Source organism: Eleutherodactylus coqui, chromosome 1 (genome assembly GCF_035609145.1).
Source record: "Eleutherodactylus coqui strain aEleCoq1 chromosome 1, aEleCoq1.hap1, whole genome shotgun sequence".
Lineage (NCBI taxonomy): Eukaryota > Metazoa > Chordata > Amphibia > Anura > Eleutherodactylidae > Eleutherodactylus > Eleutherodactylus coqui.
This window is the reverse complement of record NC_089837.1, coordinates 509,913,992-510,058,170: the sequence shown is the minus strand read 5'-3', so window position 1 is coordinate 510,058,170 and position 144,179 is coordinate 509,913,992. Positions and strand designations below refer to the sequence as shown.

The following is a 144,179-nucleotide window of genomic DNA, read 5'->3' as shown; positions in this document are numbered from 1 at the left end:
GGTGCTTGAATGATACAGAGAACGCGTTTCGGTTATGAAACCTTGTTCACCTCTGACTAACAAAGCCATTATGCAAACCTTATAAAGGTTTAGTGAAAATAAGTGAATTAAAAACATATGTGCAATTAACCCATGGCAATCTATTCTTTCAATTACCAAAACCTGTCCCTCCTGCAGGAACTTGTCTTGGTTGTTATATATATGCATGATATATTAAATGATATATAGAAACGAACATTCATGTATTATATGCTCCACTTAATAACAAAAATGTGAAATCCATACATCATCATTGCAGAAGCAAAAATAAAAATAAAAATGAATAAAAATAAAAATAATCTTTCTGACAGCAACATAGAAATACAACACAAATTATTGGTATGTAGTAATGCAAGCAGCAACACATTGTAACAGTACATCATATATTACTAGTAAAGTGGAATTATATTGGAATTAATATCCATTTTTTGATGAACAATATTTACTGCAACTAATAAATGTATAAAAGGTCTGTTTTATAATTCATTCCTTTCGGGAATCTTGTGTTTAAGTTTAATATCCAAAACGCTTCCCTTTTAAACACTTTATCCGGGTTAATTGTTCCTTTCTTTTTGTTTATGACTTTTTCAATACCACAGAATGAGAAACTATTTAAATTTCCTTTGTGTTTCTCACAAAAGTGTTTTACCGCACCTGAACTATTCACATTATCCTTTTTAATATCACGGACATGTTCGTTGATTCGCGTCTTCAACTTCCGTGTAGTGCAACCTATGTAGTTCAGATTACACTCTCTGCAATGAATCATATAAACTACATTAATAGTGTTGCAGTTAATAAAATTGTAAATTTTATACTCTCTATTGCCATCGCTATCAGAAAAGGTTTTTCTCTTATCCACTAAGTGACAGACAGTACATCTAGGATTACCGCAGCGGAAAAAACCCTGAAATTTCATCCATTGCGGTTTTTCCTTTTTGGAGGAAAAGGTACTAGGTGCTATTAGATCTCCCAGGTTTTTACTTCTTTTTGCAACACATTTAATTCCTTCCTTTAATATCTTATCAACAGTGTCATCCTGTCTTAAAACAGGCAAAAATTTGAAAAATATTTTTTTAATTTCATAAAAATTCCTGCTATATGCCGTAGAGAAAACCATTCCCTTGTTATTATTCCCTTTTTTCTTTGTACATTTATCCTTAAGTAATTCTTCCCTATTGATTGTTTCTATTTTGGTGCATGCCTCATCTAATGATGACTGTTTGTAACCTCTCTAATGCAGCCTATTTGTGATATCCATTTTAGCTGCATCAAAAAAAGCATTATCTGAACAGGATCTTTTTGCCCGTATTAGTTCCCCTACGGGGATAGCTTTAATAGTGTGTCTGGGATGTCCACTGTTAGCATGTAATATGGTGTTGTTTTTCTGTATAATTTGGTCTCTATTCCTTTGATACAATTACCTCTCAGGGTTAAATCCAGTTCACTGTAACACATAACAATGTTGAAGTACCATTTCTAGATTTAACCCTGAGAGGTAATTGTATCAAAGGAATAGAGACCAAATTATACAGAAAAACGACAGCAGGTAACACCATACTACATGCTAATAGTGGGCATCCCAAACACACTATTAAAGCTATCCCCGTAGGGGAACTAATACGGGCAAAAAGATCCTGTTCAGATAATGCTTTTTTTGATGCAGCTAAAATGGATATCAAAAATAGGCTGCATCAGAGAGGTTACAAACAGTCATCATTAGATGAGGCATGCACCAAAATAGAAACAATCAATAGGGAAGAATTACTTAAGGATAAATGTACAAAGAAAAAAGGGAATAATAACAAGGGAATGGTTTTCTCTACGGCATATAGCAGAAATTTTTATGAAATTAAAAAAATATTTTTCAAATTTTTGCCTGTTTTAAGACAGGATGACACTGTTGATAAGATATTAAAGGAAGGAATTAAATGTGTTGCAAAAAGAAGTAAAAACTTGGGAGATCTAATAGCACCTAGTACCTTTTCTTCCAAAAAGGAAAAACCGCAATGGATGAAATTTCAGGGTTTTTTCCGCTGCGGTAATCCTAGATGTACTGTCTGTCACTTAGTGGATAAGAGAAAAAACCTTTTCTGATAGCGATGGCAATAGAGAGTATAAAATTTGCAATTTTATTAACTGCAACACTATTAATGTAGTTTATATGATTCATTGCAGAGAGTGTAATCTGAACTACATAGGTTGCACTACACGGAAGTTGAAGACGCGAATCAACGAACATGTCCGTGATATTAAAAAGGATAATGTGAATAGTTCAGGTGCGGTAAAACACTTCTGTGAGAGACACAAAGGAAATTTAAATACTTTCTCATTCTTTGGTATTGAAAAAGTCATAAACAAAAAGAGAGGAACAATTAACCCGGATAAAGTGTTTAAAAGGGAAGCGTTTTGGATATTAAACTTAAACACAAGATTCCCGAAAGGAATGAATTATAAAACAGACCTTTTATACATTTATTAGTTGCAGTAAATATTCTTTCATCAAAAAATGGATATTAATTCCAACATAATTCCACTTTACCAGTAATATATGATGTACTGTTATAATGTGTTGCTGCTTGCATTACTACATACCAATAATTTGTGTTGTATTTCTATGTTGCTGTTAGAAAGATTATTTTTATTTTTATTTTTATTCATTTTTATTTTTATTTTTGCTTCTGCAATGATGATGTATGGATTTCACATTTTTGTTATTAAGTGGAGCATATAATACATGAATGTTCGTTTCTATATATCATTTAATATATCATGCATATATATAACAACCAAGACAAGTTCCTGCAGGAGGGACAGGTTTTGGTAATTGAAAGAATAGATTGCCATGGGTTAATTGCACATATGTTTTTAATTCACTTATTTTCACTAAACCTTTATAAGGTTTGCATAATGGCTTTGTTAGTCAGAGGTGAACAAGGTTTCATAACCGAAACGCGTTCTCTGTATTATTCAAGCACCAAAAAGAAAATAAAAAGCAAGTTTTTCCACAATAAGCTGTATTCCTGCAATTGGATTGTTTTGCGTTTATTCAGAGCCAGAAGTAGCCGGATGGCAACAGCTTGTGAGTATACTTGCTTGCGGAACTGAGGCTTGCAGCACATGAAGATAAGGTGGGACATTTGTTTTTTGTTTCCTATGGTCAGAAAGTTAGGTAGGTCTCCCAAGCCTCTAAATGTGGCCGATTTGCCCTCTTTGTTGGCGTGAAGCTGAAACGGTAATCCCCAGCGGTAATTAATTCACCTCTCCCAAGGAAGTGCCAGCAACGGTTTCAGGGCCTTGCATAGCTGAAGAGCGCATATAGTTCCTCTGGATATTTCCTCCACCTATGCTTGATACTCTGTTGATCATGCTGTTCCTTCCCATGTTTGCCTTTGATTGTGTTGTTGCGTGCCATGAAAGGTTTTTGGGCCAGCGTGACCTGTGAGAAAAGGCCTTGCATATGGCCTTTCATGGCTTTTGCTTCAAGTTGTTTGCAATGCTCATTCGAGCCCATTTTCTTGTTTTTCCTTTCTGCTTGCTGAAAATCATCATTTAGTTGCTGAACTTTGTCTTTGCTGCTGGCTGCCTTTGCTGCTCTTCTTTTATCAGCTATTCTGAGGATTTGCTCAGAATCCAGCCATATATCCTATATACGCCGCTCCCTAGTCCAGATAAATGGGGAGGATTAGAGAAAGACCTGGCGACCTACCCTGTAAAAACTTTGCCTTGGAAACCCTATATAAGAGCTCTCCAATGATTCAGATATGGTATTCGATGGCAGGCCCTCAGGCCAAAGGATTCTCTAAATGCTACTGGGGAAGAGCAAAAGCTAGGTCTGAGTATAAGTAGTCGAGGTTCCCTCAGTAGCCTTTATTACAAACAAGCAGACCTCAAAAGCTGTTAGAAAGTTTTAGAACAATTAGCAACCGTATCACTGCAAATCCAGATACGTGGTAAGTCAGTGAACATCTCAGTCTTACAGGTCTATGCCCCAACGACAGATGCTTATGGGGAAACCACTGAAGATTTTCATGCCGACATCCAGAAAACGCTAAACGAAGTGCCAAAGAAGGACATCATTTACATTATGGGTGACTTCAATTACAAAGTCTGCAGCCAGCCAGAAGCAACCGACACAAAGATTTGGGCTTGGAGAAAAAAATGAAGACGGGGATCGCTTGGTACAGTTCTGCCAAGAAAACCAGCTCAGGATAGCAAGCACATGGTTTATGCAACCCAAACGCAGAATGTACACGTGGACATCTCCCAACGGCCTCCACTGAAATCAGATTGATACATCCTAGGTAATCATCATTAGCAAATTTCAATTGTTGCAAAAAAAACCTGGTGCCGACAGCAGTTCTGATCATGAACCCACAATCCAGATAATGGGAACTTGACAAGCAGTAAGAATGCTTCTATCTATATTAGAGAGAATGAGCCATAAAAACAAACAGGTTTACAAAGAATGCGTTTCGGGTTTACAAGCGAACCCTTCTTCACCTCAGTGTTAAAATCACGTGCAACCTGTTTAAATAGATATCTACCATCACCAAGTAAAAAACAACCTGTGTGTTAACCCTTGGAACGCTGAATAGAACATTGAAATGGAATGTGCTCTGCTATTAGCACCAACCAGTGTATATGTATAGCTGTATGTATCAGGTAATTAATTATTGTTAGTTGATGCACATAATAAACTTATGATGTGATAAACAAAATGTGTCGTGTTAAATTACATTAATGGTGAAATAAATACACAATGTGCATAACTGTATTAATACCAATAAAATCTATCAAAAAACACACTTATGCAAAATTAATATCTAATGGGGCAAAATGGATAATAATTAATATTAATAATGAAATAAAAACCTATACATACATTAAATCCGTTCTGGTATTCCTACCCATAGGTATTCTGGGGTTTAGTTCCATAGTCCAATAAGCTTCCTGATTATAAAGCTTTTTTTTTTTGTCTTCTATTATCGGTCACAACTAGAGATGAGCGAGCATACTCGTCCGAGCTTGATACTCGTTCGAGTATTAGGGTGTTCGAGATGCTTGTTACTCGAGACGAGCACCACGCGATGTTCGGGTTACTTTCACTTTCTTCCCTGAGAAATTTGCACGCTTTTCTGGCCAATAGAAAAACAGGGAAGGCATTACAACTTCCTCCTGTGACGTTCCAGCCCTATACCACCCCCCTGCAGTGAGTGGCTGGGGAGATCAGGTGACACCCGAGTATTAAAATCTGTCCCTCCCGCGGCTCGCCACAGATGCATCCTGACCGAGATCAGGGAAAGTGCTGTCTTGCTGTAGCTGCTATAGGGAGAGTGTTAGGTGTTATATTCATCTTCAAGAACCCCAATGGTCCTTCTTAGGGCCACATCTGACCGTGTGCAGTACTGTTGAGGCTGCTTTTAGCAGTGTTGCACAATTTTTTTTTTTCCTCTATCGGGCGTGCAGACCATTGCGTCCTCAGTCTGCAGTCATTTTACAGAGTATAGGGGCAGTACTGGTGAGGCAGGGACAGTGGGAAAGGTGAAAGAGATATACTGTCTATATAGGCAGTGGGCTTTTTCAAAAAAATTGGGGAAAAAAACTATATTTGGGCTGCCTGTGACCGTCTTCAGTGTACTGCGTGTCTGCTGGGGGTAGTAGTTGCTAATTAATACCCAGCTAAGCGTTACAGCAGGCTTGCGCATAATTGTTTCCTGGCTCTGCTGTGCCCGTTACATCACCGCCGTGATAGCGCCAGAGGGAAACAGTATACATAATATACGCTGCATACAGGGTCTGTCTGGTGTTTCACCTCACCATTTAAAAAAAATAGAAGCAAAATACTTAAGGCCTACCACTGCCCTTTGGCCACTTGACTGCTTCTGCGCTGTGAATTCCAGTAGCTCAGTCATACGCACCTACGTCTCACTACAGGCTTGCGCATAATTGTTTCCTGGCTCTGCTGTGCGCTCCGTAAGCGAAGTCAGCCTCCAACCACAGGCCAATAAGCGTCACATTTAATTACAGCGTTCTGTTTCTGCTCTACTCGTAATACACCATGCTGAGGGGTAGGGGTAGGCCTAGAGGACGTGGACGCGAGCGAGGACGCGGAGGCCCAAGTCAGGGTGTGGGCACAGGCCAAGCTCCTGGTCCCAGTGTATCGCAGCCGACTGCTGTGGGATTAGGAAAGAGGCAAGTTTCTGGAGTCTCCAGATTCATCTCACAATTAATGGGTCCACGCGGTAGACCTTTATTAGAAAATGAGCAGTGTGAGCAGGTCCTGTCGTGGATGGCAGAAAGTGCATCCAGCAATCTATCGACCACACAGTCTTCTACGCCGTCCACTGCTGCAACTCTGAATCCTCCGGCTGCTGCTCCTCCTTCCTCCCAGCCTCCTCACTCCATGAAAATGACACATTCTGAGGAGCAGGCAGACTCCCAGGAACTGTTCCCGGGCCCCTGCCGAGATTGGGCAGCAATGGTTCCTCTCCCACCAGAGGAGTTTATCGTGACTGATGCCCAACCTTTGGAAAGTTCCCGGGGTCCGGGGTATGAGGCTGGGGACTTCCGGCAACTGTCTCAAGAGCTTTCAGTGGGTGAGGAGGACGATGACGATGAGACACAGTTGTCTATCTGTGCGGTAGTAGTAAGGGCAGTAAGTCCGAGGGAGGAGCGCACAGAGGATTCGGAGGAAGAGCAGCTGGACGATGAGGTGACTGATCCCACCTGGTTTGCTAAGCCTACTGAGGACAGGTCTTCAGAGGGGGGGGGGGGGCAAGTGCAGCAGCAGGGCAGGTTGCAAGAGGCAGTGCGGTGGCCAGGGGTAGAGGCAGGGCCAGAGCGAATAATCCACCAACTGTTTCCCAAAGCGCCCTCTCGCGCCATGCCACCCTGCAGAGGCCGAGGTGCTAAAAGGTGTGGCAGTTTTTCACTGAGAGTGCAGACGACCGACGAACTGTGGTGTGCAAGGTTTGTCGCGCCAAGATAAGCCGGGGAGCCACCACCACCAGCCTCACCACCACCAGCATGCGCAGACATATGATGGCCAAGCACCCCACAAGGTGGGACGAAGGCCGTTCACCGCCTCCGGTTTGCACCACTGCCTCTCTACCTGTGCCCCAACCTGCCACCGAGTGCACAGGAGCCACAATGGCACAACGCAGAGCAATGGGGACAGTAACATCGCAGGAGCTACAACTGCACAAGGCAGAGCGGTGGAAAGATTTACAGGAGTCGGGAACAGAGATTATGCTAGACCTAGGCCCGGGGACAGTCACAGAAGCCGGAAAGGGCGATATTATGCTGTATCACCAGGCAAATTGCCAGTGGCCTCGCCACTGGAGATTGCAAAGCCAGCTGGGGAAACACAGAACATGGGCGGGGAGACTTGACAAGGGCGGGAAGCACATCTGCGTTACCTGCCCATTCCCTGTCACCCAACCCATATCTCTATCCGTATTTCAAGTGGAGACAAGATACAGCAGTACCTATTAGTTGTAGGTCAATATTGAAATTTAATACAAACACTACATGTTTTGTGACCATTCATTTTTAATTTAGGGGTCAGAAGCATTTTTTGGAATCATGGCAGGCTGCAGGTTTAACAATTTTTCTGGTCTTTTTTCATGTAGGCTTCTCTGTAGAAAAAAAAAAGCATGTAAAAATGTGACCTTAAAAAGACACCCAAAAAAGCCGTCTAAAAAACACAAGTGAGGAAATTTCAAGCTTTTTTAGTTGTGTTTTTAGGGTCAGAAATGCTTCCTAAAAGGGTGTGTGACGCTGCCTATTCGCTCTTGCAGGTTTTTCTTTTTAGCTTTTAACTCCTTCCTCTCGCAGCTTGCTTTGATCTTATTGACAGCACAGTTTTTTTTTAATCTGACATTTTTCATTAGGGTAAATGTCAGGAAAGGGTTAAACACTGTAAATGACTGCTATGAAACGTGTGCATTTCTCTAAAGTTTCATTTTCATACTATTTTAGTGCTGTTTAACAACATCTATTTGGTGTATGTGTTTAGATGGTATATACAGTGTGTGATATGTATACATGCGTGTGTGACATACACTGTATTTTCTGGACTAGAAGTGGTGGCGTCTTTTACTCTGAAGTGACCTCACCAAGCTCCTTTGCCTCTCTCTGCTGTGATCCCGCTCGGCTCTCTGACTGCTCCCCATCCTGGTCGGCTGATTCCCCAACACTAACAGGAGAGACAGAGCCCCCTCAGAGTCCTGACCATGGAGCTCGGCCTCCTATAGTGGAGGCGCCCTGTTTGTTTTCTCTCACACTCTGCAGCTGCTGGTGACATTAACGGCACAACCTCCATTCTCCATCTGGCGGCATTGAGCAGCCTGCGCCACTTCTGATTGACTGAGCTACGGCGGCTCAGAGTTAATGCAAGTAAGTTGGGTTGTTGTAAAAAGGAGGGCAGAAGTATGCCTATTTTAGAGTAGGGGATGACAGCAATTGTATAGTTAAAGAATTACTGCGCCTGTTTAACACTGTAGTGAAATGTAACCAATTAGTTTGCTTTTAGATGGAAGAATGTCTCTGCGTGGATTCCTTTTGTTGTTGGTTCAGTCTTTTGGAAACTATTCCAACTGGACACATATATATATATATATATGGATGCAATAAAGTGTCTATGCTTTCTGAAGAAACAGCCTGGTGTCATTGGACTCTACAACATTTCTGGGGGATCATCCGGAATTTGGAGGGTCAGAAGAGGGTGATTTCACCTCCTGCTAGCTCATAGGTTTTAAGACTGATTGACTGAGAGTGAAGATCCACTTGGGTGCCAAAGAGCTATTTGCTTCATAGCGGGAAAACACACTCCTAAAGATTCAGACTGTAACTGCGACGTATAGGAACCGTCAGAGGCACGGAAATCATAGACGAACAGGTGGGAATTCAAATTGTAAGGTAGGGGACCTACTGTTTGGTACGGCAGAAGTAAGAGACCGATCATCTTTTAAAAACTGACTTCTTTTAGTAACCTTCATTGGCGAAGCCTTGTTCTGTATGGGAACGTTGGTAGGGTTGGAATTAGTAACTTAGAATAACTGATAGAGCAGAGTCATATGTGTGTATGAGTACATACATATGTGTTTTAACTGGCATTGTCATTGCATTTGTTATATGGCATGTAATGTTTTTTGCTGTATCAGTTCTGTATCCTCTCTAATTGCTTGTGCAGATGTAGCAGTGCTGAAAAGGCTATTGTATGTAGATAGTTAAAAGTTCCTACAATGCATCTACATTTTACTACACTGCCACTGGTGAAACACTGGAGTCCACATTCTTAAGGGAGGGGAAAGAGTAATGTTGTGGTGGGAGGGTGATGTATGAGTCTCTCGTGGGAACTATACACTGCTTGCTTAAGTTGAATAGAGCTGTGCAGTGTATTGAGTTACTTGTGGTGGTTTAATGCTTAAACACTAATGTCATAATAAGACTGTTATTTCTATGTAGAAGAGATATGTTTGTCTTCCTATTTTTGTCTTGTGTTCTCATAGCAATAAGGAACATCTGTTGTTCTTGGGTTATCAACACAGACATTCTATGGTTACAATTGTGTCTGGTTGTTGTATGTCTATATTCACTCCGGACCCCCTGCGAACCCTCTTACATTATTTCCATAACCACACCCTACTCTGTCTATATCTTGCGGTTATAACTAAGCATGGGAGAATTCGTCTTAACCCGTCTAAATCTGCAATGAATTCATAAGAATTTCAAAAAAGCGGGAGCTTATGGTGTACAATGAATCAGGTGAAGAAAGAGGCATGTTTGAGAAAAGACAGTGAATTAAAGTGTCAGCATGTGTATGATGGAGGCTACAAGGAAATGGAATTGAAAGGATGTTTATGTACAGTAATTTAAAAGTTGTCCGTATATAAACAATGGGAATTGAAAATGTGTGCTTTTTGCTGCACAAGACGATTAGGATGTAATAGTTAGTTTCGTGACTTTGTGTGCGTTAGTGTGAAGGGACCCAAGTGTGTGTATATATATATATATGAGATGTGTACTGTGGGAGCTCTTGATCGGAAGTATGAACAATATGCTTAAACAATTAGCCAAACTCCAAGGGGTGGAGCTAGATAATGTAAGGAAAAGGAGGGAAGAGCAACAGATATGTATCCATTTTGTATCTATCCTCTATATTGTATACATCGGTCTGTCATATTTTTGACATTTTCCTTCGTGAGAACTTTGCAGATGACCACGGTTTTTTGTCTAAGAATGAATAACTGTATATTTGCAAAGATGGGTGGAAATACAGTCTTGTATAGAGCCCTGACTAGAGAGGGTTAATAGTTTCCTTGCTTCTCAGACACTCAGAGATGTGGACAAGAAAACACTAATTAATTTCAGGATTAGACTGTGGCTATTCTTCTTTATTACGATTTTTGGCTGCGTACGGCCAGCGTTAAATCACACACGCTCGTCTGAATGAGGCCTTAATGTCATGGAATGCATGGATACTCTGCACTGAGAACAAATTAAAAATCCCTCAGCTAGCAGATTCACTAATGTGAGACCGCCCCGCTATCACCCTCCCATCACAATCACAATAGTGCTAAATACAGCTTCATTCCTTCCGCTGAATTGGGAAAAGTGGGACGGAAGGTAAGGATGGTAAGTGCAGATATTAACCCCTTAATGCCACAGGGCATATGCTTACGTCCTGGCCGTGAGGCACTTAACACAACAGGATGTAAACTTACTCCCTGTAGATTGTGCTGGTTCAGGAGCTGAGCCTGTGCCATCCCGCCGCGGGAGCTGGCTGTTACCAATAGCCAACTTCCCACTGCACATGAAGACAGCGATGCCCGCTGTTAACCCCTCATATGCCGCATCAATGGACGCTAGTGGTATAATTGCAGAGGGCTGATGGGTTGCCATGGCAACAGCACACTAGATACTAGCATCCCTGCTTGCCATTGCCTATGATCGCTATTACAAGCAATAAGGCATTGCAGAACAGAAATCCTGCAATGCCTTATCATAGCGATCATAGCTGCTATGGTTCAGGTCCACTACAGGAACATAGAGTGTTAAAAAAAACATGTACAAGAAACAAAAAAACTAAACTTTTTTGCTCATTTTCCCTGGTTGTAAAAAAAATTAACATTGAAGAAAAAACCCACATATTTGGTATTATGATGTTCCAAATCACCTGTTCTATAAATTGAACACATTTTTTTATCATGGACATCAAAATGCTTATTTTGTTCGTTTTACCTCACAAAAAAACACAATAAATGTGATCAAAAAGCCGTATGTAACCTAAAATAGTACAATTAAAAACTTCAGCTGGTTATGCAAAAAACAAGCCTACAAGGTGCTCAGTTTGAAAAATAATATATATATATATATTTTTTTTTTTATAGTGCAAAAGTGGAAAAACTCACGGCGCCCCCCAGAGACCCCATACTTACCAGCAGAAGATAACGTGCAGACGCTTCCCCGCCCACCGCCGCCGCGTCATGTGACACGCCCACCGCGTCACATGACGCAGCCGGCCATGTCACGTGACACGCCGGACGTGGATATGACGCGGCGGCGGTAGGCGGTAAAGCGTTTTCACGCTATCTTCCTCTGTGTTACAGCGGGAGATAGCGTGAACGGACGGCTTCCATTGACTGCAATGGAAGCCATCAGCGCGTACACCTGCGGCAAATAGAGCATGCCGCGGGTGAGGACGGGAGATTTCACGGTGCGGAATTCCGCGGTGGCATTCCGCACCGTGAGCCCATAGCTATTAGGTTCAATAGAACCTAATAGCAGCGGGCAACGCAGCGGATTTTCGCCGCGAGTTACGCGGCGTAAATCCGTTCGTGGGAAGGAGGCCTCAGTGTTTCCTCTACACCTCCTGTTTAACAGGAAGCGGCTCAAGAGAAACCATAAGATTGAAAGAATTCCATAGGCCAGACATGAAGACGCCCAACTGTAAACCATCTCCCCCTCCCTACAACCCTTGTGTCTTGACCCGACAACCCCCTCCCCCCCCACTCCATCCCGTTTATGTTTCGGCAGTCATATCTCAATAACACTTTTGAATTGGTAAAAGGAAGTAGTTTGCTCTTACAGTTTTATCAGATGTGAATGACTTTCTATCAGGAGTCTAATTTTCCGTGAGGCATTCTATATCCGATGTTCATTGAATAATGACTGGATTGTTTATAGATGTTTCAATGTATATTTTTACTCTACCCAAAATCTAATAAAATTCATGAGAAACAAAAGTGGGAAAACCTAAAAAAATTATAATATTTTTGTATCATCATAATTGTACCAACCTGCAGAAAAAATGTATCGTGTCATTTATGTGCTTGATTAACGCACTAAAAAATGTTTTTGAAACAATGGCAGAAATGAAGTGTTTTCTCAAAATTGGTACTAATAAAAAAACTATAGCTGGCATCACAAAAAACAAGCCCTCATGGGGCCATATCGATGGGCAAATAAAGTTACGGCTTATGAAAAGTGGAGATAAAAATCCCCCAAACATCCTTGCGTCCTCATGGCCAAAATAGACCATATCCTTAAGCGGTTAAGCGTATGATTGTCTAGAATTAATTGAATTGAAACTAGGGGGCTTGAAAACGTGTTTAAACTCCCATTCCTAATGCAGAAATCGACCGTCTCCCTGCGCATAAGATTCTACCACAATTCCTGGTCAGCATCACTGCAGATGTGCTCCAGGCCTTACAAGCCGCTATCCACTTCTCCCCCGCCGGTGCCGTTACCTTGGGCTCTGAGGTGGATGAACAGCTGATTTTCTTGCTATAAGGGCGTATGGCCCATATAGGATCTTGCGGGCACACATGAGGATCTGTCAGGGGGACTGTACAATAATAGCGGAAATATCTACAATAGCATCTGCTGTTATTCTATTCTATTTCCAGGTTGCCTTAATCTCCTGGGTAATAGGAGTGACAAGCCTTAAAGGAAGCTATTGTAGCGCCTATGGAGGTTGTGCTCCACTTACAGACCTGTGAATGTGGCCTCTTAATGGATTATGGAACATTCTTGAAATAAGATAAAATTCATTTTACATGTTTTGCAAGAGTATAGATCCTTCCAGAAGAATAGGAGCCCAAATGAATTGGGTGATGCACATCTTGAGTAATACAATTGTAGCTCTGCCTCCAGGTATCTACATTGTGTGCGGAGATAAGGCTTACAAATGGCTTGCATTGCATAAAACAGGATTCTGTACTCTTGCCCGCTCACACATGCCACTTTTATGCTTCCACATGATGGTTTCTCATACATGAGCCGCCCTAAGCACACTCCCTTTAAGAGGGCAGCGGATAATAGACCAAGGCCAAATGGCAAACCCCATGTGATATCTATGGGTGCAGCAAATAAAGTGTTCAGTATATTTCTCAATTCTCTTATGCTAATGCGAATATATGATAAACTAGCGGAAGCTACAAACTAGCTTGATGACCAGATCTGGAACTAGTAAATCAGACTAATCAAACACAGGCCCAAATAATAACTGTCCTTAACCAGCACACAATTGTCTTAGACTACATCATGGGCGCTCCGGGTGGGATGTGTCAGATAATAGGACCAACCTGCTGCCATTATATAGATCCAGGGGGATATATGCAGGTAAGGGCGAGTGCTCAAGTGATCTCAGAAAGGAGAGACAAACTGTTGGAGGAACAAAGTGATAACCAGGATCAGGGGCGTAACTACAGAGGGTGTAGGTGATGCGGTTGCACCTGGGCCCAGGAGCCTTAGGGGGCCCATAAAGCCTCTCTTCTCCATATAAGGAGCCCAGTACTATGAATAAAGCATTATAGTTGGGGGCCCTGTTATAGGTTTTGCATTGGGGCCCGGATGCTTCAAGTTATGCCTCTGTGCAGCATGGTTTAGGTATGGGTACAGATACAGATGGGGGGGGGGCAGCTCACCTTTTGCATCAGGGCCCCTGAGCCTTTAGTTACGCTGCTGACCAGGATACATGGTGGACGGATACATTTTCTGTATTTAGTCCTGCACATTTGTTCACACGTGCTCCCATCACATTTATTTAGCAGAATTCCATCCTTACTTCTGTTCCCTCTTCTCTATGCCTTTGCATGTTTAAGTGTCAGTCTTCACTGAAGCTCAGGCATTCTATTCATGAACTCAAAGTTGAGGATAAGCAGTGTTATAGACTTGTCTAGAAAAGGGCGGGCTGCGATGCATTTATTTATAGCAAGAAGCATAAAACTGAGTGTTGGTGGTTCGATACAGATCTCTATAGATAAACCTTGCAGTTCACATTCAGACTTCACAACTAGCTATTCACCAGTTATATAATGTTACTCAATAGCAGGGACACAATTAGAAACTGATGAGCCATATGGCACTATTTTCATTTCTGTCCATAGGAACTTGGCCTGCAATCCCGAACTAGGCCATTGTAATCTGGCTGAACGCCGGAGTGTAGCGCCCAGCGAACAGCTACTAATGGCCTCTCCTGAGGGTGAGCCATCAGTGGCCCATAACTGGACAACCCTGTTGTATGAGCCGCAACACAGAAATTGGGAAACTTCTTGTCCCATCTGTCTTGGTCAATCACACGCCTCAGTACACCCCGAGCCCTGCACAAGAGGCAGCCATTGATGTAACAACTCACGTCTAACTACAGGCCGGGGGCCTAAAAGAAACTACATGGAATCCTGTTATATTACTATCGCTTGGATTCAAAGGAGGGGAAATGGCCACAGTAACTACTGAGGAGCCCAAAAATACTCTGTATTGTAAATCACTAGAGCCCACAGAACAACAAGATGTCTTATGGCAACATGATTGCATTTCAGTATGTTAAAGATGAGCCAATTGCTAATGCAGATTTTGAGTTTTCCTTAGATTGTTCCAGATATCATGAAGATGGACAAGTAGAACAGGTTATGCATTAATCGTATAAAAAAACCCTCTATTCCAGGGACTATATCCAAGGAGGCTGGAGTTGATGGCGCTCCCTACAATGTGTAGAAGGTAAGACAGTATTGGCACCGACTTGAAGTACGCTTTTGAAATTGCATTTGATTTTGCACCTCTGTGCCGAAGTGGAAATTTTGTAGGGTCATTGGGTAAACTAGTCTACAATTCAGAAGCCGTGTCTTTGTTGTATAAGGTTTTAGCTCTTCCTACACAGGTAGTTGTCATCAAGGTCTAGGCTCACACCAATATGTAACTCCTGAGGCACTAAAGAACCAAAGATTAGACACAGTAGCCTGACTCTACTTGACTGAGGTAATGGCTGTTAACCTGGCTGCGCCCGAAGCAGATGTGGATATCTCTCTGCTGTTTGCAATTGCAGAAATAGGCCTCAAAGAGAGACAAGGAAGACTGGCAAATGAAAGGAGAGAACAGAACCCTGATGGGGTCTGAAGGAAGGATCATCTCCTGTGCCTCCCCCACATGCTGTACTCCATGATGTCACACCTGAGCCATGAGCTAACACATTAATCCAAGGTGGTACTCTGTGGTATAGAGTCTTCTGCTTGGATTATCTCAGGGTTTAACACTGCTGCGACCCATGGTATGCGCCCATCACAATCCAGGCCAATTTGTCAAAGTACCTCCTTGCTGTTACTTCAGGGCCAGACTATCAGTTTCAGTGACTGCAGATTGACTGCATACAGCTACTAAAGGTAGGTGTTTTGGAGTTTGTGTTGGTTTGCATAGACCTCTTCTCATGTCAGCTAGAGGTGTGGATTGTAAAATTAAATTTAAAAAAATGGCAACACCCAAACCAGAAATTGTTAACTGAAGTTATTTGTAAATATGATGTACCAGAAGTCATAGAAAATAATAGTGGCACACATTTCATTAGCCCTTTAGTCTGTCAGAACAGTGCCTAATCAAAAGAGTAAAAGTCCTTTTACATCAAACGATTACCCCTCAAAATTCGTTCAAACGATAGCATATAAGTAATAATTGTTGCGTGTAAACACTTCCATCGTGCACTTTTCGACTGAATGATTATTCTAAGGTGAGCTGAAAATCCATCTTTCAGCTGTAGATAGATAACAGAGACCGCACACTATATTCTCAGTTGGTTGCTGGAGATTACATTGTATTCTGTCTGTGGCCCATGCCATGAAAATGTAGCTGTGTGCAAAGTGCAGCCCACATACTGGGCTTTGTAAACAGCCTTTGAATGCACTTTTTTCACTCAAATGAAGGTAATGAATTGCTAATGGACATTAGTGTCCATTACCACTTTATGCAAAACGATCACTAAAACTGTCAATCTTTCCATTGTTTGAAAGATTGTCTTTACGTGTAAAGAGGCCTTTAGTTGAGTCCCTATGGAGTTTTGTTTAGTAGGGTCTATACTTTCCCAGCATGAAAACCTCACTTTATATGTGAGTGCTTTATATCAGGAGTTAATTTACTGATGGCAGTGTGAATTATACCTTTATAACCCCTGCAAACTGACCATACATAACCCAAGAACCAAACAACAGACCTCGGACTTCCACCAGGCGATGGAAGGCTGCCACAGATGACACTTCCACCCTGCTGTGGCCATATTTCTGGAAGCTTGTCACTCTACACATGACTGAAGCTTGAGGATCTGCACTGGTGGAAGAGGTAGATCTTCAGCCGTACTCTAATCACTTCAGAGGTTGACTAGCCTACATACGGCACAAGAACGAGGATTACCTTTATGCTATTATTATGTCTAGTACAATGTGAAAAAGAATGGATAAAAGAGATTGGATGTGTCATATGTATCATGAATGGTCACTCAGTGCCAGTGAACCCTAGGACCTTAGCGTATCATACATGTTATCAATGTGTGGGACAACATAACATGGTAGAAAATTGGGCCACAAAATAGATTCTCCTGAGTTTTAGATGACACATGTCTGGTATCCTAGATATTTGGCCATGGCCAATTAGTAAGCTTTATGTAAAGTAAGGGCCATAACTAAGCCTGCATGGCTGTAAGTGGGGGCCAGACACGACAGGGTTAACAGGGAGGGGATGTAAGGGGGTTAATAAGGAAAATAAGGAGGGGTTAAAAGCAGAAGAGGGGGAACAGGGAAGAGCAGTTAAGTGACATCACAGACAGCAGACAAGAAGAACAAGAGAAGACAGAAGATCGATGAAGAGGAGCTTTTTCATACCCGATTAAATGAAGCATCTGATAGAGGAATTACATTCTGTTGCAGCCGTCAGAGATGATGTCTGGCTTCAGCAAGTAGTAAGGGAAGCCTTATCGCCACCAGGGACAGCACCCGAGTCTCTGGCAGTGATGAGTGAGAGCAGAGTGGGGAGAGAGATGGGGAGAGCCCTTTCAGGACCACGGACAGCACCCGAGACACTGATGCAAGAGAGCAGGGAGAAGAGCAGTGAGGAACTCCCTATCAGGACCAAGGACAGCATCTGAGAGGCTAGTGGTGAGGGAGAGCAGAGGCAGGAGATTGCGGGCACCTTTGCAGTTGAGCCCCGACACTGTATCCAGGCTTTGACGCCATGTAGGGAGACTGTCTTTGGCCCCTCTAGGTCAGCTTTCTGCTGGTTCACCTGCCAGCGCTGAGGGTATGCCTGGGAAGAAACCCGCTAAATGGCAGGGCCCTGGGCTGCAGTCCAGAGCTCACTCATTAAAATGGGCGGGACTTAACTGGGGGCTGACACCAGAGAGGAATATTAGGTGTGGGGTGGTGCTTACCTGGAGATACACCAGTCGGGGAGTGTCCTCACCACGGTGCTACACTATCTGAGGATGATGCTGGGAATGAAAGTCTAGAGAGAGGGTCCAGGGGACGAGTCTGCAGCGTCTGGATGACAGCCTGTCAGTCCAGCAGCGCAGAGGTCGGTTCCATCTGCAGGGAGATCGATGTCAGTTCCAGGAGAGGGGGATATGTTGCAGCTGTTTCGGAATCCAGATGGGAGATGTTCCAGTGGCAGAAGAAAAGATGGTGTGTGGCAGCGTTTATGTTTGTTACGAAGCAGCACGTCTCAGTGAGAGGGTCAATAATAAGGAAATAGTTACTGGCAGCATTCAGCAATGTAGAAAAATACAAGATTTATTTCCCCATTACAAAAATTACGGCTTAGCCGTAATTTTTGTAATGGGGAAATAAATCTTGTATTTTTCTACATTGCTGAATGCTGCCAGTCACTATTTCCTTATTCCTGACTGCACCCTTGGAGCCTCTCTGGTTTAGGCTTCCTGACTGGCTTTTGCACACTGTTTTGCCTGGCTCTATGTGAGGATATATGCTGTGCTGCTGGGAACCTCTTTTTTCTACTCAGTGAGAGGGTCAATATGGACAAACGGGAGGGAATAAATTGGGCATCTGCTGGTAATTCAATGAGGGTCAGTGCAAATTCAGAGTGAGCTGCAAATTCAAGAATATATGCTCGCATCGCAGTGGCACATCCCATGGTGCAGCCAGATGTTTTAAGAGAAGAAAGGGAAAAGGGCCAGCAAGTAATGAAGAAAGGGATAATGCGATGAGGCTAGCAGAAATGCTGCCTTATCTAAGTAGGTGTCTGGATGCGGTTAAAGTGGAATTGTTACTGTTTGGTTTCCGTGAAGATTTTTATATCCCCCCAGTTACATCATGTTCTTTTTTTCTACTGTGATTTGCAGTCCGCTACGATGCATCCTGAGCTTGTTTCAGAAAAATTGGGGAAGGAAGTGCCTTTAGGCCAAATGGCAAACCATTGGGAGTTATACCTAAAAAGGGCTAAATAGATTTTGGTTGATCCACCATTTGTCATACTCAAAGTGAGCGTCGGTCAATGATGGCATGGATTGTGAACTTTGTTCGGTGGTTTATACATCATTTTATGTGGTGGTAAATTGGGTTAGAAAGTATGGAAAGGGGGCTTTGTTGGCAAAAACCTATATTGAGTCGGCTTTTCGCCTTTTACCAGTGCATCCTGACAGCTGTCGTTTGTTGGGGTGCTATTGGGAAGGAAGGTATTTTGCAGACAGATGTTTGCTGATGGGATGCACAATCTCATGCGCATACTTTGAGACATTCATTTTTGTAATAGGTGAAAAAGGAGGTGGTGGGCATTGACTCAGTTATTAATTATTCAGATGATTTTTTGTGTATGCACAAAATTACCAATGTATTCCTCGTTGTTAGCTACAGTGGAGTGGGTGGCACTTCATTTTGGGTTTGCCATTATCCCTGCGAAAGATGGATGGACTGGTGACTTGCTTGGATTTCCTGGGCATTACCATTGATTTGTAGGTCATCGAGTATAGGCTGCCAGTAACAAAATTACAGGATTTGCGACGTAAGTTACTGCGGGCTTGGCAGGTCAACATAGGTTACATTGCAAGAATTGCGGTTGCTTAATTTTGCATGTCGAGTCATGCCAATAGGTAGGGGTCTTTGCAGAAGGCTGGCGGCGGCGGCAACGTCAGGAGCACAATTACTGCATCATTTTATTCGATTGGGGAGAGAGCACAAGGAGGAATTGGAAGTTTGGTTGCCTTTTTTCGAATAGTACAACCAAAAATCAGTGATGATTTCGGGGGTAGTAGAAAATGATTGTGAGCATTTTATGGATGCAGCGGGCAGCAAGAGTTTTGGGACCTATTTTCAAGGGCAATGGTGTACAGGGAGTTGGCCGGTGGAATGGAAAGAATCATATTTGGTTAAGGATTTGGTGTTTTTGGAGCGGTTTCCAATTGTTTTCGCTGTGTCCTTGTGGGTTGAGTTTTTGAAAAATAACAAGGTGTATTTTCACTGCAATAATTTGGGTGTGGTTCAGGTTATTAACAATTTGGCGGCATCTTCTCCCCAATGGTGAATTTACTGTGACATTTGGTATTACAGGCACTGTTATTAAACATGTGGGTAGTGGTGGTGCATATATCAGCCGTACAAAATTCAATAGTGGATTCTCTCTCTCGTTTTTAGTGGGATCAATTCCGAGAGGTGGTCCTAGGTGAAGTGTGTCCGGCTTGTCTTTGGAAACTGGTCAGAAAGTAGCGGAGCACCTGATAAGTGGATAATTTTTGCACAGAGTACAAGGGGAGCATACAAAGTTGCATGGAGGGAGTGGAAACAGTGGGTCAAGTTGTTAGGTGACATAAGGACTAATAAGGATAAAGTAGGAGTGGTTTTGCAGTGGTTGGGGAATGCACATAGGTCAAGTGTATCAGTGGCTATGTTAAATCAATTTTTGGCCAGCCTGTCTTTTGGTTTTGGGATGTGATAGGCCTTAGAAGGTTTTCAAAAGATAAAAGTGGTCATGGATAAATGTAGGCCTGTGTCGTTTCAGTTATTGGAAGAAGTGGTGGTTGCATTGGAAATAATCTGTGTGGGGGGGGGGGTATCGAGGTGGTCTTGTTCCATTTGGCTTTTATGTTGGCATTTTTTGAGCATTAAGGTTGGGGGGGAATTGGTTTCGCCTAGCAAGAAAAAAAAAACAGGGGACTACTAGCATAGGATGTGAGAGTTGGGGAAGAACAACTCAAGTTTTTTTATACAAAGGTCTAAGACAGCCAGAAAAGAAAAAGGAAGAAAGGTATTGATTTGACAGGTTCAAGGGGAGTAGATGAGCCTTGTTGCATGTTGAAAGCACTATGACGAGTAACCTTTGTACTATTCTGTAACCTTTGTACTCCAACTCAATTGGTGAGTAACGGAAGTAACGTCAGACGCCAGGGAACAAGCACCAGAAGCTTAAAGCTAGCCAGGAGCAGGGGACACTGGAGCAGCGCAAGAGTCGACACTGGCACTGGGAGTCCGCCAGAAATGTGAGGGAGCAGCTGGAGAATTGCGGACAGAAGGAGCGGATCCTGGAGCAGTAGGAGGAGTGAGCGAGTGGCCACCGGGAGAGAGACTGCTGGTGATGTTACTGAAGCTGCAGGGAAGCTGCCAACAGAGCCGATAAGTATTCTGTGTGTGTGTGTGCCTGTGGGTCTAAGTGTGTGTCTGTGACTAAGTGAGGCGGTATTAGAGTGTGAGTGTGTAAGTGTCCGTGGGCAAGGAGTAAGTGAAGCAGGATAAGGGGATTGAGAGAGAGTGCGAGCGTTAGTTAAATAAAAACAAGGATGCGAGCAGTTGCCCACGGGCGGTGGTGTGTAAGCGGTTGCGCACGGGCAGCGGCGTGTGAGCGGTTGCACACAGGCGGCGAGGTGTGAGCAGTAAGGAGTGTGAGAAAGTCTATCTTCACTACTTCCACAAGTAAATTGTAGATTAGGGCGAGGACCTCCAGGGTAGTTTTCTCGGAAAATGTGTATAAATATCTATGCTCCTTCAGATCTATTCCATTTTATCCTGACGAAGAGCCCGGGAGGTTCGGAAGCTCACTGTAACATCATGTATTACTGTTAGCCATTAAAAGGTATCATATCTACAAGATTACGTGGTTTCTCTTGCTGGGAACAATCACATTCCACTTTTCAAAATTATCTAGAAAAGAAAAGGGGGCAGGGTTTGAGTGTAATGAAGTTTTTAAACAGATATAAGGATTGCAAGTTTTTAAAAAAGACAGAAAGTTTGTTGCACTCTCATTCCAGAATCTGGGTGACTCCAGACTCAGCCCCCCACCTGAAACTCTCTTTTGCCCCCTGTGATATTATTTACCCCTCACCCAGCTCCCGTTCAGTGTACTATTTTTTAGCATCATAACATGTTTTATATTGGTCACATATTAGCAAATGAAATGTTCTGGAGCTGCACAAGTGGAGGGATTTGGTCCATTTAGAAATGTTGCTCAGGAAAACCGAGAAAGTCCAGCGTTGGGTTAAAAGCTTTCAGTCGTTATTAGATGATCCAGACAGACAGACACGGAGGAACAAAGGACATGTGCCGTCGTATATGTTTCAGACAAACATGTTGCCCTTAATCATAGACAGCAAAGCACATGTGAGTAACGCATATATCACAATAGATAGCCAATGGGGTGCTTAGAACGAGAACACATGACCCCAGGGGCAACATATAATTACAAGGAAACAAAGTAAAAATAACTAATAATGCAACAGAAAGTCCCATTGGCGGTTCATAGGTTTGCAAAATATGCATCCAAAATGCCCCTTTAGCAAATAGCTTGCTATGATGATCTCCACCCCGTAATGGGTGGTTAACTCTTTCAATGCCGCAGTCTTGTAGACAGAAAAAATATCCTTTATGAACTAAAAAGAAATGGGATGCAACACCCGGGTACATTCGTTCTTCCAGCGTGTTCATTATCAGATCTATGTCTCATTATCCTAGTTTTCAGTTTTGCACATGTTGCACTCCACCAATAAAAATAGAGCCTTTGCTGTAGGGAACCCTAATCTGCTTCCCTAGAAGTAGTCTCTGTTAGGATGCAGCTGACACTAACTGATCAGGGTTACCATAACTTGATACTGGAGGAGACAGAGTCGTGGTCATATGACAGAGCCGAGGACAGCAGGTGGAAATCTTACATAACAGTGAAATCAGGCAGAGGGTCAGAGCAAGCAGCAAAGTAAGGGCTCATGCCCACGGGCGTATGTGTAATGTACTGCGGGTCTCTGCACAGCATTTTAGCCACTTCGCAGACATACGCTCCACCAGCAGAGAGCCAGCAATGACTGTGTACGGCTGTGTGTTTCAGAGTGGGACGTGTATGAAAACACTGTCCATTTATTGCATATGGAGAACATATCGTACACAACCTATACAAGTGGATAGGGCTCACGCTGCGTATATATGCAGAGATATAGAGCATGCTGTCATTTATTTCTCTTGTGTATCGATACGCAGTGTCCACCGCCGGGGTGCATGGATCAATCTAAGTCCATTGACTTTCATTGCCTCCATTCACCAAGTATCATGCATGCATCAAATGCCTAATACATGGTGAGAACGCGGTTGTGGACATGAGCCCCAAGTGTGGTAAAGAATAAGCCAAAGTCAGGACTCGAAAGGAGAGTGAAGCAAGCGTCATGTGTGACACAAGTTCAGGATGACACGGCCATGATAGATGGTGTTGGCATATGTTTTATAATATATATATATATATATATATATATATATATATAAAAACTTTATCCCCACGGTCCCCGCAGGAATGAAGGAATCCTCTGCAATAGCTGTCACAGCTGTGGCAGAAGTCTGCGCTGCACTCCCTATGTTCTCAATGGGGCTGGCGCTGCTGCTGCCAGCCCCATTGAGAACACTGAGCGATATCTTGGATTTTTCTGTGCGCTGCAAGACTTAAGAAAAAAAAACACGCAAATGAGTATGAAACCATTGAAAAAAAATTGGTATCATAGTCATCGTCCTTGCATCGCAAGAAAAAATTATCACTAGTGGGTAGAAGCCCTAAAAAAACCAGATATTCTCAAGAAGGAAAAATGAAGCAATACCTCAAAATATGGTCTGTTTGGCTCTCCTACCGGAACAAGTAGTTCCCACCACACACCTATGCTGGTCTACCACTCAATATATCTTTTTAATCCAATGCAATTATCGTATCATCAAGCAGAGCCCCAAACTCCTTGTTGAAGAGCTCCCTATTGCAGACCACTTCCTAGCTGAAACCATAAATAAGAAAAACTTGGTAAGCTACCTGGAAGGACCACTAAGGGCTCTTTCTCACGAGCGCATAACTGGCGACGATGTTTTTACGTTTTTACACCTGCTCCGTATAAGACCCTAAATGAGCATTTTTCCACAATCACGGCCAGCATTTTCTTGTTCATTCACATGACTGTGAGCATTGTTTTTAGCTCTACCAAAATCCTCAGGATGTAGGAGTTCCTGTAAGCTTTTAGCAGCATTGGACGTTGCAAAAATGCCTCCCCCCCTCTTCTTTCCCTGCTCCAATAGGAGACTATAGGAACCACCGGCGTATATTGGCTAAAACATACTTCCAGAACTTCCAAATGTTTTGGCTGAGTGTATATATGCCATCCACGTATATGTTATATTTTTTCCACTGCTGGTGTATGTAGGCGCCATATATTCGCCCGTGTGAACGGCTGCATTGGAAACCAATGCTTCAAATTAGTACTGTATATGCGCCCTGTTACATAAATTAGCCTTATGCGTTGGGTGGTCGGCTAAATCTGTGCAACATTTTGCAGATACGATAGTGGAAATGCCGTTATGGAATAACCCTATTCTCCTGGCCATGGGTTTGGTACCAGATCCCAATACAGGGTGGGCTTGGTTGTAGCAACGCTGGGAGAGATATATAGGACCAATATGTTTATTTCCTATACTCTATTACGGGACGAACTACAAACACCCCACCTGAAACTATTTAGGTATTTTCAACTGTGACATGTTGGCAATGCCCAGTTCCCTCCTGCTGCGCTCCAAATCTCTAAATACCCTGTCATAGGAATTTTCAAATCCCAAGACCCTAAAGGACTGATCTCTGCATTATCTACGCACCTATTGTCGGCCATAATTGGCTACACCCGACCAGCAGTTCAAAATAAATGGCAGGCTCTCCTCCCAGAAATAACATCGGAAGACTGGCAGAATATACTAGAGTCCCATTTGTGGGTATCCCCAGCAGTAAATAATAGATGAATACAATTATATACAATACATCAATCTTATCTTACACCCATATGATTACATAGATTGGGCAGAACTCAGGCATCAAAATGTCATAGGTGTCACCGTATGAATGCTGACTTTGGGCATATGTTATGGGATTGCCCACACATCAGGGATTACTGGACGGAGGTGATAGCATTTGTATCGGAGCTTGTGCTCTCCCCTTGGACAGTCACTTTGGATCCCAAAATAGCAAAATCAGATGGCTTAGTAGATGAAGAACAACAATGGCCTCATCACATGTGAGTCTTTTTAAGGGAGGTGTTGTTTTTGGCTTGGAAAGCAGTTGCCCTGAAATGGATAGCCGATGAGTTTCCATCCATAGCGGGATGGAAGAGCAGGGTTAATACTGTGTTATCGTATGAAAAGGTCATTTATCAATACAAAGGCTACTGGGCTTAATTTAAAAAAAATTGAGGTCTTCGGGTACATGACTATGCTACCATACGTTAGCGCTAATGCTACTCTATAACCACAAAAAGCCAACAACCACTAATGCAGACTCGCTCGTAGTTTATTGTTTATTCATCATCTGAAGATTGGAGAAGATTCTGCTGTTATTACAGCGGAGTGTGAGATCCATGCAGCAGAGAATGGAAATGATAGTAAGAATTGTGTAATAGTTTATTGCCATAATACCAACAATGATACATGGAATGTGCTTGTATACCAAATTCATTCCGTGATCAATAAAGCAAAGTTGAAAAAAAAAAGTACAATTCATCCTGCAAAAAAAAAAGACGTCAAAAGAATCGTGGATGAGAAAAAAAAAACAATGTTAGGGATCTTTGAGTGTGAGAATACAAAAAAATACATTTTTTTGTAAGAAAAGGTACCAGGGGTTTAAAAAAAACAAACTATATACATTTGGTATCGTTGTAATCATACTGATCTGCAGAATTAATTTACCATATTATTTATACCGCACTGTGAAGACCGTGAAAAATAAAGAAAAACATGTCAGAATTGCACATTTTGTTAGCATTACCTCCAGAAGAAAAAAAACTGATTGAAAAGTGAAGAAAATGTTTTATGTTCCTAAAACAGTATCAATGTAGACTAGGGCTTATCCTGCAAAAAATAAGCCCTCCTAGCGCTCCGTTGATGGGAGAAGAACAATATTCTGGCTCTTGTGATGCGGTGACACAAAAGCAAATCTATATATATATAAAATTGAATGTCTGTCTGTCTGTCTGTTTGTCCTTTATGCGCTACTACACCATTCATCCGATCGCCATGAAACTTTGGGAAGTTGTTGAGTACACTCCTGGGAAGATTATAGGCATAGTACATTTATGCTACGATAAATGGCGCGCGTGCGAGCGTCGTCGACAGTTACGCCCTCCACATAGATCGTTCGATTTCCATCATTGCCACTAATTCTCACACTTCCCGATATTGTAGAAACATGAAATTTGCCACGAGCATTGATTATGTCATAAATAGGAAAAGTTAATGGGTCCCAACTCGATTATTCAATTCTAAGCGCCAAAGAATTAGCGTCCAAATTTTATGTACGGAATCTAATTTTCTCACTTCCCAATGTCATAGAAACCTGAAATTTGGCACGAGCATTGATTATGTCATAAATAGGAAAAGTTAATGGGTCCCAGCTCGATTATTCAATTCTAAGCGCCAAAGAATTAGCGTCCAAATTTTACATACAGAATCTAATTTTCTCACTTCATAATGTCATAGAAACTTGAAATTTGGCACGAGCATTGATTATGTCAAAAATAGAAAAAGCTAATGGGTCCCAACTCGATTATTCCATTCTAAGCGCAAAAGAATTAGCGTCCAAATTTTATGTACGGAATCTAATTTTCTCACTTCCCAATGTCATAGAAACTTGAAATTTGGCACGAGCATTGATTATGTCATAAATAGGAAAAGCTAATGGGTCCCAGCTCGATTATTCAATTCTAAGCGCCAAAGAATTAGCATCCAAATTTTACATACGGAATCTAATTTTTCACCTCCCAATGTAATAGAAACTTGAAATTTGGCACGAGCATTGATTATGTCATAAATAGGAAAAGCTAATGGGTCCCAACTCGATTATTCAATTCTAAGCGCCAAAGAATTAGCGTCCAAATTTTATGTACGGAATCTAATTTTTCACCTCCCAATGTCATAGAAACCTGAAATTTGGCACGAGCATTGATTATGTCATAAATAGGAAAAGTTAATAGGTCCCAACTCGATTATTTAATTCTAAGCACAAAAGAATTAGCGTCCAAATTTTACGTATGGAATCTAATTCTCTCACTTCCCAATGTAATAGAAACTTGAAATTTGGCACGAGCATTGATTATGTCATAAATAGGAAAAGCTAATGGGTCCCAACTCGATTATTCAATTCTAAGAGCCAAAGAATTAGCGTCCAAATTTTATGTACGGAATCTAATTTTCTCCCTTCCCAATGTCATAGAAACTTAATTTGGCACGGGCATTGATTATGTCATTAATAGGAAAAGTTAATAGGTCCCAACTCGATTATTCAATTCTAAGAGCCAAAGAATTAGCGTCCAAATTTTTCGTACGGAATCTAATTTTCTCACCTCCTAATGTCATAGAAACTTGAAATTTGGCACGAGCATTGATTATGTCATAAATAGGAAAAGTTAATAGGTCCCAACTCGATTATTCAATTCTAAGTGCAAAATAATTAGCGTCCAAATTTTACGTACGGAATCTAATTCTCTCACTTCCTGATGTCATCTATATATATAAAAAGGAATGTATGTCTGTCTGTCTGTCCTTTTTGCGCTACTACACCATTTATCTAATTGCCATGAAACTTTGGGAAGTTGTTGAGTACACTCATGGGAAGATTACTGGCATAGTACACCTATCCTGCGAGCATCGTCGACAGTTATGCCCCCCAGACAAAGATCGTTTGATTTCCATCTCAAGCACAAAAGCAAAAGGCATTACGAGCAACGGGATGCGTGTTCAACTACAAAATGATGCATCCGCTGAACGTTTCGCAAGACAATTGCTGGATATTGAGAATGCTGAGGTAAAATGAAAGCTGTGCTGTGATTGGTTGCAATTTCTTGTACTGCTGAGTTAAAATGAAAGCTGTGCTCTGATTGGTTGCTATTTCTTATACTGCTGAGGTAACATGAAAGCTGTGCTGTGATTGGTTGCTATATATTATACCGCTGAGGTAACATTAAAGCTGCTGTGCTGTGATTGGTTGTTATATATTATACCACTGAGGTAACTTGAAAGCTGCTATCTAGATATATAAAAACGAATGTATGTATGTATTTCTGTCTTCGCAGCAACGCGCGACGGGTACGCTAGTCTTAAATAAAAATTGTTTTAGTGTACACAAATGGCAAAACTATATAAACTTAGTATCACTGGAATCCTGCGGACCCCGAGAATAAGGTTATCACATTGTTTATTCTGCATGCTGAATGCTGTAACAATGAAATACAAAAAACAATAGAGGAATGTCCTGTTATCTTATAGTGCTTGTAGGAGTGGCTCCTATTTGTGCATAAGTATAATACTAAGCAGACCCCCGCCCGTACATCGAGGATGAAGTGGTTATTCAGCAGTATTTTGCCCCTGTTACGTCCCCCGTACATCATTTTCCTCCTGCATGCTGGGAACTGGTCTTTCTACCAAAGCACCAAACTGGGCCACATCCTTAGGGCTGACACCCACTGGCGATTTTTTCTATCTTGCGCTGCGAGAGCAAGTGAAACTATTCGCCTCGCAGCGAATATGTCGGGATGAGACCAGGATATCGCCAGTCTTTTCAATGGGGCCAGCGGCAGTAGCGCTAGCCCCATTGAAAAGATAGGGAGAATGCCGTGGACTTCTGCCACAGCTGTCACAGCTGTGGCAGAAGTGCAGCATACTATCCCATTGCTTTCAATGGGATCGGCGCTGCTGCCGGCCCCATTGAAAGCAGTGGTTTGTGGCAAACCCTGCAGTATGATTTTCGGGGAAGGGCTTGAAATATAAGCCCTTCCCTGAAAATCATCATTAAGTGGTAAAAAATAAAAAAAATTACTCACCTCTCCACCGCGTCCTCCAGCTGGCTCCCCGACACTGTTGTCCAGCACTTCCAGCAGGCGGGGATTTAAAAATCCCTGCCTCCTGAAAGGGCTGTGCTGATTGGCTGAGCACTCAGCCAATAACAGCTAGTGCTTAGCTATTGGCTGAGTGCTCAGCCATTTACAGCTAGTGCTTAGCTATTCATGCACTAGCTGTAATTGGCTGAGCGGGGATGAAGAAAACTCATGCCAAAGCTGTCACAGGGGTATTCTCCCTATCTTTTCAATAGGGCTAGCACTGCTGTCGCTGGCCCCATTGAAAATACTGGCGATATCCTGGCGTCATCCCGTTTTTTTTCTCGCACTGCGAGGCAAGTGTTCTTACTTGCTCTCGCAGTGCAATAGAGGAAAAAACGCCACTGGGTGTCAACCCTTAGGGTGACTACCCACTAGCGTCTGCAAATTTTCAGCTTTTTTTTTCCAGGTGTCTATGGGGCTTCCTAATGTTAAAAACGCATCGCAGCAAAATCGCAGTTTACCGCGAAATTGTGATTTTGCGCAATGCGATATTAACAAGTCCCATAGACGCCTGGAGAAAAAAAACGCAGCAAATTTCCCAGTGAAAAAGAACTGTAGTGGGTAGTCACCCTTAAAGGGGTTGTCCCGCGAAAGCAAGTGGGGTTATACACTTCTGTATGGCCATATTAATGCACTTTGTAATATACATTGTGCATTAAATATGAGCCATACAGAAGTTATTCAATTACTTACCTCCGTCCTCGCGCTGTCTCTGTGTCCCCGTCGCCATGGTGCCGTCTAATTTCTACCTCAACAGTCCGTTTTAGACGCGCTTGCGCAGTCTCTTCTCTTCCCTCTGTGAACGAGCCTCTCCAGCGTGCCCGCGCGTTACAGCTAGTCTGCGCATGCGCAGACGAGCTATCACTGCACGGGAGCGCGCAGGGGCGGCTATTCAGCTCCCGGCGTCCCTTTAAACATGGGTGAAGGAGCAGTCTAGCCTTTCACCCCGAATCAGCAGCAGCCAGACGGGACCATCCAGGAGCAGCCAGCCGGGACAACCGACCAGCAGCCAGCCGGGACAATCGAGCAGCAGCCGGGAGCCACACGGGACCAGCAGCCGCCAGCCGGGACGAACAGAATCCAAGCTGTACAGCCGCCTGGGTAAGTGAGGTGTCTGTGGTGCTGTGGGCGCTGGGGGGGGTGAGGTGTCTGTGGTGCTGTGGGCGCTGGGGGGGGGGTGAGGTGTCTGTGGTGCTGTGGGCGCTGGGGGGGGGGGGTGAGGTGTCTGTTAAGAAAATTGTAGATCAATGTATCAGTTAATTGTTCTTTTATTGGATTGTAAACTAAGAAAGATATAGCCTGTTGCTAGTATGAGTAGTTAAAGGGTTAAACGAAAACTTTTCTATACCATTACGGGGTAGACAGACAAGATAAGAATCTCCAGACTGCCTCCCTTGCATTCCTTTTCACTGAATTCATAACGGTCTCATTGTATGTTATAGTAGCGCCTTAAGAGGTGTAACTTATGTTAATCATTTTTATTTCAGCCTATTATGTATTGGAGGTATACACTTTTTTGCTGTGATGTCATTTATGCTATATATGCTCTGACCACCTTAGAATAAATTAGAAAATCACTTGATACCACATAAAGCTGGTTTTGATTTGAATTTCTCCTGGGTCCAGACTTCTGCACGGGATCGTCTTCTCTTTGATAAACACATAAATTCTCCTTACAGTGTCTGTGGTGCTGTGGGCGCTGGGGGGGGGGGGGTGAGGTGTCTGTGGTGCTGTGGGCGCTGGGGGGGGTGAGGTGTCTGTGGTGCTGTGGGCGCTGGGGGGGGGGTGAGGTGTCTGTGGTGCTGTGGGCGCTGGGGGGGGGTGAGGTGTCTGTGGTGCTGTGGGCGCTGGGGGGGTGAGGTGTCTGTGGTGCTGTGGGCGCTGGGGGGGTGAGGTGTCTGTGGTGCTGTGGGCGCTGGGGGGGGGGGGTGAGGTGTCTGTGGTGCTGTGGGCGCTGGGGGGGGGGTGAGGTGTCTGTGGTGCTGTGGGCGCTGGGGGGGGTGAGGTGTCTGTGGTGCTGTGGGCGCTGGGGGGGGTGAGGTGTCTGTGGTGCTGTGGGCGCTGGGGGGGGGGGGGGTGAGGTGTCTGTGGTGCTGTGGGCGCTGGGGGGGGGGTGAGGTGTCTAGGGTGCTGTGGGCGCTCTGGGGGGGGGTGAGGTGTCTGGGGTGCTGTGGGCGCTGGGGGGGTGAGGTGTCTGGGGTGCTGTGGGGGGGTGAGGTGTCTGGGGTGCTGTGGGCGCTGGGGGGGTGAGGTGTCTGGGGTGCTGTGGGCGCTGGGGGGGTGAGGTGTCTGGGGTGCTGTGGGCGCTGGGGGTGGGGGGGTGAGGTGTCTGGGGTGCTGTGGGCGTGGGGGGGTGAGGTGTCTGGGGTGCTGTGGGCGCTGGGGGGGTGAGGTGTCTGGGGTGCTGTGGGCGCTGGGGGGGGGCTTAGGTGTCTGGGGTGCATGAATGAATGCATGGCTGGATATGTGTGCATAAGTGCGTGCGGATGCATGGATGGATGAGGCTGCATGAATGAATGAATGAATGCATGCATGCATGGATGTGTGCAGGCCGCATGGGCATTGGGATGAGGCCGCAAGGGCGGATGTGTTTGTACGTGATGATGCGTGCATAAGTCTGTGTGAATGCATGGATGGGGCCGCATGGGCGGATGTGTGTAGGCCACAAGGGCGGATGTGTTTGTACGTGATGATGCGTGCATAAGTCTGTGTGGATTCATGGATGGGGCAGCATGGGCATTGGGATGAGGCCGCATGGGTGGATGTGTTTGTACGTGATGATGCGTGTGTAGGGGGTCTATCAACGAAGACCAAAATGCGAATGTTGCCTGAGTCCAAATTAAGAGGAAATATTATATTGAGTACTCATAGAGAACCATAATAATCCACTACACACAGACTGTCTAGTAAATCAGCATGAGTTCTAGTTTATTGTTGAACATTGCTTAGTCTTTATGCAAGATGAAAAGACGGCGTTTCCAAATGTTACCTCATACTAAGTTTCAATCTACTTTTGCTGACCAAACCCTCATTCCAATAGATTACAATATGGCTGTAAATCAAAAGCCTTCTAAACAAAAGGTATCAGCAAAACTGTTTGAAGTGTACATACAACAGTTACATACAGAAGGCTCCATACTGTCTGAGTACATTTCTTCCCAAACCAGAATGTAATCTTCAAGGTCCATCAACAATTTGCACATCAAAAGAGAGGGCATTGTTTCTGGTTAAACACATAGAACTTGTTTTATCCACCTACTTGGGAGTCAGTACATTGTTGATAAGTTGGGATTCAGTAAGATAGCTGAATAAAATCTAATTAATCATACATTTTGTAGTCTAAAATCAATATTCAAATAAACGCTTGAATATACCTTTTTACATATGATTCTATATGCAAATTCTACTAGCAACTTCCGGTATGTTTTACATATTTTTAATTTCCATAATACATAACATTATATAACCAAATAACTAATGTCACATTTATTACACTGTTTCCTTATCTTTCTTATGTTAGGTTATTAAAAATATTGATTGACCCCTATCACGTGCATAAGTCTGTGTGGAAACCAAAATTGGCAACAGCACGCAAAATAAATTTACTATCAGAGGTATATATACCTATAATCTAACCACAATAAATAATGCAAGGTTCTTAGTATGTAATTTGATCAAACTACATTGGCCCATCCACCAACGTCCAGGTGACCAAGCTCTCAGATGGGTCCTAACACTAATGCCAGGTGGTTTATCTCGACCTGGGAAAGCTGAGTTCCTACCTCTCAGAATGCTCTTCTCTTGGGGCTAAGCCTACAAATAAAACCAATGAGGGTAGGATACCATATAGATGTTCCAATAGGAGGGATAGGAGGTGAATGGGCGGCAGGTGTGCACGACCCAGTGAAGGCAGCCAAAACTTCACAATATATATACACAAAAAGGGAAAAAGTGGGTCAGCACTAACCAAAATGGGAAATATATCCCAATAGAAATGTATAGGTGCACGTTAAACCATGGCTGCAACACACAGTAGAAGCAGAAACCAAAATTGGCAACAGCACGCAAAATAAATTTACTATCAGAGGTATATATACCTATAATCTAACCACATTAAATAATGCAAGGTTCTTAGTATGTAATTTGATCAAACTACATTGGCCCATCCCCCAACGTCCAGGTGACCAAGCTCTCAGATGGGTCCTAACACTAATACCAGGTGGTTTATCTCGACCTGGGAAAGCTGAGTTCCTACCTCTCAGAATGCTCTTCTCTTGGGGCTAAGCCTACAAATAAAACCAAGGAGGGTAGGATACCATATAGATGTTCCAATAGGAGGGACAGGAGGTAAATGGGCGGCAGGTGTGCACGACCCAGTGAAGGCAGCCAAAACTTCACAATATATATACACAAAAAGGGAAAAAGTGGGTCAGCACTAACCAAAATGGGAAATATATCCCAATAGAAATGTATAGGTGCACGTTAAACCATGGCTGCAACACACAGTAGAAGCAGAAACCAAAATTGGCAACAGCACGCAAAATAAATTTACTATCAGAGGTATATATACCTATAATCTAACCACATTAAATAATGCAAGGTTCTTAGTATGTAATTTGATCAAACTACATTGGCCCATCCACCAACGTCCAGGTGACCAAGCTCTCAGATGGGTCCTAACACTAATACCAGGTGGTTTATCTCGACCTGGGAAAGCTGAGTTCCTACCTCTCAGAATGCTCTTCTCTTGGGGCTAAGCCTACAAATAAAACCAAGGAGGGTAGGATACCATATAGATGTTCCAATAGGAGGGACAGGAGGTGAATGGGCGGCAGGTGTGCTTCTACTGTGTGTTGCAGCCATGGTTTAACGTGCACCTATACATTTCTATTGGGATATATTTCCCATTTTGGTTAGTGCTGACCCACTTTTTCCCTTTTTGTGTATATATATTGTGAAGTTTTGGCTGCCTTCACTGGGTCGTGCACACCTGCCGCCCATTCACCTCCTGTCCCTCCTATTGGAACATCTATATGGTATCCTACCCTCCTTGGTTTTATTTGTAGGCTTAGCCCCAAGAGAAGAGCATTCTGAGAGGTAGGAACTCAGCTTTCCCAGGTCGAGATAAACCACCTGGTATTAGTGTTAGGACCCATCTGAGAGCTTGGTCACCTGGACGTTGGTGGATGGGCCAATGTAGTTTGATCAAATTACATACTAAGAACCTTGCATTATTTAATGTGGTTAGATTATAGGTATATATACCTCTGATAGTAAATTTATTTTGCGTGCTGTTGCCAATTTTGGTTTCTGCTTCTACTGTGTGTTGCAGCCATGGTTTAACGTGCACCTATACATTTCTATTGGGATATATTTCCCATTTTGGTTAGTGCTGACCCACTTTTTCCCTTTTTGTGTATATATATTGTGAAGTTTTGGCTGCCTTCACTGGGTTGTGCACACCTGCCGCCCATTCACTTCCTGTCCCTCCTATTGGAACATCTATATGGTATCCTACCCTCCTTGGTTTTATTTGTAGGCTTAGCCCCAAGAGAAGAGCATTCTGAGAGGTAGGAACTCAGCTTTCCCAGGTCGAGATAAGCCACCTGGTATTAGTGTTAGGACCCATCTGAGAGCTTGGTCACCTGGACGTTGGTGGATGGGCCAATGTAGTTTGATCAAATTACATACTAAGAACCTTGCATTATTTAATGTGGTTAGATTATAGGTATATATACCTCTGATAGTAAATTTATTTTGCGTGCTGTTGCCAATTTTGGTTTCTGCTTCTACTGTGTGTTGCAGCCATGGTTTAACGTGCACCTATACATTTCTATTGGGATATATTTCCCATTTTGGTTAGTGCTGACCCACTTTTTAAGTCTGTGTGGATGCATGGATGGGGCCACATGGGCGGATGTGTGTGTGGTTGTGTGTGTGTATAGGGATGGATGCATGCATGTATGTGTATGTGCAGATGGATGGATGTGTCTGTTGGTCTGTATCTGTGAGTGGGTGGTTTGGTTGTTGTAGCTTAGCATCTCTGTTGATCTACGCCTTCTTGTCTTTAAAATGCAGAGCGTATACGTCGGAGCGCATCGGTGGCCATTGGAGATTCCAGGGTTTGGACTCGTGATATTCTTCCGAAGTCACTGCAGGAGGGTGAGTATTTGCACCACATTTTCTTTCCCACACACAGCAGATCAGTCACTTTAAAACACAAAATCACAATGCCTAGCTGCGTGGTTCCAACTTGCACCACATACTGGAAGAAGGGAGGCGAAAGTGCTTGTCTTCATGTCTTTCCAACGAATATCGAAAAAACAAGACTTTGGCTACAGCAGGCTCCTCGCATCTTTGTTGACGTTGAAGAGTGGCTTACTAAGATTTCCCCCAAAAAAAAGATTCTTACAGTTATCGTTTGTGCAGCAAACATTTCTTGGAGGATTGCTACATAACAATCAGCGACCGTAAAAAATTGAAGCCCAATGCTGTGCCAAGTATATTCCCAACAGCATTGGAAATTGAGACCCGGTTAGCGAAGAAAGGTGAACGTTCAAGAAAACGCAGAAGAATTGGGGAGACGCAGCAGCCCGAAATTTCAGCCACAGAAACATCGAGGGAAGAAACATCGAGGGAAGAAACATCGAGGGAAGAAACATCGAGGGAAGAAACATCGAGGGAAGAAACATCGAGGGAAGAAACATCGAGGGAAGAAACTTCGAGGGAAGAAACTTCGAGGGAAGAAACTTCGAGGGAAGAAACTTCGAGGGAAGAAACTTCGAGGGAAGAAACTTCGAGGGAAGAAACTTCGAGGGAAGAAACTTTGAGGGAAGAAACTTTGAGGGAAGAAACTTTGAGGGAAGAAACTTTGAGGGAAGAAACTTTGAGGGAAGAAACTTTGAGGGAAGAAACTTTGAGGGAAGAAACTTTGAGGGAAGACACTTCGCGCGAAGAATCTACCCTGGTTGCACCTAGCGCGGTTCAAGAAATGACAGTCGACGTGTATCTACAAGGTGATGAAACACAGCTAGAAATTCCTATGACAGTAATCAGTGAAGGTTGTACAGTAGATGCAAAGGTAATCGTCAATTTCAAAAGACAGTTTGAGCAAAGAGAAACCGACAACGAAGCAAGCAATGCAGGGAGGGGTAAATGCAAGTCCTGTCAAGCAGCGGCAAATAAATCGCAACACAGGACACAACTCCAGTCAAGAAGCATTGGCATCCAATGCAATGAAGTAGAAGCCAGTCCACACCGGAATCCAATTTCATTTAAAATCCCACAGGGCACTCCGTGCTCTTCTACACCATTAAAAACCAATATGGGTAATACTGCCTTCCAAGAGATACCAGAAAAGAGCCCAATATCCAAAACAGCCAATGAGGCCGATAGAATCAATATGCAACCCTCAAGTTGCAATATTGCTTCTACTTTTGAGGAAAGCCTTTCAAGTGTTTTTTCTGATGATCCAAACGACTCGACATTCAGAGCATCGCAAGCATCGGAGAGTTCCGGTAGTGAGGATTTTGCCATTCCTTCTGATTCCGATAACCCCTTGAGCTACCCCTTACCAGAATTTGAAACCTTAGCTCCAACAGAGATGGACCCATCCGCTGAAGAAAAGTACATAGTTTTCAAAAGCTCCTTGATGGGTTTATTTTCAATGATCCCTTGCCCTTACCGAAATCAATGCTTTCTTAAACTAACTCACGTCAAGATTTTCCCAAAGGGATCAATGGTAATTGTGAAATCTTTCTGCGAAAGAGGCCACACCTGCAACTTGTGGCGAAGCCAACCACTCATCCACAATTGCCCGGCGGGGAACATTTTACTTGCTTCCAGTGTCCTTCTCAGCGGATCTAATTTTGCAAAAGTTAGTAATATGCTACATATTCTGAAACTTCAAGGAATCTCAAAAACCACTTTCCACCGCCACCAACATCACTTATTATTCCCAGTGATAGATAATCATTGGATGCAGCAGAGGGCAAATCTAATAGCAGAAATGAAATCAACACCCTTGTATTTAGCTGGCGATGGGCAATCCGATAGCCCGGGTTTTTCTGCAAAGTACACCGTTTATACTTTTTTGGAGTTGAAGAGCAAAAAAATTGTGGGCTTCACGGTGGAACAACTTGTTCCACCTGCTTCGTCAGTTTCGCTCGAAACCACTGCATTCCGGAAAACACTACTTGAATTGATCGCCGATGGATTAAACGTTCAAATAGTCACAACTGATCGGCATGTCTCCATACGTAAGGTAATGCGCCAGGAATTCCCAGAAATTATGCACGAATTTGATGTCTGGCATGTGGCCAAAGCTGTCGGCAAGCAGTTGCTTGTGGCTTCCAAAAGCACACACTGCGCAACCATTTCCCCGTGGATATCGAGCCTCAAAAATCATCTGCGGTGGTGTTCGCATACCAGTCAAAAAAATCCCGAATTACTGGTAGAAAAATGGAAATCGGCAACAAATCACATTATCAACGTTCACGAGTGGGAGAACAATGCCCAATATCATCGCTGCAGTCACGCCCTTCTTGAACCAACAACCGCTTGGTTAGCCCCTAACAGTACAGCACATACCAAAGTCAAAACCGTGATTCTGAAAACAAGTTTACTGAAAGACATCCGCCATCTTTCCAATTTTTGTCACACTGGCGATTTGGAGATTTTTCACGCCAGTGTATTGGAATACAGGCCCAAACAAATTCATTTTTTTTATGACGGAATGGTGGCTAGAACGCAATTTGCTGTTCTAGACCACAATTACAACGTAGGTAGGATTCAAAAGCTCAGAAGAACGCAATCAGAAGGCGGGATAGAGGACCGGAAGTGTTACCGAGTGGAGTACTCAAAAGCACGGAAGCAGTGGATTTTGAAAGCTCTTTATGAGCCTAAGTCCATTGCATTTGTATTTGACATAATTCGGGAGATTGTGATGTTCGCCAAAGGTGAGATGTCCATCTCCTGGCATTCAAAATCCTCAGAATTCCCTCAGAATATTGCACCTGTTGTGAAACCCAGTGAAGAGGAATTGGTTCGCAAATTTCAAAGTCGATTTCCAAGGTAATCTAGAAAAAATTTTGGCTGGTTTAAAAAAAAAAAAAAAAAATCCAACAAACTAAGGATACAATGTAGTAATATTTTTGTATCATGTGCAAGTATTGTTTCATGTGTCTGTCTATTGTAAATAAGTGAACTACAATTTTCAACGGTTCGTCTGTCTCTTTTATCTGTGTCTCTTTATTACTTACTTTGTCTTTTGTATAGTTTACATGTGCGTTGCAATCTTATTTCCATTTGTGTATAGTGATATTTATTTAACATTTTGGTCACTTATCCTTATTTATTTCCTATGCCCTCTAGTCCCTTTTGTTAATCGCATTAACATCCCTTTTTACTCTTTGCAATCATCTGCATAAAATGCCTTTTTTGTATAGAATGAATAACTGGTACAATGTGAAATGTTGCCGGTCTTATCCCATAAATCCTATGCATTTTTCCACGGGTGTTTCTAACTAATTTTAAATTTTTTATTAATTTTTTAAATTTTGTAAAAAAAAATTTGGTCCTTTACGGTAGATTTTTTAGTTAGGGAATTTTTTAATTTTTTTAGATAGGTCTCGCAAGAGAATGAGGATCCTTGTCGTGGATTGCGGGCTTACGGTAAAATGACCAAATTAATGACACTCGTATTTAAAAGTATAGCAATAATATTTATAAAATGTTTTTGCACAAAAATTCTTAATTTGGTCATTTTATTAACCAATACCTCATTGCAATTTTTTTTATGATGTAAGTTATTGTACTAACATGACTTACAAAGTAGGTGCATGTGTTTGCGAATACATACGCACGCGCACCTTGTCCACGTGTCCACGCGTACAAGCGTACATGCATACGTCTGTCTGGGAGATATATATATTTATATATATAATCTCTCTCATACACACCCACACAGACGTATGCATATATGTATGTATTACACACACACACACCTGTGGGTATGTTACATACATGAATACATAGACATACACGCGTATACTATATATGTGTGTACACGCATACAGTATATACCCACACATATTTTGGTGAATAAAACTATTTGTTCCATCACACCATCGATGTTGGGAGTGCATTGCAGCTATTAGGCCTCCTTCCCACGAACGGATTTACGCCGCGTAAATTCGCGGCACAAATCCGCTGCGTTGCCCCCTGCTATTAGGTTCTATTGAACCTAATAGCTCAATGCTCACAATGCGGAATTCCACCGCGGAATTACGCACCGTGAAATCTCCCGTCCTCACCCGCAGCATGTTCTGTTTGCCGCGGGTGTACGCGCTGACGTCTTCCATTGCAGTCAATGGAAGCCGTCCGTTCACGCTAACTCCCGCTGTAACCAGCGGAAGATAGCGTAAAAAAACGCTTTCCCGCCTACCGCCGCCGCGTCATGTGACGCGGTGGTCGTGTCACATGACGCGACGGCGGTGGGCGGGGAAGCGTCTTCACGCTATCTTCCGCTGGTAAGTATGGGGTCCCTGGGGGGCGCCGTGATGGGCTTCACTGCGGAATATTACGCGGCGGAGCCCGTCACGCTCGTGTGAAGCCGGCCTTACAGTACTTTCTGCTGAGACTTCAGCACTGGACAGCTCCCTGCTATAACGAAGCCTTGCCTCGCTGTGCAAGGGAAAGGTTCAGCACTGGACAGCTCCCTCCTCCCTTATAGAGACCTGCAAAGGAATACACAGGCAGGCAGGCAGAAAAACAGATAGAGAGAGGCAGACAGATAGAGAGAGAGAGGCAGACAATAGAAAGAGAGAGAGAGAGAGAGAGAGAGGCAGAGAGAGAGAGAGAGGCAGAGAGAGAGAGAGAGGGGCAGATAGATAGAGAGAGAGAGAGAGAGGCAGACAGATAGAGAGAGAGAGAGGCAGACAGATAGAGAGAGAGGCAGACAGAAAGATAGAAAGAGAGAGGCAGAGAGAGAGAGGCAGAGAGAGAGAGGCAGAGAGAGAGAGAGAGGGGGGGGCAGACAGATAGAGAGAGAGAGGCAGACAGATAGAGAGAGAGAGAGGCAGACAGATAGAGAGAGAGAGAGGCAGACAGATAGATGAGAGAGAGAGAGAGAGAGGCAGACAGATAGATAGAGAGAGAGGCAGACAGATAGATAGAGAGAGGCAGATAGAGACAGGCAGACAGATACACAGGCATACAGATATATATGTGTGTCAAAATACATACACACACAACCCACAGTTTGTGTGTGTATATATTATACACACTAACATACGCATATGTAGTCATGTATATACATAATGATGGAACGATTAGTGATTATAGTCGAGACGTTCCAAATAAAAAAACCACACACTTTATTTCACAAAAAAAATTTATTAACATTTTAAAATCTGTAAAGCCTGAAAACAAAATTGCACAAATTAAAACATCCTACAAGTTCAACTGGGAATCCAAATTGCTTTCAGTCAGGTCCATGTAGAACTGGAAACCAGTGTATTGTCCTTGCGGATCAGGGTAAGCTGTCCGTATTGATTTAATTACACACGCTGGTATGGGGATTCTATTGTTTTTCCCCAAGAATCCATGTATCCACGCTGTATACGAGCGATATGCGCCCACACGCATAACCCTAAGAAAAAACGAAAAGGAAATATATTAATATTTCTAAACTTATTAAAAAATTTTTAATGGTCTACATGAAAACAAAAAAAAAAGACGCATTGATATTTTATGTTTTTCCATGTTGCCTTTTTCACTAACCTTTTTTCCTTTTCAAAAAAAATATTTCCTTTGTTAAAAATTATACTAGCATTGTCTTGTGTGTTGTACAATAAAATTGTAATAAATACCTATTGTTTGTGGTGTCGTTCTGTCTCCGGGTGACCAGTGCAGATAGTCTTATGGCGTGTTCTATGTTTTCACGCACAAGCGCATACTGAGCAAATAACGGATGTTGTGTAACACATACGCAAGCTTCTGCTAACATCTGTAGGACTACTTCGTATTCTCGACAACAGACACACTCTGCCCCTGTGGGCATGCAAATGCACTGCCCACAGTGACACCACTCTTTGTTGGCAAGCCTGCCATGGGGATCTTCAGTGGATCCTGAAGCACCCGCTTCTGGTGCACCCTGCGGATCGTTTTGAAAACACTGGAGACTGCTTATGTCCGCCTGACCATATAGCGAGTCTGCCAGTTGCTGTTGAACCTAAGAAGGGATTAATATGAAGAATACTGTATTTACTGTTTTAGAAAAAAAGGAAGGGGTACAGTTTTAATTGTATGGTGTTGCTGAAAGCGGCATGATCATCCTTATTAGGCAGGGCACAGATTCCTGTATGTATATGTGCATACATACACAGACGTACATACGAGTTTGTATGTATATACACAGATGTACGTACGTGTTTGTATGTATAGACTAACGTACGGGTGTGTATGCATTAACACGTGCACGCGTGTGTACCAGTGTATGCCTAAACACGTACACGCGTGTGTCTGTGTGTGTGTGTGTGTGTGTGTGTATATATATATATATATATATATATATATATATATATATATATATATATATATAATGTGTGTACACACGTAAGTAAGTGACTGTATATACGCATACACTCGTTCCTATGTGTGTATGTATATACAGATACACACGTACGTTCGTGTGTATATACACACACACGCATGTATGTGTGTATATACACACACACATGCATGTATGTGTGCATATACACACACACACGCATGTATGTGTGCATATACACACACACACGCATGTATGTGTGCATATACACACACACACGCATGTATGTGTGTATATACACACACGCGCGCATGTATGTGTGTATATACACACACACACACATGTATGTGTGTATATACACACACACGCATGTATGTGTATATACACACACACACACACGAAATAATGTATTGAAATAATAAATTGTACGGGACTGATGCATAGTTGCGGTTTCAAACAATAAACAAAAAAAGTTTTATACATATTTCAACACATACCGCCGAATATTGCCGAGTTTCGGGGAAATCCTCATCATTTTCCTCGCTATCAGATTGGAAGTCCTGTTAAAAAAAAAAAAAAATTATTATGTTTATTGCTATTGGTTTGCTGCAACCTTTCCATTTTCAGCAAAAACTTACCTCTCCAAAAGAATCGGATGAATAATCAAGCTCCTCAAATTCAAGATATTCCTGGTACATGTTTGTGCTTGAATTGGACTACAAAAAAACTAAAAAAAAAAACAAAAACACCAAGTTAGTGGCACTTCAATAACAGTTATGGAAGCAGAAGCATTTTCTAATAACAATCTTTTAAAGGTCCGTGCCAGGCATAATTTAGGCGAATTTTAGATTGATTAATGGGCGATTGTGGACAGATTGTTGATAGCTAGCATTATCCGCAGTCTGTAGGCAGATAGCATGCATATTGTATGTAGAATGCAGGTAAATAGTGTCGATAGAAGGCAGTGTTTGTGTGTAGATTGCATGCAGATGCTATGTCTATTCCATGCAAATTTTCCGAAGATTGCATGATGATTGTATGAATGAATTGTGCGGAATGTATGCTGATTCAAAGCAGTTTGCAGTCACATGCACATTGCAGCACATGGAAGCACACAGCAGGAACAAAAAAAAACAGCACACGGCAGACACACGGAAGCACACGGCAGGCACAAAAAAAAAACACGGCAGGCACATGGAAGCACACGGCAGGCACAAAAAAAAACAGCACACGGCAGGCACAAAAAAAAAACACGGCAGGCACATGGAAGCACACGGCAGGCACAAAAAAAACACGGCAGGCACATGGAAGCACACGGCAGGCACAAAAAAAGGAGCACACGGCAGGCCCATGGAAGCACACGGCAGGCACAAAAAAAAACAGCACACGGAAGCACACGGCAGGCACATGGAAGCACACGGCAGGCCCATGGAAGCACACGGCAGGCACAAAAAAAAACAGCACACAGAAGCACACGGCAGGCACATGGAAGCACACGGCAGGCACAAAAAAACGCACACAGCAGACACACGGAAGCACACGGCAGGCACATGGAAGCACACGGCAGGCACAAAAAAAAAGAACACGGCAGGCACCAAAAAAAAACAAAAACACACGGAAGGCACAAAAAAAGAACAAAAAAAACATGGAAGCACACGGCAGGCACAAAAAAGAAAAAAAAAAAAAAGGACATGGCAGGCACACGGAAGCACACGGCAGGCACAGAAAAAAAAGCAGCACATGGCAGGCACACAGAAGCACACGGCAGGCACATGTTATAACCCGGCAGGCACATGGAAGCACACAGCAGGCACAATAAAAAAAAAAAAAGGGAAGCACACGGCAGGCAAAAAACAAAAACAAAAAAAAACACATGGAAGGCACACGGCAGGCACATGGAAGCACACGGCAGGCACAAAAAAAAAGGAGAACACGCCAGGCACATGGAAGCACACGGCAGGCACCAAAAAAAAGAAAAAACCCATGGCAGGCACACGGGAGGCACATGAAAGCACACGGCAGGCCCCCCCAAAAAAAATCAACTGCAGGCACATGAAAGCACACGGCACGCACAAAAATAAAGAAAAAAAAAAAAAAAGCCGGCACAAAAAAAAAAAATACACGGCAGGCACATGAAAGCACACGGTAGGCACAAAAAAAACAAAAAAAACATGGCAGGCGAATGGAAGCAGGCTGCATGCACAATAAACACTGCGATAGCAGCACACAGCAGGAAAAAAAAAAAGCGCAGCACATGGCAGGCACTATAAAAATGTAAGACACATTACTATACAGGGCATGCACAATACATTTTTCATGCACAGACTGCATAAGGCAATGATCCTGTGCTAATAAAAGCATGAAAGAGTACCGCATAAAGGTGCACTTACCTGCGCTTCTGTGGGGTCAAGAGAAGGGAGAAACAGCTGTTTGCTGTTTTCTCCGGTAGGCTCCACCTCCCGCTGTGACGCTTTCTGCCGACCAGCCAATGGGGCGGCTGGATCGGCGTTTCATTCATTTGCAAGTGCACGCCTCCACCGATGACGTCAGTCACCTGCTCACGTGACCGGCGTCTCGGGAGCGCGCATGAAGGCCTCCAGGAAGAGCGAGCGGTGCACCGTGGAACGCATCCAGGGACAACGCAGGCGCCATCTTAGAGGGAGAAGTTTTAAAAGTTATTATTTCTGCGAAACTGTAAGTACAATGCGGTTTATAACCGCTCAAAAGGGCTGCTTTATGACGGGGGTGACAGGGGGAATGGGCTAATATAAAATTTTGCGTTTTTGCCTCGGGACAACCCCTTTAAGGGATTAAGAATAATTTACATGAGCGCCCTCTGGCAGATTACACAAAATCTGCATGTTTATAAGAACAAGCATTGTATTTTAGTAAAAACTCACTTTTAATAACTCCCTCTGTATAAGCCACGGAGGCGGACCACCCGAGCCCCGAGTCATGCAGCATTTCATCACAGCTCCCCAGCATTCTGGCACCTCCCATAGGAGGGCCGAGAAAATCGCACGAGATTTGTGCGTTGCGAGACCCACAAATATCAACCCCATTCTTTAGAGTGGGTTTATACACATGAGCGATATTTTCCTGCATAGCACTGCTATGTGATGAGATTCTGTGGGAGAAACAAATCACAGCATAGTCTATCTGGCTGCGTGATCTCGCCGACCCCATTGAAAGCAATGGGGGACCTCTACAATCCTCTGGCGTGGCTGTCATAAGGATCCCTTCATTCCCTGAGTGATATGGGGCCTTTATCACGTGTAAATGCTTCGCATCCCTGGGGCTTTCACATGCTGCACCACACTAGGCTGCGTGTTTCAGGCATATAGTCTCAATAGATAGAGTAGCAGGATTCAGGATTTCTACCAAATGTCAATACAAAGGGGAAATATATTAGGCAAATAATAATAATAATCTATCCCCTTTCCAGGGCAACTCATACAGATGATCCAGGAGAAATGTAGTGTCAGGGGCAAGCGAGGTAAATTCTGATGCCAAGACTCAATAGCAGAGAGGACGGGTTAGTCTCTATTATGCTGTCTGTCTGTCCTACAAGACGACTTACCGTACTCCAAGCCTTGTGAGAGTTTCCTCAAAAATGTCAGAGAAACTTGTGGACGGATCATTTCAGTCATTTCCAGACAATTCTTCATCCAGAGAGGTTTTCTCAACCTAGAGTTGGGACTTTCTCAGGCAAGACTAAGCCTGCCATTCTGGCCTAAGCAAGCGTGATTTCTCCTGCTTTGGAGGATTAGTCATGGCAGGCTTTCACTCAGGCCAGCTGTTCAAGAGCCTGAAGGTATTCAGCCTGTTGGCATGAGAATTTAGAGGTCTTTGCTAAGAAAAATGTGATTATCAGTGTCACATTGTGCTCCTGGGACCTGTAGTATTATGGGTTTCTAGGATCACACTGCTGTAGGTATAAGTGATTTGGCTGGCTGATGGTGTGGAGCTCTCCAGCCAACCAATCAGCCAACTAATCACCATCATGATGTGCACATAAACACCAGCTCCTCTTACTAGAGTGTTCTGGTCATTAATCCACTATCCTTTTCCAACTCAGTGCTTGGTGTTATGCATGTTGCTAGTTTGATTTGCTTTCCCTGAAGATGGTCTGCACACCTGATCTCCTGTCAGCAAGTCCTATGGTTCCTCCTCCTTTCCCTTTTGTCAGGTGCGGTCCCCAGACATCTGAAGTCCTATACATTGTCAGGTGGGTAATATCTACCAAAATGTTCATTTAATGTTAGTTTGGTTTCTAACGCTCTTGCACGTTTCTTGGTGTGTGGACACTTGAACTAACTCATGTTTTATTTATTAGGCCGGCTACCCATGTCTGCCACCCTCTTGCTATTCATGGTAGACTTGGGTGTCACTCTACTCCTTCTGTGTGAATGGACTCTTTGCTGTGTACTTACATCAGCACTGCAGAAGTTAATCCTCCCAGGTGTTCTCCGCTCAGCTGAAGGGTAATAGGATATTGCTCTTCTATTTAACTGAGCTGGGAATCCTCCTCCTTTGTCTGAATGTTGGTGTGAGTTTGCCTCAGTCACTCAGCAGGGGTCTCCTGTCTCTGACTTCTGTGTCTGCCCTGATTTCTGGACTTTTACCTGGATTACTTTTGCTCTCTGCCTGACCAGACATTGAATCAGATTCTGTTTACTGTTCAGCCTGTTTCGCGGTACTTTGCATCGGTCCCTTTAACCCCTGTGGATCAGCTGCCAACCACACCGGGACTACTCCAGTAAGTTGGCACAGTGGGTCCACACTCACTGTCTGTAAGATATTTTTGCATGCATGAGGTTCTGAGTGGGGCTTCCTTCTGCCTGTGAGGTGAGCAGACTTCACGTGGTAACGACTTGTTCAGTGTATGTCTGAAGATATGGACTGCACTTGGTGTGTACAATAACTTGTTCTGTGTGGTGTTCCCTCTGTGTTGCAGTCACTTGGTGTGAACAAGGTCATGTTCTGTGTATGTCTGTAGGTGTTGACTATACTTGGTGTGAATTGTCATGCTTAGTGTGTGTTTTGTTGTATCTACCCTGCATGGTCTTCCTGTCTGTTACCATTTAGGATTAGCCGGGGCCCCTAGGTTCCAGTGTGGAGCCATCCCTACTGCGGGAATCACCCTGCTTGTAGGCAGAGTTCCATAGGGACTCACAAGACACCGAAGACCCTTGAAGTGGGCTTGTGAGCTTATGTATTCTGGCCAAAATACAGATAAATACCTCATACTTATCAGTAATTCCAGCTGCCTATGTTTGTACTATTGGTAAGTATTTTAGCATTTGTTGTGGTTGTTTGTATGTTTGATTTATGTATGTTGTTGGTGTCTGATTGCATATTCTTTCCCTCCTGTCTTATTTGGCTTGTGTTCATGTAGGTCGTTGTTCCCACGGCTTGCACAGACGTAACAATCAGAGGCAGAAACCTGAACCCATTTGGCTACCTAAGAAATGCAAATCAAAGTGCCTATACTTGTATAGTGTCCATCTTCATAAATAGTGTGAACAAGGAAGGCTTTTAGTAGAGGAACCATATTTAGGAGTGATGCTCCATTTTCCGCAGGATAGATTTGAGAAAGGGCTCAGGTAAGTCTCTAGCGAAAGACCCGTGTGGTTGACAAAGCAGTTCATAATGGCATTCAGAGACTGAAGACAGCTAAAGTCAACCCTTTCCCAAAATTGAAAGCTATGTGAGTGCTCCTTCTAATATTTACAGGAAATGGACTTGATATTCCTGTCCGGAAAGATGGCGTTCCTGGTGTCACTTACATCAGCCAAACAGATCAGTGATCTATGGGTCTTGACTGTCAAAGAGCCTTATCTATTCTTCCTTGAGGATAAAGTGATATTCAGACGCAATGGTTATTTTTTCTCCAATGTGAATCAGGTAATTGTTCTTCCGGCCTTCTGCGCTGAACCTACCTGGGATTAGGGAAGGTGCTCATAGACACTATACAGGGGCAGTGTCTGAGAATAGATCTATCCCAGCTGAGAGTTTGGACAGATCAGTTGTCTGTGCTCACACAGATCCCAAAGAAAGGGAAAAATCCCCCCCAGCCCACCATATCTAGGTGACCGAGAGACCCTGTTATCACTTCATATAAAAGTGAAGGTCTCCATCCAGAAGACATCAGACTCGCTATACCAGAGCTACAGCAACATCAAGGGCAGAAGGTGTGGTATCTGGCTGAGAGCATCGGCACATGGAGCACACAACACACCTTCTATGTAAGAAGAACCTCTCTATGGAGAAGACTTTTAGTCCGGTTCTTCACTTTTTATTTCTGGTCTTTCCCACCCTTAATAAATCCTTCTCCCCCCCGTATGTATATGGCTGCTGTGTGAGGATACCCAAGGAAGCCAGAAGTTATAATGCTATACTTCTTTCCTGTAGATCTAACAGCAGCACATATCTACCCAACCAATAAAGTATTTTTCTCTACATCTGTTTGTAGATAAAAGGGGGAGGAGCTAAAGTCCTTCTTATGGGCTTTGTACAGAATTTGAATTAACTCTCCAAAGCATGTGGTAGGGGAATAAATCCCCATATCTATATGTGCTGCTGTTAGGACTACAGGAAAGGAGAACATCATAATAAATTCTACCTGTCTGCAGTCACATTGACTGTAACAGGTCAGTGTAATGTAAGTATGAAGTCAGTTGTAAACACGCTAAGCACACGGATGTGAGAACTAGTCCGTCTGGATAAGCCCTTTATAGATTCCTCTATGAGCTCCACACATCAGCAGTCCTCCTATTACTCCTGTTCTAGACTCCTGACTGCTACATTGTAACAAACTGCTGCTGTGTGAGGCAGACAAGGTGACGACTTCTCAGCCTCTGAATGTCAATGTTTTCATTAACTGACAGCAAGCAGAGATCTTGAAAACAGCAAAGAAAGACAAAACATATTAGGACGTTGTAGAAGCTTTATTTCCACAAGGGCTCCTTCACACTAGTGTTTTTTAATGCAAATGTCAATGGGATTTTCTAATGTTAAAAATCGCAAAGCACACACTTGCAATTTTTGTGTGATGCGATTTTAACATTCGAAAGTCCAATTGACATAAAAAAAATGTGAGTGGGTAGAAACCCTAAGACTGACAACTTCTTGTAGATCCGTGTAGAATCCGGCGGATACCTTCTCATCTTAGATTCAGTTATTGGCTGTGTCGAGCTTCTTGCAGTTGGGACGGCGCGTCTGCTCCTTCTCACATGTAAGTCCATCCGCACACGGGCAGTTAATGTACGTCAAAAAATAACCCTAAAGAAAGAGATGATAGGGTTAATGAAGACACTTGCGACTCCTAACCACATCTGTCACTAACATGTAGGATCAGCGGTGGGAGACGCAGCGTGAGGCGGGGGGTCCAGTTACAGAGAATGTCCCGTCTGACGCTACGTCTCCCACCGCATGCCGGTTTACACTGAATTAGGTCTCATTCACATGACGAGGGGAATTATAGTCAGAAAACAATGACTGAGGTCCCTTTGTCGGTGCGTTTTACATCAGGGTTTGTGTTTTTAATACAGAAATGTCATCTGATTGAAATCCGGTTTTTAAAGAAAAAGAATGGAAGGCGCACGAAATGATGCAATTTAAACATCCTATTAATTTCAAGGGGTGCGTAAATAAAGAAGGCATTACGCCCACGCCGAACAAGAGTGTTTTATATTTTACATCCATCCACTGATTATAATGTGTGATCCTGGTCAAAGAATCAAAAAGCAAAAAGACATTCGGCCCGTGAAAATAAAAAAAAATATATATATATATATAGCACATATATAAACACATGGTCTGTAAGTGCTCATTCACACCTGCGAACGCAATGTAGCCCATGAAGAGCGCACCGTTGTTTCCTCCCGTGTATGTTGGATGCTTTTGCGCGTTTCTCTGCTTGCTTATTGCGTCTCTATTCACTGTGGTTTTCTAATGCGCAAAAAAAAAAAACGCAAGAAGGACGAATTGTTGTCACTTTTTCCGCACTTTTCCTGGCAATAAGTGTAATAAACACGATGAAAATGTAACTTTGTATTTTCAGCTTTTTCCCCAATCCGCTCTTTCCTGGTGATTTTGGTCTGTAAATCGGGGTGACAGCAGGACATCCGCATCACATATCTACATCTGACTCCACCCATGCAGATCAGCCGTGTTGTGCGGACAGGGGATACGGCGGTGTGAATGGGCCCTGATTGCTCTAAGTTTTGTCCAAATTCTGTCCGTTTTACACTTGAGCATTAAGCTTCTCCGTGTTAATAATATCGCGGCTCCTCAGCGCAGGTTTTGGCCGCGCAGCTTGTAGAGATGGAACACGAGGTTTTAGGGGGCGCCACAGATTGTGGTAATTTGTAGTAGAGGCTCCTGTCACCTCACTGCTACGGGTACAAGTACCTGAGTGTGTAGGTATTCATACACTGCCAGGAGGAGTAACAGAGGAACCGCAGCATGTAGAGCTCGGAGATAAGAGGCTGCAGGATGGGTATTTTGTGGGCGATGCAAATATTTAGTAAAGCCGACAATGAAGAGAAATAACCGTATTTGTGCTATTAGGAGTGGAGGCTGAAGAATCACCACATGTTCTATTTACGTGTCACATGAGAACAGGACATGTAATCTGTGGTGCCCGCACATCACACAACACACGGATGGGGCGCCCATGTGATGGGAGCGGCACCCGGGAATAATGTACACAACGAAGGGAGAAACGAATACATCAGCCGCTTACAGATACTCACCAGACGGCTGCAGCGCGCATTTTCTGCTGCTCTTGGTTCACATATAGGTCTCGGAGAAGCGATCAGTGTGCGTGGCAAACGACAACATCCGCTCTTACATTGTGCACTTCGAAAACAGAAATCTCCATTGTTCTAAATATAAAAGAGAGACATAAATGTGATGTGATTGGAATTCTCTTTGTCTCGTTGTTCTCCTTCCTGAGATCGGCCACAATTATTACTTCACACCGGAAGGAGAGGCTGTTAGGGACAGTTCAGGCGGTTGTTCCCCATCTGTGCTGTCCGTGTATTTCACGGCACACGGACCCATATATGACAATCAGGCTCTTCACATGAGTGTTATTTCACGTGGATCCTGTCCTGTTCCGGTCCGTGTCATGGATGAGCAGGATATGTAATGTCCGCTACCCGCCGCTCTGACATCACATGGACGTACATCCGCGTGCGGTCCGCTGCGAGTTGGGCCCTAGATTGTCACACACAACTCACAAACATCCGTCTGATCGCAGCCTTACACCTCATTCATACGGAATTTCAAGTGTTATGGACTTCTTTTCCTATAGAAGTTCTGTTGGGAACAACGCCTCCATAAACAGGAATAAGGCGCGATCACACGGGCTCTGTGGGGATTATTTTAAGTTCAAAAGTCAATAATACTTTCTAACGTTAAAAACACATTGCACGGGGCGTGGCTAAGCCTGTAACGAGGTCGGGGGTGCAGGGAACGAGCACCTCAACTGGACTCTCTGGAACTTGACATTTAGAGTTGTCCCAGGCTCTGATTACTACTGAGGATAAGGTAGCAGATCTCCAGAGTTTGCCAAGCTACAGGGAGAGAGTCTTACAACCTTCCCCGGCTGCTCAGAACACCCGCAGCTCTGTGGGCCCAGCGTGGCAGGAAGCCGGGGGCTAGAATTTGGAGGAGGCAGGGGAGACTGTAAAAGAAAAAGCTGAAAACAAGCTGTGTAGCGAGCGCTGGGACTGTGGATGGGAGAGGCAGCTTACTGAGGGAGAAACAGAGCCTCCTGTCCGGGCACTGACATCAGGCAGAGGTAAGGAGGCTGGAGGTGGTGTCCAGGATCCCCTGCACTGAAGCCCCGCGAGCACAGAGTGCGGTCACTACACAGAAGTGCTGCTGCCGGCAAACTCACTCAAGATAAGTGAGCTTCACACAGCAGGGGGGCTGACAGGAGGGAGACCGGGCTGACTGAGCTTCACACAGCAGGGAGGCTGACAGGAGGGAGACCGGGGCTGACTGAGCTTCACACAGCAGGGAGGCTGACAGGAGGGAGACCAGAGCTGACTGAGCTTCACACAGCAGGGAGGCTGACAGGAAGGAGACCGGGGCTGACTGAGCTTCACACAGCAGGGAGGCTGACAGGAGGGAGACCAGGGTGACTGAGCTTCACACAGCAGGGAGGCTGACAGGAGGGAGACCGGGGCTGACTGAGCTTCACACAGCAGGGAGGCGGACAGGAGGGAGACCGGGGCTGACTGAGCTTCACACAGCAGGGAGGCTGACAGGAGGGAGACCAGGGCTGACTGAGCTTCACACAGCAGGGAGGCTGACAGGAGGGAGACCAGAGCTGACTGAGCTTCACACAGCAGGGAGGCTGACAGGAGGGAGACCAGAGCTGACTGAGCTTCACACAGCAGGGAGGCTGACAGGAGGGAGATCAGAGCTGACTGAGCTTCACACAGCAGGGAGGCTGACAGGAGGGAGACCGGGGCTGACTGAGCTTCACACAGCAGGGAGGCTGACAGGAGGGAGACCAGGGTGACTGAGCTTCACACAGCAGGGAGGCTGACAGGAGGGAGACCGGGCTGACTGAGCTTCACACAGCAGGGAGGCTGACAGGAGGGAGACCGGGGCTGACTGAGCTTCACACAGCAGGGAGGCTGACAGGAGGGAGACCGGGCTGACTGAGCTTCACACAGCAGGGAGGCTGACAGGAGGGAGACCGCGGCTGACTGAGCTTCACACAGCAGGGGGGCTGACAGGAGGGAGACCGGGGCTGACTGAGCTTCACACAGCAGGGAGGCTGACAGGAGGGAGACCGGGGCTGACTGAGCTTCACACAGCAGGGAGGCTGACAGGAGGGAGACCAGGGTGACTGAGCTTCACACAGCAGGGAGGCTGACAGGAGGGAGACCGGGGCTGACTGAGCTTCACACAGCAGGGAGGCTGACAGGAGGGAGACCAGGGTGACTGAGCTTCACACAGCAGGGAGGCTGACAGGAGGGAGGCCGTGGCTGACTGAGCTTCACACAGCAGGGAGGTGGACAGGAGGGAGACCGGGCTGACTGAGCTTCACACAGCAGGGAGGCTGACAGGAGGGAGACCGGGCTGACTGAGCTTCACACAGCAGGGAGGCTGACAGGAGGGAAACCGGGCTGACTGAGCTTCACACAGCAGGGAGGCTGACAGGAGGGAGACCGGGGCTGACTGAGCTTCACACAGCAGGGAGGCTGACAGGAGGGAGACCGGGGCTGACTGAGCTTCACACAGCAGGGAGGCTGACAGGAGGGAGACCGCGGCTGACTGAGCTTCACACAGCAGGGGGGCTGACAGGAGGGAGACCGGGGCTGACTGAGCTTCACACAGCAGGGAGGCTGACAGGAGGGAGACCGGGGCTGACTGAGCTTCACACAGCAGGGAGGCTGACAGGAGGGAGACCAGGGTGACTGAGCTTCACACAGCAGGGAGGCTGACAGGAGGGAGACCGGGGCTGACTGAGCTTCACACAGCAGGGAGGCTGACAGGAGGGAGACCGGGCCTGACTGAGCTTCACACAGCAGGGAGGCTGACAGGAGGGAGACCGGGGCTGACTGAGCTTCACACAGCAGGGAGGCTGACAGGAGGGAGACCGGGGCTGACTGAGCTTCACACAGCAGGGAGGCTGACAGGAGGGAGACCGGGGCTGACTGAGCTTCACACAGCAGGGAGGCTGACAGGAGGGAGACCGGGGCTGACTGAGCTTCACACAGCAGGGGGGCTGACAGGAGGGAGACCGGGGCTGACTGAGCTTCACACAGCAGGGAGGCTGACAGGAGGGAGACCGGGGCTGACTGAGCTTCACACAGCAGGGAGGCTGACAGGAGGGAGACCGGGGCTGACTGAGCTTCACACAGCAGGGAGGCTGACAGGAGGGAGACCGGGGCTGACTGAGCTTCACACAGCAGGGAGGCTGACAGGAGGGAGACCGGGGCTGACTGAGCTTCACACAGCAGGGAGGCTGACAGGAGGGAGACCAGGGCTGACTGAGCTTCACACAGCAGGGAGGCTGACAGGAGGGAGACCGGGGCTGACTGAGCTTCACACAGCAGGGAGGCTGACAGGAGGGAGACCAGGGCTGACTGAGCTTCACACAGCAGGGGGGCTGACAGGAGGGAGACCGGGGCTGACTGCTGTGAGGGAGAGCAAGGGAAAGTGCACTGCCATTAAGACCTGCAAAGCAGGCTTGATAAGATAAGCTCCGAGGCTCCCGCTGCCCCCTCCTCCCCCCCCCCCCCTTTCTTACAGAAGTGTGCTGAGAAGCACTGAGTCTATCACACTCAGGACCCTGAGAGCAGACACAATCACAGCATTTACAGAGGAGTCAGCAGCTAGGAGAGAGGGGAGAGTAAGAAAGCAGTGAATAAAAGAATATCATAAAGATTAAAACAAGAGGAGGAATAGGCTGGACAAACTGCTTACTTTATAACAAGGTGCAGGCTGACATAGCTGCACTGATCCTCCATACTACACCCCCCTCCTTCTCCCCCCACCTTTCTCCTCTAGATCTCTCTTTCCCGCCATCACCCAGGGAGGTGTGAGAGGTAGGAGAAGATATAAAGAAAGAATCTCTAGAGCCTAGCTCTAATTTTTCCTGAACTCCAGAATTGGAGTTCTAAACAAACAATTTTGCATTTAATTTTTCTTCCTTCTAAGCAAGCAATCTCCAGTAGAATAAGCTCTACCATACAACAAATTTTTCAGGACCCTCCTGCAGAGGGTCCGTCCTCATCACAATCCCTCCCACCTCCTCCTGCCCTCCATTACACCAGACAAGAGAGTATTATACTCTGAAAAAGAAAAAAAACAAAACAAGAACACCATAATACTCTCCGCCATCGCGGCCCCGGAGGCCCTTGGTCCATTTGAGACCCAGCTTCATTACAAAAAAAAATACAACGAACAAAAAGGAGCCAAAAACACCCTCCTCAGGGAGAAATAATGCAGTAATCAACATGCACAAGTAATCATCCTGCGACGACCACCGAGACACAGAGATTCTAGCGTAGCTTAAACATAAACAAAGAAAAGATGGGCAAACCTGGAAGGGATAAGTGCAGAGACGCTGAAGACACACCAAAAAGAAGCAAAAGCCAATCAGAAATAGATAAATACTTAAAAAAAAAGACATTTCTCTCCAGCTGCACAAAAATTAAAATTATGCGCAAACCCCCCGGATCAAGACGCAACAGACTCCGACGCTGAGTGCACATCGGTAAACTCTGACCAGGGCGAAGACCAAGACCGAGGCCCGATCTCCCGATCCTTTCTAAAAAAGATTTTGACACAGTCGCTCTCACCGGTCCTTAAAGATCTCGCCGATATCAAATCCGAAGTAAAGCATATTGGACGTAGAGTAGAGGACCTTGAAACCTCCTACCAAGAATTAACTCAACATAGTGAAGCATTCCAAAAAAATCATCTAACCCAACAAGAACACCTAAATCAAGCCCTTTTGATGGTAGAAGATCAAGAAAACAGAAGTAGGAGAAAGAATATTAGACTGAGAGGCCTACCTGAATCTATATCAAATGAAGCCCTTAAATCAACCGCCATGCAGATTTACCAATCCCTGCTAGGTAAAGAAAGGTCAGACAACATAGTAATCGAGCGCATCCATAGAGCTCTCCGCCCACGACCCACACCATCGGCTCCCCCTCGGGATGTGATCTGCGGACTACTGAGCTACGTGGACACAGCTGCTATTCTTCAAAAATCAAGAGAGACATCAGAGATTCTTTTCGAAAATAACAAAATCCAACTCTTCCAGGACTTAGCTCCCAGCACTCTGGCCAAGAGACGCATTCTAAAACCCCTCACAGACGCCATGAGAGCAAAGAAATTACCTGTTAAGTGGCTCTACCCCTTTGGTCTGGCCACTTTTAAAGAAGGACAGCAGATCACGATTAGATCCCCAGAAGACCTGGAAGCTGCATGGAAAAAGATGGGAATCCCTCCCATAGAGATCCCCTCCTGGATGCCCGTCCACATACAACAACAGATACCTCAACTCTCAAGAACAGAGGGATGGAACCGCAAATCAAAAGCCAAGACGCCTAGAAAAACCTGAATTCTGCCTGATGCGAGTTTGGGAATCTCTCATAACTCCCCCGGCGAGTAACTACGACTCAAGATCGAGATACTACACGGGAGTATCCTACTCTCAAAAGTTTATTACGATCCCCTCACTTGTATTTCTTCTTTTTTCTCTCCTTTTCTTTTTCTAATTCACCATCTCTACCAGTCACCGGTCAAGACAGAGATTGAAAGTCTACAGAGGAGAATTTTTCAAGCAACGAGAGACACTGTACTTCTAACGGACCGGGTGACCAACAGAACTGTGATTTGGGGGTACCCCCCCCAAGGGGCTGTGTTTCCATTGTTGCTGGTTTTTCTACCCTGCTACACTCACCCCTGAACGGGAAAGACTTACCTTGCTAGGCGGGAGGATTGTTTGGCCTTCCTCTCGCTGGGATCCCTAGGTCCTGATTGGACATAAATCCTCTATATACTCTGGAGGTCGGGGCCCTGGTGAGAGGGATGCATACACCTTAGCGAGCACTGGTACCCGCCTTCTGGACTTTGTCTTGTTGACTAGAAGAGGGTTAGCAGATAACCCCCTTCCTTACACATATGTCAGCTCGAATCTTCAGTACAATACGATATTATAGTTCTAACCAAGTCTCGGTGGCATGCTCGAAGGTTATGGAGTGTGCCCACCCACCCCCCGTTTACACGAGCAGGGAGAGGAGCCCTCACTGGCCCCCTCTATTTAAGGCGCAAAAAAAGGCTCTGAGAGGTTCTTACCCCCGGTGTGGACCTTTCTCTGCTCGAGTTTTTCTACAATGTTCTACTTGCCGTCTTTTGAGGCAAGTACTGTATATAGTTCTTTTTTTCACTGTCAACGAGCTGACCTGCCAATTAATACTACTGTCTGTGAGCAAATTAAGACACATCAACCATCTGACATACACTCAACATGGCTAACATTAAATACACATCCTTCAACGTCAGAGGCATGAATACACCTCAAAAAAGGAGCCAAATATTCTCTTTATTACAAAAATTAAAATCAGAAATAGTGTTCCTCTAGGAGACTCACCTAAGACACAATCACATACCCAAACTCCCATCCCAAATTTACAATCAATGGTTCCACAGTACATACTCCTCAGCTTCTAGAGGGGTCTCCATTGCGATTGGGAAAAATATTCCATTCACCCCCACACTCCAAATAACCGACCCTAGAGGCAGATACATCTTTTTAAAAGGCACAATAGCCAATAGTAAAATATCCTTTGCAAACTTATATGCACCAAATCAAAATCAGATCCCGTGGCTAATCCGCACCCTGGGTAAATTTTCAGAACTAGCAGAAGGCCTGATGGTTGTAGGAGGTGACTTTAATGTTGCAATAGACCCCTCCAGAGACACTACCTCATCTGTGCAAACAATTCCACACAGACAAATCCGCAAACTAAAAAGCACTCTAACGGAAATGAATCTCCACGACGCCTGGAGAATTCTACACCCTGAAGATAGAGAATATACTTATTTCTCCCATGTTCATTCAACTTATCACAGAATAGATTACCTGTTAATTTCTGGGAAACACATTCAATCTGTTAGGGAGGCCGTTATCAGTCCCACTACAATCTCCGATCACGCACCAATATCTCTATCAGCACCAACACATAATCTCCCCCTCAGAGAGTGGTCCTGGCGACTAAACAACACATTAATAAGCAACGAAAAACACTGTTCCGAACTTTCCAGTAAACTCGAAGAATTCTTTGAAATAAACAGCACCCCAGACATCTCCCCCCCCGATCCTTTGGGAATCACATAAAGCATTCATCAGAGGAGAATTAATAGCCCTGGGATCGGCGGTTAAAAAGCAGCGGGATAAGGAAATAGATTCCCTGTTAGCGCAGATCGCAAGCCTTGAGAATTTACACAAAAACTCCTTAAATAAAGATACTCTCCAGGACTTGAAGGATCTTAGAGAAAAACTTAAGAATAGCCTTAATATAAAAGCTGCAAAAACCCTTCTTTCCTCCAAATATAAGATCTACATGCATGGAGACAAAGGCTCTAAAACAATGTCAAAACTAATAAAAAAACAAAAAGAAAAAACTTTTATCTACAAAATAAAAACGAAACTAAACAACACTGCAACTTCAACAAAGGAAATTGCCAAGGAGTTCGAGGAATTCTACAAAGGCCTATATAACCTTTCCATTGATAACTTAATGGAAGACAACAACCATATCGCTAAATCAACATCGGCTTTTCTGGAAAATCTCTGACTACCTACACTAACTGAAGAGGACAAACTGACTCTACTTAACCCTATCACTATCTCTGAAATAGAAAAAGTACTCAATTCCATACCCAATGGAAAAAGCCCAGGTCCAGACGGCCTACCAATAAACTACTATAAAACATTCTCCAGACAACTACTACCAAAATTCACGAGTTTATGTAATTCCCTCCTGTCAGGTTCAGGTCTCCCCAAACAAGCTCTGGAAGATTTCATTACCCTGATCCCAAAAGAGGGTAAAGACTCAGAGCAGTGCAGCAACTATCGCCCCATATCGCTACTAAACGTAGACCTTAAAATCTGGGCAAAAATCCTGGCCCAACGCATATCCCTGCTCCTAGATAAGCTTACACATCCAGATCAAGCGGGCTTTGTCCCACACAGGGAAGGAAAATTGAACACATCTCGCATTATAAATGCAATCCACTACGCCAGAAACAACAAAATACCACTAGTACTATTAGGGACTGATGCCGAAAAGGCATTCGATAGTGTAAGTTGGAACTTCATGGAAAACACGCTAATAAAATTTGGCTTTCCCAATCAATTTATTAAAGCCATTCTCACTCTTTACTCAAACCCATCAGCTAGAATTCAAGTAAATGGAACCCTCTCAAATCCTTTCCCGATTACGAATGGGACTAGGCAGGGCTGCCCATTATCCCCCACTTTATTTGTTTTAGTAACGGAGACCCTTCTACAGCAAGTCAGACAAAATCCCAACATCCAAGGTCTGAAAGTAGGAAATGCCATTCATACTACAGCTGCATTCGCAGATGACCTACTCATACTAATGACCAACCCAAAAACGGCCTTTCCAGAAATATCTAAAATTTTTGAACAATTTGGCAAGATATCAAATTTTAAAGTAAACCTTGGAAAATCAGAAGCCTTAAATATATCTACCCCAACCAACATAATTACGCCCTTACAGAAACAATACCCTTTCAAATGGCCCCTTTCTAATATTAAGTATTTGGGTATTTCTCTAACCGCGAACCCCTCCCAACTTTTCAAAGCAAACTATATCCCTCTTCTCAAGAAGGTTGAAAGCCAACTGCAACACTTCAATGTTCCCTTGATATCTTGGATGGGAAGGAAAAATTTAATATCCACCTACATTCTCCCATACATCCTATACACTCTGCGGACGGTCCCAATAGATGTTCCCCATCATTTCTTTACCAAACTACATCAACTTTTTACAAGCTTCATTTGGAACAAACGCAAACCCCGCCTGGCACTCATGTATCTAAATAAAAAAAAAAGCACAGGGAGGCTTCGGACTTCTGAATATATCCCACTACTACAAAGCAATACATATCGACAGATGGTTATCTCTAGTAGATAATAAAATAAACTCTCCCTCAATCGAGATAGAAAGATCCATGATAAACCAGAAGGGACAATATCTTCTTTAGTCCAATGACCCACCATCACCAAAAACTAAATTAATGAGCCCAACCACAAGGGGAACAATCAGAGTCATATGCCACCTAAGAAACGAAAAGGGAGGTCACTCCAAACTGTCACCAATGACACCCGCAGCATTAACCCCTTCAATATTAGCCAACAAACCAAAAAGAATGTTAAATCCTTGGACAAAACTAAACACTACAACGATACATGATATTATCAAAGGGGATAAAATCACAAACCTAGATCATATCAGCACACTCATTCCGAACACTCCCCTAAATTCCTTAGACAGGCTAGGCTTATACACCTCACTAAAAAAATTACAAACACAACATAGAGAACGACTGAGAGACCCATTGTGGTTTGAAACATACCTTTCACTACCTGAACAACCTCGGAAGCTCATGACACGCCTATATAAGGGCCTGTTATTAAACACCTCATCTGACAAACCATGGTTCGTTAGAACCTGGGAAAAGGAACTCGGGATCAACCTGGATAAGGAAGACACCACAAGAGTCCTTAATAGCTCACATGGTTTCTCTCAGTGCGTTAGAATACAAGAAAACTCTTACAAAATTCTCACCCGTTGGTATAAGACACCAGTCACACTCTTCAAAGCAAAGCTAACTCCAACAGATGTGTGTTGGAGATGCGAATCACACAAAGGAGATATGACGCATATATGGTGGCATTGCCCAAACATTAAATCTTTCTGGCAACAGATCACTACTCACATAAATAAAATATGCGGTACCTCACTCACTCTCACTCCTGAGGAAGTGCTACTATGGCTACCTTCCAGACAGCTAATCCCCTCAAAAAGGCACCTTCCTACAACACTCATTACGGCAGCAAAACTTCTTATACCGCTACACTGGAAAAAGAAAACAGTCCCTACTATATCTCAATGGAAAGACAAAGTATCCCAAATATATCGGTTCGAAGAGATCGCTGCATGGGAATCGGGCACAAGAAACAAATTCCTACTGACCTGGACACCATGGATCTTATCCCAAAAGAACATACCATAAAGGTGTACTCCACTTAAGCTCACAGACCACACACTTAAATAGTGTAACGCAGTTAATTAGCGAAAGCAGTAACCTCTCGTTGACAGATCTACACCGCTTACACCCCCTCCCTCCCTCCCCTTTCCTTCTTCCCCTTTCCTACTCATTTGATTTGTTTATCTTACTATCTATGACTTCTTGTGGCAGTAACGGAGACACTAGGCTACACTAGAGATTCCTCATTCAACATTAAACAAAACCTAGCAATCTACAATCAACGGTTTGGAACCGATCAAGACTTGGAAAGTCAACGCCAACCTCATACCACCTGGCACTCCCCACAGCTCATGCGATATGAGCTACTAGTTTAGCAACTCCGAACTCACTCAACCACCAAGTACACACAACTTGAGCCATTACTCACACAGCCCCTCTATGGAATAGAGCACATAATATTGTACACACACACACATTCGAAACACCCCATAGACTATTACTGCCTCAAGCCAAATAAGCCTAGTGACTGCCAAATTGCATAAACACAATGTTCACAGGACCTGCGTGTCCTATATTTGATGATACACTGTACTGAGTATACTCTGTTCTCACCCACTGCTTCAACCCTTGTTTTAATGACTTTCAATAAAAAAAAAAAAAACACATTGCACGCCGCATGAACTGGGATCTGGTAAATGGAAGGCTAACCTCTATGGCAGAAGATAAAAGTGATACATTTCTGAGTATATGGACCCCATGGATAAATGATGCCCTTCCTACGACGGGGATGAGCCTATTAACCTAAAAATGATTACCTGATGCCTCTGCCCTTAGGGGCGGCGGTCTTGAGAGAGAGGGAATACCCCCCCCCCCCAACCCCCACCATCCAACCCTTCTTTCTCCCCCTTTGAAATACTAATTGGCCCTGGCCAGGCCATGGTTGTTCATTTTATAATGTTCTTCCTGAAAATAGCACTGAAAGCTGTGAATTAAAATAACGATGGAATGCTATTATTTCGTTTATATTCCCTTTCAGAAGACACAAGGCTTGTGACTACATTCTTGTATTAGAACCGGAAACCTTTCCATACTGCTGTGCCTTTGTATGCATAAATGAAAACTCAATAAAAATTATTGTTCAAAAAGATCCCAACACATTGCACAAAAATTGCAGTTTTGTTCTTTGCGATGCAATACAAAGGAAGCTCCATAGGGAAACATGGGAGATCAAAAAACACAACGTTTTTTTTCCCCAGCAACATTGCATGAGTGAAAACATCACAAGTGTGAAGGAAACCATTGAAAATCATAATTTATTGTTTTTACTCCCTCTCGCATTGTGTGGAAATCGCACGTTTTTATTGCCTGTGTAAAACCACCCTAGGAGCTGAATGAGAATCACAACGGGGTCTCTAATAAAGAGGCCATTTGGTGTATAGTTATAACGTGATGGGATTGGAGGAGGGATGCCTGTATATGGGGGTCATGGAGTAATGCTTCCCTCCAGCTGCTCCTCTGCCATTGTAAAACATAAGAGGAACGCTGCTGCATGACTCCGATGTATTGTATGAGGTCCAGGGGGCATCATGTTTGTCTCTATAAGACTGCAGTTGGTGACATTGTAGCGGGACTGTTATTGTACATTATGGGGTATTGTGTGTTATGTTGGTGTTCTACGGGGTTATTATAGCTATATAATAGTATAGTGATAGAAGTGGCTGTATGCAGAGGGGTCAGCAATTCAAAGATCTTTCAAGGCACAAATCAGCATTGATGACGAGCGGTTTATTGTGGTCTGGCACATTATTGGGTGGGTTTATTGTGGTCTGGCACATTATTGGGTGGGTTTATTGAGGTGTAGCTCACTACGGAGTGGGTTTGTCGAGGTGCAGCTTACTATGGGGTGGGTTTATTAAGGTATAGCTCACTATAGGGTGGGTTTATCAAGGTGTAGTTCGCTATGGGGTGGGTTTATTGAGGTGTAGCTCGCTATGGGGTGGGTTTATTGAGGTATACCCCGCTATGGGGAGGGCTTATCAATGTGGCACAATGGTACGATGGTATCAGCTACACCTCGATATCCGTTCACACCCGTCTGAAATACGCTGCTCCTCTGATGCATTGGTTTACAATGCATCAGTGCACGTATGCATATTTACGCAGCATAAAAGCGCCTGCCGGCCAAGACAGTGCATTTTGGCCGGGCGTTTTTATGCCAGTGATGACTGCATAGACTCCTATGGGAATCTATGAGAGCTGCCGGAGTAGAGAGGTGGGTGGGAATTTAGCAGAGTGACTGCTAAACTCCGCCCCCATCCCGCTCCTACCATTGCTGGCTGCGGCAAGAGGAGAGGGGGCGGGAGCTTATCACACTAGCTCCCACCCTGTCCTGCCTCCTCCCCTTGCTGAGACACGATGAGGGGGAAGGAAAGGGGACACACAGTTTAGCAGAGCTAAACTGTCTCCCCCCACCCAACGCCATTGTGGCCTCGGCGCATATGTGTCGGGCTGTCTGAACAGGCGCACAAAGGTCGGGTGGGCGAACGTAAAAAACGGTGGGCGAACGTAAAGACATTGACGCACGTTTGAATCCAGCCTTATTGTGTTTTTTGGGATATGAAAAAAATAAGCATTTTGCTTCAGGTTTTTAGTTTTTGTGTTTTTTTACGCTTTTATTCAGGATAGACAGTGTGTTCAATTTATTGTATGAGTTGTTATGGATATGATGATACCAATTATGTTGCCCTTTAATTTTTTTTTACATTTTTTTATATCAATAGGGTAAACAGTGCAGAAAAGGTTGTGTTTTTTTTGCAATTTTTTTTTTTTACACCTTTTAGATCTCTATAGGGGACTTGTACCACAGTAGCTATGATAGAGGACCTGAAATGACTAGCATGTTGGCAGAATGTTTATACTATGGACTGGAGGGAGGGGGAGGTGGAGGGTAAAAAGGACAATAAGGGGGAAGACAACATAGGCAGTGACCTGGGACCAAGTAATGGGAATGGGGGTTGAGTGGAGGGTGGGGTTAGTACAGTTAGAACTGACAGAACAGCTAGGAGGACCATAAGTAGCATAATGCATATAAAGAATGCCAACAACCATATAAATTGTATGGCAGCAAATGCAAGAAGTCTGATAAGTAAAGTGGTTTAGTTCAATGAGAATATCTGAAGAAAATTAGGACATAGTAGGAATAACGAAAACATGGCCTGATGATAAGTGTGATTGGGCGGTGAATTTACAGGGTTACAATCTGTTCAGAAGTGACCATGGGAACAAGAAAGGCTGAGCGGTATGTCTGTATGTTAAATCCTACTTAATGCCAAGGCTACAAAGAAGATATAGGTGTAGGAGATGAACACGGGGAATCTCAGGCTGCTACAGCAGAAAATACACTTCCATAAACCCATGCAAATACTATATTCCCTAAAATTCCTCTAATAAACTCACTAACTCTTCATACTCTCTTACAGGTGGGCCGGACTCTTCTCACTTTCTCTTTTCTAAAATTGCGCTCTCACTCAAACCCCCTACTTTTATAACCTTACTCCCCTTAACTAACATTTCCCCCTCTCCACCAATCCCTGTCTACCACTATTTTTATCCTCTCCTTTACACATAATTGCTCGATTAACCCTTCTATCTACTCCTGAGCCCTAGCCTCCCTATTGGCCCCCAATCTGGCCCTGTACTTACTTTCACCACCGCTCAGCACTGAACACTCTTTTATTTTACTTGCTCTTTGTGATGTGAACTACTAAACAAAACCTTTATATCCATGTGTCATGTATGATAGATCCTGTCTGTGTCCCAGATGCCAAGTTAGAGCGTTAGCCACAGCTAGATCATAGGCCATGAAGTGTCACAGGGCATTGTTTCAGGGCATAGCGCCACCCTGTGCCTTTTTTGACAGAATAAGTACAAGTTTTTCAAAGTGGGGTGTGGGGGAGGGGTCATTTTGTTGTTTGTCTCGGCGCATTAAGCTGTGAAATCCATGTCAGAAGTATATGGTGTAAAATATAACAATTCAAAGTTCATGTGAATGAGGCCTTTTTTGTAAATATGGAGGAGAAACCAGGACAGCAGCTGGTGACAGATACTCACCAGACCGAGACATTCCCGACCTTCTCCTTTTGGTCTACATTCAGCAGCTCTATAACTATCTATAACTATTGCGGCTCCTGGCGCAACACCCACTATCACATTCAGCACTAGAATAACACAATTCTCCATTTTTCTAAATATAAAACAGGGGAAAGAAAAGTTTTAGGAATCCATTTATAAGGTCTCACATTTATGTCACATAAAGAATTGCGCTTTCTAAAAACTGTTGATATGTCTTTGGAACACGTGAAAAGTTTTGATCGCTGGGGGTGCAGATGCTGAGACCCCACTGATTGCTAGAATAAAGCAGCTGAAGCCTCATCCCAGCGCTGTCACTGCTGGTTCGCTGAAGATGGGCCTTAGTCTTTATATTGAGCCCATTTTCAGCCAGATAGCAGGGACAGCACTGATGAGATTTTTAGCTGGCTTGTTCTAGTGATGGGTTGGGGTCTCGGCACTCAGACCTCCAGTGATCAAAATTTCTGACAAGTCCATATGTAATGACAAAACTATATGAAATCCCATTTAGGGCCCATTCACACCTGCATTTAGGGCTTCAGCCACAATTCTGTTTCTCTTTCATTTTTGGAGCAGAAAAGGGAAATTTTATTGGGTTTTCAAATAAAAAGAAATCAAACGGAAAAAACCTCTGTTTTCCTCCATATCATTAGGTTCACATTTTTTAATGAATTAATAGCGCTGCACTACTTGTTCCAGTGGGGAAAAATAGAAACTTAACAGAACAGAAGCAAATAGAAAGCTTTCCGTTTGCTTTCCGCTTTTTGAAAACCCATTGAAATCAAAGGGGAAAAAAGGGGGAACACTTATTTATGTTTTCAATCTGTTTTTCTGCTCTTACAACAGAATTGTGACTGAAGCCCTAAGCGCCGGTGTGAATGGGCCCTCACACCACTGAAGAGTATTCACATCCAGGGAAAGGATTTTGCACATTGAGGGTACATTTACACATAGCGGAAATGCTGCATCACCTGACCAGCGGCGCTGTGCTCACTATAGACCGCCGGATGAAGTGTAAATATACCCTAATTACCACTTGGTCCAGCTCATAGCAGGCAGGGCTGACAGGCACACACCGTTACTTAGGAATGCCCTCTATAACTTGTGTTAATCATCATGATTGGCTGGGCGATAAAATTGGGTCCATTTTTGCTAAATTGGATTGGATGATTTTTTGCAAAAATTGTCAAACTATTGGCTTCCTACTTGGAGCAGAGGGGACGGGTGTGTTGGTGCAGTGCGTTTGCCTTGCAGTTGCGGAGATCTAGGTGTGAATCAGCAGTGCTGCCCACCGGGCCACCACCGCCTCCACTGTTTTTTCAGGGACATTTTGAAGGCCAAATTAGAGAACCCGATTCTTGCTGTTACTGATTTTAATGGAAGTTGGAAAAGGGAGTCTCAATTCACAATTATTTTTTTTAAATCTGGTCAGTCGGTCACTGCAAATTCCAGCAAACCTCTAGTTTCATTGGTAATCCGTCTGAAAGCAATTGGCCAAACTTGAAACCAATGAAACTTGAGGTAATTATTTCCATAGCAATCAATGTAAATCCAATTAATTCGTTCTAGACATTCCAGAAACACACCAAACCACATTTAATAGAAAATAAATATGGTTTTTAATACCAAAAGAAGCAGCCTAATGTATCTGTGGTGTTACATAGGACTGGAGGTCACATCTAATACATTATCTGTCCTAAGAGTTATCACTGTGTGTTATCTGTGATGTTACATAGGACTGCAGGTAGCATTAATACTCACCTTTCAGGTACCCTTGGGGTCCCTACCGCAGCTTTCGGAGCTTCTGGCCGGTTGCCCGGCTCTTGTCAAGCCAGCAAGGCATCTATTGCTAGTGACGGTGATTGAATCCCCCCCCCCTTCCAGCAACAGATTGCTCTAATTGGCTGAATCAGCTGAGTGACAGCCCTCTCAGCCAATCACAGCCAGCTGACGAAACTAGAAGCAGCCAGCGAAAGTAGAGGCAAAATTCTGGCTTGAAAAATCTGTAAAACTGGAAACCTGCGAAACTAGAAGTCAACGAAACTTGAAGCTTGACTGTATTTTAATAATTAGTCAACACTAATTATAAACTTTTAGTGCAGTCAGATCCCAGATATAGAGTTTGTACAGATCTTTTTGACTTTTCATTTGTGTTTTGACCCCGCATTCTAAGAGCTATAATTTTTCTTATTTTTCCATCAACGTAGCCATACGTGATGATTTATTTTTGATTTGGCAGGGGAAGGAGGGGAGTCTGTTGGATTTCATTGATTGTCTAAATCCAAATAATTACGACGTCAAATTAACAAGTCAACATAGTTATTCATGTGTCGACTTTCTTGTAGTGGCGGAGAGAAATAAGTAAAATAATATACAAATGGATGTTTACCCCAAACCCTCCTCCGTCAATTTCCTGTTGCATGCTACATCTTCACATATTCCATCTACTATTAGGGCCGTCCCAGCTGGACAGTTCCTGAGGATGCGGCAAAAGATCAAGCGACTCGAAATTTGAGTCTCAATCAAGAGACCCAGCAAATAGAGTTAAATAATGGGGATATAGTCCAAAAGATATACGAAGGGGTTAATTGAGAGCTAAAAGTACCCCTAGATTTGAGCTGCTCTACCCCAATAAGGAACCAAAACGGGCTGCGAACTGCATTCGTTTTATTTCAACGTGTAATGACAAATGGTCTGCAATGCGATTGGCACTGCAGGAACACTGGCACATTTTGCGCTCTGACCAGATTCTTGCACAGGTCTTACCAATGAGGTCTACATTGAAGGCTAAACGTGGTAGAAATCTGCATGATATTTTGGTTCATAGCCACTATATCTCAAAAGCGAGAAATCCTTTTACTTCAAAACCCTGGCCGGGCTCTTTCCCACGCACTTCACAATTTCAATCGGCTGATGGTACAAGACAGTTTGAAATATCTGCTCTAGTACTACCGATGTCATCTATCAGGTGACTTGTCCATGCAACAAAATGTACATAGGTCTCACTTCGAGAAAACTTAAAACAAGAACGAGGGAACGTGTGCGGGACATTGCTTCAGTGAAAAAGTGCAATGATGTGAATTCTTTGAAAACCGACGCCGTCTGGAGGGATTGCCTAGGAGCGCAGGTACTTCTGGAATGTTCCAAATTGTTTGTGCCATTCTCAATTTCGTATAATGCTCATCGCCTCCACAGTTGGACCTTCATTAATTCAGGGGTTGCTGCGAACTTCGGTAATTTTGAGTTCGTCAAGTGTATGTCTGCATGTCTTTTACCGGTGAATCCTCCCATCCGGGTCTCCTGTATCAATTCCACTCCGTTGTCAGTGGGGTTAATCAGTAAGAGGACTCCTGAACTAGTTTTTTTTCCATAGGGGCGCTACATTCTGAGATGTGTTCTTTTCTGGTGATGGAGAGCCTTTCCATTGATTTAGTCCTTGGGTTACCCGGGGTCCGGCTTCACAATCCCCAGTTTGATTGGTCCACCTCTGAACTAGTGCAATAGGGGCAAGGTTGCAGTGAGCATTTGGTCTTAGTCCAGGTGCATTCCACTGAGTGTAAGGCAAAGGGGTTACCTCCTTATAGCAAGGATTTTTCTGATCTGTTTTCGAAAGAACTTTCTGAGACGTTACCTCCGCACTGGTAATAGGATTGCAAGATCGATCTTATTCCTGGGAGCAAGATCCCCAAGGGGGGATATATAACATAACAGTCCCTGAACGCGAGGCGATGGAGTACATGACTGAGAGTCTCACCAAGGGACATATACGTTCTTCCGAATCACCTACAGGGGCAGGGTTATTTTTCGTGGAGAAAAAGGATAGTGGCTTTCGGCCGTGTGTCGATTATAGAGCCTTGAACAGGATAACCATCAAGAATCAGTACTCTTTACTAGAGATGAGCAAGCACCAAAATGCTCGGGTGCTCGTTGCTCGAGTCGAACGTTCCGCAATGCTCGAGGGTTCGTTTCGAGTAACGAACCCCATTGCAGTCAATGGGCGACTCGAGCATTTTTGTATATCGCCGACACTCGCTAAGGTTTTCATTTGTGCAAATCTTCAAAACCTACAAATGTGATGGAAATGACACAGATACGGATAGGGCAGGCGAGAGGCAACATGCTGGGCTTCATTTCAGGTTCCCAGGTCCCACTATTAAGCCACAATAGCGGCAAGAGTGCCCCCCCCCCTAACAAGTTAGACTTCGGACAAACCCTCATTAGCAAGGCACACTTTAGCTAAGCACCACACTACCTCCAACCAAGCACAAGCACTGCCTGCGGGACACACTGCATGGGTGGGTCCCAGGAAGCCACCAACGGTACATAAATAAATACCATTGCAGTCCCCCGGATAGATGATGTAACGTCAGATAAAGTACAGGTAAGCTTTGGCCAACACTGCATGCCCCAGTCAGACTGTTTTTTTTTTTTTTAATTAATAGTCACAGGCAGGTACAACTCCGCTATGGGAATTCTGTGTGCACCCACAGCATGGGTGGCTCCCTGGAACCCACCGGCGGTACATAAATAAATCCCATTGCAGTGCCCCGGACAGCTGAGCTAACATCAGATAAAATACAGGTGGGCTTCGGCCCACACTGCATGCCCGAGTAAGACTGTTTTTTTTAAAGTAATAATCACAGGCAGGTACAACTCTGCTCAGGGAAGTCTGTGTGGACCCACAGCATGGGTGGGTCCCAGGAAGCCACCGACGGTACATAAAAAAATCCCATTGCAGTCCCCCGGATAGCTGAGGTAACGTCAGATAAAGTACAGGTGGGCTTCGGGCCCACACTGCATGCCCCAGTCAGACTGGGTTTTTTTATAAATAGTCACCGGCAGGTACAACTCGGCAATGGGAATTCTGTGTGCACCCACAGCATGGGTGGGTCCCAGGAAGCCACCGACCATTCATAAATAAATCCCATTGCAGTGCCCCGGACAACAGAGCTAATGTGAGATAGAATACAGGTGGGCTTTGGCCCACACTGCATGCCCCAGTCAGACTGGGGTTTTATATAAATAGTCACAGGCAGGTACAACTCCGCAATTGGAATTCCATGTGCACCCACTGCATGGGTGGCTTCCTGGAACCCACCGGCGGTACATAAATAAATCCCATTGCAGTGCCCTGCACAGCTGAGCTAACGTCAGATAAAGTACAGGTGGGCTTCGGCCCACACTGCATGCCCCAGTCAGACTGGGATTTTTTATAAATAGACACAGGCAGGTACAACTCCGCAATGGGAATTCCGTGTGCACCCACAGCATGGGTGGCTCCATGGAACCCACTGGCGGTACATAAATAAATCCCATTGCAGTGCCCTGCACAGCTGAGCTAACGTCAGATGAAATACAGGTGGGCTTCGGCCAACACTATATTCCCCAGTCAGACTGGGTTTTTTTATAAATAGTCACCGGCAGGTACAACTCCGCAATGGGAATTCCGTGTGCACCCACAGCATGGGTGGGTCCCAGAAAGCCTCCGACCGTTCATAAATAAATCCCATTGCACTGCCCCGGACAGCAGAGCTAACGTGAGATAGAATACAGGTGGGTTTTGGCCCACACTGCATGCCCCAGTCAGACTGGGTTATTTTATAAATAGACACAGGCAGGTACAACTCCCCTATGGGAATTCTGTGTGCACCCACAGCATGGGTGGCTCCCTGGAACCCACCGGCGATACATAAATAAATCCCATTGCAGTGCCCTGCACAGCAGAGCTAACGTCAGATAAAGTACAAGTGGATTTTGGCCCACTCTGCATTCCCCAGTCAGACTGGGGTTTTTTATAAATAGTCACTGGCAGGTACAACTCCGCAATGGGAATTCTGTGTGCACCCACAGCATGGGTGGGTCCCAGGAAGTCTCCGACCATTCATAAATAAATCCCATTGCAGTGCCCTGGACAGCAGAGCTAACGTGAGATAGAATACAGGTGTGCTTTGGCCCACACTGCATTCCTCAGTCAGACTGGGTTTTTTTGTAAATAGACACAGGCAGGTACAACTTCCCTATGGGAATTCCGTGTGCACCCACAGCATGGGTGGCTCCCTGGAACCCACCGGTGATACATAAATAAATCCCATTGCAGTGCCCTGCACAGCTGAGCTAACGTCAGATAAAGTACAGGTGGGCTTCGGCCCACACTGCATGCCTCAGTCAGACTGGGTTTTTTTATAAATAGTCACTGGCAGGTACAACTCTGCAATGGGAATTCCGTGTGCACCCACAGCATGGGTGGGTCCCAGCAAGCCTCCGGCGGAACCTAAATAAATCCCATTGCAGTGCCCCGGACAGCAGAGCTACTGAATGGACGGACCGGATAGGATTGATTGGACTGCCAGCCGCTTCTCATTATGTCCTGACTCAGTGCTGCGTCGTCCCCTTTAATCCACGTCAGTGTGGAGGTATGTCCTGCTCTCCTGTTGTGTTCATAGTGCAGAGGGGGGTGGGGTTACCGTCTTAGTGCAGAGGGGGGTAGGGTTATCATCCCTATTCCCCAGTGCACCAGCACAGGAATCAACACCTCGTTTAAAACGAGATGTTGATGATATAAAACTGAGGAGCAGGGACTGATTGGCTGAAGGTGTATATACTGCACTTATAGTGAAAACCTCCAAGCTCCGATCCGGACGCTCCTCCTGTTGCCTAGGTAACGGGCAACGCTTCACACTGCACACTGTGCACACAACTCCCAGGCATGCCTGCTATATCATTAGTGTCCAAGTCTATATGCTATATTACTGATCTCACAGCAACATCCAATGTTGCATCCATGTTAACATTATAACTTCATGGGAAAAACATGGGAGGATATGTTGATAAAAAAACAATAAAGATTTAGAGATTTTTATGTCTCCACCCACTTTTTTGTTTACCCAAAATATATTAATTGTATCCTATCGTCTAGGGTAACACATCCTACCACCAATCCATGGATCAATAGCAAATGTTCTTAAAACGCTTATATAGCAATCCATTTTTTTTTTAACCCAAAGATTATCCCAAAATCATCTCCTGTTATGTGATAGCAGATCCCATCCTACCGGAATAGCCCATAAAGCCCCTAATTGGAGGTAAAACATAATGAGCCGTACTCAAACGAATGTGTTTTTACATGCTTTATTACGTTTAACTGTTTGCTATCATACTACAAAGGAATGTTGCTTGATATTTACATGATGATTAGAATTTGCTTAGATAGCGATAATGATTTTAATAAATGTTTTTTCTATATACAATAGGCATTGGACCCAAGGATGGACCGTGGGATTGGAAGATGGACATGTTTTTTTTCAATATCTTTCAAGCTGCATCAATGCTCTGTCCTCATTTTCTGTATGTTTATTCTCATTGTCATTTGTTTGGTTAAAAATTGATTTAAAAAAGAAAGACCCTTTTTTTCAAAAAAAAATTTTCAAAAAGTTTTTTTTTTCAAAGAGATTTTTTTTGCCAAAAAAAATTTTGTTTGTCTAACAATTGAACAAAATCATTATAGTTGAGTGATAGCAAACAGTTAAACGTAATAAAGCATGTAAAAACACATTCGTTTGAGTACGGCTCATTATGTTTTACCTCCAATTAGGGGCTTTATGGGCTATTCCGGTAGGATGGGATCTGCTATCACATAACAGGAGATGATTTTGGGATAATCTTTGGGTTAATAAAAAAATGGATTGCTATTAGAGATGAGCGAGCGTACTCGGATAAGCACTACTCGCTCGAGTAATTGGCTTTATCCGAGTATCGCTGTGCTCGGGTCTAAAGATTCGGGTGCCGCTGCGGCTGACAGGTGAGTCGCAGCGGGGAGCAGGGGAGAGCGGGCGGGAGAGAAGGAGAGAAAGATCTTACCTCCGTTCCTCCCCGCTCTCCCCTGCAGCTCCCCGCTCCGTGCCGGCACCCGAATCTTTAGACCCGAGCACAGCGATACTCGGATAAAGCCAATTACTCGAGCGAGTAGTGCTTATCCGAGTACGCTCGCTCATCTCTAATTGCTATATAAGCGTTTTAAGAACATTTGCTATTGATCCATGGATTGGTGGTAGGATGTGTTACCCTAGACGATATGATGCAATTAATATATTTTGGGTAAACAAAAAAGTAGGTGGAGACATAAAAATCTCTAAATCTTTATTGTTTTTTCTCAACACGTCCTCCCATGTTTTTCCCATGAAGTTATAATGTTAACATGGATGCAACATTGGATGTTGCTGTGAGATCAGTAATATAGCATATAGACTTGGACACTAATGATATAGCAGGCATGCCTGGGAGTTGTGTGCACAGTGTGCAGTGTGAAGCGTTGCCCGTTACCTAGGCAACAGGAGGAGCGTCCGGATCGGAGCTTGGAGGTTTTCACTATAAGTGCAGTATATACACCTTCAGCCAATCAGTCCCTGCTCCTCAGTTTTATATCATCAACATCTCGTTTTAAACGAGGTGTTGATTCCTGTGCTGGTGCACTGGGGAATAGGGATGATAACCCTACCCCCCTCTGCACTAAGACGGTAACCCCACCCCCCTCTGCATGAACACAACAGGAGAGCAGGACATACCTCCACACTGACGTGGATTAAAGGGGACGACGCAGCACTGAGTCAGGACATAATGAGAAGCGGCTGGCAGTCCAATCAATCCTATCCGGTCCGTCCATTCAGTAGGTCTGTTTCATGTCCATTGTTGTTTTTAATATATTCATGTCTATGTTGGGTGTTTGTATTGGTCAAGGGGAGTGGTTTGTCTATATATAAGTATGTGTCTGTGCATTGTGTCATTTGAACTTGACAAAGACCATATCATGGATGAAACGTTGTTTTATGCTGGATGAATTAAAGTGTTGAGATAAATATCCATGGATGCTGCTTCTCTTCAATCATATTGGCTCTTATCACTCTCCGGTCCGAGTGGATCCAGGACTGGTAAAGAAGTGCGCAGTTTCTTGCCCAGTGGTCTCCTCCCTCTCCATATAGAGGTTTGGCGTGTGCTGTCGTCTTTTATCTGCTGGTGGCGTTACCGGACAGCAGAGCTAACGTCAGATAAAATGCAGGTGGGCTTCGGCCCACACTGCATGCCCCAGTCAGACTGTTTTTTTTTTTTTTTGGGGGGGGGGGGGCAGATAGGTAGAACACCGCGATGTGAAAACTTAGTGCAGCCATACTATGCACAGACCCCTGTAGTAATCCTGTAGCAAACGTATGAGCTGACCACAATAACAGTTATGTTGCAGAAGTCTAGGTAGACCCCAGTAACATTTCTGTAGTTACGGTATAGACAGACCCCAGTAACATTTTAGTTGCAGCAGTATAGACTGACCCCAGTAACATTTATGTAGCTGCGGTATTGGCAGACCCCTGTAACATTCCTGCAGCTGAAGTATTGGCAGACTCCTGTAACGTTAATGCAGTTACGCTCCTCTCATTTGGCCCAAACAAGTTTCTCCGATAACTGTGGTAACACGAGAGAAAATACATGATGCGCATTGCTGACCCCCTGACCCCAAGCGGGAGGAGGAGGTGGCATTACAAGGCCAAGACAGCATGACCAGGACCCGCTATAGTCTGTGTGGGAACCACGTTAGCGGGCCCACATTCAGGCTTGGTGCCGGGCCTCCACTGTGGATTTTGCCTCCATGGGCAAAATCAAACCTTCAGATCCACCTAAGAGCCACTGGACAAAAGTAAAGCCACAGAATAAAAGCAGAAGTGACAACAGCTATGTGGAAAAGCTAGTATATTCTGAGACAAGAGGGGCATTTGATAGCAATGAAAAGGATATTATAGGAACTAAAAGTAGGCACTCCTCCTCATCTCAATCAGAAATATGGAAAGGCTTCATTCATATGTTTTCTGTTGACCATTGCGAAGTGTCAGCAATGCAAGTTTCTAGCTATACCACTCATCTTTGTCAGGAATTACCAAAGATGATCACAAGTAAAGGCCTCTTCAATCAGTTCAAAATCAGACTGGGAGTATGTGGCTTTCAGCTGGCCTGCTTCCACCAAGGATATGTGCCTGCTGCTACTCTGTCCCCAGCCCTGTAGGGATGCTGTGTTCGAGAGTCGGCTCTATTCCTACCTCAGCATGACACAACACCATGTAATTATTATCTGCAGCAACAAGATGGAAGCCTGCAAATGCTGTACCGCTCGGCTGAATGCTTTAGTGAGGGATAATCGAATAGCACCCCGGTTGTATTTCTTTGGTTTTCGGAACTGTGCCCAGGATTAACCCCTTAATGACACGGCCTATTTTGGCGTTGAGGACCAAGCGATTTTTTGGTATTTTTCCATCTCCATTTTTCAAAAGCCATAACTTTTTTATTTTTCCGTGGACGCGGCCGTATAAGGGCTTGTTTTTTGCGTGGCGAGCTGTAGTTTTTATCGGTGCCACTTTTGGGTATATAGACAATATCGTAAAATTTTTTTTTTTTTTTTTTTAATGATAACAGGGAGAGAAAACGCATCAATTCTGCCATAGATTTTTTTTTTTTTTTTTACAGCGTTAATCATGCAGCATAAATGACACACTAAATTTTTTCTGCGGGTCGGTACGGTAACAACGATACCAAAATTGTTATATTTTTTTTAGGTTTTTACACTTTTTTGCAATAAAACCCCCTTTTTTTGGAAATCTTTTTTTTTTCTCTATAGCTGCATTCAAAGTCAAGTAACTTTTTTATTTTTCTATGTACGGAGCTCTTTAAGGGCTTATTTTTTTGCGAGACGAGCTGTAGTTTTTATTGGTACCATTTTGGGAAATGTACGGCTTTTTTGATCACTTTTATTGCATTTTTTGTGAGGCAAAATGCTAAAAATTAGCATTTTGCCTCTGTTTTTTAGCGGTTTTTTTTACGCTTTTTGTCGTACAAAATAAAAAGCGTGTTCAACTTTTTGTACACGTCGTTACGGACGCGTCAATATCCAATATGTGGGGTTTTAGTATTTTTTCCCTTTTTTTATGCTAATATTAGAAAAAGCATAAAAAAGGGGTTTTTTACATTTTTTTTTTTTACATTTTTCTTTTTTTTACACTTTTCTTTTCTTTTTTTATACTATTTGAGTCCCTCTGAGGGACTTACATCACTGTGCCTATGATCGCTGTCATAAGGCATGGCAAAGCTACTGCTCTGCCATGCCTTATCGCTTGTACAGCGATTATAGGCACAGGCAATACAGGACGCCAGTGTCTGGCGTCCTGTTGCCATGGTGACAGGCCGGGCTCTCGCGATAACATCGCGAGTTCCGGCCGGAGACACACAGGGATCGCGATCCCTCTGTGAACTCTTTCCCTGCCGCGATCTACTTAGATCGCGGCAGGGAAGGGGTTAACAGCGGCGGGCGCATCTCCGATGTCCCCCCGCTGTTGGAGCGGGACGCCGGCTGTGACTGACAGCCGGCTCCCGCTGCGGGATAGCGCGGGATCTTATGTGATCCCGTGCTATCTCCAGGACGTACCAGGTACGTCATGTTGCGGGAAGTACCAGGCTGCCATGACGTACCAGGTACGTCCAGGAGCGGGAAGGAGTTAAGAGGGACGGGGACGGGGGGGGGGTGTGAGGGTATATATATATATATATATATATATATATATATTGCCATATGTGTTTTTTATGCTTTTATACCTGTATGCAAGTTTTATTCAATTCCAAATGAAAAAAACTTATATGTCGCCTTACATCAGATATTTCAAGAGAGATGTTCTTTAAATTCAGAGAAGATACGGAACCAGACACAAGGCCGCATGTACTTGGCCGATTTCCCAGAAGCGCTGGAACAAGATATCAAGATGTTCAAATGTACATAACTTTCACTGTCTTAGGCCGAAATCCGGACTTCTTAGAATTGAGTGGGTGATTCTTTGCACTGGAGTTAATTAAATACATGATTTTCTGTACAAGCCAGTATCAAGATAATGACTGTTATATGATTTTCACTGTCTCAGTCCGCAAATCCGGACTGCCCATATATGGTTATAAGCCCATCACCCCTTGGTGGTGAGAGGGCAGAGGGTATAAGATCTCATGTAATCTGTAATAAAGCACGACGTTGACGTGGGCACAGCTGAGAGCCATGTCCCGTGTGAGGAATGATACCAGATCCCTGTGTGGTGTCTCTTCTTACGGCCGGCAGCGGGGCAAGTGGGGTGGGCCCGATTGGTGTTGCACTTAGAATTTTAACCCTCATAAATGGCGCCCGAACGTGCGGCGGTAAAACCAGGAGCTTACAGCACAATTCACCCGGATCCACGCCACTGAGAAACCGTCCTGCTGCAAACCGAGCCTGATCAACTCACTTAGAACTCCAGGTAAGACAAGCATATATTTATGTTGTGTTTTACACTGCGAGTCTTGCAGCGGGATGGACTATCTGTGGTTTGTGACCGGACGGGTTGGGTTAAGAGTTCTACACGGTAACTCGTGTGGGCTCCGGGTTTGCCGTCATGGACCACTGACCGTGATATGCGCACCAATGGCTCACCCAGAAACTAGTCTGTAGTCTATTTGTACTTTGAAGTCTGTAACGTTTTAATAATAGTGGAGATTGTTTGTTGTATCTGCAGAGTTTTTTTTTTTCTCTTACTTTTCATTTGATCTCACAAGAGAAGGGACCCTCGGGTTTAGTTTAGTTAGTTGTTAATGGTTTAGCAGAGAGGGATGCATTTTGTGAGATAGGCTTCATAAGAAAAAAGGGACTCTCGGTCGGTTTGCCTTATATATGGGGCTAACGATTTGATTTCAGAGAGATGCATTTTTATGGGACTGGTTCCATAAGGAGAAGGGACCCTCGGTTGTCTGCCGGTATATAAGGGGCTGACAATTTGAGAATTAAGAGGGATGCATTCTATGGAGCGTGTTATTATTATTATTTTTGTTGTTGTAATATGCGTAAGATCTTATTAAAGAAGATAGAGCCCCTCAAGGGCTGCCGCCGTGTGGATGAATCTGTAAAATGTAAGAAAACTCTAATGAAAATGTGTGACACCGACCCGCACGGCAGATTACAAAATGGGGTCTGGGCGGGAGGTCTTTAGGACCGAGAGGTGCCTTGGAAGATCAAGGTTTGCTAGGAGAGAGAGAGACAGTCAGAGAAAGTTACGTATGTACACATTATTTGTTTAAGAAAGTATCCGTAAGTGAAATGTTGAAAAGTACAGTAAGTGATCAAGAGGGCGTCAGGAGAGTGTCTATTGAAGGTTATATTGGCAGTTAGGTAGGGGAGAGAAAAGTGATGAGTAACAAGCAAGTCGATAAGTAAGTTACAATGCACGTGCTTGGTTGGCAAAGAGAGAAAAAAATGTGTATAATACAAGATAGATAATAGATAATATGTATAATCCATACTAGGTGGATATATGTGTGTGTATATATATATATATATGTATATACTGTAAGTGCAAATAGTTAACTGAGATTGCTTTTAGGGGAGAAGAGTTTTGTTGACATATAGCTGCGAGTCTCTGTGTAGCCTTCCAAGGGCAGGAAGATAACAGCGAGAGAGAAAATGCAATAACAACCTTGGTTAATATCTTGGCTTGCTTGCAATGAATTGAAATGAATTTAATTAGTTATACTGTCTTAGTAGGCAGGGAAATATAGTAATTTCTAATGTATATTCTTACTTATACAGGGGTTGAAAATGAATGTTGCAAGGTCCCAGGATATGTGTTAATTATGATTTCAAAATGCAGGCAATAGTTTAAGCTAAAACGTATTCAGTCTGTGTCTCATAGTCGCGGAGAGATAACAGTCAGGGTCACAAGGGGGGGCTGAAAAATACCCAGAGATTCTAAAATACTTCAGCGTTTAATACAGCATATAATAGCTTCAGTAGATAAGAAATATAGAATATTTCAGTCACTCAGCAAACTTTTTCACATAATTTGTCATAGATAGCGCTCATTCACAATCTCATCTCAATAGAATTATGTACTTTATAAATTAATAGCACTCACCTCGGTGTTTTTCAGCTGATGTATGTATGTTTGTCAAACTTTTTTTTCTGTGCATCTGTGTGTACTGATACACCTCCAAGGGGGTGACGGAGCAGACTTGAGAGCATGGATGGATGAGAGTTGGTGACCCGTGTTCAAGCTGTGGTGGAATGTGTGATGTGGATAATTGACTGGGGATGGGGGTCCTCCCCATGCATGGGACTTTGCTTGGTTGTGATGTGGATGCTTGGACTGTTAAGCTGAAATGGGTTCTGAGAAGACGGACGCAAGGAGCCAATATCGAAGGGGTGGAGCTAGATGATGTAATAGTACGTAATGTTTCATCCTTCTTGTCCACAAGGGAGGGGTGAGAATTTTGAGCAGCTAGTAAAAGTTTGTTTTGTTTTTGTTTGTTTTTTCTCCTGTCTGAAATTTTGATAAGACTGCAGGCAGGAACAGACTAATAATGAATTCACTTAAAGGGATATCACATTTCAAATATGAATAGATGTTTGTAGATTATTCTGTCCCGGTGTAACTCATGTTTCTGTTATAGGTGCTAACTTCTTACAGGCCTTATCTGCATCCATCAAATCTTTTTACAATGTTATACTACCTTAAACCCGGCTACTATTGTTCCAATTGAGTACCCTGGTTTAAAGGGGGGGAGGAGAAGGCATAGGTGATCTAGGTATTGCAAGTCAGCCATTTTAGGTATTGCAAGTCAGCCATTTTAGGTATTGCAAATCAGCCATTTTTAAATTTTTTGCAAGCCATTTTTAAATTTTTAAATTTTTTGCAACAAGATTCTGATCTTTTTGAAATAAAATACCAGCCTGATTGTCTAGCAGTGATGCAACAAGAAAATTTAAGTTTTAAAAAAAGTTACTGAAAGCCCTTGTTAATAATGCATATTTTGAGTTGTTTTTTATAGATGGTACCCAGGGTGATTGACGACTCCACACTGGATTTACGGTGGTTACACAACAAGATGTCCTAAAAAGCAGAATGTCTCCGCATGTCGCAGTACAAGAAGCGGAATTAAAAGCACTCACGGAGGCGTGTAGAGTGGAGGAAGGTAAGACGGCAAACATTTACACTGACTCCCGGTATGCATTTGGCATAGCTCATGATTACGGCCCAACATGGAAGGCCAGACAGTTTTTTACCACAGCAGGACAGCCAATTAAGAATGATGCAATGGTGCAGTCTCATGGAGACCCTATTTCTACCTGACAAAGTGGAAAGCTCACACCAATTCCTACACCAGAGAAGCAAGAGGCAACGCCATCACAGGCCACACAGCAAAAGCAGCGGCCCTCAAGCCGTGGAAGAAAGAAGAAAAGAAGAATTTAACAATAATTATGGACTTTGACTACACTTGGACTTTGATAAAAACTTGGACTTTGATAAAAACTTGGACTTTGATTTGAACTTGGACTTTGATAAAAACATTGGACTTTGATATGCTAAAGACTTTACAGTTAAGAAAAAGATAAATGGACTAAAAAGGGACGGCGTATGGTGAACAGTCAACAGAACTTGCTTACCATAGTCCCTGTGCCCCATGATGGCCCAGCTGACGCACGGAAAGACGCACCTCTCAAAGCAGTAATGATGTCGACACTTGAACAAGGACGGGTGGCTCCTTGGTTTTCTGTAGCTGCTGCATCATTTGTCCAATTTTGCATGATCTTTGCCGTAAGCAACAGGGCAGAAGTAAATTTGCCACATCACACTTGCCTAGACCACTCTACTCATTTCAGGGATTGCAAATTGGCTACACTCAGCTCCTACTTGTTGGGAAGCAGGAATATGTGCTTGTTGTTGATTTCTTTTCAGGTTGGAGACCTACCCTGTTACCAAAGTAAATAAGCAGGTAACCGCACAGAAGCTCATGAATGAGGTAATCCGCAGATATGGGGTATCGGAAGTGATTGACTCAAAGGTACACACTTCACAGGTGAAATAATGCAATACATCATGTCTGTTTTGGGTATATTCCAGGCTTTTCACACACCCTACCATCCGCGGAGTAGTGGGAAAGTAGATACAAAAGACAATGAAGAAAATGGTAACATTTTGAATTGAGTGTCTTTTATTAGTTTTTCTTTTTCTTAGGAGGGTACATGCCACAGTAGCTGAGTTTGGGGAATGATTTTCTTGTTAATTTTGTCATAGGCCTCTCCAAGGAATTGTTAGTAATGTATTCTGTAGTCTCTGCTTTTCTCCCAGGTCCTACAGATGAGTGTCACAATCTAAAACCAGGTGACAGGGTCTATGTGAAAAAGTTTGAGAGACAAACCCTGTTTGAATGTCCTTACCAGATGTTGTTCACCCAACTGAAGTCAAGCTCGAAGGAAAGCCCACTTGGATCCACACTTCGCACTGAAAAAACTAATGATCCTGCATATCCTTTAAATGCTATAATGTGGTAGAATTCCTCTAACACACACCTTTGACTACTGTACACTAGCCCCCTGTTTCAGAACAAATTAATACAATCAACAAGAGTACACTGAGGGTGAGAATCCAACACCGCATCGTGCTAAGAGAGACATTGACGCTCCAGGTGGTAACTTTGATCCACATATACACATAGATGCAATAGGAGTGCCAAGGGGGGTGCCAGATGAATTTAATTCTAGAGATCAGGTTAAAGCAGGTTTTGAGTCCTTATTTGCTATTGTCACTGTTAATAATAATGTAGATTGGATGAATTATATCTATTACAATCAGCAGAGGTTTGTAAACTACACCAGAGATGCTTTACAAGGGTTAGCGGACCAGTTAGGGCCCACTGCATCCATGGCGTTCCAAAATAGAGTGGCCGTGGATATGATTTTAGCAGAAGAGGTGGGGTATGTAATTTCCTGTTTGTGTATTATCCCTTTAATGGTGACCAAAATTTCCCTTGTTTGAAAAAGATGAAGAGCCAGTTCCGATAATGGCAACCAGGTACGTTACCAGAAGAATGGAGAAATGTACTAGTACTGTGTCTGCCTCAGTCTCATAAGATGGACTGTCAGTGGACTTCCCATTTGCCTAGGGAAAGTGCAGAAGACCTTAGGTTCCGGCGAGGGCACACCCTTTGGGGTGTTAACTTGTACAGATAGAGGGTATGGATGCCCGGAAATAAGCCCAGGGAATCCATGGCCTCCTTCTGAGGTGAGGTAGGGATCCCTCCCTTTTAGGAGTAGGGACTTACGGGCAGTGGAGAAACCCTGACGCAAGGGAGAGACGACCGAGGAAAAGTGCAAAGCCTGATGCTTGATCTCCATATTAAGTTTTTTAGGGGGGGTTGTGAGGGTATATATATATATATATATATATATATATATATATATATATATTGCCATATGTGTTTTTTATGCCTTTATACCTGTATGCAAGTTTTATTCAATTCCAAATGAAAAAAACTTATATGTCGCCTTACATCAGATATTTCAAGAGAGATGTTCTTTAAATTCAGAGAAGATACGGAACCAGACACAAGGCCGCATGTACTTGGCCGATTTCCCAGAAGCGCTGGAACAAGATATCAAGATGTTCAAATGTACATAACTTTCACTGTCTTAGGCCGAAATCCGGACTTCTTAGAATTGAGTGGGTGATTCTTTGCACTGGAGTTAATTAAATACGTGATTTTCTGTACAAGCCAGTATCAAGATAATGACTGTTATATGATTTTCACTGTCTCAGTCCGCAAATCCGGACTGCCCATATATGGTTATAAGCCCATCACCCCTTGGTGGTGAGAGGGCAGAGGGTATAAGATCTCATGTAATCTGTAATAAAGCACGACGTCGACGTGGGCACAGCTAAGAGCCATGTCCCGTGTGAGGAATGATACCAGATCCCTGTGTGGTGTCTCTTCTTACGGCCGGCAGCGGGGCAAGTGGGGTGGGCCCGATTGGTGTTGCACTTAGAATTTTAACCCTCATAGGGGGAAGGGGGGAGGTGCATTCCTATTGTGCCGGTTAAGGTGAAATTCTTGGACTGCCGCAAGAGGGACCAAAGCTTTACCATTTGCCAAGAATGTTTGCATTGGAGGAGGAGGAGGAGGGGCGGGGTTTAAAGGAGGTGGCATTACAAGGCCAAGACAGGATAACCAGGACCCGCTATAGTCTTTGTGGAAACCATGTTAGCGGGCCCAGGTTCAGGCTAGGTTCCGGGATACCACCGTGGATTTTGCCTCCATGGGCAAAATCATGCTTCAGATACGAATAAGAGCCAATGGACAACAGTGAAGCCACAGAACAAAAGTGTGATATGAAGCTGGGGACCCCAGAAACTTTCCACTCTCCTAATCCCTCAGCAGCCGGCTGCGATTCACCTGGGCCAGGTACTCGGTCTTTGCCCACACCCTCACTTGGACCTTGGCGCCCTCGTCCACGGCCACATCCTCTAGGCCTACCCCTACCCCTCAGCATGGTGGATTACGAATACAGAGTGGACAGCTGGACGCAGAGCTGAGAGACATTGCTCGATGGGGCCGAGGACAGCGGAGGTGAGGGTGTGGGTCCAGGCCAGGAGATGCTTGTGCCTGTGTCCTGAGAGGTGGGTTGGATTTCAGTGACAGGTTGGGGCACAGGGGGAGAAGCAGTGGTGCAACCCGGAGGCGGTGAACGGCCTTCGTCCCACCTTGTGGGGTGCTTGGCCATCATTTGCCTGCGCATGCTGGTGGTGGTGAGGCTGGTAGTGGTGGCTTCCCGGCTGATCTTGGCGCGACACAGGTTGACACCAGTGTTCGTCGGTCGTCCGCGCTCTCAGTGAAAAACTGCCACACCTTTGAGCACCTTGGCCTCTGCACGGTGGCTTGGCGCGAGGGGGTGCTTTGGGAATCCGTTGGGGTATTATTTGCTCTGCCCTGCCTCTACCCCTGGCCACCCCACTGCCTCTTTCAACCTGTCCTGCTGCTGCACTTGCCTCCCCCTCTGAAGACCTGTCCTCAGTTGGCTTATCAAACCAAGTGGGGTCAGTCACCTCATCGTCCAGCGGCTCTTCCTCCGAATCCTCTGTGCGCTCCTCCCTCGGACTTACTGCCCTTACTACTGCCTCACTGATAGACAACTGTGTCTCATCATAATCATCGACCTCCTCACCCACCGAAAGCTCTTGAGACAGTTGCCGGAAGTCCCCAGCCTCATCACTCGGACTCCGGGAACTTTCCAAAGGTTGGGCATCGGTCACGAAAAACTCCTCAGGTGGGAGAGGAACCATTTTTTCCCAATCAGCGCTGGGGCCCGAAAACAGTTCCTGGAGTCTGCCTGCTCATCCGAATGTGTCATTTTCATGGAGTGAGGAGGCTGGGAGGAAGGAGGAGCAGCAGTGAGAGGATTCAGAGTTGCAGCAGTGGACGGCGTAGAAGACAGGTTGCTGGAGACATTGCTGGATGCACTTTCTGCCATCCACAACAGGACCTGCTCACACTGCTCATTTTGTAATAAAGGTCTACGAAGTGGACCCAAAAATTGTGATATGAAACTGGGGACCCCAGAAACTTTCCTCTCTCCTAATCCCGCAGCAGCCGGCTGCGATTCACCTGAAACAGGAACTCGGCTTGTGCCCACACCCTCACTTGGAAATCCGCGTCCTCGCCCGCGTCCACGTCCATGTCCTCTACTTCTCAGCATGGTGGATTACGAATAGAGCAGACACAGAGTGGTGTAAAAATTGTTGAATTATTGGCGTGCAGTTGGAGGGAGACAGGGCTTATGTAACGCAAACTGCAACCAGGAAAAAAATTATTCGGAAGCCTGGAAGCACTCCTAGCTGTGCAATATGCAATACTGATACACCTGACCTCACAGCAGCCACGCAGTGAAATGCAGAGAGTCACAGCTAGCCGCAAAAAGTATTTTTTTTTGGGGGGGGGGGGGGGCAATGCAATGCAGGCTATATTGCGTCTATCTGAGTTTCGCTCTATCGGGGTCTATCGCCGTGCCTGCAGTTGACGCCAGACACACAGCGGTGTAAAAAAATTTTTAATTATTGGCGTGCATTTGGAGTGAGACAGCACTTATGTAACGCAAACTGCAGCCAGGAAAAAAATAATTCAGAAGCCTGAAAGCATGCCTAGCTGTGCAATATGCAATACTGATACACCTGACCTCACAGCAGCCAGTGAAATGCAGAGAGTCACAGCTAGCTGTAAGAAGTTTTTTTTTTTTTTTTTTGGGCAATGCAATGCAGGCTATATTGCGTTTATGTTGCAGCCATTCTGAGGCCTGCACCTTGCTTGCAGGCCAGACCAGGTTTTGGGTGTGCTCTCGCTTCTCCTGGAGCTGAGGGGTGTGGTAGTTTCAGGAGTAATGTCAGTCAGCACCTGGTGCTGAGTAGCAGGGCTCCTACTTAAACAGTGCCAGCATTATCTCCTGTGCTGGTCAATAGTTCAGTTGCCTTTGGACAGCGATGCAGGAACACACCTTGGCTGAAGCTCTCCATGCGAGCTAAGTTCTTTTCTGTTTCATTTGGTTTTCTGTTTCGCCTGTTTTCTGTGCTAGGGCTCCCTGATAGGGACTTGTCAGTGGCCCAGGCATGCGTGCAGGCTCGCACTTGTGAGAGCGATCGGTCCGCTGAGTAGGCAGGGCCCCCTCCTGGGTTAGGGGACTATAGGGAGAGAATTCCCCATAGTGTTATGTTTTCTTTGCACAGTTGTGCTTTTTTGTTTGTGTATTTGAGGTTGCACGTCCGTAGGACGCAACAGATTGACCAGCCCTTACTTACTCAGGGAGATTCTGTGCAGTTAACATAAATCCCCTTGAGGTTTTGTCGCACCAGCGACTGCCGAGGTCGCTGAGATTAAACAGCGACAACTTGCGCTGCAGGTTCCCAGCAAGGAACCAAAAATTGAGCTACCTGACCGTTTTTCTGGTGATAGGCAGAAATTCGGATCCTTTCGAGAGGCCTGTAAGCTCTATTTCAGACTGCGTCTTAGTTCTTCGGGGGACGACGCCCAGAGGGTGGTCATTGTAATGTCCAAACTGCAGGGGGCGCCACAGGCGTGGGCTTTTTCATTACCCCCGACGTCTGAGGCCCTGACCTCAGTGGATAACTTTTTTGCTACTTTGGGTCTTATCTATGACGACCCCATAAGATAGCGGTGGCTGAGGGAAATATCAAACGTTTGCGACAGAGAGATTCCACTGATGAAGATTATTGTGCTAAGTTTCGATGTTGGGCAGCAGAAACTCAGTGGAACGACCCTGCTCTAAAGAGCCAGTTCCATTGTGGCCTGTCCAATAAGATCAAGGACATACTGGTAGAACATCCAGTACCTCGCAGTCTAGATGAGGCCATGTCTCTGGCTATTAAAGTTGGGAGACGGATCAGGGAAAGACATCAGGAGCGGTCTATGGATTCCGGCCTCCTACCTGCAGCTATGGAAGAGCCCATGCAGCTGGGGTTTGTAGCTGGCGAGGTTAGGAGGAGAAGAACGGTACAGTTTAATGGCCGATGCTTTGTCTGTAATCGTACAGGTCATATGGCTCAGTTTTGCCCACGTCGTAATGCTCAGTGGGAAAAACTAGATGGCCTGGAGGATAGAGGGAAGGTCCCTCTAGGCCATCAGATTGCTTGGGTATCCTCTTCCAGGCTGGTACTTCCCGCTGAAATTCTTTGTGGCAGTGTTGACTGTCCCATACAATTCTTTCTGGATTGTGGAGCTAGTATTAATTTAATACATCAGGAGACAGTCAAACGTTTAGGCTTAGAGATGAGTGCTTTGGATTGTCCCATCCCTGTGTCCACCATTGATGCTGCTCCACTATCTCAGAGAAGTCTGAGTTTTTGTGTGCCTAATGTCCATTTAAGGATTGGGATGTTCCACATGGAGTGTATAGCACTATATGTCTTAGAATGCCTCCCTACGCAAGTAGTCTTGGGGTTGCCCTCGCTGCGCTTTCACAACCCAGTTGTGGACTGGGAAAAGGGGGACATTGTGAAATGGAGCCCGGGTTGTCTGTCCGGTTGCATTTCTGTTGATATAGCCTCCATACAGGCAGAGGAGTTGCCTGAATTTATAGCTGACTTCTCTGATGTGTTTTCCCAAGAGGGGGCAGACAAATTAACACCACACAGAAAGGGGGATTGTGCAATTGAACTTCTCCCTGACTGCAAGTTCCCCAAGAGTAGCATGCTCAACATATCGGCCCCTGAGAGACTTGCGCTCAAAGACTATCTCCAGGACAGCTTAAGAAGGAATCATATACAGCCATCTAATTCCCCACTAGTAGCTGATTTCTTTTTTGTAAAGAATAAAGATGGCGGGTTACGTCCCTGTGTTGACTTTAGGGAATTGAACAAAATCACGAAACGCAATCCATACCCTCTCCCCCTTATCCCGGATTTGTTTTCGCAGTTGAATGGCTCCAACTGGTTTTCCAAACTAGACTTGCGCGTGGCATATAATTTAATCCGGATTAAAAGGGGGACGAGTGGAAGACTGCGTTTAATACCCCAGAGGGGCATTTTGAGAGTCTGGTGATGCCTTTTGGTCTCACTAATGCCCCTGCTGTATTCCAGTCCTTGATCAATGAGGTTCTCTCTCAGTTTGTGGGCAGATTTGTATTAGTATACTTGGATGATATTCTGATCTTTTCGCCGGATTTTGAGTCCCATGTTTCTCATGTTCGCCAAGTGCTCCAAGTTTTGCGCGAGAATTGCTTGTTCGCCAAAAGAGAAAAGTGTGTGTTTGCCGTACAAGAGATGACATTTTTGGGGCATATTATTACCCACGAAGGGTTCAAGATGGATCCTGAGAAGGTCCGAGCTGTGCAGTATTGGGTCCTACCAGAAAATGTGAAAGCCTTACAAAGGTTCTTGGGATTTGCCAACTATTACCGTAGATTCATTAGGAATTTTTCGGTGATAGTTAAACCTCTTACTGATATGACTAAGAAGGGGTGCTTTCCTACTAAATGGTCGACGGAAGCTATGCAGTCATTTCAGAGATTGAAGAGGTGTTTTGCTACTGCTCCGTTTCTGGTGCAGCCAGATTCTTCTAGGCCCTTTACTGTTGTGGTTGATGCTTCAGAGGTGGGGGTTGGAGCAGTTCTATCTCAGGGAACGGAGACATTGCAAGATCTCCGCCCGTGTGCATTCTTCTCCCGTACATTTTCATCTTCGGAACGAAATTATGACATTGGGGACAGGGAATTGCTGACGATTAAATGGGCATTTGAGGAGTGGCATCATTTTCTAGAGGGGGCGCGACACAAAGTAACGGTTTTCACGGATCACAAAAACCTCATATATCTGAAATCTGCCAAGAGACTTAACTCCAGACAGGCACGCTGGTCGCTTTTCTTTTCCCGTTTCAATTTTTAGGTTACATATCTTCAAGGCTGGAAGAATGTGAAGGCCGATGCTCTTTCAAGAAGTTTTCTCCCAGTAGTTTCTGAGGAACCTCCTGCCCCTATCCTGTCTGAAGGGGTGGTGGTGTCGGCAGTGTCAGTAGAGTTAGAGGAGCAAGTCCGTAGAGCACAAAATTTGGCCCCGTCAAAGCTTCCGGCTGGGACGCTTTTTGTTCCTGTTCACCTAAGGTTACAGGTGCTGGCCGAGATTCACAGTTTGGTGTTGGCCGGGCATCCGGGGATTAATAATAGCCGTAAGCTACTCTCTAGAACGTTTTGGTGGCCGTCATTACGACAGGATACGTTCAGTTTTGTGTCGTCATGTGAGGTGTGTGCCAGAACCAAGTCATCCCGCCGTCGGCCAGCCGGTATGTTATTGCCTCTGCCTATTCCTAGGAGACCATGGATGCATTTGTCCATGGATTTCATTACGGATTTACCACCTTCCGATGCAAACACTGTTGTGTGGGTGGTAGTGGACCGGTTTAGTAAAATGTGCCATTTTGTGGCACTCCCCGGTTTACCTAATGGCGAGTTTGTTCATTTGCCACATCGTGAGACTACATGGTTTGCCAGAGAATATAGTCTCTGATCGTGGCGTACAATTTGTTTCTAGCTTTTGGCGAATAGTCTGCTCTCGTTTGGGTGTCCAGCTTTCATTTTCCTCGGCATACCATCCTGAGACCAATGGGCAAACTGAGCGGTGTAATCAGAACCTGGGGCAGTATTTACATTGTTATGCCTCAGAAAATCAGGAGGACTGGTCGAAGTTCTTACCACTAGCCGAGTTTGCTCCAAACAATAGACCACTGGAGGCTAGGGGACTTCACCATTCTTTTGTAACTACAGATTTCACCCATGTTTTGGCCCCCTTTCCAAGAGGGTTTCTGAGGTACCAGGAGCAAATGAGTTGTGCTCTGATATTGAGGCCGGGTGGGCAAAGGTCCAGAAAAATTTACAGCGATCCGTTCAGCGGAGCAAGTGAGTTGCAGACAGTCACCACTCTGAGGGGGCGGGATTCTGTGTTGGAGACTTGGTGTGGTTGTCTACCAGAAATATAAAACTCAAACAACCATCCGCTAAACTGGGCCCGTGATTTATTGGTCCATTTAAAATAATTGAGAAGATTAACGCGGTGGCCTTCAGGTTAGAAATTCCCAGCACGATGAAGATTAACAATGTTTTCCATAAATCTCTGCTCAAAAGATTAATCGATTCGGGGAATAACTTACCACCCCCGGCTCCTGTGCTAGTAAATGGGGAGGAGCAGTTTGTAATAAGTCGCATTTTGGACTCCCGCCGAGTCAGGAATTCCTTGCAGTACCTGGTTCATTGGCGCGGTTATGGCCCAGAAGAGAGGTCATGGGTTCCTGCAGCGGATGTTCATGCGGATCGTCTGGTGAAAAATTTTCACAGATCAAACCCTGATCGTCCTGGTCCTAAGGGTCCTGGGGCCCCTTCTAGAAGGGGAGGTACTGTTGCAGCCATTCTGAGGCCTGCACCTTGCTTGCAGGCCAGACCAGGTTTTGGGTGTGCTCTCGCTTCTTCTGGAGCTGAGGGGTGTGGTAGTTGCAGGAGTAATGTCAGTCAGCACATGGTGCTGAGTAGTAGGGCTCCTACTTAAACAGTGCCAGCATTATCTCCTGTGCTGGTCAATAGTTCAGTTGCCTTTGGACAGCGACGGAGGAACACACCTTGGCGGAAGTTCTCCATGCGAGCTAAGTTCTTTTCTGTTTCATTTGGTTTTCTGTTTCGCCTGTCTTCTGTGCTAGGGCTCCCTGATAGGGACTTGTCAGTGGCCCAGGCACGCGTGCGGGCTCGCACTTGTCAGAGCGATCGGTCCACCGAGTAGGCAGGGCCCTCTCCTGGGTTAGGGGACTATAGGGAGAGAATTCCCCATAGTGTTATGTTTTCTTTGCACAGTTGTGTCTTTTTGTTGGTGTTTTTGAGGTTGCACGTCCATAGGACGCAACAGTTTATCTGAGTTTCCCTCTATTGGGGCTGTCGCCGTCCACTGTGCGTGAAGTTGACGGCAGACACACAGTGGTGTAAAAAAATTTAGAATTATTGGCGTGCATTTGGAGTGAGACAGGGCTTATGTAAAGCAAACTGCAGTCAGGAAAAAAATAATTCGGAAGCCTGCAAGCACGCCTAGCTGTGCAATATGCAATACTGATACACCTGACCTCACAGCAGCCACGCAGTGAAATGCAGGGAGTCACAGCTAGCCGTAAGAAGTATTTTATTTTTTGGGGGGTAATGCAATGCAGGCTATATTGCGTCTATCTAAGCTTCCCTCTATCGGGGTCTGTCGCCGTGCGTGCAGTTGACGCCAGACAAAAATTTTTGAATTATTATTGGCGTGCAGTTGGAGTGAGACAACGCTTATGTAACGCAAACTGCAGCCAGGAAAAAATAATACAGAAGCCTGCAAGCAGGCCTAGCTGTGCAATAGTGAGGTACTACAACTGCCAGCAGCCACGGAGTTAAATGCACACGGTCACAGATAGCCCCAAACAGGTGCTTTTTTGGGGTACTTGTTGACAGTATTCTACAGTAGCACTGTCCCTGCCTCACCAATACTGCCCCTATACTCTGTATAATTGGCTGCAGGTTGAGAACCGCAATAGTCTGCAGAGCCCAAGATGAAAAAAAAAATTGGTGCAAAACTGCTCCTAGCAGCCACAACAGTAATTCACACGGTAAGATGTGGCCCTAAGAAGGACCGTTGGGGTTCTTGTACACTACCCACTGTCCGTGCCTGAACAATACTGCCCCTATACTACGTAGTACAGACTGCAGCCTGAGAACGCTATAGCCTGCACGTCCAATATTAAAAGAAAATGTGCAAAACTGCTCCCAGCACCCACAACAGTAGTGCACTAAGTGATATGTGACCCTAATAAGGACCGTTGGGGCTCTTGAAGACGCCAACACTCTAACTATAGCAGCAGCACCCTCCCTAATCTCTGCCAGCGTGTTTCTGAGGCGAGCAGCGGGCGGGAAAGATTTAAATACTCTGCAGTCACCTGATCTCGCCAGCCACTCACTGCAGGGGGGTGGGATAGGGCTGGAACCTCACTGGAGGAAGTTGTAATGCCTACCCTGCATGTCTATTGGCCAGAAAATGGCGCTAACATTTCAGGGAAGTAAATGTAATTGACTCGAGTAATGCGAGGTGCTCGTTTCGAATAACGAGTATCTCGAACACCCTAATACTTGAACGAGCATCAAGCTCGGACGAGTATGCTCGCTCATCTCTACTCTGATTTCTGACCTCATCAACCAGGTTGTAGGAGCGCATCGGTTCTCCAAGCTTGATCTTCGGGGAGCCTATAATCTCATCCGTATCAGGGAGCGGGACGAATGGAAAACAGCGTTTAATACTCCTTTGGGGCATTTTGAATGTCTAGTCATGCCATTCCGGTTATGTACCGTGCTAGCGATTTTTCAAGGTTTTATGAACAGCATTTTCCACGACATCCTAGGAGCATACATGGTTTGGATGACATTCTGATATTCTCAGATATTGGGAGAGACATGTCAAGCATTTACAGACAGTTCTTTCTCGCCTTCGAGCCCATCACTTGTAAGCTAAGTTTGAGAAATGCCTTTTCAGGGTACAGGATATTGCTTTTCTGGGATATGTTATTTCTCAATCAGCCATCCAGACGGATTCAGACAAGGTCAAGGCCATCACTAAATGGGTGCAACCTGCCAACTTAAAGGCGTTACAATGCTTTTTGGGGTTTGCAAACTTTTACCAGAAATTTATCAGGGACTTTTTGGTGGTGGCCAAACCCTTGACTGACCTGACTAAAAAGGGAGCTAGGGTGGATTTCTGGTCGCAAGGAGGCTGTTAAGGCCTTCACACTTCTCAAGAGGGCTTTTTCCACAGCATCGGTTTTAGCTCAGCTGGATCTAGATCGCCTGTTCATCATTAAAGTGGATGCCTCTGAGCATGGTGTGGGGGCAGTTCTCTAGAGGGAATCTCCCGGCCGCCCTGGTCTCCAACCCTGTGCGTTCTTTTCCAGGAAGTTTAATCCGGCAGAATGCAACTATGATATTGGCAACAGGGAATTATTGGCCATAAAATGTGCCTTTGATGAATAGAGACATATTTTAGAGGGCGCTTGTCTTACTATTACGGTCCTAACGGACCATAAGAATTTGGTTTATCTGGAGTCCGCCAAGCGCTCGTCAGGCAAGGTGGGCATTGTTTTTTTCGAGCTTCAATTTTGTAGTCACATATGTGCCGGGGTCCAAGAATTTCAAGGCTGATGCTTTGTCACGTAGCTTCGGGGTGCCCGAAGTAGTCGAGGCTCAGCTGGAGATTGTCCTGGGCATGGGCGTGGTGGTAGCTGCCCTTACGTCCGACACCCCTGCTTTACTACTGGCGGCTCACCAGTCCATTCCCGAAGGTCTCCCAGAGAGGAGGTTATTTGTTCCCAGTGCGGCTTCTCATATTGGAGGAAGTACATTCGTCGGTCTTGGCAGGTCATCCAGAAATCCAAAGCACCCTGGAGCTGTGTGGCCTCCTATATTGGTGGCCACAAATGTCTCGGGACATCAGGGAATTTGTCAAGTCCTGTCCTATTTGTGCCTGAGGAAAGAGTGTACGGAGACGGCCTGAAGGTCCGCTTCTTCCCCTTCCTGTTCCACAGAGACCATGGACCCATCTGTCGATGGATTTTATTACCGACTTGCCCGAGTCCCAGGGGTGTTCGGGCATCTTGGTGGTCGTTCGCAGATTTTCCAAGATGGAGCATTTTACGTCTCTTAAGAAGCTTCCGTCTGCCCCTGAGTTAGCCACCATATTTATCGAGGAGATTGTGCCCCTGCACAGGGTTCCCAGGGATATTGTTTCCAACTGGGGAGTCAAATTTGTTGCCCGGTTTTGGAGGGCTTTTTGTAAGATTATTGGTATTGGGTTGTCGTTTTCCTCTGCCTTCTACCCTGAGTCCAATGGGCAGACAGAACATATGAACCAGGACCTGGTTCAGTACCTCAGAATGTATGTGAGCAATTGTAAGAGTCTCTGGGTGAACTATTTAGTGTTGGCTGAATTTGCTATCAATAACCACACACATTCGGCTTCTGGAATTTCTCCTTTCTTCTGTAATTTTGGTTTTAATCCCAGTTTTGCAGGGGGGCAAGTAGGTAGGGACATGGGAGAGGGCTGGCGTAGGTATCCCCTGACCATCTGCCCCCACCAGTCCCTAACACTTTTATTATGTGGATACTTTAATATAATTTCTGATAGAACTATAGACACCAACAGCAGAGGCAGAACGGTAGCACCTACATTAGCTTCATGGCTCCTAAAAGAGGAACTCTATGATAAATTTAGATGTATCAACGAAAATGCAAAAAAGTACTCATTCTACTCCACAAGACATAGAACCTTTACTAGGATTGACATGGATTTTTTTTGTTACCAAAAGTGAAAGAGGCCTCGATTGGAACTACCTCCTGGCCGGATCACACACCAGGTTTTCTATCCTTGGGATTGTCACACAAAAAAGAAAAAAAAATGAAATCCTACATGACCTGATATCACAATTATCAAATCTAGAACTAAAAGTACAGAAAGATCCGACAGATAGCATACATAGGAAACTACTCTGTGTAAGACAATAACTGAGAGATCACTTACTATTGGAACATGACAAACAACTCAAAGCCTATAAAACTACCTACTATACAGCTAACAACAAATTTAATAGCTATATGGTCCAGAGAAAGCTGAACAAGGTACAAAAAGAGAAAGGGGGCTCAGCGCTCCACAAAACCAGTCCGGAAAGGTTATGGAAATGGTCCCAATAGGACCCCTTAATGCAACATGCAACGCGTTTCGTCGCGGTAAAGACGCGACTTTTTCAAGCATATTAAATCACACTGACAAAAAGACATATAAGCATAAAATGTGGGACTTACAATGTCCGATGAGCCAATCATGATACTAAGATTATTAATTGTCCTTCCAATATACCGCCTTTCGCACAGACATTCTAGTAAATAAATAACATCTACTTTTGCATGTTAAGTGCTGTTTTATTTGAACAATCTCTCCCTCTTTAGCCCCATCATGTCCCAAAAACGAGAAAAAACTGGGATTGGAGGAAGATTGTAACTATCAAAAGAGGGGAGTTTTTAGATGTGGGTTAAAGAGGTGTAAAAGTTGTAAACATATTGTGCATGGTACAACAAAAATGATTACTAAAGAGGGAGAGGTAATATAATGCAACATGCATGTTTTAGACAGTAATCTATATGCATTATCTTTGTGCACATTTAGTTTGTTTATTTTGTTTTTTTCTCTTCATACATTGTTGCCAAAGAGGATCTTTAGCTTTAGCTTATTCTTTTATATGCTTTCTTCAAAATAATCTATAATATTATATGTTACTAGGTCATTGATGGGTTTATATGTTATTTATGCACACAATAAGTGGTTTTAATTCTTAGTCATATGTCCCGATTATAGGTTTCCTGGTATGCGTTCCTCCTCCTTATGCCGTGAGGTCCAGAGGTACGTGGTTACACCATCCACGTATCCGCATCTTTCCGGGTTTTTGTTGGTACGTGTTGATGTGGGGCGCTGATGTGTCGCACATCACATGCGCTACCCGGAAGATCCATTCCAAGTGAGTGTTGATGTGGGACGCTGACACGTCACACGTACCACCCGGAAATTCCATTCCATCCATGTGCCGGCCACGGTGGCACGGCCCCAAGTGAGGGGAGGACCGACATATGCGGAACGACATGATTGGCTCATCGGACATTGTAAGTCCCACATTTTTTGCTTATGGCTTTTCGTCAGTGTGATTTAATATGCTTGAAAAAGTCACATCTTTACCGCGATGAAATGCGTTGCATGTTGCATTAAAGGGTCCTATTGGGACCATTTCCATAACCTTTCCGGACTAGTTTTGCGGAGCGCCGAGTCCCCTCTTTCCTTTTGTACCTTGTTCAGCTTTATCTTATAAGTCGAGCCCTATCCTTAGGGAACGACGGGCTGAGGCTTGCTCCCCCTGTATATACAAGGTCCAACTTAACCATTACATTGGATTTCCATCTATTGGATTGATTTTACGCCTACTGGGACATGGAGGTGTTGTGTGGGGGCCCCTCTTTTTTGGGGGGTTTTCCCACCCGCACCCTATTTGCAGTTTATGGAGTCATTTTAATATTGGGAGGAGCGCTGTCTTGATTCTTATTTTATATGGTTTAGAGAGTAAAACAAATAAGAGTCAAATCCAAGATTCCGTTTATAAAAGAACCAGGCTCAGAGCATAAGCTTTGCAAACCAAAACATATAGCAAAAGCTTTTAATCGGCTCTACGCAAAGCTTTATAACTTAAAAGATGAACCTCTAACAATTCAACCGAATGAGGGGAGTATAAATGAATTTTTGAGCAGTATTAATCTCCCGACAATTAGTCAGGAACAGTTAGAGACACTTAATAACCCAATTACAGTACAGGAGGCCTTAAAAATAATAAATAGTCTTAAAAAGACAAAGCCCCGTGGCCCTGACGGGTATTCTAATGACTACTACCATATTTCTGGAAAACAACTGTCGGTAAATCTCACTAAAATTTTTAACGAAGCTAAAAAGATAGGAAACTAACTGTGGAAATGCTTCAAGCCACAGTAGTAACAATTCCTAAACCAGATAAAGACCTTACTTCCCCGGCGAATTTTAGGGCAATCTCTCTGTTGAACAGTGACACAAAAATATATGCAAAAAACCTAGCCCAAAGATTACTGGAAATGATCCCATTACTAGTACATAGTGACCAGGTGGGGTGCACTCGGGGCCGTCAAGTGTCAGATAAAACGAGAAGAATAATAGACCTGCTGGCTCAGGCCTCGGATTTGTAGGTACTTTCTCTGCTCCTTACTTTGGATGCGGAGAAGGCATTCGATAGGATTCACTGGGGCTATGCGTTTGCGGTTTTGAAAAATTTGGGATTCAAGGGAGAGATTCTTAAAACTATTCAAGCTGTATACTCCTCCCCATCTGCGAGAGTATTAGTTAATGGAACCCTTCCTAGTTTTTCCCAGATGACTAATGGTACTCGCCAGGGCTGCCCCCTTTCACCTCTATTGTTTATTTTAACAATGGAACCATTTGCAGAGAAAATAGGAAGAGATACTGAAATTAGGGGAATCCCTAATCGTCAACATAAAATAAGCTTATTTGCTGGTGATGATGTTGCGCTGCTTATGACCTAGCCGATCAAAATTCCAAGTGTCCTGCAGCAGTCCTTAGTAGATCCCAAACATGGGTGAGGTACCTTTAGGCTTGATAATGACATCTGTGTTGAAATGTTGCCTTTTTAACATGGAGCAATAAAGAGAAGCTGATTTTATTACACCTCTGATGCTGCCACTACCTCAATTATTGTTGGTATGACCTATCCAATATCTTCTCTTAGGGCTGTAACAAGGATTATAAATAATTTTGGACAGGTTTCATACTATAAAATTACCTCCCACAATTCTCATTTATTGGGAATTAATATAATTAAAAATCTTAAAGAGGTGATCAAAAGAGAATTTCCTTTTTTGTGGGAAATGGGGCCAATCCCATATCTGGGCTTAAAGATTGTCCTTCTCTTTAGTAGTATGCCTATGCATATTATAGAGCTACCATACTACTTCAACTAAGAGCTTGGTGCGTTCCCCAAAATAACATTAGCTGGCCTGCAATTGAAAAATGCTTAGGAGGCAGTAGAAATCTACAAACAACTTTGCTGGCAGCCTCAATTAATCCATACACTTAATTTTCCAACCGCCTGACCATTAAGGCCTCAATACAAATATGGTTACATGTGCTTAAACTTTCTCATTCTCTTAGACGACAGGTCCCTCTACTATAGATAAATTAGAACTATTTATCCCCAACCTATCAGTTAAAAGTTGGAGGGAAAAAGTAATTGACATATTATCAGACATTCAGGAAAATTCCAAGCTCATCCCCTTTGACAGGCTGTGTAGAGAAAGGAACTTTACTAGTGGCAACCTCTTTCAATATCTACAAATTAAGAGTTTTTTGTCGATAAAAATGAAACCCATATTAATGGTACATGTATAACTTATTATATGCTGAGGAGGCTTCAAAACTTAAGCTAAAATATTGGTATATTTTCAATGGAGAAGCTGAAGAAGAGGTAAATAAGCAGAAAAAAACAAAACATTTTCTCAATTGGGAAAGAGATTTGAAAATTTCGCATAATTCGGATTATTGGGCTAATACCTGCAAATGGGCATTTAAAAGTATGGTTAGTGCTAGATTTTTGGAAGTTCACCAAAAAGTATTAACCAGATGGCACTACTCGCCATTGCGACGCTTTTTCGACATTCCTCTGGAGTTTGTTGGAGAGGATGTGGAGCAGTTGGATCCCGTTTGCAACTATTTTGGGAGTGTCCTTACATTTATGGAACTCGGTTTCTCTAAATACTTTTCAAATGTTGAGGATCAAACTCAAACTAAAACCACAAACAGCTATGCTATTGATGGGCATGGGAGAATCCCCTCCCCCCCCCCGCACACATGCATACACACACACACCCAGAATAGGAAGATTCTCACTCATATTCTGCTCAGTGTCAAATTATTGATTGCCAGAGAATGGAAGTCCTCTAGTGTATCTACCACTCAAAAGCTTATCAATATGACATCTGAGCATTGTTCATTTGAAAAACTATTTGCAATAAGACAGGATAGAGTATCCAGTTTTAAAGAAACTTGGCAACCATGGAGAGACAGGTCAAAAAAGGACTGATTTCATAAATAGTGGATCAATAGGAAATATTGTAGTAAGGCAGTATCAGAATGGCCTATAGAGGGTGCTAAATATGCAGTCTTGATACCTGGAAAAGAAAAAGAGAGGGTTACCATCTAATGGGTGTAGCAGGAATTGGTTGCATATAAGCCAGTTGCTGCCAGAAGCAAAAGAGATGACGTTGGCTGAGAGCAAATGGGGGAGTTTCTTTGCAGTTTTCCTTAGTAACTTTAGTTGCGCGGGTGTCTACAAATGGCTTTGTACATGTGCGAGTGTCCAGTGGCAAAGTGGCCGGTAAAACCCCACTGGTCTGGGTTGGAGGCTGACTGCAAGGCTTTGAGGGCACAACAGGAGGTGTCCCGCCAAAGGACTTTGACAGAACTCCAGAAAAGACTCCATGGAGTGATGAGCCACTACAAAGACTGTGGGTTCTGTGCGGTATGGACTTGACAGTGAACGAATTGATGCCAAAGTAGTTAAAATGCTGCATAATGTGTCCTTTGTTGCAGGTCGGTGCAGAGGAATCTGCACAATGTTAACTGTCATCCATTAACCCTGAATTGTCATGTTTGGAAGATTGTGGGATGTGTTTGCTATATGATGTGCCTAATATGTGGTGTTATGTTCCCTAAAGTAAGTCAAGGTCTGAACAGGTTTCTACAGACAGTGCAGCCAACACCCATTGAGGGAGTTAGCACGCCTCTAGTGATAGAGAGGAGTAGTGAAAGCAATCTAAAGAGTGAGTTAACAAGTAGTACTGAACATGCAAAACAGGAAAAAAAAAAGCCGCTTCTAGTGGGACAGGTGAGATTGTCAGTTCAGATCCTGGAGTCCAGGGTGAGACAGAAAGAGAACACTTGCTTAAAATTCAGGAGGGAGTTGTACAGATGCAGGCTTATATTAAATTTCTGAAGGAAGCCTGTCAAACTGCTAATAGAAAATATGTGGTTCAGTTAGAGAAAGAAAGGACTAACCTGTGTCTACTTGAAGAAGATGCCAAGAGGCAAAGGGCACTAATACAGGAAATTGCGCACCTTAGAAAATTAGCTGAAGAGGATCAGAGGTTGTTTCTGGAACAGAAAACGTCTGAGTGTGAACAGAGCTTAGAGGAAATGAAAAGTGAGAAAAATAGATATGAGGGACATCTTTCAATAGCTCATGAGGAGATACAAGACCTCAGATATTTAGTCCGCAATGAGGCTTATCTCAAGGTATGTCTGGAAGTGCAATATGAACAGGACTGTAGGAAACTGCAAATGAAAATTCAAGAGTTGGAGATGACGTGTTGCAAGTTGGAAAGAGATTCTACAGATGCACGTAATCAAGCTACAGGTTTGCAGAATCAGGTTGCAGAGTTGAAAATGCAGTTAGCAAAGAAAAAATTGTGAATTGGAGTCCCAGATAAGTCAGCTCAAGAAAAATTTAGAAATAGAGAAAGCTGCTTGCAGTCAGGCAGAGAAGCAAGCAGAGATCTTGAAAAACAGACTGGGTTACAAGGAAAACCAGGAAGCGCTCCATGAGAGACTGGTGTCCCAGCTACAGATGAGCTTGGATGAGAAAGCTGAACTACAGAAAATCCAGATCCAGGAGCTGGAGCGGAGTCATGCTCTAGTTATGGGGGCAGTGTCCAAGCAGTTGGAATAAACTGAAAAAGTGGAAGAAACATTGAAAAGTGAGTGTTCAAGCACTACAAGTAAAAGTCATCGAAGGTGACAGAGTCCAGGCAGAGCTGCCTGAGAAGGTGAATAGACTGCAGCTGGAGCTGGAAGCTCAGATCCAAGAGTCTCAGAGGCTGGTGCAAGAAGATACATAGAAGAGGCTTGGCCTTAGTGCACACCTGAAGACTGTGCAAGATGAGAGAGATGTATTCCTCAAGCAGTTAGAGGAAGATGCAGAAACTAAGAAGAATCTGTTAGAATAGATTGCATCACTTCAGGCACAGGTGTCAGATATGGTAGAGAAACTGGATGAGAACCCAGCATTCTGGGTCACGGTTGAAGAACAAGACAGTGAAATCCTAGAAGAAGTGGAAGCGATAAATCAGCAGTTTTTTCTTCAAACTGATATCTATGATGAAATTGAAACGTTTACAGTGAGTCTTCAACAGAAAGTAGAAGACATTAGTGTGGAGCTTGGTTACCAATGGCAGATGGTGTCCAACTGGGAGAAGAAACAGAAGATGTGTGAACAGTGGCTTACTGAGGAGAAATCAATGTTTCCTAAAGTTGCAAAACAATGGCTTAATAAGTGGATGCGCACTGAAATGCAAGACTGGATTAGCGCTAAGACAGACACTGAAAAGAGAACACTGATACAGGAAAAGGATTCTAAAAAGGAGATAAAAATTGTGAAATTCATTGAGAAAGTCAGAGCTGAGCCACAGATGGGAGGTGAGCAATCATCTGAAGTACAAGTTACCAAACAGAGGGCAGAAGGTGAAACTGCTGAAGCAGAGAAGGCCACTAAGGTAGCAGAGAAATCACAAAAAATGCTAACCAAGCTGGGCTATGAACATGCAGGATTAAAGAATACACACTTAGGCCTCATGTCCACGGGCAAAAGAAGAATTAAAATCCGCAGCGGATTTTAACTCTTCTCCTGCACGCGGATCCGCATCCCATAGGGATGCATTGACCACCCGCGGGTAGATAAATACCCGCGGATGGTCAATAAAAGTGATTTTTAAAAAAAATGGAGCATGAAAAAATCTGGACCATGCTCCATTTTTGTGCGGGTCTCCTGCGGGGAAGGCTCCCACAGGCTTCTATTGAAGCCTATGGAAGCCGTCCGGATCCGCGGGAGACAAAAATCGGAATTTACTCACCCGCTCTGGTTCTTCCCTTCGCCGCGGCTCCATCTTCTCTCCGTCGCGGCCGGATCTTTTTTCTTCGGGCCGGCACATGCGCGGGCCACGTCACCGACGTCACCCTGCGCATCCGCCGGGCCGAAGAAAGAGGATCCATCCGCGACGCAGAGAAGATGACGCCGCGGCGAAGGGAAGATCCGGAGCGGGCGAGAGGTAAGTTTATTCTTATTTTAAGCACTCATGTCCGCGGGGCAGGAGGGACCCGCTACGGATTCTCCATGGAGAATCCGTAGCGGGCCTGATTTTCCCCGTGGACATGAGGCCTTAAGAGAGGTGGGTAGGTACCCAGAAGGAATGGGCAACAAATCTCCCCTCTCAAAATCCAGGGTAGCTTTAAACAAGACTAGTCCAGATCCACATCCACCAGGATCAAAACTACTTTGTGGCAATACAATGATGAAAAAGGATTTTTATTTACAGATACAAAAAAGTCCCTGCTTAGGGGGACCGAACACATACAATGCGTTTCGGCTATATGTAGCCTTTTTCAAGTATAGTATCACAGATAACAACCAAGTTTAAATAGTAAGTCAAATACACTTACCATTAAGTCACTTAATGAGCCTGGCCGACGACATTAAGCAAACGTACCAATTGGCCAGCATGTGCCAATAGTATAGGATTGCCACAGAATCCTAGCATTGAGTCGGCGGAACAAGCGGTCACATGGCCAGCAGCGTCACATGTAGTGACGTAGGGTAGCTGCAAGATCCTAGCAAAGAGGAGGCGGGGCCGATGGTCACATGGCCCACGGCGGCTTACTTGATGACGTGTAAGCCAACGTGCATGCTGATAGGAGCAAAGAGTCCGTAGCTACGTGCAGCTTATGTCATGGTGTGTTTCAAACGCCAACAATCACATGACCCATAGTGGTATGCGTGATGATGTGTATACCACGAGACTAGCAGAGACTAAGGGAAAAAGACCTCAGAAATTACTCCTGTCCTAGATAAAGAAGTTATGCAAACAAATGAAAGTGTCTATGATAGAGAGCTCGCAGGTGGAAATAAGTGCACATGCCGCCACTGAAGTGCAGACTGAGGAAATGGCTCCAGCAACAGTTGAATAGATGAGTGATGTACAATTTGAAGTATCCAATGTGGAAGCTGAGAAAGTGCCAGTTATCGACAGTCCCCCGAGCCAGGAGTTTGGACCCTGGAGGGCCAAAGGCTGTGATACAGCCTTTATCAAGGGGGTGGGGGGGGGGGATATGTAGTAAGGCAGTATCAGAATGGCCTATAGAGGGTGCTAAATAGGCAGTCTGATACCTGAAAAAGAGATGGTAAACACTTGATAGGTGAAGCAGGAATTGGTTGCATATAAGCCAGTTCCTGCCAGAAGCGAAAAAGGTGATGTTGGCTGAGAGAGCCAGAGAGGCGGTGAAGGGAGCCACTTCAGGGACTTGAAGCCTGGGGTCCAGTGCGGACCAGTTGGGTCTGTCACTCTGTCTGATGGAGGAAGACGCCCTCAAGATGCCCTAGGCGGGGTTAGTGACAGGACCCTGTGGGTTGTGAACCCTAAACCTATATGGACTGTTTATGATTTGTGATGTGCTTCGAATGAAGGCTGGCAGGAGACAGATTTAAAGAAATTTTAGACGTCTGGAGCATGTTTTCATGTGAGGTGCGCCACTTCCTAACCATGTGGACAGTGATCCAGAGGCGAGTGAACCCCGACCTGTTACAATATGCTTCCATAAAGGTTTGGCAATTGGAGAGCTTTCTTGGGTTAGAATGTATGCAGATCTCAGAACATACTTCCCTCCTTCCCCCACCCCTCTTTCCTACTTTCCTGCTCCTTATGTTGTTTGATATGTTTATGTTTAGGTATGGAAAACGAGGAAAATGTGATGTTTAGGCCTACAACTCTATGACAATGTAAAACTGTTACTATGCACGCCCCTTTTTCGCCCGATCGCAGCGATTTTCGAGTACTTCCGTACTCGGGTGAAAAGATTCAGGGGGCGCCGTGGATAAGTGGGGGGTTGCAGCGGAAGTGGGGGGGAGAGGGAGAGAGAGGGCTCCCTCCTGTTCCCCGCTGCTACCTCCCGCTCCGCCACGCCTCCCCCCGCCCCCCAGCGCCCCCCCGAATCTTTTCACCCGAGTACGGAAGTACTCGAAAATCGCGGTGCTCGATCGAGTAATTACTCGAAATGAGTATATTCGCTCATCTCTACTGCTAATAAAACATATTAGTATAGCGTAATGTCCATTGTCATCCAAGATCGCTTTATGAACAGAAATTGCAATTGCATCCTTGATAGCTATGGACACTCCACATTTTCTATGTATGGCAGGTGAGGAAAAATATGGGGAAACCACTTGTGTGTTAGCTTAAATACATCTTCTTTGTTTAAATGCATTTCCTGATTGCATAGTATGTCTGTATCAGTTATGCAGCCTCTCTGCAGACCATTGATCACCTAAAGTGTGAGTTTAGGCCCCTGACAATGATTGATAGTATTTTTAACTACCATAATGCAAGAAGCTAGATGCATTCGACTTGGAAGGGACCTGGGGGACCCAGGAGAGTTATCTCCATTTTGTGGAGCTCCCCCCAATTACAATATAGCCACCGCACCATCACATGCAAGCACATCTCAGGCCTATTGGTAAATGAGAACAGAGTAAAACTCAAAACACCAAACAGTATGGTTAGAAATATGGGCCTATAAGACCAAGAAAACAAACCTCAGGATAAATGGGGCACATACTTCCATAGTTCTTGAGGTGGCCTGGATTTATCGGTTACGAATGGTTTGCATGCCAGGTATGGCAATTTTAGGAATAAGAACAAGAAAATCTGAATAAGGAGAGTCCCCAGCCTTGTAATGGTCTTTTCATAGGGAGTTATGTTAGTTGGCCAAAGAAAGTTCTTCAGTGCGCTTCTTCCCACCGAGATGGAGAGCTCCACTTTCCATTAGAGCTTAGTGGACCAGGTGAGCCCTGGTAGGGAGGCTTCTTATGGGAATTTTGCATAGGATTTTGTGCCATTCCCAGTGATAATGAGTTTCACCGGGACGCCTCATATGTATGTGATGCAGTGTTCTCTGAGAATTTTTTGCTCGTAGTGTATGCTTCTTTTTGCAGAAGTGTCTCTTCTGATAGCTCTACGAAGAGTGCAATAATTTGCACTCGATGAAAAGTTTGGAAGTCTAGCAGTTTCCATCAACTTTTCTTTAATATGAGAAAAATGTATACGCAATAACGCCCCTTGGTACGGAAAACGGGCAAAGATTTAGTCTTAGGGCTCACACCCACTGGTGTTTTTTTTTCTCTTGTGCTGCGAGAGTGAGGGAAAACACTCGCCTCGCAGCCCAAGAAAAACACTGTGATAACGCCAGTGTTTTCAATGGGGCCAGCGCCAGCAGCGATAGCCCCATTGAAAACATAGGGAAAATATTGCGGACTTCTGCCACAGCTGTCATAGCTGTGGCAGAAGTCCAGCATGCTATCCCATTGCTTTCAATGGGGTCGGCCATGATGGGCAGTATTATACCTGCACATAAATGAGGCTTGTATAGGGGGCCAGTCACACAGATACATGTAGTGCATCATGCAGGCAGCAGCCTGGCCCTTAAATTCTGGAGGGCCGGGGGTGTTAGTGCTTTGTACACTTAGAATATACAGGATAGCCCGCCTGATATAATAGTAGGGGCATCACTAATAGTTGTAACCCTGCATGGTGCACTACACGAATCTGTGTGACTGGCCCCCTATACAAGCTTTATATATGTGCAGGTATAATACTAAGCAGCCCTCCAGTGTACGATCGGTGTAAGAGCGGTCATACATCAGTATGCTGCACCGGTGTCCCTCCCCCATATACCATTTCTGCCTGCTGCGGGGAGCTGGGGTGTTTCTGCCCTTCTATCTCTGGATCAGCAAGTTTGGTTGTTTTCTTTTGCTTGGAAAATGTAATATCAGCGTGAGGCCGGGGGTCCCGTTACCGAGAATGTCCCGTCTGATGGTACATCACATTTTGCTCTGCTGGCTAACACTACGGCTTATTGCTTGTACAGATGAAACATGCGGTTATAACATGTTTTATCTGTGATAGCCGTGTGCCCAAAAACTGCATTGAAAATGTGACATGCAGGAAAAGAGCATCAAACACTAATGTTACATGTACAAGTACCCTGAGTGTACACTTATACATACACTTCCAGGAGGAGTAATAGAGGAACATCATCATATACGATCCTCCAGGATTATTATTTTATGGCCAATACAAATAGTTACTTAGATCTGTCTGCAGACGGACGGACGGCTCTCGGGTCTCCTTCTCATAGCAGAATGTTGCCACTGAATTGAGCACAGATTCCGCACCCGATTTTGCAGTGAAATGCACCATTTTAGTGTTCTATCGCTGCTCCCCCGATCTGTGCTGTAGCTCATATAATAGATTTTTCTTTATGTAGATCTTCAAATCTCTAATGCGGCAAAAATAATTGTCCTGACAATTCACGCGGAGACGAGATCTGCTGGCGAACACGAATTTGTCCCGCCGCCAGGAGATAAATCCATCTGTGTGCAAAAAGATGTAAAAGTAATGCAAAACAGCACTGCTCCATAAAACCAAAAAGGTGGGACCATATAGTAAAGTGCCAGCCACGAAAGGAACCTGGATCACTACGACTTTGACAACTCAGCCTCTGAATTGGCAACTACCACCAGCACAGAAGAAGCCGTGAACCGCGACATTGTGGTAAATATTTCTTCTAGAACATTGACTGATACTGAGGTCACGGTTCTAGCGAAGGGACTTTCGTTTTGCCCCTCCAATCAGATTGGTTCGAACTGGACCTTGATTTGCATAGATTCTTTAGAAATCTTGGTTTAAAACAATATTTTGGGTTGCAGGATGTCACCTCTGTTGCGTCGCCAGCTACTCCCCCTGAGAGTTTCACCCTAACGGGAGTGGGCCTACGTAATAAAAGTCACTTTATGCCACCGACCTCTAATTTTGCGATAGAGACCTTTACGTCTCTGGTCCTGAAGGACATTTCAAAGTTAAAATCTGATGCATCTCGAAATCGGATAGAGAGTAGACCCAATCTAACCAATGCTGAATAACGTGCTCTAAATGATCTATGATGTGATAAGTCTGTGATTGTAAAACCCGCGGACAAAGGGGGTGCGGTGGTCACTATGAATGCCACAGACTATTGTGCTGAAATGGATAGACAACTAGCTGACCGACAGGTATATGAGAAATTGATGGGAGACCCCACCCCCAAATTTCAGGTCCAATTGAGAATTATGCTGCAGGATGCACTATTGGAGGGGGTGATTGATAGCCCTTTACATAAATTTCTTGATGTGACTTACCCAATAGTCCCGGCTTTCTACACATTGCCAAAGATTCATAAAGATCTACATCCCCCCCCTGGGAGGCCTATACCGTAGTAGCCAGTTGCGACTCCCTTTTCTCTAACTGCGCTAGGTTCTTGGACAAAATTCTCAGATTCTTTGCTGAGAAATCCCAGTTGTATCCTAAAGATACTGGGAACTTGCTGAGGAAACTCGGTGATTGTACTATAACAGAAGCTACTATTTTGGTTACATTCAATGTGGTCAGTCTATATACCTCTATCACCCATACATGTGGTTTGGCAGCTGTAAAGCACTATCTTGAAAATTCCTCTTTCCCAGTGGGTAGCCAACAGTTTGCCCTGTCGCTGCTGGAGTATATCCTTGTGAACAATTACTTCATGTTCTCGGGGGTGTACTACCGGCAGCGACAGGGTACCACTATGGGATCTAATGTGGCGCCCACGTACGCGAATATATTTATGCGTGCGTGTGAGGAACAATATATCTATGTCTCTGACTATTGGCGCCATGTGATATGTTGGTATCGCTTTAGTGATATTTTTCTATTATGGAAGGGTTCTGAGGTGGAACTGACAGCATCCAAGGTACCAGAGGTCAGACAGTGGATTGGAAAGGGTTAAAGATACGGATAGAAACTCTCTTCTTTACTACAGTAGTAACCACCCGTGCCCTATGGTGGACTCACTTCCTTGGTCCCAATTATTGCGTGTCCGCCGTATCACAGATGATAGACTGGTTGATAAAAATTCTTGCAGAGGGGATTTCCTCCCTCTTTGTTGCAATCCACAAGTAAGAGAATTAGGAATGTGGATAGGAGAGATTTTTGGCAGATAAAAAACGTACACCACGGGCACGTAGGATTCCATTTATTTCTACCTATAGCCCCTTGAGTGGCAAGATTAAGAATATTCTCCTTAAACACTGGCCCATTGTTAGTAATTGCTGTCAGAATATCCCTGAGTTTACACAACCAACAATGCTAGCCTACAAAAGGGGTAGGAACATAAGAGATAAATTGGTCAGACCCCTATTTACCCCGACTGGGGGACTTATCCAACGGACACTTGCACAGAGCAGGAAGGGTAATTTCTCGTGCCTTTCCTGCTCTTGTTGCAGTAATATGCACAAGGGGGACCATTTCAGACATCCAACCTCTGGAAAAAGATATATTCTTAAAGAAAGATTTACCTGTTCCACGTCTTTTGCCATATATCTTATCACCTGCCCTTGTGGGCTAGGATATGTTGGCGAAACAACGATGGAAGTACGTAGCCACATCACAAACCATAAAAGTACTATACGAACGAAGAAAACTGGTCCGCCGATCCCTAGACATTTTTGCGAACATCGACATTCTGTGAGCCAACTCAGGTTCAAAGTCATTGATTGGTGGCCCCACTACCCCGAGGGGATGATCGGGTGGGCCTACTCAAACGGAAGGAGATAAAATGGATTTCTGAACTCGATACTCTGTCCCCTAGAGGCCTTAACATTGAATATCCAATATCTTCTTTTCTTTGATTCAATGTCAGCTGGATGATATGTATTTGTGACTATCTGATATATGCTATACTTGCATAATAGAATACTGCGATTCCATCCTCAGTTTTGTTTTTAATCACATTCTTGTTTGTTTGTCTTACAGATATGAAGTTTTGCGCATATGCCTCGTGCTTCTAGCTTCCGATGTCTCAGATTTGCTTTTTTTTCTGCCGTTGTTCCTCTTTTGGAATTTTTTGGATATCACAATAAAAATTGTATTCTTTCACGCCAATTGGAGTGAGGAGTCCTTTTTAGGCCATTTGTTAATATATGGGATATGGTACCATTGGTATCATTACTACTTATGTATGCACATATATATATAGCCTAAGGTAAACAGATTTCGATATCAGTTGGGATATGTCAGTATGATCCCTTTAAGCCCTTGTTGATTTATGTACTATTCGTGGTATAATTCTGATATAAGTACTCTGTAATGTACATTTGTATTATGTAGTATATATGATCTATCATATTAGACTGACAGATTGTCAGCTACACTTTAACCACGATTGCAGTCCATATGCCTATATACAATTCCCGTGATGTGGACGGTTTGGAATGCATGGGTTGTTATACCAACAGAGATATACTAGGGGTGGTTTAACTCCTTTTCTATGTGCCGCATAATAAAACATACAGCTGATATAGTATAGGCATATGGCCCTTAATATATGACTGACAGATTGCCAATAGTATATGGATTATGTCTGTGGGCCGAGCATTTTCTTACATTTCTGGTATGTGCAGTCTATAATATGTACCTAGAAAAGGCACATACGGATGTTTCTGCACTAAGCCCAAGTCCAGGAAGGGGGCTCGATATGTCAATTAGGTGATATACTAAACGATGAACACATTTAACTTTGGATGTAAGTAACTGTAGTCCGAGAGTTCCCACAGCAGATTCACACATGTGCAGTGTGCTAAAATGAGACTTAGACTCGGGCAACACTCACGGGTGCATTATGATGGTGTAGGCGAAGTCCCAAAACTGCATCAAAACATGGTTTACAGTAAAGAGCGGCGCACTACTGCTATGTGTACAGGCACACCGAGGGGGTATTTATCATACAGTTCGGCCACCTGCAGACGGGCGAAAATTCCGCGGAGGGATTTCCCGGGGAATTTCTGCCCTTGGAAGCTGCCATAGGATTGCGTTAGCAAACGCAATCCTAGGCAGACAGCCGCGGTTTGTTCGTGCAAAATCTCGCGCGGCAAACAAACCGCAGCATGTTCTATTTCTCTGTGGGGCTCGCAGAAACGAAACGTCACTGCCCGGCCGCATGCGCCGCCTGCCCGACAAGCCGGCACATCAAACAGCCGGAGCCGTTGGAGCGGGTGAGTACGGGCTGCTCTCTGCAGGCGCTCGGGTCGGGTCCCGGGGCGAGAATCCTCGCTGCCAGATCTGACCCGCCCGTCTGCAGGTGGCCTTCCAGGAGGTAATAACCAATGTCGGAAAGGAAATTTAGCCCACGTTGTGGAGGACCACGAGTGAGCGGATCTTCAGTTCATAAAACAATCAGGTTTATTTCAGCACATAAACGGGCCTTGTACAAGCTTAAAATCCAAGGAATCACAAACAGATATATACATAAAGGTTACTCCCAACGAGGCGTCACCCAGCGGCATCATGGGATGTCCTCTGACGTAATTAATGGGGAGGGGCTCAATTCCCTCTAACGTGAAAAAAAAATCACATGACCTTGTTTGGAACGCAACGCGCTTTCCAATTACTCAACAAACTTTATCACTCCAACTGCACAGAGAGAAGCTTACGTTTTACTACCGTTCTGTTTATGGATGGATACATATCATTCATCAGTTACGTGCATTACTTAGTCACACAATAATCTCCGCATATAAAATCAGTTATGTACTAAAACATAATTCAATGTGTTTAAATAAACTACGTTTAAAATAAACCTGCTTGTTTTATGAACTGAAGATCCGCTCACTCGGGGTCCTCCGCAGCGCCGGCTACATTGTCTTTCCAACATCGGTTGTTACTTCACGGCGAGCTCCTGGTCACCCAGAGAAGCTAGTATACCCTGGACGTCTCTCCATCACCAGGTGGATTTTGGATAGAGTGATTTTTTACGCTATCCTGGACAAAGGGTGCCGAAGGGCCGTCCCTGAGCAGGGTTAACCCTTCAAGCCCCAGGTGAGTTTCCATTCACCTTCAAAACTTTGTTTCTGTTGAATGAAGATTTAATTGTTTCATAAGGCGCATTCTTACTGTATATTTTCCTACAGTTCCAGGAGGAGTAAAGGAGGAACAGCTGTAGGGTTAGTTGATCGCTCTGTGTATCTCATCTGTAGGGCATAGAATTCAGATGTTTCTTGTGCAAAATTTCAGGTCAGCACTGTCAATTCTCGGTGATGAAACCACGTCAGGCGGCCGCACATGGATCTGTCCCGTAACAGAGGTTACATCCACGTGCGAATGCACACAAGAATCTGCAGCAGAGTTCTAGAGCTCAGCCTCAGAGTTCTCCCGTGGGTTAAATTGTCAGAGCCGCATCAGGAAAATATGGCACCAATCTGACAGTTTAAGGTCATTCTTACACACAGCATCGGAAAAATGACGTTAATTTTTTTTACCGTGATTTTTGAACGCACCCCGCCATTGTGATGGGTGTGTTTAAAAAGAGTAAAAACACACCAAAAAGAGCAATCAGCACTCCAAAATCACGTTTTAGAAAGCGCTGCGTTCAAGCGCAGGTCTGCGAGGCCCCATTGAAATCAATGGTAGTGTTGTATCACAATTACCGTGGTGTTCAAATTACGGCAGTAATCGCAGGTCTGAAGCCACATCCGCTCTCACATTCAGTACTATTCATACATGAACCTCCCAGCAGCTAAATGTAAAACAGAGGAAATAAATAGACTGGAGGTATTCTACTGTTACCTACTCCCTTTCTTATCTAAAATTACCACACTTGACCATTTCTGGCTATTAAAGTGGAATTGGCCGCAGCCTTATTAAATTACCTTATGAACAATTTTAAAACATTTAAACTTTTACAAAAACAAATATACCCTTCCCATGCCTCTCTACACCTTTCCACTTCTTTACCCAAAATTGGCGTACATAAGCCCCGCTAGAGTCGGGCTGTAGACCGCCTTGCTCCGTTGACATGAGAATTTTATCCGCCACTAAGGGTGCGTCATACCGCCTATGACGCATCCCACCCCACCCCACCCCATTACCTCTCTCCATAGCTGCCTCTAACCCGTCCTGTAGTCTGGAAATGAAGATGTCCAATCCCACGTCTGTCAAATGAACTCCATCCTCCCTAAGCGCGCTCCATGCCAAATCCTCCAGCTCTCAATGATGAATGGCGATCCCACCCAAAGTTCGATATCCGTCTTTTTACAATGTCCGACCACACGAAACGCACCTCTTCAAAACATTCTCGAAATCGGAGTAGATCCTGCTTCATCATAACTAGAAGCTCATTCATCTTTTTGTGGCCCAAGTCATTTCTCCCTGCATGAATAAGCAGGATGACCCGGCGTTGTGCATGTCCGCTAATCCGAAGTACCTCCAGAAGCAAGCTATGCCACCGAAGACCTTTGATGCCGCACCAATGTACAGATGCCCTTTTAAGACGCAGTCCTGATCCGACTGGTCGAATTCGGGCCCGTCTCTCCGCCCAATGAATATAATAATGTCCCAACATCCAAATTTGCCACGTGTCTTCTGCTGCAAACAAAAACCCGTGATAAAAACAGCTAAAGCAAACTTCTAACCAATACTACTACTACTAATACTATTCCCCCCTACCTCCCCTGTTACATCATGCTTCCTTCTACTTCCAGGTCCGGCCGTACGTATGACTTATATGCATCTGATTTCCATCTTCAAAACTTCTTAATGCTTTCTGCGCTAACCACGCAATCGTAAGCCATCGTCGCAGCGGCAGTGCGGAAAGACTGTGTGCTGAACTCTTTTGGCTGAAAGCCCGCTCTGCCCAATGCTCTGCGCAATATCGCTGCAAACTGGAATCACATAAGGGGGTCCTATTTGCATGTGCCAAAAAAAATAGTCCGCTGTTCTTGCCTGTGATACGAATTGTCTCACCAGCGCTACCAGGCACCAAGCCAACCCCAGTGCCACTATGGAAACCCAATCACCACGGCCGTACAGGTCAGTTTTTGACCTTCTGTACACACCCTAACCGCCAACTCCTCCACCACCACGTCCATACTGCACAGGCCACCTGACTTTCGCTTGCTCGCTGGCACCAACTTGCCGATTCTGAGGGCTGCAAAAAACGCTAGCAAAAATCCTGCTCAAAACAGTCGCATCTCCACTGCATCCCTGCACACTTCTTCCTGCGCTTGCAAAATTGACACCAACACCGGAAACGTGATAGGGCGGCGACTGTAAACTCGCCCCTCTCCTTTTGCAATCCTTTTATAATCTGACCAAAAACGAACGCTTTTGTTACATCGACCTCTCCATGTAGCTTCAGCAGAAGGGCTATCCCGGCTAGGTTTCTCCTTGCCACCCCCACTGATGCACCTTCCCTGCGCAGTTCCACCATCATATCCAAAACTGCCGACCTAGCGGCTCCTTTTTCTGGCAGACTTCCACCCGTATGACTCAACCACCACTTGCAGATTGCATGGTAGCTTCTCCACGTGGCCTCAGCCACCGACGTTCTCACCAGCTTCAACATATCTCCTCTGCCACTCTCCATAAGAAACAAGGGCAATGTACCCCCTCGGCGTCTGCCGTCGGGTGGAGTTCACTGAAAACCTCCATCTGGAAATGAGACGGTCAGCCATACCATTTTCCATACCAGGGATATGCCTTGCTCTCAAACCAATATTCAACTGCAAACATTGCAAAACCACGTGCTGCAGCACTGCCAACACAGGGGATGGGGGGGGGGAGAGGAAGAGAAGGTCTGCCAATTGACAACCTGTACTACTGCCTCAGTGTCTGTCCATCAACAAATCCTCCTATTCCCCAGCACCTCACCCCAAATTTCCAGCGCAACCGCTATAGGAAAGAACTCCAGCAACGTAACGTTCTTCAGCCAACCACGCTCCTCCCACTCTGCAGGCCATCCATCACTGCACCAATGCTCCTGAAAAATCACCTTGAAACCATATTTTCCTGCCACGTCCGAAGAAATGCTGAGCGCCTGTTGAAACTTCCTCCCTCGGGCAGATAACCTGCCCATTGAAGGACTGCATAAAAATTTGCCACATATGAAGGTCGCTTTGCATCTGCCTCGTGATTCTAATAAAATGATGCGGTGACTTGACCCCCGCATCCTATCAGCAGGCACATATCTATGAAAAATTGACTGTCGAATCAACACCCTAATACAGTGTTTCCCAGCTCCAGTTCTCAAGGCACACCAACAGGTCATGTTTTCAGGATTTCCTCAGCATTGCACAGGTGATGTAATTATTGTCAGTGCCTCAGACATTGCCACAGGTGTTCTTACTATAAAATATCCTGAAAACATGACCTGTTGGGGTGCCTTGAGGACCAGAGTTGGGAAACACTGCCCTTATAGATGAAAGCACTCTGGGTGCATCAGCAGCAACCAAAAGGCCGACTCTATGTCCGTCTTTGCCAGCTGCGCTCCCGCCCCGGCCGCTTGCACTATTCGAACCGCCCAATAAAACGATGTGTAGGAAACAGCGGCCTGCTCTTTTGAATACCCATCATTCACTGATTCCCCTTTGGGAAAAGATAGATGATGTATCATGCAAAACTTGCCCGCTTTCTTCTTGGGAACTAGCCCCAATGCGAAAACCCGCAAGTTTTCAAACGGCGGCTCTTGAAACGGACCGACCATGCGACCCAACTCCACCTCCTTACTTAACTTTTCCCGAACCACTTCTGGGTTGTACCCAGCCGATCTTAGGTCCAAACATAACCTCAACGATGGCTAGTGGACAAACGGTATCGAGAACCCCTCCCTGGGCAGGTTTGCCTCTGCTTTCTTGTGAAGTGCTCATGTCTGAATTTGCAAGCGTCATAAAAATGACAGTGCCACTCATCGAATGCCCAACAGGAGCCAAGCGGCTTCTTTTGCTGTTTTTGTGCTAATATAAGCTGGATCCAATCATCGGTTGCTTTGGAAGCCCAGCTGATATGTCCAGTACCTGATATACGCCGCCTAAAGTCCTTGTTGTAACACCACCAAGCCGCACCCCCGTGCAGCTTGCAAGCGCTAAAGATCGTGTTGATGTATACCATCAACTCTGGTCCTTTTTCTGGCTGGTGATGACAAGTGATGTCCGCCAATGACAAAAAGACTTGCAGCCAATTCCCGAGGTCTTCGCTACTTTCGGTTTTCTATTGACGCGCGGCTCTAAAAAAAATGCCATATTTGGACGTTTTATACATTACAATACAAAAAGAGCGGAAAACATTTCAGCCGTAATATTTCACAGTGTTGAATCATCATATTCGTGTCAATCCCTTGGGCTGGGTTCCCACGGGACGGATTTGCCACGGTAATTCCGTGCAGAATTGTTGTGCGGCAAATTTAGCTGCAGCTCCTAATCCCAGGATTAGCCAGCCATGTGGACAAGATTTTGCAAAAATCTCGTCCACGTGGGGTGGCCAATTCATTGCGGCAATGCCGGGTGGAACCGGCATTGCGGCACAGAATTTCAAGCCGCAGCATGTCATTTCTTTATTGTTTTCCACTGCGGCCTCACTCCTCTCCATCGGTAGAGAAAACCACAGCGGAGATGCAGGCGGCGAAACCTGTGGCCGGTGGGGGGGGCGGGGGGGGGGGGTAAACCAAATATGTAAACTTACACTCTATAATAGTGTACCATTTTATGATGAGTTTACATATTTGGTTTATACTTATTGTATGGTATTGTAATATATTATGATAAATGCACGTAATACTAGTGTTAAGTATATTTATGTATAAAGCGGTTGATAAAATACAAGATCTATAGTATGACCCTCTGGTCAATAAGTTTCAACCCCCCAGTTACATTAAATCTTTATGTGTGGGGACGCGGCCATTGATAATAGGGTTAAATGTACTTTAGGAAGGGGTTGAACACTGTAAATGACTCCTATGAAACATAATTTTTATACAATTTTAGTGCTGTTTAACAACATCTATTTGGTATATATGTGTGTATGGTATATACAGTGTGTGATATGTACACATGCGTGTGTGACATACACTGTATTTTCTGGACTAGAAGTGGTGGGGTCTTTTACTCTGAAGTGACCTCACCAAGCGTCTCTGCCTCTCTCTGCTGTGATCCCACTCGGCTCTCTGCCTGCTCCCCTTCCTGGTTGGCTGATTCCCCAACACTAACAGGAGAGACAGAGACCCTCAGAGTCCTGACCATGGAGCTCGGCCTCCTATAGCGGAGGCTCCCTGCGTGTGTTTTCTCACACTCTGCAGCTGCTGGTGACATTAACGGCACAACCTCCATTCTCCATCTAGCGGCACTAAATAGCCTGCGGCACTTCCTATTGGCTGAGCCTGTGGCAGCTTCCGTGATAGCTGGGATTTGGATAAGAAAGAGTTAATGCAAGTAAGCTGGAGGTGTTGTAAAAAGAAGGGCGGAAGTATGCCTATTTTGGAGTAGGAGATGAGACAGCAATTGTAGGGTTAAAGAGTTACTACTAGAGATGAGCGAACGTACTCGTCCGAGCTTGATGCTCGGGCGAATATTAGGGTGTTCGGGATGTTCGTTATTCGTAACGAACACCACACGATGTTCGGATGTTCGTCTATATGCGCTCAATGGGGCCGGCGGCAGCAGCGCCAACCCCATTGAGAACATATAGAAGACAAATCCTTCTTCTCTGCCACAGCTGTAACAGCTGTGACAGAGAAGAACGATGTTTGCCCATTGAATTCAATGGAACCGGCAATACAGCCGACTCCACTGAATGCAATGGGCTGCCGGCGATCGCGGGATGAATTGTCGGAAAGGGGTTAACTATATAAGCCCTTTCCTGCAATTCATCCAGAAATGTGTAAAAATAAAAAATATATATATACTCACCTGGTGCCGACAGACGGAGTTCAGCGCGGCAGGCTGCAGTTCTCCTGAACTGCTCTGAACAGCTGTTAGTAGTATTCAGCAGCCGGGGATTTAAAATCCCCGCCTGCTGAATAAGATGCCTCTGAATGGTCACAGCCTGACCAATCAGAGGCCAGCCCTCACTCACACCCATTCATGAATGGGTGTGAGTGAGGGCTGGCCTCTGATTGGTCAGGCTGTGACCATTCAGGGGCATCTTATTCAGCAGGCGGGGATTTTAAATCCCCGGCTGCTGAATACTACTAACAGCTGTTCAGAGCAGTTCAGGAGAACTGCAGCCTGCCGCGCTGAACTCCGTCTGTCGGCACCAGGTGAGTATATATATATTTTTTATTTTTACACATTTCTGGATGAATTGCAGGAAAGGGCTTATATAGTTAACCCCTTTCCGACAATTCATCCCGCGATCGCCGGCAGCCCATTGCATTCAGTGGAGTCGGCTGTATTGACGGCTCCATTGAATTCAATGGGCTAACATCGTTCTTCTCTGCCACAGCTGTTACAGCTGTGGCAGAGGAGAACTTGCTGTGTCGTTCCCATCATTTTCTTGAATTGCCAAGATTTTCACACATGAAAACCTTAGCGAGCATCGGCGAAATACAAAAATGTTCCGGTCGCCCATTGACTTCAATGGGGTTCGTTATTCGAAACGAACACCCGAACATCGCGGGAAGTTCGTTTCGAATAACGCGAACCCGAACATTTTGGTGTTCGCTCATCTTTAGTTACTACACATGTGTAATACTGTAGTGAAATGCAGTTTGCTTTTAGATAATAGAAGAATGTATTTTGTGGATTCCTTTTGTTGTTGGTTCAGTCTTTTGAAAACTATTCCTACTGGACACATATATATATATATATATATATATATATATATATATATATATATATATATGGATGCAATAAAGTGTCTATGCCTCCTGAAGAACAGCCTGGTGTCATTGGACTTTTCAACATTTCTGGGGGATCATCCGGAATTTGGAGGGTCAGAAGAGGGTGATTTCACCTCCTGCTATCTCATAGGTTTTAAGACTGATTGACTGAGAGTGAAGATCCACTTGGGTGACAAGGAGATATTGGCTTCATAGTGGGAAAACACACTCCCAAAGATTCAGACTGTAACTGCGACGTATAGGAACCATCAGAGGCATGGAAATCATAGAGTGTAAGGTAGGGGACCTACTGTTTGGTACGGTAAAATTAAGAGATCGAATAACTCTTAAAAACTGACTTCTTTTAGTAGCCTTCATTGGCGAAGCCTTGTTCTGTATGGTAAGGTTGGCAGGGTGGAATTGGTAACTTGGAATAACTGATAGAGCAGAGTCATATGTGTGTATAAGTACATATATATGTGTTTTAACTGGCATTGTCATTGCATTTGTTATATGGCATGTAATGTTTTTTGCTGTATCAGTTCTGTATCCTCTCTAATTGCTTGTGCAGATGTAGCAGTGCTGAAAAGGCTATTGTATGTAGATAGTTAAAAGTTCCTACAATGCATCTACATTTTGCTACACTGCCACTGGTGAAACACTGGAGTCCACATTCTTAAGGGAGGGGAAATATTGTGGTGGGAGTGTGATGTATGAGTCTCTCGTGGGAACTATACACTGCTTGCTTAAGTTGAATAGAGCTGTGCAGTGTATTGAGTTACTTGTGTTGTTTTAATGCTTAAACACTGAAGTGATAATGAGGGTGTTTTCACGCCCAGCCGATATACAGCATCTCTCTCTGCAGGGGAGGAGGCTGGAAGAGCCGGGAGCAGTGCACTGAGCTTCCGTCCCCTCTCTGCCTCCTCTCCACCCCCCTGCATTATCTTCAATGAGGAGAGGCTGGACGGGGGCAGGGCTAATTCCTGGAACTTATTCCCGCCCTCGCCCCGCCTCCTCTCATTGCAAATAGTGCAGCTGGGTGAAGAGGAGGCAGAGAGGGGGCGGGAGCTCAGAGCACTGCTCCCGCCTCTTCCAGCCTCCTCCCCCTGCAGAGATAGATGCTGTATATCGGCTGGGCGTGAAAACCCAGCTGACATACGGTCGTCTGAATGCACCCTAAGGGTGACTACCAACTACAGTTTTTTTCACTGCGAAATTCGCAGCATTTTTTTTTCTGCAGTGGTCTATGGGACTTGTAATGTTAAAATCGCGATCGCACAGAATCGTGATTTCGCGGTAAATTGCGATTTTGCGATTGTGTATATGAACCTGTGTGTTCTGTAGATGATCCCACTTGGGGTCTTTTCACCAGGACACATTATTTTACAACAGGGTTGAGGAATATGCCCTCCTTTGGGATGCTCAGCACTAATATTCAGCTGCAGGTGCCATCACCTCCTCCTCTTACTAACAAGGCTCCGCAGTGAATGTATGTTCACTAGAGAGGAGCGAGCATACTCGTCCGAGCTTGATGCTCGTTCGAGTATTAGGGTGCTTGAGATGCTCGTTACTCGAGACGAGCACCACGCGGTACTCGTCTCGATTAAACGAGCACTGACCATTGAATTCAATGGAGCCGGCTGAAAGCAATGGGCTGCCGGCGAGCGCGGGATGAATTTTCGGGAAGGGCTTAAAAATATAAGCCCTTACCTGAAAATCATCCTAAAATGTGTAAAAAAAAAATAGAAACGGGCCGGAGCTGTCCAGCGCATTGAATTCAATGGAGGCGGCAATACAGCCGGCTCTATTGAAAGCAATGCGCTGCGGGCGATCTCACGATAAATTTTCGGGAAGGGCTTAAATATATAAGCCCTTCCCTGCAATTCATCCAGAATTGTGTAAAAATAAAAAAAATATATATACTGCCCTGGTCCCAGCAGACGGAGTTCAGCCGCGGCCGGCTTCAGTTCTCCTGAACTGCTCTGAGTAGTATTCAGCAGCCGGGGATTTAAAATCCCCGCCTGCTGAATGAGCTGCTTCTGATTTGTCACAGCTTGACCAATCAGAGGCAGCTCTCACTCACACCCATTCATGAATTCATGAATGACAGCTGAGAGCTGCCCCTGATTGGCTCAGCGCTGATGAATTGCAGGGAAGGGCTTAAGCCCTTCCCGAAAATTCATTGTGAGATCGCCCGCAGCGCATTGCTTTCAATGGAGCCGGCTGTATTGTCGGCTCCATTTAATTCAATGGGCTAACATCGTTCTTCTCTGCCACAGCTGTTATAGCTGTGGCAGAGGAGAACGATCTTTATGCTGACAGTGAGGGGGGGGGGGTATCACTCTTGCCACTATTGTGGCTTAATAGTGAGATCTCAGAGCCCGAAATGCAGCCCTGCATGTTGCTCCTCGCCTGCCCTATCCATTTCTGTGTTTTTTACATGACTTTGGTGAATTGCTAAGATTTTCACAAATGAAAACCTTAGCGGAGCACCAGTCATATACATAAATGCTCGAGTCGCCCATTGACTTCAATGGGGTTCGTTACTCGAAACGAACTCTCGAGCATCACTGAAAGTTCGACTTGAGTAACGAGCACTCAAGCATTTTGGTGCTCGCTCATCTCTAATGTTCACATGTCCTGATTTTCCTGATAATCATGGTATAAGGCCTCCTTCCCACGAGCGTGACGGGCTCCGCAGCGTAATATTACGCAGTGAAGCCCGTCACGGCGCCCCCCAGAGCCCCTATACTTACCTGCGGGACATAGCGCGAAATCGCTTCCCCGCCCACCGCCGCCGCGTCACCGCTCGTCACCGCCCACCGCCGCGCGTCACCAGCCGTGTCACGTGCACGGCCGGCCGTGTCACGTGACGCGGCCGGACCGCGTCATTTGGCGTCATATGACGCTCGGCGGTGGGCGGGAAAGCGTTTTTTCACGCTATCTCCCGCTGGTTACAGCGGGAGATAGCGTGAATGGACGGCTTCCATTGACTGCAATGGAAGCCGTCAGTGCGTACAGCCCGTCCTCACCCGCAGAAAATAGAGCATGCTGCGGGTGAGGACGGGAGAAATCGCGGTGCGTAATTCCGCGGTGGAATTACGCATCGTGAGCATTGAGCTATTAGGTTCAATAGAACCTAATAGCTGCGTGCAACGCAGCGGATTTTCGCCGCGAATTACGCGGCGGAAATCCGTTCGTGGGAAGGAGGCCTAATGCAACAGTTTTTGCTGCAGTTTGGTGGCAGGTGGACATGTGGATGCAGCCTTAATAACCAGGAGGGCTAATTAGAAGATCGCATATCACTCCAAAGGACGGCCAGGCTCTCCTCTAATGAGGAGGCTCTCCTGTTCAGCAAGGACTGCATGTACAATGTGCAGCTTGGAGCAGCGCGGCCCCTAAAGAGTTTGCCATAGCTGCTGCATCTTGTCATGTAGCTGAGCAGATTAGACATTATTTTGAAGTAAAATACTACATAAAAGAGTTGCATATACGTACAAAGTGTGCTGCAAAATGATAGATTTTGGGGTGCATTTATTACTGGTGATGCACCTAAATTCCAAATAAGGGTTTTTACCCACTAGCGGTATTTTTTTCTTGCGCTGCGAGAGCGAATGAAAGCACTCTCCTTGCAGAGCAAGAAAAACGCTGTGATTTCACTCAGTTTTTTAAATGGGGCAAGTGGCAGCAGCACTAGCCCCATGGAACACATAGGGAGTATATATATGATTCGGCTCTGGGAAGGTCATTCTTTACTGCAAAGTAGAGATGAGCGAACGTACTCGTCCAAGCTTGATATTCGTGCGAATATTAGGGTGTTCGGGATGCTCGTTACTCGTAACGAGTACCACGCGGTGTTCTGGTTACTTTCAGTTTCCTCTCTGAGACGTTAGCGCGCTTTTCTGGCCAATTGAAAGACAGGGAAGGCATTACAACTTCCCCCTGTAACGTTCAAGCCCTATATCACCCCCCTGCTGTGAGTGGCTGGGGCGATCAGATGTCACCCGAGTATAAAAGTCGGCCCCTCCCGCGGCTCGGCTCAGATGCCGTGTGAGTTAGTGAGGGAAAGTGCTGTTCTATTGGAGTTGCTGTAGGGAGAGTGTTTGTAGTGAGTGTAGGCTTCAAGAACCCAAACGGTCCTTCTTAGGGCCACATCTACGTGTGTGCAGGCTGCTGTTAGCAGTGGAAATTTTTTTTTTATTTTTCTCAAAATCGGCAGTGCAGAGCATTGCACCCGGTATTAGGGACAGAAGTGGTGCTTAGGCAGGGAGAGTGTTAGGAGTGAGTGTAGCCTTCAAGAACCTCAACGGTCCTTTCTAGGGCCAAATTTAACAGTGTGCAGTACTGTGCTGGCTGCTGTTAGCAGTGTTGCATTTTTTTTTTTTTCCAAAAAATCGTCTGTGCAGAGCATTGCACCCTCCATTGATACTACAGGGACAGAATTGTGTAGGCAGGGCCACAACACAGTTATTGTTCATTGAATATCCGCAGTGGGGCCCTCCCTTTGCAAATTTGCGAAAAAATTATATTTGGCCTGCCTGTGTCAGTCCTAAGGTCTCCGTGTACGTGTGTGCTGCGTGGAGAACGTACAAAAATCAAACGCAACCAGCTACGGTTTACTGCAGGCTTGCGCCATTGTCTTTCCTGACTGGCAAATACCTGCTCTGCCAGAGTTAATAACTCTGCTACACTAAAGTTGTGTGACACTTTTTCAGGGCCACACCACAGTTATTAAACGTATTGTTCATTGAATATCCGCAGTGGGGCCTTCCCTTTGCAAAAAAGGGAAAAAATTATATTTGGCCTGCAGGCTTGCGCCAATTTATTTCCTGCCTGGGAAATCAAATCACTGGTAATACAGCATGCTGAGGGGTAGGGGTAGGCCTAGAGGACGTGGACGCGGCCGAGGACGCGGAGGGCCAAGTGAGGGTGTGGGCACAGGCCGAGCTCCTGATCCAGGTGTGTCGCAGCCGACTGCTGCGCGATTAGGAGAGAGGCACGTTTCTGGCGTCCCCACATTCATCGCCCAATTAATGGGTCCACGCGGGAGACCTTTATTAGAAAATGAGCAGTGTGAGCAGGTCCTGTCCTGGATGGCAGAAAGTGCTTCGAGCAAGCTATCATCCACCCAGAGTTCTGCGCCGTCCAGTGCTGCAAATCCGAATCCTCTGTCTGCTGCTCCTCCTTCCTCCCAGCCTCCTCACTCCACTACAATGACACATGCTCAGGAGCGGGAACACTCCCAGGAACTTTTCTCGGGCCCCTGCTCAGATTGGGCAGCAGTGGTTCCTCTACCACCAGAGGAGTTTATCGTCACTGATGCCCAACCATTGGAAAGTTCCCGGGGTCCGGGGGATGAGGCTGGGGACTTCCGCCAACTGTCTCAAGACCTTTCAGTGGGTGAGGAGGACGATGACGATGAGACACAGTTGTCTTGCAGTGAGGTAGTAGTAAGGGCAGTAAGTCCGAGGGAGCAGCGCACAGAGGATTCGGAGGAAGAGCAGCAGGACGATGAGGTGACTGACCCCACCTGGTGTGCAACGCCTACACAGGACAGGATTCGGAGGGGGAGGCACGGGCAGCAGCAGGGCAGGTTGCAAGAGGCAGTGCGGTGGCTAGGGGTAGAGGCAGGGCCAGACCGAATAATCCACCAAGTGTTTCCCAAAGCGCCCCCTCGCGCCATGCCACCCTGCAGAGGCCGAGGTGCTCTAAGGTCTGGCAGTTTTTCACAGAGACGCCTGACGACCGACGAACAGTGGTGTGCAACCTTTGTCGCGCCAAGATCAGCCGGGGAGCCACCACCAACAGCCTGACCACCACCAGCATGCGCAGACATATGATGGCCAAGCACCCCACAAGGTGGGACGAAGGCCGTTCACCGCCTCCGGTTTGCACCGCTGCCTCTCCCCTTGTGCCCCAACCTGCCACTGAGATACAACCCCCCTCTCAGGACACAGGCACGACCGTCTCATGGCCTGCACCCACACCCTCACCTCCGCTGTCCTCGGCCCAATCCAGCAATGTCTCGCACCGCACCGTCCAGCCGTCGCTAGCGCAATTCTCTGAGCGGAAGCGCAAGTACGCCGCCACGCACCCGCACGCTCAATCGTTAACCGTCCACATAGCCAAATTTATCAGCCTTGAGATGCTGCCGTATAGGGTTGTGGAAACGGAGTCCTTCAAAGCTATGATGGCGGCGGCGGCCCCGCGCTACTCAGTTCCCAGTCGCCACTACTTTTCCCGATGTGCCGTCCCAGCCCTGCACGACCACGTCTCCCGCAACATTGTACGCGCCCTCACCAATGCGGTTAGTGGCAAGGTCCACTTAACTACGGACACGTGGACAAGCACAGGCGGGCAGGGCCACTACATCTCCCTGACGGCACATTGGGTGAATTTAGTGGAGGCTGGGACAGAGTCAGAGCCTGGGACCGCTCACGTCCTACCCACCCCCAGAATTGCGGGCCCCAGCTCGGTGGTGGTATGTTCGGCGGTGTATGCTTCTTCCACTAAAGCACCCTCCTCCTCCTCCTCAACCTCTGTCTCGCAATCTAGATGTGTCAGCAGCAGCAGGACGTCGCCAGCAGTCGGTGTCGCGCGGCGTGGCAGCACAGCGGTGGGCAAGTGTCAGCAGGCCGTGCTGAAACTACTCAGCTTAGGAGATAGGAGGCACACGGCCCACGAACTGCTGCAGGGTCTGACAGAGCAGACCGACCGTTGGCTTGCGCCGCTGAGCCTCCAACCGGGCATGGTCGTGTGTGACAACGGCCGTAACCTGGTGGCGGCTCTGCAGCTCGACAGCCTCACGCACGTGCCATGCCTGGCCCACGTCTTTAATTTGGTGGTTCAGCGCTTTCTGAAAAGCTACCCACGCTTGTCAGACCTGCTCGTAAAGGTGCGCCGGCTCTGCGCACATTTCCGCAAGTCCCACACGGACGCTGCCACCCTGCGCACCCTGCAACATCGCTTTAATCTGCCAGTGCACCGACTGCTGTGCGACGTGCCCACATGGTGGAACTCTACGCTCCACATGTTGGCTAGGCTCTATGAGCAGCGTAGAGCAATAGTGGAATACCAACTCCAACATGGGCGGCGCAGTGGGAGTCAGCCTCCTCAATTCTTTTCAGAAGAGTGGGCCTGGTTGGCAGACATCTGCCAGGTCCTTCGAAACTTTGAGCAGTCTACCCAGGTGGTGAGCGGCGATGCTGCAATCATTAGCGTCACCATTCCTCTGCTATGCATCTTGAGAACTTCCCTGCAAAGCATAAAGGCAGCCGCTTTGCGCTCGGAAACCGAGCCGGGGGAAGACAGTATGTCGCTGGATAGTCAGAGCACCCTCCTGTCTATATCTCAGCGCGTTCAGGAGGAGGAGGAGGAGCATGAGGAGGATGAGGAGGAGGGGGAAGAGACAGCTTGGCCCACTGCTGACCGTACCCATGCTGCTTGCCTGTCATCATTTCAGCGTGTATGGCCTGAGGAAGAGGAGGAGGAGGAGGAGGAGGAGGAGGAGGATCCTGAAAGTGATCTTCCTAGTGCGGACAGCCATGTGTTGCGTACAGGTACCCTGGCACACATGGCTGACTTCATGTTAGGATGCCTTTCTCGTGACCCTCGCATTCAACGCATTCTGGCCACTACGGATTACTGGGTGTACACACTGCTCGACCCACGCTATAAGGAGAACCTTCCCACTCTCATTCCCGAAGAGGAAAGGGGTTCGAGAGTGTTGCTATACCACAGGACCCTGGCGGACAAGCTGATGGTAAAATTCCCATCCGACAGCGGTAGTGGCAGAAGGCGCAGTTCCGAGGGCCAGGTAGCAGGGGAGGTGCGTAGATCGAGCAGCATGTACAGCCTAGGCAGTGCAACAGTCTTTAAGGGCCTGGCCAGCTTTATGGCTCCCCAGCAAGACTGTGTCACCGCTCCCCAGTCAAGGCTGAGTCGGCGGGAGCACTGTAAAAGGATGGTGAGAGAGAACGTAGCCGATCGCACGACCATCCTCGGTGACGCCTCTGCCCCCTACAACTACTGGGTGTCGAAGCTGGACACGTGGCCTGAACTAGCGCTGTATGCCCTGGAGGTGCTTGCTTGTCCTGCGGCTAGCGTCTTGTCGGAGAGGGTGTTTAGTGCGGCTGGGGGAATCATCACAGATAAGCGTACCCGCCTTTTAACCGACAGTGCCGACAGACTAACACTCATCAAGATGAACAAAGCCTGGATTTCCCCAGACTTCTCTTCTCCACCAGCAGACAGCAGCGATACGTAAGCAATACGTAGGCTGCACCCGCGAATGGAAGCTACAATCACTCTCACCATCCAAAACGGGGACATTTCTGCTTCATAATCTGTGTCTAATATTCCTCCTCCTCCTCCTGCTCCTCCTCCTGAAACCTCACGTAATCACGCTGAACGGGCAATTTTTCTTAGGGTCACAAGGCTCACTCATAATTTTTCCAAACAATTTTTAGATGTTTCAATGCTCTGAAAAGCGTTGGAACTTTAACTTGAACCAATTTTTCGTTAAACTGGGCTGCCTCCAGGCCTAGTTACCACTTAAGCCACATTAACCAAAGCGATTAATGGGTTTCACCTGCCCTCTTGGTTGGCCATGGCCAATTTTTTTCAGGTACATTAGTACTGTTGATACAGCAATTTTTGTGGGCCCTCGCCTACAGTGTAATCAAATAAATTTTTAGCCCACCTGCAATAAGCATGACATTACTACCTCAGCTGTGTTGGGCAATGCAATGGGATATTTCTATGTACCGCCGGTGGCTTCCTGGCACCCACCCATGCTGTAGGTGCACACGGAGTTTTTACTACATCTGTACACTTGAAAAGAACCCCAGTCTGACTGGGGCATGCAGTGTGGGCCGAAGCCCACCTGCATTAAGCACGACATTACTACCTCAGCTGTGTTGGGCAATGCAATGGGATATTTCTATGTACCGCCGGTGGCTTCCTGGCACCCACCCATGCTGTGGGTGCACACGGAGTTTTTACTACGTCTGTACACTTGAAAAGAACCCCAGTCTGACTGGGGCATGCAGTGTGGGCCGAAGCCCACCTGCATTAAGCACGACATTACTACCTCAGCTGTGTTGGGCAATGCAATGGGATATTTCAATGTACCGCCGGTGGGTTCCAGGGAGCTACCCATGCTGTAGGTGCACATAGAGTTTTTACTACATCTGTACACTTGAAAAGAACCCCAGTCAGACTGGGGCATGCAGTGTGGGCCGAAGCCCACCTGCATTAAGCACGACATTACTACCTCAGCTGTGTTGGGCAATGCAATGGGATATTTCTATGTACCGCCGGTGGGTTCCAGGGAGCCACCCATGCTGTGGGTGCACACGGAATTCCTATTGCGGAGTTGTACCTGCCTGTGACTATTTATAAAAAAACGCGGTCTGACTGGGGCGTGCAGACACCTTGACAGAATGAATAGTGTGTGGCACATAGGTTCCCCATTGCTATGCCCACGTGTGCAGCTCCAGATGGAGGTGGCACAGGATTGGATTTCTCATTGCTTCTGTACAGCATTGTGGACTATCAGCCCGCCCCTTTTATGGGGGGGTCGCTGCCTAGCCATGCCAACCCTCTGCAGTGTGTGCCTGCTTTTCCTGTGGCAGACGCACTTATACATAGACATGAGGGTAGTGTGGCATGAGGGCAGCTGAAGGCTGGGCAGGGACAGTTTGGTGTGCGCTGTGGACACTGGGTCGTGCGGGGGGGGGGGCGGGTTGGGCAGCATGTAACCCAGGAGAAGTGGCAGCGGAGTGTCATGCAGGCAGTGATTGTGCTTTGTTGGAGGTAGTGTGGTGCTTAGCTAAGGTGTGCATTGCTAATGAGGGCTTTTCAGAAGTAAAAGTTGTTGGGAGGGGGGGGCCCACTCTTGCCGGTATTGTGGCTTAATAGTGGGACCTGTGAACTTGAGATGCAGCCCAACATGTAGCCCCTCGCCTGCCCTATCCGTTTCTGTGTCGTTCCCATCACTTTCTTGAATTGCCCAGATTTTCACACAAGGAAACCTTAGCGAGCATCGGCGAAATACAAAAATGCTCGGGTCGCCCATTGACTTCAATGGGGTTCGTTACTCGAAACGAACCCTAGAGCATTGCGAAAATTTCGTCCCGAGTAACGAGCACCCGAGCATTTTGGTGCTCGCTCATCTCTATTGCTAATCAATTTTATATTTGATATTATTTCAATCATTTAATGATAAATAAAAAATGAGGAAGGGAAACTTCAATACTCCATTCAGCTTATTTTATTGGATCTATAAATAATTCATCCATGCAAGGTAGATGAATTGTGTTATATCTACCCTTTTCCACCTAAGGCCTTATGAACACATCCGTGACGGGCTCGGCAAGCGGAATACTGCAGCAGAGTCAGTCACAGCGCACCCCCTTCCTCCCAACGACCCCATACTTACCTCTGGATCTCCTGTGTGAAGTCCCACATGACGCGGCTGGAGGTGAGCGGGGCGCATATTCACATTATACTTCCCCTGTGCTAAAGAGGAAGTATAGCCTGATGGGCTATACTTTTTGGAAGCCGTCTGCGCGTTCTCCTGCGGCAAATAGAACATGCCGTGGGTAATTTCATGCTGCGGAATTCCACGGTGAAATTCCGCAGCATGTACATTGAGCTATTAGATTCAATAGAATCCGTCCGAATCCGGCCATGGGGATTAGGCTTAAGTGTTTGGCGTTATTAATGTTTATAGCCTGGAGAATAAATAGCAAATTATAAAGGGAAGTAATGAGGACGATGAAAAACCGAAATATCAAAGATCTATAATCATAAATTGTCTATTTTATTTCAATTAAAATCAAGATTAGGGGTCAATATGAACTTATTATAATATGTCATTATTTATTAGGCATTTATGTATTGTTTACTTATAGAACCTTATATTGTATCATTATTTATTAAATATAAGTATATCATTCATGTGATGAAATGAAACCAGCTTGGCTCCAGAACATATGTTTGCTAGGTGGTAATCAACAGCACTGAGGTGGTTAACTAATCAGGAGTTGTTTTTAGTTTGTCTATTTAAGAAACAATGTTTGTAAGGATTACTGAGGTGAACAAGAACTCAGAGCTCGAAACGCGTTCTCTGTATCTTAGATCCTGATTTTATGGCACGCTTTAAATAAAAGCAGAACCCATTTTCCTTAAAAGTTAGCCCCCCGTCCACGGCAGATTCAGCGGCAGCTCCTGCTCCAGGGTGGCAGCTTCCACGGCGGAGCTTCGCCGCGGGATACCGCATCGCCCGTGGACAGCCCCCTTAAGTTTATTTTTGCCATAGATTGCTATATCTACACGGGGTGGATTTGATGGGGAATGTATGCAGCAGACATTCCACCGCAGAAAATCAGCATCAAAAAAATGAAAATAATCCTCATCATTGGTAAGGAAGGAATTGGATGCAGATTTTAACATGAATTTTGGTGCAGAAGTCTCCCACCTGTTAGTAGAGGTGGATTCCACATTGTACCCAGTGCTATAGTTGATATGTGGTGCGGAATTTAAATCCACAGCGTGTTAATTTCCTCACAGGTTTGTTGCAAACTTTTTCCACAGTATATGGACTAGATTTTGAAAATGTCATCCGCTTTACAATTTTTGCAAATGTTGCAGATTTCCCGTGCGGAGCATCCGTGAGACTCTTCCTTCCCCAGTGATTGCTTCCTGTTAGTCCAAGGGAAGCGCTCATTGGACATAATACCCCCCGCATCATTAGCCACATGGAAACAGAGTCCAAGAAACTGTACAAACATGTATAAATGCAATAAGCCCCCCCATGAAGCTCTCATTAACCCCTGTGCTGCCATCCACCTCTCAACCAGAACCCTTTAGCATATTATTTCTACCATCCAAGTGGCACCATATCAGCAAATGATATGTAAAGATCCAAAAAATGCTTACCTGCTCAGCCAGCTAAACGTGGTAAAGTAGAAATCTATAAAATAGCATTTTTTTTAGCTTATTGTAAGATATTTCCCTTATTGTTAACAGAGATAATCTAAATACAGAAGCCTGAAATATCTTTATAAATGCAAATATACAATGTATAAAATACATAATGTGATATAAAGAATTCACTTTACCGCTAATTGAGACTGCGCGTCCCCAAAGCAGAGCGATAGGCACACAAACAGCAAGATGGACATAATGCTGTGCTGTGCCATATCTGTAGTGGTGGAACCAATGGTAGACGACTCGAGCGTTCACACAGCGAGCCAGCAGGTGGAGGAAGGGGGACTGGAGAATGCTGTGTATAGATGGCAGATATATAGCTGCCTCAATCACATAAATGTCAGTAAAACGCCTGGAGCTTACTGTCACACGCTGTATCCCGCCTCCTCTTCCATTTTATAGAGTTTATATATTTTTTTGTCCATGTTTATACTGGGCAAACAGAAACACGTGAATTTTCATGACCCGGTGTAGTCAGATCACATATACTGTCAGCATAGCAGGATGCCAGGAAAGGTAAGCTAACTGAAGAATCACTTATAGCTATCACATACAATGCTAAATACTCTGGTTAGTGTCTCGGGAAGAAAAGATTAAGCACAGGTACCCCTCTGCCCTTCAGGCCCCAGACAGCATTTTGTTCCGAAACCAGAGGGTCACTTCAACAAGATGGTAGTCCACAGTTACATCTACTTCTCACTAGATCATCTCTCTGGACCACCCTCTCAGGTGCTGATCATTGACTGGCATGTGGCGGTGCCCTCGTATTGCACATCATATCTAATCTGCTATTGGGCGACACTCAAATGAAAATATAAACCCCTCGTTCTCATGCCTTTATCGGTTTCCATAAAGTAAGGTGTTTCAGATTAATCCCTTAGTGACCACCCTATAGTGTTTTTACATCCTGGCTGGCTGGGCTTTAATTGTCAGGGCCATTGGAAAGTAAATAGAAAATAAATAACGGTAAAGCTTCAGCTAAGAATACTCACCCCATCCTCAGCAATGTCCTATGGCATTCTGTTCTTACAGAACCTGACACCGGTGTCTGTACATGCGTGACAGACATCATTATGTGACATGCAGAAGGCCGGGAGGTCTGGGAATGTAAAAACTCCCAGCTCCCGGCTAGTATGAGTAGCTGAGAGAAGGAAGATTAAAGCAGAAAGTGCTGTATGCGATTCCCGGTCACATGACCCCATTATCCAATGGAAAATGGTGATGATGTAAAGTGAAAAAAAAGTTTGTTTCATCTCCACTCATGAATCACATCCATGCCCCGATGACATTACGGACCTAAGGCCCGTGGATTGCCGGGGTAATTTAAAATCTCCCTGCTCCTGGCTACCAAACATACGCAGTCATTGGTCACATGATCACTGATATCCAATAAATACCAGTGATCAAATAAAAGATTTTTTAAAAAGTTAGAGTTTCACCCCCTGTCACGGAAGCTGAGACCTCCGGTGATGCCCCCGGACGGGATCTTTATCCATGGACCTTTCCTCAGTTTTGGCACATATGCCCATCGGCAAAATGGTGGATGCAAGTACAAAGGGAGGTCCCGAAAAATTTAAAATCTTCTTGCTTCTGGCTAGAAAAGGTAGTCGAGAGCCTGGAGCAGTGACCTGCGGCCGCGGTGAGCAATGGCTAATAGCAATCAAATTAAAGAGGGTTGAATTTTAATTCTCCTTTCACTTTGGGCCCCGTTGGGCATACAAACAGAATATTGGGGCAATGATGGGCATGTGTCTAAGCACAGGACAAATAGGGGTATCCATTTTGGGGGGTAAGTCTTTATTCATATGTGTTCTATAAAATAAACAACCTGTTTTTAAAATGACACAATTTCCGCGGTGAGGAGGAGAGGCAGCGGCGATCACCCAGCAACCATATAAACAGCTGCGCTGTGGCTCCGCCATGACCGCCGATCGGGACGCAGAGAGAGGAAACCAGGGGTGAGGACTCACCTGTTGGGGAGCTCTTGCTGTGTACGGAGAGGAGTCTTGAGGAGAAAGCTCACAGTTCAGAGAGCCAGGTATCCATTGAAAACGCTGCTGGAGAGCTGGGCTGAGTGCAGAGAGACGGGTAAGCACATGGTCCCCCTTCCCCCTGAGGGGACAGCGACCATCTTGGGACATCTTGCTAGCACTGCTCCCATCTGCAGGCACAGGGATCTGGAGGGCGCATGGTGCAAGTTTAAGGTTGATGTAGGGTAGACCTCACCTGAGGAGGAGACAGTGTTATCGCGGGCCTCATTAGAACCACTTATCCTCAAAATCATATATCTCTAAACCGCTCATCTCCAGACCTGGTTATCCTCAGAACGGCCTAACTCCAGAACGGCCTAACGCCAGAACGGCCTAACGCCAGAACGGCCTAACTCCAGAACGGCCTAACTCCAGAACGGCCTAACTCCAGAACGGCCTAACTCCAAAACGGCCTAACTCCAAAACGGCCTAACTCCAAAACGGCCTAACTCCAGAACGGCCTAACTCCAGAACGGCCTAACTCCAGAACGGCCTAACTCCAGAACGGCCTAACTCCAGAACGGCCTAACTCCAGAACTGTTCATCTTCAAAATCGTCTCTTTCCAGAGCCGCTTGTCTCCAGATCTGTTTATCTTTAGAACTGTTCATCTTCAGAACTGTTTATCTCCAGAACCATCTATCTCCCGAGCTGCTCATCTTCAGAAACATTTATCCTCAAAACCGCTTATCTTCATAACAATTGGTTTTTAGAGAGCACATTCCAAACCACGGTTATATTGCTGCATGGAGGAGTTTGTCGTTAAAATGGGTCGCACCAAAGGGAAAAAAATGAAGACACCTGCAAAAGCCATGGTTAAAACACTGCTACAAGAAGGAAGATATCTCCAAAGAAATCCCCCACCCCCCCACCCCCACCCCCAGGATGCAGCGGTCATTGGTGACTGAGGTAGCAAAGCTTATCAGCCCAGATTTACAAGAGCCTTTAGCTGTCACAGTGGCCGACTCCCTGCACGAGCTTCGTGATACAGTGTCCCAGCAGGTAGACTCAATCGAGTATGAAATGGAGACAATAACCTCGGAGCATTGCTCTACAACTAAATGCATAGAAAAACTGATGCGAGATAATAAACAGATTTGGGATCGTCTAGAGGATCTGCAAAATAGGTCCAGACACAGTAATCTTCATATTATTGGAGTTCCTGAGAGCTATCTGCAAAAGGACTTGCGTCAACTTTGCAAGTCTACAATTCCAGGTATCCTTCGGATTACACACCAATGCAAAGTCGAACGAGCTGACCTCTTGGGACCAGATATGCGGGCAACACCAACTGCGCAGGCCTCAAATACCAGGGTACACCCGAGGCCCACCATAGTGAAGTATTTAGGCTACACAGACAAAGCCTATATCTTCTGAAACTTCAAAAGTCGTAATAACTCGCTGGAAATTTAAGGTCACAAAATTTTAATCTTTGCAGATTGGTAGAGCACAGAGGTACAGCACAAAAGAAAAGTTTTTTTCCCCAATCTGTTCTGAGCTTTATAAGAAACAACAGAAATTTGCGCTGTTATATCCGGCAATACTGAAAGTATTTTGCTCTAATGTTTCCACCATTATCTTTCATGATCCGGTGAAGGCAGAACAGGAGTTAACTTCGATGATACCTAAAGGCTCGCCAGACAGAAGCGGAGGCTGCACCCCTTCAGAAGCACGCGACAACTGGCGTGACAACTCTTCCATACAACTCTCGTGAGTATGGAAAGAATAGTAAAAGAGGCTGTTGCAGGACGCTTAATTTAAACACTACTTAACACTTACTATGATTGTTGAATTTCTGTACTGGAAATTCTCTGGAGCGGAGAAATAATATTTGTAAATCTAGAGATGGAGCAAAGCTTCACTCAATTCCATACCACAATCCACAAGGGAGCAGAGCAGCTTTGGTCGCAATTAAGCAACTCCAGTTAGATCCCACTCCCAAACGTTGCTTGCGAAATGGAATGAGGGGAAGTCAACTCATGTGCGCTCCTTTTGGGCTGAGGCTTGTCATTATATCCTAGAAGAGACTGCATTTTCTTTCCCGTTTCTTCCCCCAATTCCGTACAAAATTGCTATGGGTTGCAAGGAAAGGGAATAACAACTAATTTATTGGGTTTTAGTTTAAAGTTAAAAAGTTAAATTTGTGACTACCCACGGGGGTGCCCTAAGGCGCACAACCCATACTGAGTGTTAGTTGAATTCATAACCAAAGCTGTTATGCAAATAATATCCTGAAATGTCAAGGGTTTTAGATCACCCCAGAAACAGTGAGCAATACTCTGTCATTTAAAACGTCTAAGGGTGGATATAGCATTAGAGCGAAAGTGCAAATACACTGCCACCCACCCGCATGCACAAGCTTTAACATGCACATTGCCAAATTAATCAGCCTGGAGATGCTGCCATACAGGCTTGTGGAAATGGAGGCTTTCAAAAACATGATGGCGGCAGCGGTCCCGCGCTACTCGGTCCCCAGTCGCTACTATTTTTCCCGTGTGCCGTCCCAGCCCTACACCAGCACGTCCCCCGCAACATAAATCGCGCCCCAACGAATGCGGTTGCTGGGAAGGTCCACTTAACCACGGACACGTGGACAAGTACTGGCGGGCAGGGCCACTATATCTCCCTGACGACACATTGGGAGAACTTGGTGGAGGCTGGGACTGAGTCAGAATACCAGCTGCAATATGGGCGGCGGAGTGGTAGTCAACCTCGGCAATTCTTTACTGAGAAGTGGGCATGGAACATGGGAGGAGTCTACCCACATGGTGAGCGGCGATGTGGCAATCATTAGCATTACCCTCCCGCTGCTTGGCCTGCTGAGAAGTTCGATGCTAAGCATAAAGGCCGACGCTTTGCAGTTGGAACAGGAGACGGGGAATGACAGTATATCGCTTGATAGCCAGACCACTCTCATGTCTATATCTCAGTGCGTTTTGGAGGAGGAGGAGAAGGGGAGGGGGGAGGAGGAAGAGACAGCTGGCCACACTGCAGAGGGTACCCATGCTGCTTGCCTCTCATCTGTTTAGCATATATGGGCTGAAGAGGAGGAGGAGGTTCCTGAAAGTCATCTTCCTAGTGAGGACAGCCATGTGTTGCGTACTGGGACCCTGGCACACATGGCTGACTTCATGTTAGTCTGCCTTTCCCGTGACTCTCGCGTTAGACGCATTCTGGCCAACGCGGATTACTGGGTGTACACCCTTCTCAACCCACGGTATAAGGAGAACCTTTCCACTCTCATTCCCAAAAAGGAAAGGGGTACGACAGTGATGCAATACCACAGGGCCCTGGTGGAAAAAGTGATGCTAAAGTTCCCATCTGACAGCGCTAGTAACAGAAGACGCAGTTCCGAGGGCCAAATAGCAGGGGAGGCATGGGGATCAGACAGCATGTCCAGATCAGGCAGGGGAACACTCTCCAAGGCCTTTGCCAGTTTTATGGCTCCCCAGTAAGACTGTGTCTCCACTCCCCAGTCAAGACAGAGTTGGAGGGAGCACTGTAAAAAGATGGTAAGGGAGTATGTAGTCGACCATACCACCATCCTACGTGATGCCTCTGCTCCATACAACTGTTGGGTGTCAAAGCTGGACACGTGGCACAAACTTACGCTGTACGCTATGGAGGTGCTGACCTGCCCTGCCCCTAGCGTATTGTCAGAGAGGGTGTTTAGTGCTGCTAGGGAGATCATCACAGATAAGCGTACCCGCCTGTCAACTGACAGCGCTGACATGCTTACCCTCATAAAGATGAACAAAGGCTGGATTTCCGCAGACTTCTCTTCTCCACCGGTAAAAAGCAGCGGATCTTAAAGATTCTTTTCGCTGCAACAGGAGAAAAATGCATCCTCTATCACCCCAAAAAAGGGGGAATTAGCTTTGTCAATCACTCTTGGATATTATTACTCCTGCTACTCCTCCTTCTAAAACAGCATGTCATCACGCTGAACTGCCAATTTTTCTGCAGACCAAAAGGCTTTGTTTTAAAGTTTTTTACAATTTTTCAAAGTTTTACAAGTATATATACTTTAACAGAAAACAATTTTTTTCACAAGGCAGCCTCCAGGCTCAGTTACAAATAAGCAACAACGAGCTGTATCTTTAAAAAATGTTTATGGGTTTCACCTGCCCTCGCAGTTGAGCAATTTTTCAGGGGTGCACTTGTACTCTCGGTACACCAATTTTTCTGGCCCTCGCCTATACTGTTATCTAACTAATTTTTCCGGCCTTTGCCTACACTCTTGGTAACCATATTTTTTTAGGTGTTCACCTATACTCTTGCTACACAAATGTTACAGGGCTCTGTCTATACTCTTGCTATAGAAATGTTACAGGGATCCACCTATATACTTGGTACAGAAATGTTACAGGGGTTCCTCTATACAGTTTCTACTGAATGGTTTGAGGGGTACGCCTATACTCTTACTATAGAAATGTTACTGGGGTCCACCTATACTCTTGCTATAGAAATGTTACTGGGGTCCACCTATACTCTTGCTATAGAAATGTTACTGGGGTCCACCTATACTCTTGCTATAGAATTGTTACTGGGGTCTGCCTATGCCGTGGGGGCACAAAGACTTCTCAACGCAGTGTTTTACATATCTGGCACAAAGACACTGACTGGCTTGGGCAAAAATGTGGGCTAAGGCCGAGGTCCTTGGCGGGGTGAAACTCTGCCATGCTTGGGCACTCTGATTTCTTCCTGTGTAATACCATCTTTGTGCACCCACAGCATAGGCGATCGCAAGGAACTCAAAGACTTCCCATTGCGGTGTTGAGCTATCTGACACCTACACAGAATGAATTGTGTGGGGACACATGGATTTCCCATAGCTATTTAACTCACGGCACTTTGGGTCACACAAGGTGGAGGCTGGGACCGAGCCTGACCCAGGGCTCACTCACGTACTTCTCACACAGAGTATTGCGGGTTCTACCTCGGTCATGGTTTGTCGGCCTTATTATGCCACCTCCTCCTCCTGCTTGGGGCCTGGGGATCAGCGCTGGGCAACATGTATTTTCTCTCATGTTACCACAGTTATCTGAGACAGTGGTTTGGGCCAACCACAAGGAGCGTTACTGCATTAATGAGATGGTCACAGCTGCACTAGCATCCAAGTCCAATTTATGCCCACCATTAATGAGGGTGTGAGCCGAGGCCGAGGTCCTTGGCGGGGTGAAACTCTGTCATGTTTGGGCACTCTGATTTCTTCCTGTGTAATACCATCATTATGCACCGACAACATAGGCGAGCCCAAGGAAATCAAAAACTTCCTATTGCGGTGTTAAGCTATCTGACACCTACACAGAATGAATTGTGTGGGGACACATGGATTTTTCATTGCTATGTAACTCGCGGCACCTTGGGTCACATAAGGTGGAGGCTAAGACTGGGACTGGGCCTGACCCTGGGCCCGCTCACGTGCTTTTCACACAGAGTATTGCTGCATTGTGGAGATGTGTAGAAGTGCTGGCACCTGAGTCCCCTTTATGCCCATGTTTGCGGCTCCTGACAATTTTGTGATGGAGGTGGCACGGAATTAGATCGCCCAAACTTTCAGAGGGTCACTGCCTGGCCCTGCCAACCCTCTGCAGTGTGTGCCTCCAGTTCCACCTCATCCAGTACGCACTTATAAATAGGCATGAGGGTGGTGTGGCTATGTTGAGGGCAGCTGAACGCCGCACAGGGAAATTTTTATGTGTGCTGTGGACGCAGGAAAAGAGGCAGCGGGGGGGGGGGACCCTGGAGAAGAGGCAGCGGGGTCACCCGCAGGCAGCGATTGTCCTTGGTTGCAGGTAGTGTGGTGCTTAGCTAAGATGTGCCAGCGCATGTGTCTTGCTAATGAAGGTTTGTCCACAGTAAATTGTTAGGGGGGTGACGCCAGACTCTTGCCCCCATTTTGGCTTAATAGTGGGACCTGGGAGCCTCTGATGCAGCCATGCATGCTGCCCTTGCCCTTCTCTATCCATTTCTGTGGAGTTTTTTTCATGACTTTCTGATGTTTTCTGGTGTTTGACAAGTCATCACCTACGCGGAGTATCGGTCTCATACAAAAATACTCAAGTCGCGCATTGACTTCAATGGGGTTCATTACTTGAAACGAGCTCTCGAGCATTACGAAAAGTTTGACTGTGTTTGTATTTTGGTGCTCGCTCATCTCTACTGCAAACTTACCAAAAAAAATTAACCAAATATTCTTTGAGTTCTACTCAAAACTTTACTCACAAACACAATCAGATATATCCTTGTCTACACTCTTGGATGAGCAACGGATAATGCTAAACTCTCAATCTCCCAAATGGAAATTAAAGACGGTATCAAAGGGTTAGAAAAAAATAAAGTTCCGGGACCAGATGGATATACAGGTGAATTTTTCAAAGTATTAAAAGACCAGACTACTCCATTGCTCGAAACTTTGTTTGATGGATATATGAGAGAAAGTCTCATTCCCTTAGACAAGAACATAGCATACATTAAACTATTACCCAAACCTGTCAAAGACACCGCTGACGCAAAATCTTGGAGACCGATTTCCTTAATTATTACCGACCTAAAATTGATGGCCAAAAGTATGGCAGATCATTTAGCCAATATCATGCTTCACATGCTTTCACCAATGCAGATAGGTTTTACAAAGGGATGCTCTGCCATTATAAATATAAGGAAAACTTTTAAATCCTCGACGACATTAAACTACGCCTGGCGGCTCATCCCTCTCCGGCCCTTCTCATGATAGATGCGGAAAAAGCATTCGACATTGTTTTATGGTCATGGTTGAAGGAAACATTGGACAGAATGGGTTTTGCGGGCCCCTTCTGCGCTTATTTATGGAAATTTTACTCCTCCCCCCAGGTGCAAATTAATACTCCGTGTTTTCTCTCCCTGGGATTCCCCCTACAAAAAGGTACTAGGCAAGGATGCCCCTTATCCCCACTTTTATTTAACTTGGCAATCGAACTGTTGGCTTGTGTGCTGGAAAGCAACACAGAAATCGCAGGCATAAAAGTTTGGGGGAAAGTGGTAAAAACCATGTTATTCGCAGATATTTTACTGGCGCTCGCCCAACCAAAATCAGATCTACCGTGAGTTTTTGCTTTGCTTGAGGCCTTCGCAAAGCTATCAGGTTTCAAAGTTAATACTACTAAGTGTGAACTACTGGAGATTTCTCCTTGAGGTAAAATTATAGGCAGAGACCTGGGGGTCTGCCTGGTAGCCATAGCAAAAAATTGTATCAAGTATTTGGGCATAAACATAGGCAATAGGCCAGAATCTTTTTACGCTTTAAATTATCTCCAAACAATATTTAAAATAACAAAAGAATTAGACCGATGGAGTAATCTTCCACTCTCCTCTCAGGTAGATGCCACCTAATTAAAATGATTAGCTTTCCAAGACTCCTTTATCTGTTGCAAACAATACCACTTTTGCTCCAAAGACGTGATTTGGCGAAACGGCATTCTTGGCTTTTGTGTGGTCACACAAGAGACCGCGCCTTGCCTTGAAAAAACTAATGGTTCCCAAGAGCGGAGGAAGACTCAACTTCCCAGACATTCGATTATACAATGTCGCCAGTCTCATGAGACACTCCTTGGACTGGCTATGGGGCACCAGCAATTATTCAAATACTATCCTTAAAGCGAAGTTGTTTGATCCATGGAGCCTCAATGCCCTCATACATACAACCTACACTAATCTCCTGGTTGAATGTAAAGACTCTATCATGGCAAAAGACACCATACCTGCTTGGAAAATAACTTACAAGACGTGCGGTCGGTCATTTTAAATCTCCAAACATATGGACATATGGAATCACCCAGAATTCAAAGAGGGGAGATAAAATAAAATGTTCAAAATATGGAGACAGAGAGGGATTATGAAAGTCCACTATCTTCTTCACCCAGAGATTCCTACATACAAGACCTTTGGAGAGTTGTGCGCAAAGTACGACTTACCCCCATCCTATTTTTTGCCATTTGCCCAAGTGCGGAATTTCCTATGGGAAAGACTAGCTGATATATCAAGAGAAATGGCAGTTAATTCGATTGATTTCTTGGTTAAAAATCTTACATGCAAGCAATCAATTTCAAGCATACCAGACTTAGAGATGGGTGGTTACAGAAAAGTGGTGCTGGACTGTTCAAAAAGTGGGCACGAGATTTACAGGATTCAAATCTACCAGAGGGAATAATTAAGAGTTGGAATGCTGTGAGGCAAGCAATATTGAACGAACATTGTCGAGAAACATATTTCAAAATAATCCACAGGGCAATATATGGGTTCGATAAACCCCAGAACCCTACTGGCCCAGCTAGATTACAAGCTTGCCCAGATGCTCCCTAACAAACTCTTATTTTCTTCATGGCATCTAGCAATGCCCAAAAATTAAGAAATACTGGGAAGGGGCTGATTCAGGATATGGGGGGCAGGCCTTGCAACTGATACCGCAAATTTTCATATTCCATCAAATACCAGAAAACCCAAGAAAGGCAAAAATGACCCATAACATCCTACTAATTAGCAAAAGGTAACTTCTGAACAGCTGGTTGCTAGCCAAACCTCCAGGAGTAAAAGATATTATCCAACAATTAAAATACCTCATGAAAATGGAGAGAGTAGAGATAGAGAGATGTGTGGAGATGCAAGCCCCAAAATTTTTCAAAAAATGGAGAGAGTTTATAGTAAAATTTCTTGACCCTAACGAGATTATGGAATGTATGCAACAATTCACTAATATGACATGGTACTATGAACAAAATTATATTAACTATTTGGGAGTTCTAAAGATCACATGACAATATAAAATATGTTTTATTTCAGTTCTATATTAAAGTATTAAGATTTGGGGAATTTAGGGGAGGGGGATAAATGGAATAAATAAAAGAAAAAGGGAATTTAGGAGACGGGGATAAAGGGAATAAATAAAAAAAACGGGAATTTAGGGGAGGGGATAAACGGAATAAATAAAAGAAAACGGGAATTTAGGGGAGGGGATAAACGGAATAAATAAAAGAAAAAGGAAAGACATATATGTGTGACAAATACCGTGTTACATACAGAAGTTGTCAAGATTTTATGTAACAATTGGAATTCACCAACGTATGCTTTCTTAAAATGCTAATAAAAAAGAGTTTAAAAAAAATGACACAATTGCCAAAAAAAAACGAAGATCATAATTTTTTACCTTCTGCTTTGCTTAAATTCATTCAAAAACTATGGGGTCTAAATATGCAGTACACCCCTAGATGAATGTGTTAAGGAGTAAAGTTTTCAAAATAGGGTCATTTGTGGGGGTTCTTGATCATTTTGGCCACTCGAGGGCTCTACAAGTGGGCAAAGGGGCCTAAATCAGCTTCAAGCAAAATGTTCTGAAAGCCATTGGATGCTCCTTTTGGTTTCAGACCCATTGTGCATACAGACATAAGATTAGGGCCACAATAGGTATGTTTCTGCACACATGACAAACAGGAGTATCAATTTTGGGGTGAAAATCCTAATTTTCATATGCACTATAGAAAAACATTGTCTTTAAAATCACATATTTGCAAAAATATGAAACTTTATTTTTTCTCCTCTAGATTTCATTAACTCCTAAAAAAAATTGTGGGGTCGAAATACTAATGACCCGACGAATACATTAAGATGTGTATTTTTTTAAATGGGGTCATTTGTGGGGAGAACTATCATTCTGATGCCTATGAACCTTTGCAATCTTGGCTTGAGGTAGAAAAACAAAGCGTTCCTTTAAAATATTGATAATTAATTTTAAATTTGTACATCTCCTAAATGGTTAAAAAAAAAATAATAATAAAGTTTTCAAATGTTCATCCAGAATAAAGTAAACAGATGGAAATATATATTTTTTATTAAAATTTTGTACAGTATGTTTGCAAATATTTGAGATATTGCAGTTGAAAATGTGAAAAAATATATTTTTTAAATTGTCCCAATTTTAGCACTTATAATAAATATACACAATTTCTATCCGTCAATTTTAACCACCTAAATGAAGTACAATATGTGGCGAAAATACTATGTCAGAATCACTTGGATATGCAAAACTTTTACGGAGCTATTCTATGTTAAAGTGTCACACGTCTGATTTCCAAAATTTGGCCTGATCATTCAGGCACAAACAGGCTTGGTCACTAAGGGGTTACTACAAACATTATTTCAATAATTCATAAACTCAAGAAAACTCTTCACTTATTTAGTTCCAAACTATCATCACGTCCTCAAATAATCTTTTTGCTATTATATTTGCACTGTTGGGAGGGTCAATCGAGTTAGGGCCCACTCGCACAGGCGTATGCGTCCAGAGTGTTACGCAAGTAATATGCAATGATAAAAGCCCATTGATTTCTATCGGCCCAATCATGTCTGCATTTTTTTATGCACGTGAAAAAAACTCAGCTTTTTTGGTGCATATTACATATCAATATAAGCTCTGGGGATTTAACATACGCAACAAACATGCATGTACATGTATATCTGCTGTATGCAGTTTGTATTAGGTGCCTGAACAATGTGCACGTAAAAAGCAGCCCCCACATGCCTGTGTGACTGAGCCCTCACCCTTCTACAGAAAAGCTAACCCTGGTAAGACCCTGGATGTGAGTCTGCTGGGCCACAAAACCAATTTAGCTTAGAACAAAACCCAAGGGCAGCACCCGGTGTTCTCTGGTTTTCATCCTTTAATGCCACCAATCAAGATCGAGCCTTCATTGGATGGAACCCTAATCTCTCACGCTAGAAGTATTGTCTGTAGGATGCAGCTGATACTAACTGGCCAGGGTTACCATAATGCAATACTGAAAGAGTGGAGCGAAACGTGGTCAATCATAATAGAGTGCTGAGGTCAGAGCAGGTGGAATTCTTGCATAACCATGAAATCAGGCGGAGGGTCAGCACAGGCAGCAAACAGTAAGTGCGCCAAAAGCAAGTCGAAGGAAGAAATGCAGAAGATGGTAAAGCAGTGTGAAACAAGTGCCGGGGGTCGTAATGCGACAGTTTCAGGATGATGTGGCTGCAAATTTTACCAAACAAACCAGTAATTAAGGTTGATGGAAAAACAAACCTCGCAGCCTCACCGCAGCACATCACAAAATCTTGGAGTCCCGCATCACTATAGACTGAAACGCACCTTAGGTCATCTCACTTATAGTTGCATTCATGAATCGCTGTTATATATACCAATATACCAAAACACAGAAGTACCAACAGTCTGTTAGTTAACCCATGCAGATGTGTGAATAGGAAGGCAGGTTTAGTCACAGCGGTGTGGAGGAGATTCTCAAAATCCCATTTACTGCTGTGGGAAAAATTTCCCTAAAAGAGTGCAGAATTTAACCCTCTCCAATCCAATTTGTATCCTGGTTTTCCTAGGGGGCTTACTCTTTTTCTGCCATTATACAGCGGCGCTATCAGCTGGCTAAAGCCAGTACTGCATGAAGTGAGACGTTGGATAGGCTCCAACAGCAGAGAAGCTGGCAATATACAGTAAGAGAACCCCGACGGACGGCTTCCAACATTGGAGCTGTACAAGCTTAAATCATAATGTCTTCAGAGGTCAGACAGTGGATTGGAAAGGGTTAAACCTTCAGCAGATGAAATAGCTGCAGCCGATTTGTGGGACACATTCTGCCTCTTCAAATGAGGGGGTAAAATCTACACCAAAGTCGGCATCAATAGTATGAATTTTGTGCTGTAGATCAACTGCAGATACTCCGCAGAAAATTCTGTCCCATGTGGATATAACCATAAAGGGAACTAACCTCAATGCGAACTAATAAACACGGTACAATTATGTAGCCACACTCTTTTCAGCATTGTTGTTGCTATGACCACAGCTAAAAGCATACATGAGTATTGCCCTCTTTTCTTTTGCACTGTGACAGCACTGTCACAGTGTTCAGTGATAAGGGGACTCCCGGCAGGGAGTAAAGAACCCCCTGCCACAGTGGCAGAGGATCGCGATGTTCACCCATTGCTTTCAATGGGACCGGTACTTCTGCAGTCCCATTAAAAGCAATGGGCTGCCGGCAAGCCCTGCAGGGATTTTCGGGGAAGGGCTTTAAATATAAGCTCTTCCCTTAAAATCATCCCTAAGATGTGTTAAAAATTTTAAAAAAATTATACTCACCTCTCCTCAGCTACCCGGGCTCAGGCCCGTCTAGCCTGTCTTCTCCCTGCACTGCTCTAAATCTCTATTAGACAGAGATTTATAACTCTAGCCTGCTGAAAGGGTTGTATCTGATTGCCTGAGCACTCAGCCAATCACAGGCTTTGCTTAGCGATTAATTGAATTCTATGTATGTGTACAAGCTCTCTGCAGTCCATGTGTCCGTTTTTTTTACTTTAGTATGTGTATTGCTGCAAAGAGCAAGACTTAAGGTTCAGATGGCACTTTAAAAATAGTACGACAATATGGAAGGCAAGCTGTCCATCCCACAATATTTCCATTGTGAGCACTGCAGAAATATTGCGGCAATCCGTATCATAGCCCAGCAACAGCATATCATGCGCTGCACTGCCCATGTGCACTGGCTTGCTGGCGGAGACACTCGCAGCAGATCCGGACAGGTGAGTATGTGTCTATGGGGGGTGCCAGGTCTGATTTTGCTGTGAGATTTCACAGTAGGAATTGGACCCAGCTATGGGCATGAGGCCTAGGGGTTACATCTTACAGTATATCACATCTTTAGCTAATTATAAGGGCAACATCTTATATTACATCATTAGGTAAATATAAGTGCTCTTTCATATGGCCGTAGGGGTTTTCTACGTGTGCCAGCCAGCGCCGTAAAAAGGCGTGAACGGGCACACAAATCTAATGTTTGTGCGCCCGTTCAGATGGTATGGGCGCTGGCACATACAGGCCGAGCCCGCAATGTAGTTTAGCTCTGCCCTCTTCCATTGCAAACAGCCAGAGAGGAGGAGAGAAGAAGCAGGGAGTTTAGCAGTCCCGCTGCTAAACTCCCTCCCACAACCCTTCATCGGCTGCTGTCACTGGCTCCCATAGGAACCCATGCAGCAGCTGATGTATTCTGGCCTGAAAGATCGTTCCAGGACTACCTTTGTGGGCCGGCCTGAAAGTGTCCGGGACTATATTGTCCATGGGAATACCGCCATGTGATCTGATCCATTGGAATCCAATGCATCAGATCGTAGCATATATATCAGTCGACTGTGAAAACAGCAGCCAATATACGCTGGTGTGAAAGAGGCCTGAGGGCTACATCTTATGTCACATCATTAGCTAATTAGAAGGGTTGCATCCAAAGGAAGGAGTCCTGTGAGATTTTGATTTCAACTAATTTAGTGATTGAAAGACAAAGAGGCAACAAAATAGAGGGGAAAAAACAATGGAGTGCAATGTGTTACGGAACAAAGCAGGCTCCTTTTTCAAGCACAAATATGGTGGTCTGAGTTGCTGGTACTGCATTACATGAAGTTTCACAGGACTGCTTCCTTCGGCTTAGTAAGGAGGTCCCTGGATTGAGAGGAATCCCATATGCCTATAGGGCTCATCTACAAAGTAAGTTATACCTATCATTGGATTTATGTCACTCACATTATCCTAAGTGCATACAAGTGTGGGCGCTTTTTCTACTTTGACTACTGTGAAAACACATATGGGTGGTCACCAAGGGGTTCAAATAAGATTAAACCTAAATAATCATACATTCAGTATTTTCCGGCCAGTATGCCATCTGTTTTTCATGTCTGCAAAAAATAAGAATGAAATGGACAATTCTCTTATTCTGCATCTCTTAAGAAAACAGACAAAACACGGAAGACATCTGCGTGCCGTCTGTTTGTTTTGTATCGCCGTTGACTTCAATGGATAAGTCTCATCTGCAAACTGCTCCACCACCGCCCCACCTCTTGCCCACAGACACCAATAGGAGGAGGGGGGATGGGGCAACGCTTAGCTTAGCCACGCTGCTAAACTCTCTCCCCTCTCCGGCCGCTGTCATACAGTAGGCATCAACGTATAGTGGCCAATGTATTCCGAACCAAAAGAAAGTTCCAGGACTATCTATGGGGCCCAACGTAAAAACGCCTGGCGCTATATTGGCTGGTCGGGCGCTTTTGTGTCACGGGAATACGGCCATGTGATCTGATGCATTGCAACCCAATGCAGCAGATCATAGCGTATATTGGCCATTCATGAAAACGACGAGCCAATATATGCTCGTGGGAAAGAAGACTTAAAAGCAGCTCATGTCGCGGAGGCCGAAGAAACAAAAGA

At 45.0% G+C, this 144,179-nt stretch overlaps 1 long non-coding RNA gene across 2 annotated transcripts; it reads right to left on the bottom strand.

Moving 5' to 3' along the window:
- Positions 1-48,176: 48,176 nt before the first annotated feature.
- LOC136614377 (uncharacterized) lies at positions 48,177-128,165 on the bottom strand. 2 transcript variants are annotated; one of them, XR_010790953.1, is made up of 3 exons: positions 128,029-128,165; positions 49,985-50,116; positions 48,177-48,509 (listed from the first exon to the last, which is right to left on the bottom strand). It is a non-coding gene; the product is annotated as an uncharacterized lncRNA (long non-coding RNA). The 2 variants fall into 2 exon arrangements; XR_010790954.1 differs by lacking the exon at positions 128,029-128,165 and adding an exon at positions 50,990-51,067.
- Between the last annotated feature and the right edge of the window lie 16,014 nt (positions 128,166-144,179).